The sequence below is a fragment of the Pinus tabuliformis genome, chromosome 3_2, assembly GCF_031772625.1.
Source record: "Pinus tabuliformis cultivar Carrire ecotype Pingquan chromosome 3_2, CPIR1, whole genome shotgun sequence".
In the NCBI taxonomy this organism is placed as follows: domain Eukaryota; kingdom Viridiplantae; phylum Streptophyta; class Pinopsida; order Pinales; family Pinaceae; genus Pinus; species Pinus tabuliformis.
Genome location: NC_142302.1, coordinates 1,119,330,422 through 1,119,474,600, shown reverse-complemented (window position 1 = coordinate 1,119,474,600; position 144,179 = coordinate 1,119,330,422). Strand labels below are relative to the sequence as shown.

Genomic DNA, 144,179 nt, shown 5'->3' with positions numbered 1-144,179 from the left:
TGTCTTGGGACACTGTTCAACATATAACCTCACATCTACAGGAATATGAACCTTCACCGATTAACTATCCTGCATATTAAACCTCTGCAGTATTTTCTCGACATACTTCCTCTAGTTTAACCAGAGCTTCCTCTTTTCCCAGTCTCTTTTAATTTTCATGCCCAAAATATAGTTTTCAGCACCAAGATATTTCATGTCGAATTTGGAGGACAATTGGATCTTCAAATCCAAGATAATTTCTTTGTCATTTCCAACCAACAACATATCATCTACATACAAGACCAGATAAATAACACGGTCACCAATTAATTTAAAATACACACAGTGATCTGCTTTTCTTCTGGTGAAGCCAAGTCCCCATATAAATGTATCAAATTTCTGATACCAAATCCTTGGTGACTGTTTTAACCCATATAGAGACTTCTTTAACTTGCATACCAATTCTCTCTTGCCCTTCACTGTAAAGCCTTCAGGTTGCTTCATGTAGATTTCCTCTTCCAGATCCCCGTGAAGAAATATTGTCTTCACATCCATTTGTTCTACCTCAAAATCAAAAGCAACAACAATAGTTAAAAGTAATCTAATAGAAGTTACCTTGGCAACAGGAGAAAAAATATCACCAAAATAATTCCCGGCACCTGGGAATAACCTTTTGCTACCAACCGAGCTTTGTATTTCTCCACCTTTCCTTTTGCATGTGTCTTCTTCTTGAACACCCATTTGTTGCCAATGGGTTTCCTTCTAGCCAACAAATCCATTAGATCCCAAGCCTCATTTTTGTGCAAAGATGCCATTTCATCAACCATGGCCTCTTTCCAGAGTTTTCCATCCTATGAATCTACTGCTTCCTTCACAGTTCTAGGATCATCATCAGTAACAAATAAAGCAAAATTTGAACAGAAAGCAGATGGACTATACCATTCCGGCTTCCTTCTTTCTCGAACTAATATTCTCACACCCGGAGTTTGTGGCTCTTCATCTTCTGATTCCTCCTTTGCTGTAGAGTTTGATTCTTACTCCTTAAGCTCAAACTATATCTTCTCAGGTTCCTTTGGTTGGACTTCATATTTAATAACATCTTTCACCTCTCTAAACACCACATCTCGGCTGTACACAAACTTCCTTGTTACTGGGTTCCAAAGCTTATAACCCTTTAAACCATCCTTATACCTAATAAAGATGCACTTTTCAGATTTACTATCCAACTTGGTTCTTTTCTCCTTTGGAACATGTACATATGCATCACATCCAAATACCTTCAGATGTGAAAGAGAGGGTTTCTTACCAGTCCATACCTCTTGTGGAGTCTTATCCTCCAACGCTAATGAAGGTGATCTGTTGACCAGGTAACATGTTGTCTCCACCGCCTTTGCCCAGAATTCCTATCCTAACCCGGTACCACTAAGCATGCTTCTTGCCCTTTCCATCAACGTCTTTCTCATTCTTTCTGCAACTCCATTTTGCTTAGGTGTGTATGGAATAGTCTTCTGCCATGCTATACCACACTTACAGAATTCTTCAAATTCCTTGCTGCAAAACTCTCCACCGTTATCTGTCCTCAACACCTTTATCTTCTTCTCTGTCTAGTTTTCCACTAGAGCCTTAAATTCTTTAAACCTTTCAAAGATTTCAGATTTCTTCTTAAGGAAATATATCCATGTGTTCCTTGAGAAGTCATCTATAAATGATACATAGTACATAGACTTACCTAGTGATGGAACCTTCATAGGTCCAAACACATCACTGTGCACAAGCTCTAATATTTGTTTTGCCCTCTTACCACCAGAGGGGAAACTCACCCGATTCTACTTCCCATATACACAATTTTCACAGAAATCAAAATCCAGAGAGTTATTACTCATACCTTCTATTATACCTTTACCATGAAGTATTCGAAGGCCCTTCTCTCCAATATGTCCAAGCATTTGATGCCACAACATGGTCTTCTCTCCAGAGACCACTAGATTTTCTGCTCCACTTTCAGGAACCACAGAACTGTTGCACCCATCAACAACAGTGCTATTTTGCATCTTGTACAAAGTTCCAATTCGAACTCCCCACATCAATACCAGTGCCCCCCAAACCATCTTGCAGGTATCCTTATCGAACACTGTTTTTACACCTGCATCATCCAGCTTGCTTACAGAAATAAGATTTCTGGCTAATGTAGGAATATGCAGAAGACCCGAAAGTGTTCTAACCTTTCCTCCTTGCAACTTCAACTTTACTTTTCCGTGACCAACAATTCTAGCCTTCCTATCATCCCCCAAGAAGACATCACCACCATCATATTTCTCATACTCGCAGAACCACTCTCTATGGGGAGTGAAGTGAAAGGATGCACCTGAGTCAATCAACCATGCCTCATGATCTACATGTGTACTTGAAGAAGCCAAGTACACATTCCCACCTTCGTCTAAGGTGGTTTTCGCCTCTGTAGAAGGAGCATCATCAGATCCCTTTCCTTTATCAAGAGCTTTAGATTTGCAGTCCCTTTTGTAGTGCCCTTCCTTTCCACATTTCCAGCACACCACGTTTACAGGTTTTCCTCGAGAATTAGATCCCCCTCTAGATTTAGACCTCCCACTCGATGAATTATTTTTGTTTCTGTTCTGGGACCGTCCTCGTACAGACAAGGCATCACCATTCTGGCTCTCCATATTTTTCCATCTAGTTTCCTCCGTTAGCAAGGATGAGACTATTTCATCAATCTGTAAGGCAGTTGTATTACTACCTATTGGAATAACCAGACTATCCCAAAAATCTGGTAGAGAACACAACAAACTGATGCACTTATCTTCATTTGAAATTTTAATATCAACAGATAATAGCTAACTTACCACAGTATTAAATGCGTTAAGATGCTCTGTCACTGAGTCTCCATCTTTCATCCTCAGGTTATACAGCGTTTTCCGCAGGAACAGTTTATTCACTAGAGACTTAGATTGGTACAAAGTCCCTAACTTGTCCCACAAAGCCTTCGTCGTAGCTCCCCCTGATACATTCAGCAATACTGAATCTGAGACACACAATCGTATTGTTCTCTTTGCCTTCTGATCCAAATTCTTCCATTCTTCATTGGACACTCCCATTGGTTTAGTACCCAGATCTATTGCAATGCACTGATCTTTATCCACCAACAGATCCTCCATCTTGAGTTTCCAGAACTCAAAACTCTGACCATTAAATTTCTCGATCTCTATCTTTCCACTGCTCTCCATCTTCTTTCACCACCAGAATCGATCTCGCAGATCTCCCACTGAACAGGGCCTACCACAGGCTTGAGCGAAACCCCTCAGCTACAAAGGCGTCCCCTTGAAGCCAAAAACAGCTCCGATACCAAATGCAGGTTTTAACCTCGTACAGAAATTACCTGCATACGAATTCTAAAAACACAGAAAATAAACAATGCGAGAGCATAACACATAAAACACATATACATAGAGATTTTCCCCTAGATCCCAAAACCGGGACTACTAGCTTGATTTTTCATTATGTTCCTTCCAATGTTTACAATACATATTTATACATGCCGAAGCATCCAATACCATGGATTGAAAACCATCGTGTCCAAAACCATGTGCGAAAATCATGCAGAAAACCATAGGTAGGTCTGCCCAACCTAATATAGGGTCCAAAAAACGAACCCCATAAAGGGGGGTTACCTGCACCCCTCAAACCCCCTGTGACCCCCCCGCTATGCAATCGGCACAACGAAGGGGGGGCTCCGCCCCCCCTCTAACCCCCCAGTTAACTACGTGGGCTAGTCGTGGAAAGAATATAACACAACCCAACAAAGCAACGTTTGGGCATAAGCCTACATTCTGCTTCTGCTCATGATATCAATTATAATACAATATGGTTCAACTATGTGTTGAAACCTTAGTTGTTTTCCTACCCATATAAAAAACTCCAGAGCAACTCATGGTTCGTCCCTATATTTTAACGACACTATGACGACTCAGGAAGGTGACAATCTAGGCACCATTTTTTGTAGCATATTCCATTGAAAATAACAATAGGGTTTGCCATAGGACTGAGATATTTGCATGAAAGTGTAGAGTGAGTTGCATTATTCATCGTGATATGCATCCTAATAATATTCTTTTGACTCACGATTTTGAACCAATAGTTAGTCTTTATTCTTTAGATCTTGAATGTGACATGAGATTGAATTATCGAGAGGAAAATTATTGCCTAGCCATGGATGGAACCCATGCAGTTCTGTCACTTGTATGAGTCAATGTGAATTTCTTTAAAATTCACCTTATAATTTTCTTGCAAATAACATGAACGACTAGTCCTTCCTGAGCTGATTGTTTCAGAAGAGAGTGTGATACAAAAGTTGTGCATGAAATGATACAAGGGAAAGGGATCAAACACCTTAATTGGAGATCATTTTCGGTATCTCTATTTTTTGTAACTGAACATTGTTTTTGAAAAGAATCATATCTAGTCCAAGAAAATCTAAAATGGAATTTTAATCTTCTTTAGTTGCGTTTTTTTCAATTAATGGATTTTTTGGAATCACATTCATGCGTACTAATTAATCATTTCAACTAGATATGGAAGTAACCAAGGTAGATTTTTTGTCTATGTTTTCTCCATATTTCAATGTTGCATCAAATTAATGTTGAAAAAATTGTCAAGGAAAGTTACTTATAAGAGGTGTGGTCGAACTGTCAGATTGTCGGTGAAGGAGCGGAGCGTAAACTTGCATTTTCAGTGAAAAGATCAACGAGATTCACTATCAAAGTGTTATCTCCTTTGGATAACTATATATTCGAACTCGTTTTGTTTTTTTTTTATCTATTTAAGGTATTGAATACCAGGATAACCCTTCAACAAATTTTGACTTCATTTCCAAACATTGCATGGACGCCAAGCCATAGACAGGTATGATCCCAACATAAGATTGATGTGTCTAGAATCCTTTAAAAAAATTATTTTTAATACATTTTCTATGAACTTCACTTCAATATCTCAAGTTGGTTTCTTATCCTACCCTTACTTGTCTTCCACTGAACAGGAGCATTTTTCTTGTGTTGGGAAACCCTCAAAATGGAGAGAACATATGATAAAAAATCCAACAACAAATTTGGATATGAACAAACACAATTCCAAAACTGAGACCACAAAAACCCTGCTTGAGAGGTTTTCTAAGTTGGAGAGAGAAGCATGAATAAACAAGAAAGACTTTGAGGAAGATTTATATCGTACATCTATTGTTCATAAATCCATGTCCTTGAATAGAAATGCACCTCTTGGGGCTTGCCCTCTTTGTTCTATTTTCCAGCACAAAGCCCTTGTTTTTAGCAAGCCTCCTAGATGGTTTAGTTATTTTGAATTTAAGCATGCCACTAATAGTGCTCAGGATAATTTCTTGGCAGAAGGGGTATTTGGATCTATTCATAGAGTTATACATCCTGATGGCCAGGCTATAGCCGTTAACCAACATGAAATTGCAAGCTCTCAAAGTGATTTGGAGTTCTGTTCGGAAGTGGATGGAGTTGTGCTCGACATCATAATGTTGTGATGTTGATTGGGTATTATTGATCCCTAGATATGTTATCATATTGATTATCCAAACCTTTCATTTACAATCCATATTCATACATCTACAACATATTACATAACTATTATATTACCAATTTTCACTAAATGCATTCATTTTACCTTGTGGTTAATTATTAATGATTTATCGTATTTTTAATCATTAAATGAGTTTTTAATACAGTTTTTTCAATGACAATTTACTAATGTGTTTATGTCGCCAATGAGCAGGTTCCAGTTCAGCAGTTTGGTACCTAATTCTGCACTCGCATGAATGGAGGGGAAAAAATTCAAAATTGTAAAATATGTTTTTATTTTCTCTAGCATGGTAAATTAGGTGCCATGTGGACCTAATATCTTGGTACAAGCCTTGGAATATACCCATCTCATACGTGGGATCCTAGCACATGATTTAGTTTACAACCAAAAATATGTAGCAGTTTTGAAACTGTCATTTTATATCACAATTTCTGTGTATATGAAGGTGAATCTCAAGAATATGGAAAATGAGTTTTTGCACAACCTAACAATTTACTTGCATCTAAATTTTTTTCCCAAAATTCAATATGGTTTGAAAGTTACAGTTGGTTCTTTGAAGCAGTTTTGTACCAAATTTATGCGAAACCGAGATTGGAAAAAAATCTAAACAGTCATCTTTGGGTGAACTTTCCGAAACCATGGAATTGAATGAGGAAATTCTAAGAGAGGTTTTTGTTTAAAATATAACAAGTTAGGTTCCATAGAAACATCTCCCCAAAATACATCATGGTAGAGAAGATATGGTTGGTTCTTTAACACCAATTTGTATAAAATTACACAAAATTCAAAGTTATGAGATTTTCCTCTAAAGTTGTAAATTCGTTTTCTGAGTTTAAGGGATTGGATATTATCCTTAATGGATTTTATGTATAAATAAAGTCTCAAAGGGCAAAGGAAAAGAGGTTGTTCATTATTGTAATAGAGGAGATCAATGATTAGTTTTTGGAGAGACTTAGAGAGCTTATTTGTAACAGAGATTTTTGAAGTGAATAAAGAATTGATGGTTGTTGAATTGTGGTACATCTTCTTAGCTTGATTTGAGATTTTCTTAGCAGCACTAACCTCCTGGGAAGGGCCCCTCAGTGTGGGTAAGTGTTGTTATGCTTCACATGTTTTGTAGATTAGTCTTACATCTAGCAATTTAGTTTTATTTTGCAATGAATTTATGTTAGATAAAACTTAGATCTATTCAGTTTTATGCTTTCAATTTAGTGTTTAGTACTTATCTTTAGGTTTAAGAAATGAATTTCATTGGATTGCATATTTTATTTGATGTTCATTTCATTTTTTCATTAGATTTGTATTTCACCTAGTACTAGATTTAGTACTCTATTTTCAGCTATGTTAAGTAAAATGCATTATGATCAAATTCAAATTGATTTTTCTTAGGCTTAAATAGTCAAACAAATTTAATTTGGTTTCTTAACACGTTTTAATATTCAGAATTTCAATTTACAGAATTTTTGTACTTAATTCGGTACTTATTCATAATTTCAAATTCCAATCTTTCTGTACTTAATTCGGTACTAGGTTTTGTACTAGAACGGAGTATTAAAGAAATATGTAATTTGTAGTTTAAAATTCTTTAATTGATTGAAGCTTTGCAACTATTTAATAAAATATTTCTATAGCGAATAAGAACCTACAATATATCTCTAAGCATGCTTAGCATTTATTTTTGATAGTTTGTTAATGCATTTATTGTAGTTTATTGTCTTGTTTTCTTTACTTGCCTCACACGCTTTTGCTTATAGTTGTCGACATTTACTTTTCTGTAGCATGTTTAATGGGTTTTCATCACTATAGGATTAAAATCACTGAAGTCTCAAGACCTAATAAGCTACATATATAAAACCACATGAACAATGTTAATAAAAGATTGTGGTTCAAAACCTTATAAGCATTAGAGTCCCATAATCTAGTGACAAGTGATAATCCTTAGTGATTAGTTCTTTCTAGTGTTAGTTGTTAGCATATGCTATAATAGACTCTAATATTGCATTTCATGTGCTTGCATTTCTAAGTCTTATGATCCCGAATTCAATAATTAAATGTTGGAATTAGAATACATATAATTCCACCAATAGGTATTTTATTGAAGATAAGAGAACGCTCTTAGTTTACGAGTATGTATATATTGGTTCATTGGATTCCCATTTGTATGGTAAGTAATATTTAATTTTAAATGCTTTGATTGTTAAATATTTTTCACAATAAGGTTTTCCTAGAAAATCTTGATCTGGATACTCTCCTTAATTTATGATCTCTATGCAGGTCCAGGTAGAGAAAGTTTTGAATGGATTGCATTATTTGCATGAAGAGTGTGGAGTAGGTTGCATTGGTCATCATGACATGTGTCCTAATAATATTCTCTTGACTCATGCTTTTGAACCAATGGTGAGTATGTATTCTTTGGATCTTGAATATGACACAAGATTAAACTAACGAGGTGAAAATTATTGCCTAGTCTTGAATGGCACCCATGCAGTTTTGTCACTTATATGAGGCAATGCAGATTTCTTTAAAATTCACCTTATAATTTTGTTGCAAATAACATGAACGACCAGTCCTTCCTGAGCTGATTGTTTCAGAAGAGAGTGTGATAAATAAGTTCAGCATGAAATGATACACGGGCAAGGGGTAGAACACCTTATTTGGAGATAATTTTCGATATCTCTACTTGATGAAACTTAACATTGTTTTTTAAAAGAATCATATATAGTCCAAGAAAACCTTAAATGACATTTTAATCTTCTTTGGCTGCAATTTTGTCTATTAATGGTTTTTTTGTAATCACATTCATGAGTATTGGTTGATCATTCCAACTAGATATGGAAGTAACCAAGGTTTGGTTTTCTATTTATGTTTTCTCCATATTTCAATGTTGCATCAAATTAATGTTGAAAAACTCATCAGGGATAATGACTTGTAAGAGGCGGGAATGTAAGAGTTTGATTTGCATTAGGAAAAAGCTCAACAAACACTTAAATAGTGATTATTAAATTAAAGAAGTTTTTGTAAAATCATCATAATTATATAATGGATTAAAAAATTTAATATAAACTTAATTTGGTGATTATTTTAAATTTTTATAAGCATGTTAAATAGAATTTTCAAAATGTTAATTTAATTATCAATAATTATTAAGTGGATGGTAAATATTTAATTTTAATGGAAAATTTTAAATAGTGATCATAAATAAAAATATGAAATTTATTTAAAAAATAATCATATTATTTCTACCTTTTTAAATAATACCAACATGAGCTTTTGGAGATGTGGTATGAGTAATCCATAATATTGTAATAAAAGATATTTAAAGATTAAAAATCAATGAATTTTATAATTAAGAATCTTGTTAATATTTTAATATTTTTAAATGTAAAATAAATATTTAATTTATATATTATTTTTTATATAAAAATAATAATTTAACATAGAGTTATAATTAGTTAATTTTTATGTTTTTTTAATGATAACCATTTTTATTTTTTATTTTTTATTTTTTAACTAACCTTTTGTTGTTTGTTGAGCAATGTGAATTCCAAGATGAGATGGCGGGCATGCTTAACATGTGGCTTGAGTAGCCATCAAGGGCATCTAAGCCATCAAAATCACCAGGGGATCTCACTGGATCTTTGCCCATGGAGTTTCCAACAGGTGACCTTTTTACTCAATTGTATCTTAACGTAGCACCCTAACATCATATGCTTAGTGGACTAATCAATTAACCTTTATTAACGATTTAATTTATAAATCTATTGACCATTTAATTTATATGATTGAGGTAGTGAGGCGGCCATGAGAATGCTACATATTTAACAACATAGTGGCCACAATTTTGCCTCAGAAACAATACAAATTCCAGCATGATTTTGAGAAAATCCAACTCATATTTTTGAAAATTTGGGTTATAGTTGTCAAGCTTTAGGATTTTGGGTTGCACTAAGTATTTTTAATGGCGCTGAATCATTTCCACTATCAAAAAAATGATTTAAACACTCTGACATGTTTTTGAGAAAATTCAACGGAAACTTTTGAAATTATGGGTTATAGTTGTCAAACTTAAGAATTTTGGGGTGCTCTAGGGGTTTTTGATAGTGCTGAATCATTTCCACCACTGAAAAAATGATTTAAACAGTTATCGAATTTCTTAAAGAAATTTTCATGGATTCAGGCAAGAAATTTACCATTAGCTAAGTCTCGATAGACAATGCCCATTTTTAACCGTCTAAATTAATATAATCCATTGAAACACATTGAAATCTTGATTTTTTATTTTTGCGTCAATGTGACAATGGTGGTCTGAATTGTATCTAACCACTGGAAACCACACTAAAAATATTTAGATTGTTTTTTTATTTCCTTTTCTGCAATAAGGGTTGTTGGCCTTCCATGCTTTGGTTGGTTAGACATTGTCGTGTTGACTCTAAAAATATCTTGATTTTCTTTTGGTTGCCTTTCTCTAAGTGTTGTCAACAGAAGACCATCGACCCTCACTACGTTGAAAGTCCACTAAAAACATTCGGACATTCATGAATTTTTAGACCAACTTAGTTACCGAGAGGTATGAAAGCCTGCCAAGAACAATTGAGAGAAACTTTTCATCCCATCTTAGTAGCTTAGGAGGTGAAACACCACAACGTTGGGTAGCTGGAAACAATCAAGATTTTTCAAACCGTTCTAGTGGCTCTGGAGATTAGACAACCATTGTGTCTAGTCCCCAGAGCCACTAAGACGGTCTGAAAAGTCTCCATTGTTTTTAGCGGTCTTTCATTGCCATGAGTGTCGTTGGTCCTTTTCTCATTGACTGGCAATCCAATCAGTGAGTATCAGACAATGTGGATAATGCCTAGCTTCCACAGCCACTAGGATTACATGAAAAGTCTCCATTGTTTTTAGTAGCCTTTCTGTAATGGGGGTGGTTGGTATCTCATGCTTTTACTGGTAATTTGAATGGGCGAGTATTAAATTCTTATCCTCTTCAATTCAATCGTTAGAATTCTAAAGGAGAACTAGCTTTGTTTCACTTGGCAATTTTCAAACATTGAAGTGAAAGAATATGCTCGGTAAGCAGACTATTTTTTTCAAAAAAACCCTCAGAGGTATGTTGTGGCTTTTGTTTTATTCGAGTATTAAATTCATATCCTCTTCAATTCTGTTTTTGGAATATTAAAGAATAGCTAGCTTTGTTTCATTTGGCGATTTTCAAACATTGAAGGGAAAGAATCTGTTGGATAAGCGCACCATTTTTTGAAAAAAAAAATCCTGAAAGGTATGTTGTGGCTTTTGTTTTGGATGAGTATTAAATTATTATCCTCTTCAATTCATTCATTGTAATTCTGAAGAATAACTAGCTTTGTTCCATTTGACGATTTTCAGGCATTAAAGTGAAAGAATCTGCTTGGCAAGCAGACCATTTTTTACAATTTTCCCCAGAGGTATGTTGTAGCTTTTGTTTTGGATGAGTATTAAATTTATATCCTCTTCAAATCAATTGTCAAGATTCTAAAGAATAGATAGCTTTGTTTCATTTGCCGATTTTCAGACATTGAAGTGAAAGAATCTGCTTGGAAAGCGGACCATGTTTTCAAAATTCTCTCAGAAGTATGTCGTGGTTTTTTTTTTTTTTTTAAATGAGTATTCAGTCCTTATCCTCTTCAATTCAGCCATTTGAATTCTAGAGGATAACTAGCTTTGTTTCATTTGATGATTTTCAGACATTTAAGTGAAGAATCTACTCGACAAGCGGACTAGTTTTGGAAAAAATTTCCCAGAGGTATGTTGTGGCTTTTGTTTTGGATGAGTATTAAATTCTTATCTTCTTCAATTCTATCGCCATAATTCTAAAGAATAGATAGCTTTATTTCACTGGGTGATTTTCAGACATTGAAGTGAAAGAATTTGTTGGGCAAACTCACTGTTTTTTGAAATATTTCTTTAGTGGTGTGTTGTGGATTTTGTTTTCGATGAGTATTACTAGAAATTCTAAAGAATAACTAGCTTTTTCCATTTGGTGATTTTCAGACATTGAAGTGAAAGAATATGTTTGGCAAACATTTTTTTTTGTTTTGAAAATTCTCCCCAGAGGTATGTTGTGGCTTTTGTTTTGTATGAGTATTAAATTTGTATCCTCTTTAAATCAATCGTCAGAATTCTAAAGAATAGCTAGCTTTGTTTCATTTGGCGATTTTCAAACATTAAAGTGAAAGAATTTGCTTGGCAAGTAAACTGTGTTTTGAAATTGTCCCTTAGAAGTATGTTGTGGCTTTTGTTTTGGATGAGTATTAAATCCTTATCCTCTTCAATTCAATTGTCTGAATTCTAAAAAATAACTCGATTTTCTTCATTTGGTGATTTTCAGACATTGAAGTGAAAGAATTTGCTCGACAAGTGGACTGGTTTTTGAAAAAATTCCCCAGAGGTATGTTGCGGATTTTGTTTTGGATGAGTATTAAATGATGGAAAGGAAAAGAGGAGAAACACAATATTGACACACCCAAACAATATGAGTTGTTTCTATTGTATTGATCACACAAATTTCACTTGACTTACAATGAATCCGATGAGGCGTATTTAACCTTTTTGGACTAGCGACTAACTTAAAATAACTTCAACATGAAAACACACACTATATTTGACTTTTCCCAAAATAAGACTAAACTCAAACTCACCCATACTTGACTTAGTAAACACACAGTAACCCTAGTTAACTCAACCTCTAAATTTGCACTACTCTACATATGGGAGTAATTACAATTTCCAATACTGCCCCATAATTACGATCGTATGACTCAAAATAACTCAAACATGAATCAATATAACTTAAACATGACTCAATCATCACTCAAACATGCATGTTGGTCTATGTCTAAGCTAGGCATACAATGACTTGAAACTTTGACATTTTTAATTTTCTTTTTCATTTCTTCCAAATTCTATATCCTCGAAATTGTTTCATTCTATGTTGTGTGTTCTTGTTGTAGGCTCCATATTTCTTCATTTGTTGTTGCTGAAAGTTTTCTTTGAATTCTCTTATATTTGTTTTGAAAAAAAATTTGATCTTGTCTTCTACAACTTCAGCTCCAAAGATTCTTTCAACCATGTACTGCTGCCATAATTCTTCATCTTCAAACTGTGTTCTTCGCTCTACTTCTTGCACTTCATATTCCTGACTTTATTTCTACCATATTTCTTAATAACAGAATCTTATCTCTTCTTGACTCCATTACTGAAAAATTGTTTCAATGCTTTCTTCTTTTCACTTTCATAATCAAATACTGCTGCTTTTTGCCTCTAGTCTACACACTCAAGACAATTATTAGGCTTACATGTAAAATCATAATCATGCTCCTTTTTCTCGTTCACCACTTCATTGAATTCGTTTATTCAAGTTGTTGCTTTAAAACTCTCATCAATATGTTCAATTGGCTTCTCAATCCATTCTTCAATGAACTTCAAATATGCATCAAAATTATTAATAACTTTGTTTTCAACTTCTACTCACATGTTATTTTGAACACTTGCATACTCAAAAACAATGTTAAAAACATCTTTGTTACGCTCTTCAGCGACAACTTCCTTCTCTACCTCTTCCTTCTCTGCCTTATTTTCCACTGCGTGGAGGTTGCCTTCCACTATTATGTTGTTAGTGGATATTCTCATCAAAACCTCTTCAATCACTTTATCCTCTTCCTGGTCATCAACTACTGCTATATCACATACTATTTCATGAGCAGCTCCAATTGCTTCATATCTTCCTACTACAATGGCAGCTTCAACCTTAAATTCTTCATCAAACACAACATTTTCCATATTGCCACAATCAATCCCTATTTTAAAATGAAACCACATATATCATCAACATAATGTTCATCCACCCTATGGTGGCATATTTGAGCATGCATGTGCTCATTAACAATTTCAACTTCACCAAATTCATTAGCTACATATGGATTCACCATTGCACATCTCACTTTGCAGTCATCATCCACGTGTGTTTCCTCATAGTGGGATTCGTCATCATCTTTGTAACAACGCCTGGTTGATTTTCCATGAAAATAAAATAAAACCAAGGCCATGGGACACATATTCCAAGTTGAATGTTGGGAAAACATTATAGTGGACATCACTTGTGGTTAACTAATGGTTATGGAAATTGGAAAAAGAATTGACAAAGGTAAAGAGGCAATAATTGACATTTAATTACGAAAATAAAGGAAAAGAGGAGAAAAGGAAGGTGAAGAGACACAAATTTACATGCAAGGTAAATTAGAGGGAAAATGAAGGAAAATGAAGGAAAAAAATACATCAATAATAAAAAGGCATCATAGAATCAATACACAACTTTTACACGGCTTTTGACAACTTTTTGCTCATTACAACTTTTGTCAGTTCAGTTTTGGTTCTCTCCTTTCATTCTTTCTCTCATACACTCTTGCACACTTAGAGTATTATTGTAGCACTCCAACATTCACTTGGATTTGGAAGAAGAGAAACAAGGGAATGCAAGGAGACAGTTGGATCAACAATTATAATAGGATTATTTCATAGGTAATAGGTCACATGTGTGATTTCCTTGATATTTTTTGGATGCATGGTATATTCATGTGGTTTCGTGGATTTGTTGTCCTTTCCATGGAGATATGCCTAGAGTGATTGTGGTTTCAGCCTTGCCTTGCCATTTCCCGGACAACGATGGTGTAGTGGGTTCCCCATTTTGGTCTTTCTATGGGTGTGTGTTGGAACAAATTCTCTGGAGCCCTGAAATAGCTTGGGTTCCCTAGAGGTTGTGGGCTGAGTTACTAGTCTCTAGTACTGAAGACTCTAGGGAAATCGGGTTAATAAGATTCTTCTCACTATGATAACTACTTGTGAGGTACTTTTTGCTTTTTATTATTAGCGCTATCTTCTCTTGTTATTATTAGAGTCTGTTTTCTTACTTCATCAAATAGTTACTACAAAAAAAGAGGCAAGAACATAAGATGTTGGCTCTCTAATAGGGTTAAAACATTTCACTCTTCGAGAGGAAAACTTGTGCAAATTCTTCTTATATAGATTCCAATTGATGAATACCATGACCAAGACCAAGACCCTTGACCTAGTAGCCACTCCAAACTCAAGACACACACTCTTGAAAATCCTCTTCTTGATTCCTCTTCCACCAAAATCTTCATCATTACCTTGACAATGATATCTTCATTGTTGCTTTGATACTGAACTATTCACCACTGATTTGACATTGATATCATGTCACTTTGTAGGAGCACCAAGGCTTCATGTTTAAATTGTGACATTATCGAGGCTGAGATTAGCACTGCATCCTTCTCCCTATGGCAGCACCGAGACTCCTTAATATAACTAGAGGTATCTGAAATTGTCTTTTGCATTTAGGCCTCTTGAATAGAGATATATGAATTTTTCACTATCTCTGTCCTCCGAAATCACTGAGAGAGACCGCTGAATTTATGACTATGGAAACATGACTACTTTAGGAATATCAAACTGAGACCAATCTTCTTCTTTGTTGTCAATGTAATTTCTTATTTAAGAAGGATCTGAATTCCCTTCCCCACTGAACTGTAGCCTTGTAACCTTCAATCTGTAGCCTTCGTCGAAACATAGATGATCTGAATTCCATTGTTGTCTTTGTTCACCTAAATCTTCAGAGTTATGCGAAATTACTTCACTATAACTATCCTATGAAAACCATAGAAGGATCCAGACTTATTTGCTGCCTCTGCTCACTTGAAATATCAGAGGGATATGCATATTTTTTACTGTTTCTATGAGGAGCCTAGCCTCCTATATATAGTTGTTCGACCATATATTAAGCTGACCTTAATAACCGAATAGTTGTGACATTTTAGGTGAGCCGACATGTGTCATTTAATTCAATTTGCAAGCCAACTTCAAGAGGAGACCTATGCTTATCTTTTGGAGGGCTATCTAGACACTATATTGACTGATATACATTTTACATATGCTCAAGAAGAGTTATTCATACATGACATTGACTCTTTGACTTGATGATAAATCCTAAAGCTCTCAATGGGAGCCACTAACAAATAAAATCACTTTCTCATGAAACCCATGAAGCAAGGCTTACAATAATAATTTTCTTTTCTTCATTACATCATTTACAATAGTCATAATTACATATCATTATGAAGACTAAACCTAGTTACATTTTACAACACTCCCTCTTAACTAGAGAGGTATGCATAATGGTACTTGGTCATTCTCAATCTGAATAATTTATCATAAGAAGAATCAGATTGGTAACCCATATGTATAGCATCATAGTAACCAACATTGCTTCCACAACAAGGCCTTGACTGAAAACTCTATCTCTCATCAGATCAGAGAACAATGTTGGCAATACCAATGACTATAGACACCTTCATCATTGTATCTCAAGGTACATATCCACCCGAGTGTTCACTAAGTATGACCTTCTAGTGCTATTCTTATCTTGGGTTCCCAACCCTCAAAGAATATTGGTCCTCTTGCCTACTCTTATCTTGGATGCCTTACACATCCTCAAAGAGCATTAGATGCTAGATGATTGCCCAATTCTCCATTCTTTCTTTCCAAGTGAATATAAGAATGTTGTATCTATATCTCCCTCTCAACTAAAGAAGATATGCCTATTCTTTTAAAGGAATGTACCCAAGCTCCTTCTGACCAGGAACTTACCCAAGCTCTCTCTTAATTAGGGACTTGTCAGAGCTCCCTTTTAAACAGGGACTCTCCTTTTCATCAGCAGCTTCTTCTTCATGGGTCCTTTAGCTGCTTGATCAATTTCTTTCCTTGATGTCATGAAATTCAGTCGAGCTTCTTCCTTGTAGGGCATTAGCCATTGACCACTTTCCTCCTTGGTTTGTCATGGAAAGTGGCCTTATTGGTACATATCTAGAACTTTCTTCATATGGCTACTTCTTTCTCATCATGCTTCTCTTAGGAATTTCTATTCACCACATGAATACTAGTTGTACTTGCGCTTAGAACTCTTGTTCCAGTAGCCCTGTATGAACTCATCCTGATATTATTAAAGAAATAAAGACATAACATTAAATCAAATAGTACCTTACAAGATGGCTCTTCATTGTGATAACTTCCTGTGGGTATCAGCGCCCTGCATACATGTTGACACATCTCCCAAAGATATCCATTGTCAAGGATCTCCATATTTTTTAAACTTTCATTAGAGTCTTCATATCTTTCTGGGAGATTTCCTAGCCAAATATTCTTGGTCTTTTGTATGTTGATCACCTTCATCATGGTTTCATATCTCACAATCTCTTCCTTCCTTACACATTCCATTCCCAGGAGCTTCCAATTAGAGTTCCTTAATTGTAGTCAACCACCTCATACTTCATATGAGGACATATTGTGTTGATTTCATCTAGTGTGACATATGCCTTCCTACATCCTTTCAAAGGAGGAGATCATTTTCCCTTGATTATGCTTCTCAAGATAGAAGTAGTGATCCATTTTACCTACAACCATTCGACATGTCTTTATAATATTAAATACAAGCATACATACCTCATTTTACCTTTAGGTCATCTAGACTTCTTCCAACAGCGTCCTTGATTAAAAAGATATTCAACCTCTTGATCTGCTCCATTTCTCATGTCATCATACCATCATTCCATGAATTCCGTAAGTTGGAGTTCCTGATGAAACACTTGCTTCCACTCTAGATCCGTGAATCCTCCGATGAGGATTCCATCAGAGAATCTTGAGGATATAACATGTACCTATTCAACAAATGTTTCCCTTTTGACCGATGTATGATGAGACTTGTCCTTGATGACTTCTTCCTTTGATCTTCTAATGAGGTCACCAAGAGTTATATTCTTCAAAGTTGACTACCATAGATTTTGTTCCAGCGGTCCTTCAGATTTCCCTATGGTGATGTCACGAGCTCTTGCTTCTAATTCTTCTCCTTCCTTGTTCTTTCTTATTTCAGCTTCCTCCATGGACTTCTTCTCTATTCTTCTTATTTTCCTTCTCAAGGTAAGAACAATATTTCTTGTAAAGTACATAATCTTTTACTTCTAGCAAATGTTTGAGTCCTAAACATTTTTTTCCTCAATTTGTCTTCTTCGATCTTGCATATAAATGACAAGTTGAATGACGCAACTTACTTATCCCATGAATTTTGTTACCCTTGTGATGATGTCACGAATTTTTGTTTCTAATGTTTCCATGATGTCACACCACATCTTATTATAGACATAACCTATGCAGGATCTAGGAGCCATAAAGAGAACTATAGTGAGAGAGAGTATTTTAATGGTTTCTTACTCTCTCTTACCATGGAATTCCTTTCCTCAACTCCTCCTATTCTTTCCAGTGATATGAAATTTCTTTTCTTGCAATGTTCATAATTCTTTTTCAGCTTCTTTGATGTCTCCAATATTGTTTATGTGAGAGGATCTTAAGAGTTCCTTCCCATGAATTCAAAGGAGACCTTTTTCATTGATATGTTTAATGACTTTACTTATCTAGGAGGACTATAACAATCCTCCTTATTCCATGCAAGGACCTTTGATGAGCTATCCAACTTATAGATCTCCTTGCAACCATGAAGTCATTTTACCAAATAAATTAATGAATGAAAGATACTTACTTGACAAGTGAAGATGAACTCTTCTACTTGATCACTTTAATGATGGTTGAAGAAGATGTATTAGAGCTTCCTCTTGGATGATCTTATTTCAAATGAAAAATCCTTCCCCCAATAGAAAAGGTTATTCCTTTTGGTGAGGATGATTTGATGCTTCCTTGGAAGATCTTCTTTTAGGGCAAGGAGATGATCCTTGCTTGTTTTATAACCTTAAAGATTATGACAATGCCTTCTTGCCTTCAATATGATTCGCCTTCTTTTGTAGTGTAGATTAGAACTGCTTCTAGTGTTTTGACTTTCTCCAAGATGTTGTGATCTTAATTTTTAAGGTCCTTTGAGCTACCTTACTTTGTAGACAACTTGATGAGGGTCTTGGTGGCCTTTTGATGATGACTATGGAAACAAAAGCTCTTGTCATTGTGGACTTCTTCTTTGATCTAGGGTTTGATCAAAATCAGGGTTTGATTCTTTAATGTGGATCTTGATCCTTTTCTTTGATAACCTTCAACCTGCTTTGATGCCCTTCTTGAAACTTGATCCTTGAATGTCTCTTTGTTGCCCTTCCTTTGACTTCAAAACCTGGCTCTGATACCATGTTGAAGAATCTAGGGCAATCAGGTTAATAAGATTCTTCTCATGATGATAACTACTTGTGAGGTACATTTTACTTTTTCTTATTAGCACAATCTTCTCTTGTTATTATTAAAGTGTGCTTTCTTACTTCATCAAATAGTTATCAAAACAAAAGAGACAAGAACACAAGATGTTGGTTCTCTGCCAGGGCTAAAACCTCTCACTCTTTGAGAGGAAAACCCACACAAATTATTCTTATATAGATTCCAATTGAAAAATACCAAGACCAAGGCCAAGACCAAAACCCTTGACCTAGTAGCCACTCCAAGCTCAAGACACACATTCTATTGACAATCCTCTTCTTGATTCCTCTTCCACCAAGATCTTCATCATTACCTTGACAATGAGATCTCCATTTCTACTTTGATACCGAACTCTTCACCATTGATTTGACATCAAGATCCTATCACTTTGTAGGAGCACCAAGACTTCATGTTCAAATTGTGACATTATTGAGACTGAGATTGGCACTAGATCCTTCTCCTTGTGGTAGCACCGAGATGTTGAAAATAGCAACAAGAAATGCTAAAAATAGAAATGATATAGATAACATTTTAGGTACCAGTGTTGGAAATAGCAATAAGGAATGATAAAATAGAAATGCTAAAAATAGCATTGCTATAAATAGCATTTAGGGATAGATTCCAATTTTAATTAGTCCCTGAACTTAAATTCGAATTTGAGCTCAGCAGCTATTTGTAAAATAATTAATTAATTCACCTTGAGTTAATTAGTTAGAGAAAATCAAACATGAAGTCTATGTGAAGACATTCAACAGTTATCCCTTTGATTGAGGAAGTTATCTCTTAATTAAGGAGATCAGGATGAGTTGTACTTTGAGTTGTAATTAGTTAGTTCAGTTAACTGAGTTAAGTCCAGTTAGATTAGTTCCAACAGTTTGTGGAACTGATTGTGAGTTCAGTCAGTTAATGCATGCATGCATACAACTAGTGTTCTCCAGATAACTAAATATTTTCTCATAAATAACTCATGCATGTCAGTTCAGAGAAAGACCCAGTTGAGATTAAAGGAAGGGACAATGTACTATCAGTTGGAGGAATTTTCCTATAAAGGAAACTCATCCATGTAGAAGGAATTATCTCCTTCAGGATTGCGCAGTTATTTCAGAGGTCAGTGTTGTGTGTGAGGTGAGAATCACACAAGTTGCAGCTGGAGGACCCAGGAGAAACTGCGCAAGGAAATAGGAGGCTTGGAGGACTAAAGGAAGGCATATGTGTTGTCTATTCTGTCTATGAGCAGCATTGAGGGATTGTACTGAGAGCTGGATAGCTTGTGAGCTAAAGCTTTGTGTAATCCGGACATATTTCCACTTGTATGATAATACAGAGATCGGGGTTTTTAGCTGAGGCTTTCCCCAGAGTATTCTTCTATGTTCATGTGTGATTGATTTCTCATTCTCTGTTATATGTGTTCTATTTGATCTTGCTCAAAATCGATTAAGCTTCCACAAGTTTGTTTGTAGAAGTAGATCAAGTATTTTGCTTTAGTATATTGCATTATCTGGTGATCTACAGTGGGAAATTCTACATGGTATCAGAGCAAAGGTGATCAAAGTGAAGAAAAGTATACAAAGAAGGGAGAAGGTCAAAGGTTGAAGTCCCTGATTATAGAATTCGAATTCTTATCACATCTCAAATTTCACCAATGGCGTTCAACGGTTTGAGACTCGAGTATGCCCTGGATGGCAGCTCAAATTATATAGCCTGGAAGGATTGCATGGAAGTGGTATTAGAGGAAAATGGTTTGAAGGACTTCATTGATCAAGAAGTCCCCAAGCTAGCAGTAGCTAATGCCCAGGAATTGGCAGAATGGAAGAAATGTGTGGCTAGAGCAAGGAGGATTCTTCTGGAGGGAGTTCGAGACCACATTGTCTCGACTCTCCATGGAAAGGAGACTCTGTTTTCAATGTGGAAGACATTGAAGGACCTATATCAGAACAACAGTGACCAGAGGAAGCTGGTGCTGAAGGACAAGCTTTAGAAAATCAAGTATGAAAAGGGCGGCACGATCTCTACATATCTGAACAAGCTCACCACCTGTAGAGATGAGCTTGGAAGTGTAGGAATCATGATAGCCAATGATGATATGGTGAGTCTTACTTTCCTCGGTCTTCCTAAGAGATGGCATAGCTACCAGGACTTAGTGAATGGAAGAGAGAAACTGTCAGATTGGGAACGACTGTGGTTGGATCTCATGCAGGAGGAGATTATGAGGAGCACCATAGATGGTTCTTCATCCAAGGATGATGAAGAAAATCTAGCCTTAGCCAGTAAGGCAAGGAAAGGGAAGGAGAAGGATTCTCATCCCGAATCAAGTTCTTCTCATGGTGGGAAGAAGATTGACAAATCTAAAGTGCGATGCTTTAATTGTCATGAGGTGGGTCATTATGCAACTAATTTTCCATTGAAGAAATCCAAGAAGGGATCCTCGGAAGGATCTGAAGGTGAGGCATTGGCCTCTCAGTTCGAATTGGATTTTACCCTCATCGCATGCATGGTTTCATCGATGATGGGTTGTGGTTGGTTTCTTGACTGTGGAGCCTCATTCCACATGACCAACGATAAGAGTTTTTTCAGTACCTCGTAGGAGAAGGACCTCCAAATGTGCATAGAGATGGATAATGATGAAAAGTATAATATTTCAGGAGTAGGCACGGTTGCTTTTCAGAGGGAGCATGGAGCTCACATCACCTTGACAGATGTGAAGTATGTGCCTGGACTGAAGAAGAACTTGGTATCGATCGCGATGGTGGAGGACAAAGGCTATGATGTTGTCTTCAGTAAGGGAAAGGTTTTCCTTAGACACATCACCACGAGTCAGGTGAAATAGATCGGTTCACGGGTATAGAACTTGTATGCTCTTGAGGTTCAAGATGCATGCAAGGCCTTGAGGAGCAAGGAAACTGTTAGAGACTTGGTGGTTGAGAGGGAGAGTACATTACCTCTCAACATGTAGCGCTAGAAGAAGTCTCAGACAATTGTGGAGGAGCCACAATTGGTGAAGAAGCTTCAGGAGGTTGTGGAGCAGCCTCAACTGGAGAAGCAGAGAGGAGACCGAGTGGAGGCATCCACTTATGCAGAGACCTCTAGTAGGGGGAAATTTCAAGGCAAGTGGGTAGAGGGATCACATGCAACCATACCTCTAGGTATGAGGTGGGGCGATGTGAAGTGATAGTCCAAGAAGGATGACCTAAGGGCAAGATCCTTGAGGTACCCAACCTCTTTGATTAGACCTTGCTACGGGAGCCCCGACGAGGAGTAGCAACACTGGTTGAGTGGGTAGAGACAGATGCGAATGGAGCGGCAGAGGAAGTTTCAGCATCAGAGGATGTTTCTAGCCCAATAGGGAGGTCAGTTGGGAGATCAGTTACTTACTTCTCAGTAACTGAGTTGCAGTGCAGCAGTGGGCAGCACGATGCAACATGATGAGAGGAGGTGCAGTGCTGGGAGACAGGACCAGCAGCAGCATGGATGCAGCAAGAGGAATCAGTGTGATTGATGTAGTCAGAGATCAAAGTGACAGAGGCTAGAGCAGTCAGATACTGAAGAGCACAGAGGTGCAGAGTTTTTCAGTTGACAGAGGCAATAGCAGTCAGAGACTTTGATGACGGAGGCATCATTCTGATTTTGGTTGGATATTTTTTTTGTTTCTAGAGTTATTGGAGCAACAACATTAGGGAAGAGTGTTGCATGCAGAACATTCCAAAGGTTCAAGATCGGGTTCGAATTGAATGCCTTTCTTTTTGAGAGGGAGTGTTGAAAATAGCAACAAGAAACACTAAAAATAGAAATGTTATAAATAGCATTTTAGGTACCAGCGTTGGAAATAGCAACAAGGAATGATAAAATAGAAATCCTAAAAATACCATTGCTATAAATAGCACTTCGGGATAGATTCCAATTTTAATTAGTCCCTGAATTAAAATTCGAATTTGAGCTCAACAGCTGTTTGTAAAATAATTACTTAATTCATCTTGAGTTAATTAATTAGAGAAAATCAAACATGAAGTCTATGTGAAGACATGCAACCGTTATCCCTTTGATTGAGGAAGTTATCCCTTAATTAAGGAGATCATGATGAGTTGTACTTTGATTTGTAATTAGTTAGCTCAATTAACTAAGTTAAGTCTAGTTAGATTAGTTCCAATAGTTTCAGTTAACTAAGTTAAGTCTAGTTAGATTAGTTCCAATAGTTTGTGGAACTGATTGTGAGTTCCGTCAGTTAATGCATGCATGCATATAACTAGTGTTCTCTAGATAACTGAATATTCTCTCATAAATAACTCATGCATGTCAGTTCAGAGAAAGACCCAGTTGAGATTAAAGGAAGGGACATTGCACTATCAGTTGGAGGAATTTTCCTATAAAGGAAACTCATCCATGCAGAAGGAATTATCTCCTTCAGGATTGCACAGTTATTTCAGAGGTCAGTGTTGTGTGTGAGGTGACAATCACACAAGTTGCAGCTGGAGGACCCAGGAGAAATTGCACAAGGAAATAGGAGGCTTGGAGGATTGAAGGAAGGCATATGTGTTGTCTATTCTATCTATGAGCAGCATTGAGGGATTGCACTGAGAGTTGGATAGCTTGTGAGCTAAAGCTTTGTGTAATCCAGACATATTTCCACTTGTATGATAATACAAAGATCGGGGTTTTTAGCTGAGGCTTTCCCCAGAGTATTCTTCTGTGTTCATGTGTGATTGATTTCTCATTCTCTGTTATATGTGTTCTATTTGATCTTGCTCAAAATCGATTAAGCTTCCGCAAGTTTGTTTGTAGAAGTAGATCAAGTATTTTGCTTTAGTATATTGCATTATTTGGTGATCTACAATGGGAAATTCTACACGAGACTCCTTAATCTAACCAGAGGTATTTGAACTTGTCTTCTGCATTTAGGCCTCCTGAATAAAGATATCTAAATTGTTCATTATCTCTGTCCTCCAAAATCACTGAGAGAGACCACCAAATTTATGACTATGGAAACATGACTACTTCAGGGATATCAAATTGAGACCAATCTTCTTCTTTGTTGTCACTGTAATTTCTTATTTAAGAAGGATCTGAATTCCCTTCCCCACTGAACTGTAGCCTTGTAACCTTCGATCTGTAGCCTTCACCGAAACATAGATGATCTGAACTATGCTGATGTCTTTGTTCACCAAAATGTTCAAGCTATGCAAAGTTACTTCACTGTAACTATCCTCCGAAAACCACAGAAGAATCTAAACTTCTTTGTTGCCTCTGCTCACTTGAAATATCAAATGAATATGCGATTTTTTTCGGTGTTTTTGCGAGGACCCTAGCCTACTATATATAGTTATTCGACCATATATTAAGTCAGCCTTAACATCCGAAGAGTTGTGACATTTTAGGTGAGCCAACATGTTTCATTTAATTCAATTTGCAGGCCGACTTCAAGAGGAGATTCGTTCTTGTCTTTTGGAGGGCTATCTAGACACTAGATTGACTCATATATATTTTACATATGCTCAATAAGAGCTCTTCATACACGACATTGACTCTTTGACTTGATGATAAATCCTAAATCTCTCAACGGGAGATGCTACAAAATAAAATCACTTGCTCATCAAACCCATGAAGCAAGGCTTACAACAATAATTTTATTTTCCTCATTACGTCATTTACAATAGTCATAATTACATTTCATTATGAAGACCAAACCTAGTTACATTTTACAACACCTAGAGCTCTGTGGGTTGGGACAAACACTCTAGAGCCCTGAAACAACTTGGGTTCCCTAGAGGATGTGGGTTGAGTCACTAGTTCTTGGAGCCATAGACATCTTGGAAAGAGACCAATATAGTTGATACTAGTGATTTATGGACTGTATAGGTGAGATCATTGTGCTTGAGGGTTGAGATGGTTTGGCCTATGGAATGTATTACCTCTTCTTCAAGCTGGTACTTGACTAAGGCTTCATGGGCAACAGGGAGCTGTGTTTCCAACTCATGCATCCTCTTCAGGTTCATATTTGCAATATGAAGTTGCCTCTCCATTTCCTGCAATCTATCAGCAAGCAACTACTTCTCTTCCTTCATGGAATTCAACTGCTCTCTACGCATGCTGCTCTTCCTTCCATCCTCATACATTTCTCTCACCATATCCATCACAATGGACAATTCATGCTTCATGTCTTCATCAAAGAGTCTTGTGAAGAGAGTAAAATTTGAGGATTCACTTGTAGAAGTTGTCATTATGCCAATGAACAAAAAAAACTTCAACAAGATAAATAAAGAGCTTATTTAAGCAACCTCTTGCAACAAACATCTTGTGCTTTGGATTGCCTTGAGGTCCTTGGGATAGAAGAATGCCTTCAGCCCTTCTTCCTATTTGTTGTTCCTGGATTGAGCTATCAACAACTTTCCCTTTACCTCTGCAAACTTCAAAAAATAGTTAGTCTACAAAACAAGCATACAATCACCCTCTTGTTGTTCAACACCTTTCAGACAAGCAATCTTTGCTTTGTCAGTCAAGCATTCTGAGATAACCTTCTTTGAATGTGGGGTTAATCAAAACTTAAGCTCTGATACCACCTGACTTGAAAATGGGGCTCTTAGGCTCCTTGTCTAGCTTACAAGAACCTCTCCCACTTCCAAAGCTTGAATTTTCCCAAGTCTATTTGATTAACCAATTCGGAATTAAGAAATACTTGAAAATATAGGCATATGCTTGTATTTATTGTTGGTTATTTATGTGCTTTAAAATCTGCTGTGTATGCTGATATTTAAATATGCTTGAACATATATATCAATGCATATAACAGTGAATAATGCAACAGTAAAACAAACACATGAGACAACAATGTAATATGGAGTTCACCCTGATATCTTGGGCTACGTCTCCTTGAGCTCTAATTAACTTGATTAGGCTCTTTGGGATTATGGCTGAATTCTTTTACAAGTCCGTGACTCAACTCTGTATGGTTTACAAATGAACCAATGGGCTCAGAATACCATATTACCCCTAGCTGTCCTTTAGCTGCAAATAGATCTAGGCTTCTCTGGACTAATTCTTTCATTCAGTGCTCTGAGCTCCTTTGAGGTTCTGGCTTCTTTGACTCCCTCAAAATTGTTCACTGTCTTTGTACTCCTTCTGTCTTCAACTCAAACAAAACCAGCAATAGCTCGATGATTCGGTCTCTTTGGTGTCTGATACTTCACTGAAGCATTTTGGCACTGCCTCCAACCTCTTGTGGCTGCACTCTGTTAAGCGCTCTAGCACACCGAGCCTCCCAATGGGTTCCTTAGCACTCCAACTCTGCCCACACATTCACTGAGCATTACAGGCCTCCACGAGCTTCTTAGAACTTCTCCTGAGCATCATGTTGCCTCCACGAATGAGAATTCACCACTCTTTATGTTATCAGTGCTTCGCTCGACCTCCAAGTGAATGAATCAATTATGCTCTCGGTGTTTCCTCCCAACCTCTGCGAATTTCCATGCCTCCTTTTGCTTCTCGTTATTTGTGTTTTGTCTCACCGCTGCTCTCTTTGCTTGTCTCTCTATCTGTGGCTTCAAAGCCAAAGCTGCGCTGCTTGTTCATTTCAGATTCCTGTTCTAGGCATTATACAATCATTACTTAACGCCAAAAGGGGAGGTGACCATCATTTCTGTAACGTAAGGGGAAATTGGCGCTTGGAATCCTTAGTAACAGTCATTCTCTATTTACACAGAGAACGTTGTGAAAACACAGGACAATCCGAATAAAACACAATTTCAGACTTGAAATTCCCATAATTGTGCTTCAGTTTCCGCCTGTAGGTTGCAATTGTAAGTCGCAATTGGCCTGCCCCTTTGTATTTTGTTAAATAACAAAATAAGCATGAATACATTGAAAAATGGCATTTGGCGGATCTCAAGATCCATACAATATGGTTTATAGTATTATCGGGTCCGCACATCCATCGCAAATCACAATGTCGCACAGTCTAAAGGCCCAATGCTCCCTTTTGGCTTTTCTCTGATCCGATCTCTGATCTCCAATTGGCGCTATCACATCTCGGCGTATCGGCCCATTGGCATATTGTCGGTTCCATGGCCCACAGCCGTTAAGCTTCCTCGATCGCCGATTAGTGATCAGATCTTGACCGTTGCTGCCCTTTTTTGATCCGACAGCTATAATGTGCTCATCACAATCGACCCATCGCACATATTAAGGCCTTGGGGTATTGGTCCTTCTCCCATGGATCTGTGCGATGCGATAAAGCGGTAATCGCTTATCGCAATCACTGATGACCCAAGGTCCTTCCCTTTGAAATAATTGCGATGCGATATTTAACGATGATCGCTCAAATAGGGCCATGTGGCCCAATCCTGGCCTACCATGTGTCAACTGTGGATTGGCCTGTGAGCCTATACTAAAATCAAAATTTTCGACATAGTTCAAATTTTAATGAAATTGCCTCCTTTTCTAAGGACATTGGGCAATTTTCATTTTACAATAACTGCTTCATCCGGAGTCCGTTTTCGCCCATTCAAGTTGCGTTGGATTTAGAATGAGAAGATCTATGCAATGAGACTATTTCTTAGAGTAGCCTTCAACCTCTTGCATGAAGTTTTTTAGACTTAGAGGTTTATTCAAGATCCATTTTTGGACCAATGTGCAATGTCTGGTCTAGTATAGACCATTGCATACATAAGGCTACCGACTACACTTGCATATGGAACACGGGACATGTCCTCTTCCTTTTCTTGTGTCTTGGGACACTGTTTAGCAAATAACCTCACACCTATAGGAATAGGAACCTTCACCGGTTAACTATCCTGCATATTAAACCTCTACAGTATTGTCTCGACATACTTCCTCTGGTTTAACTAGAGCTTCCTCTTTTCCCGGTCTCTTTTAATTTCCATGCCCAAAATATAATTTGTAGCACCAAGATCTTTCATGTCGAATTTGGAGGACAATTGGATATTCAAATCCTGGATAATTTCTTTTTCATTTCCAACCAGCAACACATCATCTACATACAAGAACAGATAAATAACATTGTCACCAATTAATTTAAAATAAACGCAGTGATCTGCTTTGCTTTTGGTAAAGCCAAGTCCCCATATAAATGTTTCAATTTTCTGATACCACATCCTTGGTGACTGCTTTAACCCATACAGAGACTTCTTTAACTTGCATACCAATTCTATCTTACCCTTCACCGCAAAGCCTTCAGGTTGCTTCATGTAGATTTCCTCTTTCAGATCCCTGTGAAGAAATATTGTCTTCACATCTATCTGTTCTACCTCAAAAGCAAAAGCAGCAGCAACAGTTAAAAGTAATCTAATAGAAGTTACTTTGGCAACAGGAGAAAAAATATCACCAAAATCAATTCCCGGCACCTGGGAATAACCTTTTGCTACCAACCGAGCTTTGTATTTCTCCACCTTTTCTTATGCATTTGTCTTCTTCTTGAACACCCATTTGCTACCAATGGGTTTCCTTCTAGCCGACAACTCCACCAGATCCCAAGCCTCAATTTTGTACAAAGATGCCATTTCATCAACCATGGCCTCTTTCCAGAGTTTGCCATCCTCTGAATCTACTGCTTCCTTCACAGTTCTAGGATCATCATCAGTAACAGATAAAGCAAAATTTGAACATAATGCAGATGGACTATACCTTTCTGGCTTCCTTCTTTCTTGAAATGATATTATCACACCCAGAGTTTGTGGATCTTCATGTTTTGATTCCTCCTTTGCTGTAGAGTCTGATTCTTCCTCCTTAAGCTCAAACTCTATCTTCTCAGGTTCCTTTGGTTGGACTTCATGTTTAATAACATCTTTCACCTCTCTGAACACCACATCTCGGCTGTACACAAAATTCCTTGTTTCTGGGTTCCAAAGCTTATAACCCTTTAAACCATCCTTATACCTAATAAAGATGCACTTTTCAGATTTACTATCCAACTTGGTTCTTTTCTCCTTTGGAACATGTACATATGCATCACATCCAAATACCTTCAGATGTGAAAGAGAGGGTTTCTTACCAGTCCATACCTCTTGTGGAGTCTTATCCTCCAATGCTGATGAAGGTGATCTGTTGACCAGGTAACATGCTGTCTCCACCGCCTCTGCCCAGAATTCCTGTCCTAACCCGGCACCACTGAGCATGCTTCTTGCCCTTTCCATCAACGTCTCGTTCATTCTTTTTTCAACTCCATTTTGCTTAGGTGTGTATGGAGTAGTCTTCTGCCATGCTATACCACACTTAGAGAATTCTTCAAATTCCTTGCTACAAAACTCTCCACCGTTATCTGTCCTCAACACCTTTATCTTTTTCTCTATCTAGTTTTCCACTAGAGCCTTAAATTATTTAAACCTGTCAAAGACTTCAGATTTCTTCTTAAGGAAATATATCCATGTATTCCTTGAGAAGTCATCTATATATGATACATAGTACATAGACTTACCTAGTGATGGAACCTTCACAGGTCCAAACACATCACTATGCACAAGCTCTAATATTTGTTTTGCCCTCTTACCACCAGAGGGGAAACTCACCCGATTCTGCTTCCCACATACACAATTTTCACAGAAATCAAAATCCAGAGAGCTATTACTCATACCTTCTATTATACCTTTACCATGAAGCATTCGAAGGCCCTTCTCTCCTATATGTCCAAGCCTTTGATGCCACAACATGGTCTTCTCTTCAGAGACCACTAGATTTTCTGCTCCACTTTCAGGAACCACAGAACTGTTACACCCATCAACAACAGTGCTACCTTGCATCTTGTACAGAGTTCCAATTCAAACTCCCCACATCAATACCAGTGCCCCCATAACCATCTTGCAGGTATCCTTATTGAACACTGTTTTTACACCTGCATCATCCAACTTGCTTACATAAATTAGATTTCTGGCTAATGCAGGAATATTCAGAAGACCCAAAAGTGTTCTAACCCTTCCTCCTTGCAACTTCAACTTTACTTTTCGCGACCAACAATTCTAGCCTTCCTGTCATCCCCCAAGAAGACATCACCCCCATCATATTTCTCATACTCGCAGAACCACTCTCTATGGGGAATGAAGTGAAAGGATGCACCTGAGTCAATCAACCATGCCTCATGATCTACATGTGTACTTAAAGAAGCCAAGTACACATCCCCACCTTCATCAGAGGTGGTTTTCGCCTCTGCAGAAGGAGCATCATCAGATCCCTTTCCTTTATCAGGAGCTTTAGATTTTTAGTCCCTTTTATAGTGCCCTTCCTTTTTGCATTTCCAACAGACCACCTTTATAGGTTTTCCTGGAGAATTAGATCTCCCTCTAGATTTAGACCTCCCACTTGATGAATTATTTTGTTTCTGTTCTGGAACCATCCTCGTACAGACAAGGCATCACCATTTTGGCTCTCCATATTTTTCCGTCTCATTTCCTCCGTCAGCAAGGATGAAACTATTTCATCAAACTGCAAGGCAATTGTATTGCTGCCTATTGCAATAACCAGACTATCCCACAAATCTGGTAGAGAACACAACAAGCTGATGCACTTATCTTCATCTGAAATTTTAATATCAACAGATAATAGCTGACTTACCAGAGTATTAAATGCATTAAGATGCTCTGTCACCGAGTCTCCATCTTTCATACTCAGGTTATACAACATTTTCTGCAGGAACAGTTTATTCACCAGAGACTTAGATTGGTACAAAGTCCCTAACTTGTCCCACAAAGCCTTCGCCGTAGCTCCCCCTAATACATTCAACAATACTGAATTTGAGACACACAATCGTATTGTGCTCTTTGCCTTCCGATCCAATTTCTTCCTTTCTTCATTGGACATTCCCGTTGGTTTAGTACCCAGATCTACTAGGATCCACTGATCTTTATCCACCAACAGATCCTCCATATTGAGTTTCCAAAACTCAAAACTCTGACCATTAAATTTCTCGATCTCTATCTTGCCACTGCTCGCCATCCTCTTTCACCACCAGAATTGATCTCACAGATCTCCCACTAAACAGGGCCCACCACAGGCCTGAGCGAAACCCCTCAACAACAAAGGCATCCCCTTGAAGCCAAAAACAACTCCGATACCAAATGCAGGTTTTAACCCTGTACAGAAATTACCTGCATATGAATTCTAAAAACATAGAAAATAAACAATGCGAGAGCATAACACATAAAAAACATATACACAGAAATTTTCCCTTAGATCCCAAAACCGAGACTACTAGCTTGATTTTTTATTATGTTCCTTCTAATGTTTACAATACATAGTTATACATGCTGAAGCATCCAATACCATGGACTGAAAACCATCGCGTCCAAAACCATGTGCGAAAATCATGCACAAAACCATAGGTAGGTCCGCCCAACCTAATATAGGGTCCAAAAAACGAACACCATAGAGGGGGTTACTTGCACCCCTCAAACCCCCTGTGACCCCCCCCACTATGCAATCACCACAACGAAGGGGGGGTTCTGCCCCCCCTCTAACCCCCCAGTTAACTAGTGGGCTAGTCGTGGAAAGAATATAACACAACCCAACTAAGCAAAGTTTGGGCATAAGCCTACATTCTGCTTCTGCTCATGATATCAATTATAATGCAATATGGTTCAACTATGTGTTGAAACCTTAGTTGTTTTCCTACCCATATAAAAAACTCCAGAGCAACTCGTGGTTCGTCCCTATATTTTAACGACACTATGACGACTTAGGAAGGTGACAATCTAGGTACCATTTTTTGTAGCATATTCCATTGAAAATAACAATAGGGTTTGCCATAGGACTGAGATATTTGCATGAAAAGTGTAGAGTGAGTTGCATTATTCATCCTGATATGCATCCTGATAATATTCTTTTGACTCACGATTTTGAACCAATGGTCAGTATTTATTCTTTAGATCTTGAATATGACATGAGATTGAATTATCGAGAGGAAAATTATTGCCTAGCCATGGATGGAACTCATGCAGTTCTGTCAATTGTATGAGGCAATGTGGATTTCTTTAAAATTCACCTTATAATATTCTTGCAAATAGCATGAACAACTAGTCCTTCCTGAGCTGATTGTTTTAGAAGAGAGTGTGATACAAAAGTTGTGCATGAAATGATACAAGGGAAAGGGATCAAACACCTTAATTGGAGATCCTTTTCGGTATCTCTATTTTTTGTAACTAAACATTGTTTTTGAAAAGAATCATATCTAGTCCAAGAAAACCTAAAATGGAATTTTAATCTTCTTTAGTTGCGTTTTTTTCAATTAATGGAGTTTTTGGAAGCACATTCATGCGTACTAATTAATCATTTCAACTAGATATGGAAGTAACCAAGGTAGAACTTTTGTCTATGTTTTCTCCATATTTCAATGTTGCATCAAATTAATGTTGAAAAACTTGTCAAGGAAAATTACTTATAAGAGGTTTGGTCGAACCGTCAGATTGTCGGTGAAGGAGTGGAGCGTAAACTTGCATTTTCAGTGAAAAGATCAGCCAGATTCACTATCAAAGTGTTATCTCCTTTGGATAACTATATAGTCGAACTCGATTTTTTTTTCATCTATTTAAGGTATTGAATACCAGGATAAGCCTTCAACAAATTTTGACTTCATTTCCAAACAATGCATGGACGCCAAGCCATAGACAGGTATCATCCATGTCCTTGAATAGAAATGCACCTCTTGGGGCTTGCCCTCTTTGTTCTATTTTCCAGCACAAGGCCCTTGTTTTTAGCAAGCCTCCTAGATGGTTTAGTTATTCTGAATTTAAGCATGCCACTAATAGTGCTCAGGATAATTTCTTGGCAGAAGGGCTATTTGGATCTATTCATAGAGTTATACTTCCCGATGGCCAGGCTATAGCCGTTAAACAACATGAAATTGCAAGCTCTCAAAGTGATTTGGAGTTCTGTTCGGAAGTGGAAGTATTGAGTTGTGCTCGACATCATAATGTTGTGATGTTTATTGGGTATTTTTGATCCCTAGATATGTTATCATATTAACTTTCCAAACCTTTCATTTACAATCCATATTCATACAGCTACAACATATTACATAACTATTATATTACCAATTTTCACTAAATGCATTCATTTTACCTTGTGGTTAATTATTAATGATTTCTCGTATTTTTAATCATTAAATGAGTTTTTAATATAGTTTTTTCAATGATGGTTTAATAATGTGTTTATGTCGCCAATGAGCAGGTTCCACTACGAAAATTTCTATCTTTGTATCAGTTTAGCAGTTCGGTACCTAATTCTGCACTTGCATGAATGGAGGGGAAAAAATTCAAAATTATAAAATATGTTTTTATTTTCTCTAGCATGGTAAATTAGGTGCCATGTGGACTTAATCTCTTGGTACAAGCCTTGGAATATACCCATCTCATACGTGGGATCCTAGCACATGATTTAGGTTACAACCAAAAATATGTAACGGTTTTGAAACTATCATTTTATATCACAATTTCTGTGTATATGAAGGTGAATCTCAAAAATATGGAAAATGAGTTTTTGCACAACCTAACAATTTAGTTGCATCTAAAACAATTTCCCAATATTCAATATGGTTTGAAAGTTACAGTTGGTTCTTTGAAGCACTTTTGTACCAGATTTATGCGAAACTGAGATTGGAAAAAAATCTAAACAACCATCTTTGGGCACGCTTTCCAAAACCATGGAATTGAATGAGGAAATTCTAAGAGAGGTTTTTGTTTAAAATATAACAAGTTAGGTTCCATAGAAACATTTCCCCAAAATACATCATGGTAGAGAAGATATGGGTGGTTCTTTAACACCAATTTGTATAAAATTACACAAAAGTCGGAGTTATTAGATTTTACTCTAAAGTTGTAAATTCGTTTTCTGAGTTTAAGAGATTGGATATTATCCTTCCTCAATGGATTTTATGTATAAATACAGCCTCAAAGGGCAAAGGAAAAGAGGTTGTTCATTATTGTAATAGAGGAGATCAATGATTTTTTTTGAGAGACTTAGAGAGCTTATTTGTAACATAGATTTTTGAAGTGAATAAAGAATTGATGGTTGTTGAATTGTGGTACATCTTCTTAGCTTGATTTGAGATTTTCTTAGCAGCACTAACCTCATGTGAAGGGCCCCTCAGTGTGGGTAAGTGTTGTTATGCTTCACGTGTTTTGTAGATTAGTCTTACATCTAGCAATTTAGTTTTATTTTGCAATGAATTTATGTTAGATAAAAGACTTAGATCTATTCAGTTTTATGCTTTCAATTTAGTGTTTAGTACTTATCTCTAGGTTTAAGAAATGAATTTCATTGGATTGCATATTTTATTTGATGTTCTTTTTATTTTTTCATTAGATTTGTATTTCACCTAGTACTAGATTTATTACTCTATTTTCAGCTATGTTAAGTAGAATGCATTATGATAAAATTCAAATTGATTTTTCTTAGGCTTAAATAGTCAAACAAATTTAAATTGGTTTCTTAACACGTTTTAATATTCAGAATTTCAATTTACAGAATTTTCGTACTTAATTCGGTACTAGGTTTTGTACTAGAACGGAGTATTAAAGAAATATGTAATTTGCAGTTTACGATTCTCTAATTGATTGAAACTTTGCAACTATTTAATAAAATATTTCTATAGCGAATAAGAACCTACAATATATCTCTAAGCCTGCTTATCATTTATTTTTGATAGTTTGTTAATGCATTTATTGTAGTTTATTGTCTTGTTTTCTTTACTTGCATCGCACGCTTTTGCTTATAGTTGTCGACATTTACTTTTCTGCAGCATGTTTAATGGGTTTTCTCACTATAGGATTAAAATCGCTGAAGTCTCAAGACCTAATAAGCTACATATATAAAACTACATGAACAATGTTAATAAAAGATTGCGGTTCAAAACCTTATAAGCATTAGAGTCCCATAATCTAGTGACAAGTGATAATCCTTAGTGATTAGTTCTTTCTAGTGTTAGTTGTTAGCATATGCTATAATAGACTCTAATACTGCATTTCATGTTCTTGCATTTCTAATTCTTATGATCCCGAATTCAATAATTAAATGTTGGAATTAGAATACATATAATTCCACCAATATGTATTTTATTGAAGATAAGAGAACGCTCTTAATTTACGAGTATGTATATAATGGCTCATTGGATTCCCATTTGTATGGTAAGTAATATTTAATTTTAAAAGCTTTGATTGTTAAATATTTTTCACAATAAGGTTTTCCTGGAAAATCTTGATCTGGATACTCTCCTTAATTTATGATCTCTATGTAGGTCCAGGTAGAGAAACTTTTGAATGGATTGCATTATTTGCATGAAGAGTGTGGAGTAGGTTGCATTGGTCATCATGAAACATGTCCTAATAATATTCTCTTGACTCATGCTTTTGAACCAATGGTGAGTATGTATTCTTTGGATCTTGAATATGACACAAGATTAAACTACCAAGGTGAAAATTATTGCCTAGTCTTCAATGGTACCCATTCAATTTTGTCACTTATATGATACAATGCAGATTTCTTTAAAATTTACCTTGTAATTTTGTTGCAAATAACATGAATGACCAGTCTTTCTCGAGTTGATTGTTTCAGAAGAGAGTGTGATACATAAGTTCAGCATGAAATGATACACGGGCAAGGCGTAAAACACCTTATTTGGAGATAATTTTCGATATCTCTGCTTGTTGAAACTTAACATTGTTTTTTAAAAGAATCATATATAGTCCAAGAAAACCTTAAATGACATTTTAATCTTCTTTAGCTGCATTTTTGTCTATTAATGGTTTTTTTGTAATCACATTCATGAGTATTGGTTGATCATTCCAACTGGATATGGAAGTAACCAAGGTTTGGTTTTCTATTTATGTTTTCTCCATATTTCAATATTGCATCAAATTAATGTTGAAAAACTCATAAGGGAAAATGACTTGTAAGAGGTGGGAATGTAAGAGTTTGATTTGCATTAGGAAAAAGCTCAACAAACACTTAAATAGTGATTATTAAATTAGAGAATTTTTTGTAAAATCATCATAATTATATAATGGATTAAAAAATTTAATATAAATTTAATTTGGTGATTATTTTAAATTTTTATAAGTATGTTGAATAGAATTTTCAAAATGTTAATTTAATTATCAATAATTATTTCTTTTTCTAAGTAAAGGCTAATTCTATTAATAAAGAGAAAATATATTTACATGGAGGTCAAGACCTCATAGGAAGCCGAAGCTGTCCAACAACACTGACCCAGAGTACATAAGACCAAATAACTAGATAACCAGATAACCCGATCCTCAGGATGAGATAACCAGATAAACCAGACCCGGAGTCCATGCTTACAAAAATACTGGCCAAAATAGTAAACAACAGAACAGGACAGATGAGAGCTGTAGCCCTGATAAATTCTGTGCTGCCCGGATAACCATATACAAAACTGAAAAAACAAAGGCCTGATAAACTTGTCGAGCCAAGACCTGATAAAAAGCATATGAACATAAGATCTGATAGACATGCCGCGCCAAGACCTGCTACAAAACACATTGACAAAAGCTAGAATAACATAGCACATAGGATAAAAGAACCAGAAGGGAAACTACGCCATCAGACAAGGTCCCGGAGGCATCATGCATCTATCAGAGGGTCCCGAGCATCCTTATTCACCCGGCAAGGAATGCCCAAACCATCAACATTGTCCCCAGCACCCGTATCATTACCATCTGGAGGAGCAGCCAAGCGCTGATTACCATCTGAGGGGTTCGCCGGATCAGCTAGAGCCGAAATGTCCTGAGTATTATCTTCTGGAGGCTTGAGGACATCTGGGACGTTCCCCTGAGCCTGCAAATCATCATGATCAGACACAATGCCTACATCTTCTCCCTGAAGCATGCTATCATCCTGAGACTGCGAAGTTGAGGTGTGCACAGAGACACTAGGCCTATCTTCTTCCTCAGCCAGAATGACAGTGATGCTGGCCGAGAGAATCGGTCTGTTGAGACGGCTGTGGAATTTAAAGCGGGTAGTTTGGAACGAATTATGCGGGAAGGGCTTACCATGATCAGAGGACGGGGCAGCCGAAGCCAAAGGGATAATGTTCTGGGGAGCAGGCTGAGAACGCCCACGGTTTCCACCGCTGCCTCCACAGCGAGAGCAACCACGGCGACGCACCATCGTTAAAGGAATGAAGTGACCTGAAGGAGATGAGGAACAGGGCCAGACGGAGCAGATTCGAAGGTGGGAAAGCCAAATAAAGGTCTTACACCGGATGAGCAACCAAACTACCAGAGCGATACGAGGATGCAGGAATAAAGACAGGCTGATGAAGAGAGAGCCGATGAGAATGACAGCTGAAACAACCGACGAAGCCATGAATATAACAACCTGCGAAGAGTCTCGAACAGGGAGCGCATTCATTTCCGAATGCTTGAAGATCTGCTGGTACTGTTTATAATTCATTTCATCCGCGGGAGTATTTAGGAGGCCGTGCAGGATTGCCAGCTGCAAGTCCAGATGCCGGCTTGACATGAGCCCTTATTAATTAAGCCTTGAAAGCACCCGCATCCGGGTGTAATTATCAATAATTATTAAGTAGATGGTAAATATTTAATTTTAATGGAATATTTTAAATAGTGATCATAAATAAAAATATGAAATTTATCTAAAAAATAGTCATATTATTTCTACCTTTTTAAATAATACGAACATGAGCTTTTGGAGATGTGGTATGCGTAAGCCATAATATTGTAATAAAAGATATTTAAGGATTAAAAATCAATGAATTTTATAATTAAGAATCTTGTTAATATTTTAATATTTTTAAATGTAAAATAAATATTCAATTTATATATTATTTTTTATATAATAATAATAATTTAAAATAGAGTTATAATTAGTTAATTTTTATGTTTTTTTTAATGATAACATTTTTTTTTTTAATTAACTAAACTTTTATTGTTTGTTAAGCAATGTGAATTCCAAGATGAGATGGCAGGCATGCTTAACATGTGGCTTGAGTAGCCACCAGGGGCATCTAAGCCATCAAAATCACCAAGGGATTGCACTGGATCTTTTCCCATGGAGTTTCCATCTGGTGACCTTTTCAACTGGTTGTATCTTAACATAGCACCCTAACATCATATGCTTAGTGGACTAATCAATTAACTTTTATTAACGATTTAATTTATAAATCTATTGACCATTTAATTTATATGATTGAGGTAGTGAGGCGGCGATGAGAATGCTACATATTTAACAACATAGTGACCACAATTTTGCCTCAGAAACAATACAAATTCCAACATGATTTTGAGAAAATGCAACTGATATTTTTGAAAATTTGGGTTATAGTTGTCAAGCTTCAGGATTTTGGGTTGCATTAAGTATTTTTAATGATGCTGAATCATTTCCACTATCAAAAAAATGATTTAAACACTCTGACATGCTTTTGAGAAAATTCAACGGAAACTTTTGAAATTATGGGTTATAGTTGTCAAACTTAAGAATTTTGGGGTGCTCTAGGGGTTTTTGATGGTGCTGAATCATTTCCACCGCTGAAAAAATGATTTAAACACTCGATCGGATTTCTTAAAGAAATTTCCATAGATTCAAGCAAGAAATTTAACATTAGCTAAGTCTCGATAGAGAATGCCTATTTTTTTAACCATCTACATTAATATAATCCATTGAAACACATTGAAATCTTGATTTTTTATTTCTGCCTCATTGTGACAATGGTGGTCTGAATTGTATCTAACCACTGGAAACCACATTAAAAATATTTAGATTGTTTTTTTATTTCCTTTTTTGCAATAAGGGTTGTTGGCCTTCCATGCTTTGGTTGGTTAGACATTGTCGTGTTGGCTCTAAAAATATCTTTATTGTCTTTTGGTTGCCTTTCTGCTTGGAAAGCGGACCATGTTTTCAAAATTTCCCTCAGAAGTATGTCGTGGCTTTTTTTTTAATTGAGTATTAAGTCCTTATCCTCTTCAATTCAGTCATTTGAATTCTAAAGAATAACTAGCTTTGTTTCATTTGACGATTTTCAGACATTTAAGTGAAGATCTACTTGGCAAGTGGAGTAGTTTTGGAAAAAATTTCCCAGAGGTATGTTGTGGCTTTTGTTTTGGATGAGTATTAAATTCTTATCTTCAATTCTATCGCCAGAATTCTAAAGAATAGATAGCTTTATTTCATTGGGTGATTTTTAGACATTGAAGTGAAAGAATTTGCTGCAAACTCACTATTTTTTGAAATATTTCTTTAGAGGTGTGTTGTGGGTTTTGTTTTCGATGAGTATTAAATTCTTATCCTCTTCAATTTAGTCATAGAAATTCTAAAGAATAACTAGCTTTTTTCCATTTGGTGATTTTCAGACATTGAAGTGAAAGAATATGTTAAGTGAATTTTTTTTTTTTTAAGAGGTATGTTGTGGTTTTTGTATTGTATGAGTATTAAATTTGTATCCTCTTCAATCAATTATTGGAATTCTAAAGAATAGCTAGCTTTGTTTCATTTGGCGATTTTCAAACATTAAAGTGAAAGAATTTGCTTGGCAAGTAGACCATGTTTTGAAATTTTCCCTCAGAAGTATGTTGTGGCTTTTGTTTTGGATGAGTATTAAATCCTTATCCTCTTCAATTCAATCGTCTGAATTCTAAAAAATATCTAGATTTTCTTCATTTGGTGATTTTCAGACATTAAAGTGAAAGAATTTGCTCAACAAGCGGACTGGTTTTTAAAAAAATTCCCCAGAGGTATGTTGTGGCTTTTGTTTTGGATGAGTATTAAATGATGGAAAGGAAAGAGGAGAAACACAATATTGACACACCCAAACAATATGAGTTGTTTCTATTGTATTCATCCTTGACTTACAATGAATCCGATGAGGGGTATTTAACCTTTTTGGACTAGTGACTAACTTAAAATAGCTTCAACATGAAAACACACACTATATTTGACTTTTCCAAAAATAATACTAAACTCGAACTCACTCATACTTGACTTAGTAAACACACTAACACTAGTTAACTCAACCTCTAAATTTGCACTACTCTACATGTAGGAGTAATTTCAATTTCCAATACTCCCCCATAATTACGATCATATGACTCAACATAACTAAAACATGAATTAATATAACTTAAACATGATTCAATCATCACTCAAACATGCATGTTGGTCTATGTCTCAGCTAAGCATGCAATGACTCGAAACTTTGACATTTTTTCATTTTCTTTTGTGTTTCTTCCAAATTCTATATCCTTGAAATAGTTTCATTCTATGTTGTGTGTTCTTGTTGTAGGCTCCATATTTCTTCACTTGTTATTGCTATAATTTTTCTTTGAATTTTCTTATATTTGTTTTGAAAAACAATTTGATCTTGTCTTCTACAACTTTCGCTTAAAGATTCTTTCAACCATGTACTACTGCCATAATTTTTCATCTTCAAAATTGTGTTCTTCGTTCTACTTCTTGCACTTCATATTCCTGACTTTATTTCTACCATATTTATTGGTAGTAGAATCTTATCTCTTCTTGACTCCATTATTGGAAAATTGTTTCAATGCTTTCTTCTTTTCACTTTCATCATCAAATACTGATGTTTTTTGCCTCTACTTTACACACTCAAGACCATTATTAGGCTTACATGTAAAATTATAATCATGCTCCTTTTTCTCGTTCACCACTTCATTTAATTATTTTATTTGAGTTGTTGCTTTAAGACTCTCATCAATCTGTTAAATTGGCTTCTTAATCCATTCTTCAATGAACTTCAAATCTACATCAAACTTATTAATAACTTTGTTTTCAATGTCTACTCACATGCTATTTTGAACACCTACATATTCAAAAACAATGTTAAAAACATCTTTGTTATGCTCTTCAGTGAGAGCTTCCTTCTCTACCTCTTCCTTCTCTGCCTTCTTTTCCACTGCATGGAGGTTGTCTTCCACTATTATGTTGTTAGTGGATATTCTCATAAAAAATGCTTCAATCACTTTATCTTCTTCTTGGTCATCAACTACTGCTATATCACATACCACTTCATGAATAGCTCCGATTGCTTCATATCTTCCTACTACAATGGCAGCTTCAACCTTCAATTATTCATCAAACACAACACTTTCCATATTGCCACAATCAATCCCTATTTTAAAAATGAAACCACACATGTCATGTTAAGAAACCAGCTCAAGAAAAGGTAGATCAACGCCTTAGAATTCAGCCTCTTCGAGGGGGCAACCTCCTTTACATTACATAAATGAACAATTCTTCGATGATTTAAATGACAAAACCTCCTTTTTATATATAGGAGTCTAAGGAGTCACAATATAATCCATCCGACCTAACAATAATAATATAAAGCCACAAAAATAACAATAGAGGGATTCTATGGGGCACAGTAATAACAATATGGGGGCAATAGGGGCACAACAATATAAATAAGGGGTATAAATACAATAGTAATGGGGTAATCACTAGTATTATAGGGACCCAACATGCCCCTCGCCTTCAAAAAGGTGTTTTCCTCAACGCTTGAGTAGTTCTAGATACTTCTGCATAAAATTCTCATCCTCCCATGTGGAATCTTCAGTGGATAAGTTCTTCCACTTGATAAGATACTCTGAAATTGATCGATTTCGTAGTTGTCGAGTTCTTGTTTCTATGACTGCTTTCGTTTCCAATATAATTTTTCCTTCCTCGTCAAGTTCTGGCAATATTGTTTGAATTGGGAGCTTGTCGCCTATAACCTTCTTTAAACATGAAACATGGAAAACTGGGTGCAATCGAGAAGCTGTAGGAAGCTCCAATTTGTATGCCATAGTACCAATATTTTGCAACACCTTGTACGGACCATAATACTTTGGTGATAATTTATTATCCTTCTTAGCTTGCTTGAGGGACATTTTCTTATATGGTTGTAGCCGTAGGAATACCCAATCACCTACATCAAAACTTCTTTCACTGCGATGTTGATCTGCCTATTGTTTCATTCTATTCTGTGCCAACACGAGGTTATCCTTTAAGAGTTGGAGGACTTGTTGTTGATGTTCGATGTGATGTTCCACTGCCTGAACCTTAGAATTTTCTCTTAAATATGATGTGATGGATGGTGGTTGATACCCATAAAGTGCCATAAATGGGGTCATTTTTGTTGCTGTATGGAAGGAAGTGTTATACCACCATTCAGCCAGAGGCAACCATTTGACCCATTGTGTCTGTTTATCAGATACAAAGCAACGAAGATATCCTTCCAAACATTTGTTTACTATCTCAGTTTGCCCATCAGATTGAGGATGATAAGATGAGCTATGAGCTAACTGAGTACCAAGACAAGAAAATAATTCTGTCCAAAAATTCCAGTGAAAATGGGATCTCTGTCACTTACAATAATCTTTGGGTTTCCATGTAGCTTTTGAATTGTTTCCATAAATGCAGTAGAAACTGTACTGGCTTTAAATGGATGTGATAATGCACAAAAGTGTGCATACTTGGTAAGTCTGTCAACTACCACCATGATGACACTCTTTCCCTCAGACTTGGGTAAACCTGTGATAAAATCCATTGAAACCTCCTCCCAACGTTGGCTTGGAATGGATAAAGGTTGTAATAGACCCGATGTCTTAATTGTTTCAACTTTATTTTGTTGGCAAACCAAACATTCCGCCACAAACTTTTGAATATCTGATTTAAGGCCATCCCAAAAAAATTCCTTCTTAACCATGTGGTAAGTTTTTAAAATTCCTGAGTGCCCTCCTAAGGGAGAAGTGTGCAATTCCATAAGAATCTTTTGTTTTAGTTGGGAATTCTTACAGAGGTATAAGCGATCTTTGTACCATAACGAATCATTTTGCCAGCTAAATGTATCAGGCGTACTAGAATCTTGTTGTAGCTTTCGAATAAGTGCCCACACTTCTTCGTCATTCTTCCATTCCTTCCTTGCTTCGTTTATCCAATCTGGTTGGATAATAGAAATGACGCACAACAATGCTTCCACATCCTCATCCTTTCTTGAGAGTGCATCTGCCACCACATTTTGCTTCCCTTTTTTGTATATGATTTCAAAGTCATAACCCAACATCTTTGTGACCCACTTTTGTTGCTCTTCAGAGGATAATCTTTGTTCTAAAAAGTATTTAAGGCTATCATGATCCGTTTTTACCTTGTTTTTACCTTGAAGTGTCTTCCCATTAGGTAGGGTTGCCATTTCTTAAGTGCATGGAGTATTGCCAACATTTCCTTCTCATAAATAGCTTTGCTTAAAAACTTTCCCTTGATTGGATGACTTTCAAAAGCAATGGGTCTTTCATCTTGCATTAGAACAACACCAATTCCATTTCCTGAAGCATCACATTCCACAATAAAGGTTTTTGTGAAGTCCGGTGTAGCTAAGACCAGTGCTTGGCACATTGCCTCTTTAAGATGTTCAAAGGCCTTTGTTGCTTCCGGAGTCCATGAAAATGCATCTTTCTTCAATAATGTTGTTAAGGTGCTACTATTCTCCCATAATTCTTAACAAACTTGCGATAATACCCTGTCAACCCAAGAAATCCTCACAGATGCTTTATGGATGTGGGGATTTTCCATTCCTTAATGGCTTTAATTTTGCTAGGGTCTACCTTAACTCCTTCATGAGATACAATATGACCCAAATATTCCACCTCCTGGACTCCAAAGAAACATTTGGATCTTTTTGCATATAATTGTTTCTCCTCCAATAGTTGTAGCACCTTGTAAACATGTTCAACATGATCCTTCCAAGACTTGCTGTAGATTAGTATATCATCAAAAAATACTAACACAAATTTTCTAAGGAATGGTTTGAAAATTGAATTCATCAAACCTTGAAATGTTGAAGGTGCATTGGTAAGGCCAAAAGGCATGACCAAAAATTCATAATGACCCTCATGAGTTCTAAATGTCGTTTTCGGAATGTCTTCAATCTTCATTCTGATTTGATGATATCCTGAACGAAGATCCAACTTGGTGAAGTAAATTGATCCATGCAATTCATCCAGTAATTCATCAATGACAGGAATGGGGAACTTATCTTTAATAGTGAGCTTGTTGAGCTCCCTATAATCCGGACACATGCGCCATGATCCATCCTTCTTGTGCACCAATACTACTGGAGCAGAGAAAGAACTTTGACTTGGTTGAATTATACCAGCCTCTAGCATTTCTGCAACCATACATTCAATTTCACTTTTTTGGACATAGGGATATCTGTACGGCCTGATGTTTGGAGGAACACTTATTGGAATCAGATGAATAGCATGATCATGATCATGCATAGGTGGGAGACCTTTGAGAGTCTCAAATACCTTGGAATGATTGTCCAGGACTTTTTGCAGGTCTGGAGAAATAGATGATTTCGATGTGGAAACATCTAGCGAACATAATTGTGCAATTACACCTCTTTGCTCCTTTTTTAGAAGCTTTGTCATACCATTAGAGCTGATTATCTTTCCTGGTTTCCCTACAATACCCCTTAATTCAACTTCCTTTCCTTCTGTAGAAAATTTGATGAAAAGTTCTTGAAAATTAAAAGCTATTGTACCCAAGGATTGTAGCCATTGGACTTCTAGTACAACATCAACACCTCCCATTGGAATGGAAAGCATTGGGCTAGTCAATACATATTCTCCCATGGATAGCTTGATATTATGGCACTTTCCAGAGCAATTTATTGTTCCTCCATTTGCAATTGTTGACACCTAATCCGAAACGGATGGGTGAACTGGACAGTCATCGAGAAGATGAACTGATCCGTCATATGTATGTATATAAATAATAGTTAGCTAATGAATAATACATCAGTTCTTTCTTCCGCTCATTCTAGAGTTACCCTGGCCTGACATGGTATCAGAGCACAGGTCCCAGAAATAGTTGTAACTCCTGCTGTCCTGAGAGCTGCTCAGTCCTGAGCGCTACTCTGACATTGATTCCCTGGCTCTGCCTCTGCCTGGCCTGACTGCACTATAAGCGTTTTTCAAGGCGGTATTGCGCTCTCTGACTGCCAGAGACTGCGCATTGTTTTTTATAAACGTTTGCCTGAATACGCTGCCCCTCTCTGCGCATGAATACCTGAATGTATCGGTTATACCTGAATGTATCTGTTCATTGACTCTCGTCTTTTGGCCGTTCGCCGAGTCTCTCTCTTCCAAATCTCATCAACAATCTTCCATTATCGCTCATGTATTTCCTGCCATTTTGCTTTGGGTTTCAAGTGATATCATCGAATCCTTGATTATTGTGAGCGCTCCACTAGTTATCTAGCTTGCTTCCAGCAACATCCACCACAAATCTGTAACGGACATCGTTCTTCTCCAACCTTTCCATGGCCGTGTTGATGTAGTCCAGGCCCACAACCTCAATCATCGATGATACCTTCTTCTCTGCACGAAATCTAGAGTTTCCTGTTAAAATTACCATATGACAATACTTGGTACGCTTGTGTCTCAGAGAGCTTGCTTCAGCAGCAGCTTCACCTACATCTTTTGTTACAACACCGACATGATTTTTACTCATAGAATCACCACCCACCATTGGTGAACCATGGCGAGTAATGGGAGATCTTGAAGATGACTGCGAGCCATTCGGTGAACAAGGCTGTTGACCTTCGACGGAAGACGAGAAACTATCGGGCCTCGTGAGTTGTTCAGTCGTAAGCGGCACCAGTTCTATTTCTACCGAGGTTAACTCCCGGTCCAAAACAGGCCTCAGTTTTATTGTAAGAACTTTAAAGTGATTTTCAGAGTATTCTAAAATCCGCGCAGTGTTTTGATCAGTTAATGGTGCAACTACAGTGAGACTGTTTCATAGACTTCGTTCCTTCTTGGCGTTCACCGCTTCTTTTATGACTTCAGTTGTTGTGTTCTTGGCTTACATGTTTTTTTCTGAGAACCATAATTTTTACCTGAAGATTTTTATATGATCTGTGTGGAGATGTGCTACTGTTATATGGTTTTGAAGACAGCCATATGTATTTTTTAACTCAGTCACATGTATTTTTTTGAAGGCATCCATATGTATTTTTTAAAAGCAGCCATATGTATTGTTTAAACGTTGTATTATTTGGTACATTGCACAAGTGATATCATAAAAAGTATTTTTCAATCAGCAGAAATTTGTTTTTTACAGAATGCATTCAATCATTTCTATGGTAGGAATAGTTCTCACTGGCAAGGAGAACTATTCTGAATGGTCTTGGATGGTAAAACACACCCTCATCTACAATGAGTTGTGGAAAGGAGTGTGTGTCGGAGAAGAAGACAAAGACCCAGTGCAGCCTACATCAGACAAAGAACTCGCCATTTGGGAAAAAAAGAACAGCAAAGCCTATGCATTGATCGCAGCATCTGTAAATGAAGAAGTAAGTCGTCATATTTCATCCTATTCCACTGCCTTTGAAGCTTTACAAAAGCTGAAAGAACTCTATGATACACATTCTGCACTCGAAGTTGTTGAGCTCATGATTAAACTCTTCACTCTTGAACTGAAAAATAATGATCCTCTTGCTCTTGCATCTGAAATAAAGTCTATAATGCATGATATTAAATCCACTAAGGTTGAGCTGGATATCTCTCTTATTGCCTTTCTCAAAGCACTCTATCCTACCTACTCCAACTATCTTGAGTCATTACAAGCAAATGGAAATCTTAAAGATATAACCTTTGACTCTCTTGTGAAAAAGTTTGCTGAAAGAGAGAAAGCCTTTGGAAAGAAGACAGTCCCTGAATCTTCTGAAGAGACTGTTTGCCTTGCTCATAAAGAAAAGCATCCTGCTCAAGATTCTATAAGAGGAAGAGGTGGACGAAGAGGAAGAGGAAGATACTTCAGAGGCAGGGGGGCAGACATTCTCAAGCAGAAAAAGCAAATCTGCATTGCATTCGCTGCAAACGAAATGGATCACATGATGCTTCTACATGCAAGCTACAATGGGAAAAAATTGAGCAGAAAATAAATCAGCAGAAAGGTAAAACTGATGACACAGACAAAGGTAAAGCACCTGAATCCGCTCACTATATTGAGGCACAATGTAACATTGGAGTAAATGAAGACTTGTTTAATGCTTCACTTGCTTCTTCGAAAAATGATTGGTTGCTTGATTTAGGAGCAACCTGTCATATGACTCATAGGAAAGATTTTTTTGAAGATTTCACTGACAATGTTGATGGAGCAGTATACTTTGCAGATCAGTCAAAAATCAAGCCATCAGGGCTTGGCACAGTCAGGCTTAAACTGCCTGGTCTTCCAGACTTTCTTCTGGACCATGTTCTATATCTCCCACAGCTCAAGAGAAACTTGCTGTCCCTGGTCCACATCCGCCATCAAGGTCACTCCATTCATATGTTTGATGGAAAGCTTGAGGTAAGAAAGGCATCTGACCACTCACTTGTCATGAGGGGTATAGAAGAAGAAAGACTTCTTAAACTGCAAGGAACTTCTGCTCATGCACAATATTTCTCATATATTTCTCATCATGAAGAAGGTACACTTCCATCAAGTTTATTATGGCATGCTAGATTTGGACATTTAAACTATGATAGTCTCCGCTTGTTGAAGAAAAATGGTGTTGCTGGTTTGCCTACAATTCCTAGAAAACATAAGCAATGTGATGCTTGCATTCTAGGAAAGCATAGCAAATAGTCTTTTCATGATTCACATTCAAGAGCACATAGGAAGCTTGAACTCATTCATTCAGATTTATGTGGTCCAATGCCTGTTCCTTCTGCGAATGGAAATAAATATATCATGACATTTATTGATGATTACACCAGAATGTGTTGGGTTTATTTATTGAAGAACAAATCTGATGCTTTTCAAACATTCAAGAATTTTCATAAGTGGATTGAAAATGATGCACAATCTCATATTGGGTCTATTCGCACTGATAATGGAAAAGAATATACATCAAATGAATTTGAAAACTATCTTCGCCAACATGGGATCAAACATCAAACAACTGTGCCTTATAATCCTCAACAGAATGGTGTAGCTGAAAGAATGAACAGAACAATTTTGAATATGGTACGATCCATGCTTTTCTTCAAAAATGTAAAGACAATGTTTTGGGTTGATGCTGTTCTATGTGCTGCATATATAAAGAATAGATGTCCATCTAGTGTTATAAGAAACAAAACTCCTTATGAATTGTGGTATGGACATGTTCCTTCGGTAAAACATCTCAGGATCTTTCGTTCCACCTGTTATGCTTTAATACCAAAGGTACATAGAAACAAACTTGGTGCTAGAAGTCGTAAGTGTATCTTCCTGGGGTATTCAAACACATCTAAATCATACCGCCTCTATTATGAAGTAAATAAAAAGTTTGTTTTATCTAGAGATGTCATTTTTCTTGAATCATCCAAATCTGAAAGTGTTGTTGAGCGACAACTTGATCGCTTGGATAGATTCACAAAACCGAAATCATTTCAAGAGTTTGATAATCAGATTCCACATCTTGAAGGGGGGATTCCTATACTAGATCAACATGTCGAATCTTCTTCCTCTGAAGAACAATCTCCCCTGCATGACACTCCAACAATAGATGATGCTTTAAGTGATGTAATTGATAGAATTGGGAGACTTAATCTTGATTCAGACCCAACTCAATCAACAGAGCAGCCTGGACCATCTCAGAAAGGTCCCCCAAAGTGGCTGACAAAGACACTTGAAAGTGTTCATCCTGATGAAATTGGAAAAACAGGAACCAGAAATACAAACCGACAAGATGGAGGTGATGTAGATAACTCTAATTCACCTGTTGATATGGATGTTACTTATGATTGTGAATTGAATTTGTCTACAGATTTTGAACCAACTTCCTTCAAAGAAGTTGCTTCTCATGATGAATGGAAAGAAGCGATGCAGAAGGAGTATGATGCCCTCATAAAGAATGGCACTTGGAAGCTGGTTGATCCTCCACTTGGAACCAAACCAATTGGCTGCAAGTGGGTCTACAAGAACAAGTACAAAGCTGATGGCTCACTTGACAAGCACAAAGCTAGGCTTGTGGCAAAAGATTTTGCACAGAAGGAAGGGGTCGATTATGAGGAAACTTTTGCCCCCACAGCAAAATGGGCCACCATCCAGACACTCTTTGCACTAGCTGCTCAGAACGGTTGGAAAGTCCATCAAATGGATGTAAAAACTGCATTCTTGAATGGAGATCTAAAAGAGAATGTTTTTATGTCCCAGCCTGAAGGATTTGCTATGAAAGGACATGAACATAAAGTATGCAAACTTGTGAAGTCCTTGTATGGCCTCAAACAAGCACCACGAGCCTGGTATGAAAAACTAACTGAGCATCTTCTGAAACTCAACTTCAATCATTTTGATCTTGATAATGCAACTTTATTTGTCAAGAAAGTTGGCAAAACAGTTGTATATCTTGTGGTATATGTAGATGATCTTTTAATGACAGGGAACAATGAAAGCTATATTGCATCCATAAAGAAAGAATTAGGAAATTTTTTTGAAATGACTGATTTGGGCTATGTTCATTACTATCTTGGCATTGAAGTAACCCAACATCCAAAGTCCATATTTCTTTCTCAAAAGAAATACATTGGAGATTTGTTAAACAGATTTGGCATGACAGAGTGCAATCCTCTTTCTACTCCAATGGAACAAAACTTGAAGCTCACATCTATTGAAGGAAAGGAATTTGAGGATGCAACAAAGTATAAACAGCTTGTAGGAAGTCTCATCTACCTCACTACTACCAGACCAGACATTTCATTTGTTGTTGGAATCCTCTCCAGGTTTATGCAAAAGCCTTGTGAGGGACATTGGTCTGCTGCAAAAAGAGTTCTAAGGTACTTGAAGGGAACTCAAGACCTTGGAATCAAGTATACACAGGTGGACGACTTCAACTTAATTGGATACTCTGATTCAGACTTCGATGGAGACAAAGAAACTGGGGTATCTACTTCAGGATATGCTATGAGTCTTGGATCAGGAGCTGTCTCCTAGAGATCACGCAAACAATCAGTACCCGCAGATTCCACAACAGAAGCAGAATATGTGGCAGCAGCTGAAGCAACGAAAGAAATTGTGTGGCTCAGGAAAATTCTTGAAGACTTGCAGGTAAAACAAATACAATCAACTCCACTCATGATTGATAACACCTCTGCAATAAATTTGGCCAAGAACCCAAAGTTCCATGATCGTACTAAGCACATCAATACTAAATATCATCTGATCCGACATCATGTTGAGGCCAAAACAATCCATCTCCGTCATTGTTCCACAAACGAGCAAATTGCAGACATCTTCACCAAAGTGCTTGGAAGAGAAAAGCTTGAAAGATTCAGAATGATGCTTGGACTCACCAACATCCCTTCAGATTAAGGGGGGGAATGTTGACACCTAATCCGAAACGGATGGGTGAACTGGGCAGTCATCGAGAAGATGAACTGATCCATCATATGTATGTATATAAATAATAGTTAGCTAATGAATAATACATCAGTTCTTTCTTCCGCTCATTCTGGAGTTACCCTGGCTAGACAGCAATCATCACTTGACACTCTGGTGCTGGATATAGGAAGAAATTCAATTCTTTTGGTACCCTACAATGAATAAAATTGTGGGTGCTTCTTGAATCAATCAACACTATTGCCTTTTTCTTCTTTATTTGTCCTTCTATCTTGATGGTTTGAGGAGTGGTAATTCCCGCCAATGCATTACAAGATATGGTCAGATTTATTTGTTCTTCATCTAGGCTTTGTTCCTGGAGTATATCCTCTTCTTTTGACCTTTCTTGCTCCTTTTCTTCTTCCTCTTCACAATCTATGTAGAATAATTTCTTCTCAGCACACTTATGACCTTTAGGGTATTTGCTATCACAACTGTAACAAAGCCCTTTTGCTCTTTTTTCTTCCAATTGTTGTGGTGTCAACCTTATAGGTTGTGGAAGACTAGGGGCAACAACACTTCGGTTTATAGTTGTGAATGGTATGCTTCCTGGTTGCCATAATTTTGCTTTCCATTTTTCTTGCTAACCTGAATGTCTTCTCTAATGAATCAGGTTCCCAAAGGCGAACATCATGTTGGATATTATCCTTTAAATACCCTATGAACACATCAATCCTATGCTACTCTGGAATATCTTTTACCCTTATGTTCAATTTTTGGAACTCCTCAATGTGCTCCATTATTGAACCCTTTTGTTTGAGACTTATTAATTGGCTAAAAAAAGTGTTGCTTTTTGTATCCTCATAATGTGCTATCAATTCTTCCGTAAAAATTGCCCAAGTGATAAATTGTTTACGAGAGCAAAGCCATTGATACCATACAAACTGTTTTGGTTCCAAATATAAAGTTTCCATACATACCTTTTGTGTGTTTTGCACATTATTGAGATCGAAGAACTGCTCCATCTGTAATATCCATGTGGCGGGATCCTTGCCATCAAACTTCCTCATATTGATTTTTGGAATATGGTGGGTCTTCGATCCAACATTAGAGTCTATGGAATCATGATTAACAATTCTTTTGTTCACATCATAAGTTTCCTTTACAACCTTTTCACCATTAGTAAGTATTTCTTGTAGAAAATTTGTCAAATCTGTCTTCAAATCTGCCATGTCTGTCTTCAAATCTATCTTCAAATTTGCCATGTCTCTCTTCAAATCTGCCTTCGAATCATCCATCTTAGCTTCCATGCCCTTTATCTTAGATTCCACGCCATTTATCTTAGCTTCTGTTAGCTTTTGTGAGCGTGACATTTGTTGCACTTGTTCTTGTAATTTTGATATATCATGTAGCATTTCTTCCTCTTCTTCATGAGTCATGCTAGAGCTTTCAGGTTCCTTACTAGGTGTTTGCATTTTCTTTCCTCGGGGCATCAGTTACAGATAATAATGCTTTACTATGCCCTTTGAATTCTTTCAAACCAAGCTTACGCAAAAATTTAAAAAAAACTACACACCTTTTTTCACTTTGTAGAAGCCTGATATTGAATCTGATGTATCTCTGTAATTTCGAATCATCCAATTCTGAAATTGTGATCTATAGTAGCCTTCTACGTCCTCTTTCCAATGTCACAAGTCTGACCCAAATTGGTTAATCCAAGGAAGAGTTATGCGAAATCTCCCACAGTGACTTGATTATAGACTAGTTCAGTAGAACAAACTTGTATGATGTGCCACGAGTCAATTTTTCAACCTATGGATCTGAAAAATGCATACAAAAAACTAAAGTCTGTCGTCTTTCTATAGCTTCTTACGAAATTTCAATCCGATCCTCAGAGAGAAAGTTATGATGATTTTCCCCCGGTCACCTGTTTGGAATGTAATTCAGGAGTCTGCAAAAAGACCAACTTCCTCAGATCATATATCCGCAAATATAGCGAGAAAATATCTGAAATTTGGACCCAAGATTCAACGTGATTTCTTCTCAAATGGGTTTTTTTTTTAACTTCTGAAACATCACAAAAAAAAAGTTATAGTGAAAATTCCACGATGACCTGTTTGGAGCAGCGAAACCCTAGAATCCAAAGCTCTGATACCAAATGTTAAGAAACTAGCTCAAGAAAAGATAGAAAAGGTAGATCAACGCCTTATATTTCAGCCTCTTTGAGGGGGCAACCTCCTTTACATTACATAAATGAACAATTCTTCGATCATTCAAATGACAAAACCTCCTTTCTATATATAGGAGTCTAAGGAGTCACAATATAATCCAGCCGACCTAACAATAATAATATAAATCCACAAAAATAACAATAGAGGGATTCTATGGCGAACGATAATAAAAATATGGGGGCAATAGGGGCACAACAATGTAAATAAGGGGTATAACTACAATAGTAATGGGGTAATCACTAGTATCATCAACATAATGTTCATCCACCCTATGGTGGCATATTTGAGCATGCATGTGCTCATTAACAATTTCAACTTCACCAAATTCATTAGCTACGTATGGATTCACCATTGCACATCTCATTTTGCAGTCATCATCCACATGTGTTTCGTCATAGTGGGATTCACCATCACTTTTGTAACAATGCCTGGTTGATTTTCCATGAAAATAAAATAAAACCAAGGCCATGGGACGCATATTCCAAGTTGAATGTTGGGAAAACATTATAGTGGACATCACTTGTGGTTAATTAATGGTTATGGAAATTGAAAAAGGAATTGACAAAGGTAAAAAGGCAATAATTGACATTTAATTACGAAAATAAAGGAAAATAGGAGAAAAGGAAGGTGAAGAGACACACATTTACATGCAAGGGAAATTACAGGGAAAATGAAGAAAATGGATACATCAATAATAAAAAGGCATCATAGAATTAATACACAACTTTTGCATGGCTTTTGACAACTTTTTGCTCACTACAACTTTTGTCAGTTCAGTTTTGGTTCTCTCCTTTCATTCTTTCTCTCATACACTCTTGCACACTTAGAGTATTCTTGTAACACTCCAGCGTTCACTTGGATTTGGAAGAAGAGAAGCAAGGGAACACAAGGAGACAATTGGATCAACAATTATAGCAGGCTTATTTCACAGGTAATAGGTCACATGTGTGATTTCATTGATATTTTTTGGAGGCATGGTGTATGCATGTGGTTTCGTGGATATGTGTTGTCATTTCCATGAGATATGCCTAGAGTGACTGTAGTTTCAGCCTTGCCTTGCCATTTCCTGGATAACGATGGTGTAGTGGGTTCCCCATTTTGGTTTTTCTATGGGTGTGTGTTGGAACAAATTCTATGGAGCCCTGAAACAACTTGGGTTCCGTAGAGGTTGTGGGTTGAGTTACTAGTCCCTAGTATTGAAGAATCTAGGGAAATCAGGTTAATAAGATTCTTCTCACTATGATAACTACTTGTGAGGTACTTTTTACTTTTTCTTATTAGCACAATATTATCTTGTTATTATTAGAGTCTGTTTTCTTACTTCATCAAATAGTTACCAAAACAAGAGAGATAAGAACACAAGATGTTGGCTCTCTACTAGGGTTAAAACATCTCACTCTTTGAGAGGAAAACTTGAGCAAATTCTTCTTATATAGATTCCAATTGACGAATACCAAGACCAAGACTAAGACCCTTGAACTAGTAGCCACTCCAAACTCAAGAGACACATTCTCTTGACAATCCTCTTCTTGATTCCTCTTCCACCGATATCTTCATCATTACCTTGACAATGATATCTTCATTGTTGCTTTGACATTGAACTCTTCACTACTGATTTGACATCGATATCATGTCACTTTGTAGGAGCACCAAAGCTTCATGTTTAAATTGTAACATTATCGAGGCTGAGATTAGCATTGGATCCTTCTCCCTGTGGCAACATCGAGACTCCTTAATCTAACTAGAGGTATCCAAACTTGTCTTTTGCATTTAGGCCTCTTGAATAGAGATATATGAATTTTTCATTGTCTCTGTCCTTCGAAATCACTGAGAGAGACCACTGAATTTATGACTGTGGAAACATGACTACTTCAGGAATATCAAACTGAGACCAATATTCCTTTTTGTTGTCACTATAATTTCTTATTTAAGAAGGATCTGAATTCCCTTCCCCACAGAACTGTAGCCTTGTAACCTTTGATATGTAGCCTTCACAGAAACATATATTATCTGAATTCTATTGTTGTCTTTGTTCACCCAAATCTTCAGAGTTATGTGAAATTACTTCACTATAACTGTCCTATGAAAACAACAGAAGGATCCAAACTTATTTGTTGCCTCTGCTCACCTTAAATATCATAGGGATATGCGAATTTCTTAGTGTTTCTATGAGAAGCCTAGCCTCCTATATATAGTTGTTCGACCATATATTAAGCCGACCTTAATATCTGAATAGTTGTGACATTTTAGGTGAGCCGACATGTGTCATTTAATTCAATTTGTAGGCCAACTTCAAGAGGAGATCTGTGCTTGTCTTTTGGAGGGCTATCTAGACACTGTATTGACTGATATACATTTTACATATGCTCAAGAAGAGTTCTTCATACATGACATTGACTCTTTGACTTGATGATAAATCATAAAGCTCTCAATGGGAGCCACTAACAAATAAAACACTTTCCCATGAAACCCATGAAGCAAGGCTTACAATAATAATTTTCTTTTCTTCATTACATCATTTACTATAGTCATAATTACATGTCATTAGAAGACTGAACCTAGTTACATTTTACAACACTCCCTCTTAACTAGAGAGGTATTCATAATGTTACATGGTCATTCTCAATATGAATAATTTCTCATAAGAAGAATCGGATTGGTAACCCATATGTATAGCATCATAGTAACCAACATTGCTTCCACAGCAAGGCCTTGACTGACAACTCTATCTTTCATCAGATCAGAAAACAATGTTGGTGGGACCAATGACTATAGACACCTTCATCATTGTCTCTCAAGGTACATACCCACATGGGTGTTCACTGAGTATGACCTTTTAGGACTATTCTTATCTTGGGTTACCAACCCTCAAAGAATATTGGTCCTCTTGCCTACTCTTATCTTGGATTCCCTACACATCCTCAAAGAGCATCGAATGCCGATGATTTCCCAATCCTCCATTCTTTCTTTCCAAGTGAAGATAAGAATGTTGTATCTATTTCTCCCTCTCAACTAGGGAAGATATGCCTATTCCTATAAAGGAATGTACCCAAGCATCTTCTGATCAGGAACTTAACCAAGCTCTCTCTTAATTAGGGACTTGTCAGAGCTCCCTCTTAACTAAGGACTCTCCTTTTCATCAGCAGCTTCTTCTTCATGGGTCCTTCAGCTGCTTGATCAATTTCTTTCCTTGACGTCATGAAATTTAGTCGAGCTTCTTCCTTGTAGGGAATTAGCCATTTACCACTTTCCTCCTTGGTTTGTCATGGAAAGTGGCCTTATTGGTACATATTTGGAACCTTCTTCATATGGCTACTTCTTTCCCATCATGCTTGTCTTAAGAATTTCCATTCACCACATGAATACTAGTTGTACTTGTGCTTGCAACTCTTGTTCTAGTAGCCCTGTATGAACTCATCCAGATATTATTCAAGAAATAAAAACATAACATTAAATCAAATAGTACCTTACGAGATGGCTCTTCATTGTGACATCTTCCTGTGGGTATTAACATCCTGCATACATGTTGACACATCTCCCAAAGATATCCATTGTCAAGGGTCTCCATCTTTTTTAGACTTTCATCAAAGTCTTCATATCTTTCTGGGAGATTTCCTAGCCAAATCTTCTTGGTCTTTTGTATGTTTATCGCCTTCATCATGGTTTCATATCTCATAATCTCTTCCTTCCTTACACATTCCATTCGTAGGAGCTTCCAATTAGAGTTCCTTAATTGTATTCAACCAACTCATACTTCATATGAGGACATATTATGTTGATTTCATCTAGTGTGACATATGCCTTCCTACATTCTTTCAAAGGAGGAGATCATTTTCCCTTGATTATGCTTCTCAAGATAGAAATAGTGATCCATTTTACCTGCAACCATACGACATTACTTTATAATATTAAATACAAGCATACATACCTCATTTTACCTTTAGGTCATCTAGACTTCTTCCAACAGCTTCCTTGATTGAAAAGATATTCAACCTTTTGATCTGCTCCATTTCTCATGTCATCATACCATCATTCCATGAATTCCATAAGTTGGAGTTCCTGATGAAACACTTTCTTCCACTCTAGATCCATGAATCCTCCGATGAGGATTACATCAGAGAATCTTGAGGATCTCACTTGTACTTATTCAACAAATGTTTCCCTTTTGACCGATATATGATGAGACTTGTCCTGGATGACTTCTTCCTTTGATCTTCTAATGAGGTCACAAAGAGTTATGTTCTTCAAAGTTGACTACCATAGATTTTGTTCCAACAGTCCTTCAAATTTCCCTATGGTGATGTTACGAGCTCTTTCTTCTAATGCTTCTCCTTCCTTGTTCCTTCTTCTTTCAGCTTCCTCCATGGAATTCTTCTCTATTCTTCTTGTCATTGTCCTTCTTAAGCTAAGAACAATATTTCCTGTAAAGTACATAATCTTTTACTTCTAGCAAATGTTTGAGTCCTCAACACTTTTTCCCTCAACTTGTCTTCATCTATCTTGCATATAAATCACAAGTTTAATGAGGCAACTCACTTATCCCATGAATTTTTTTACCCTTGTGATGATGTCACAAATTTTTGTTTCTAATGTTTCCATGATGTCACGCCACATCTTATTGTAGACATAACCTATGCAGGATCTAGGAGCCATAAAGAGACCTATAGTGAGAGAGAGTATTTTAATGATTTCTTACTCTCTCTTACCATGGAATTCCTTTCCTCAACTCCTCCTATCCTTTCCAGTGATATGAAATTTCTTTTCTTGCAATGTTCATAATTCTTTTTCAGCTTCTTTGATGTCTCCAATATTGTTTATGTGAGAGGATCTTAAGAGTTCCTTCCCATGAATTCAAAGGAGACCTTTTTCATTGATATTTTTAATGACTTTATTTATCTACGAGGACTATGACAATCCTCCTTATTCCATGCAAGGACCTTTGATGACCTATCCAACTTATAGATCTCCTTGCAACCACAAAGTCATTTTACCAAATAAATTAATGAATGAAAGATACTTACTTGACAAGTGAAGATGAACTCTTCTACTTGATCACTTTAATGATGGTTGAAGATGTATTAGAGCTTCCTCTTGGATGATCTTATTTCAAATGAAAAATCCTTTCTCCAATAGAAAAAGTTACTCCTTTTGATGACAATGATTTGATGCTTCCTCGGAAGATCTTCTTTTAGGGCAAGGAGATGATCCTTGCTTGTTTTATAACCTTAAAGATTATGACAATGCCTTCTCGCCTTCAATATGATTCACCTTATTTTGTAGTGTAGATCAGAACTGCTTCTACGGTTTTGACTTTCTCCAAGATGTTGTGATCTTCATTTTTAAGGTCCTTCGAGATACCTTGCTTTGTAGACAACTTGATGAGGGTGTTGGTGGCCTTTTGATGATGACTATGGAAACAAAAGCTCTTGTTGTTGTAGACTTCTTCTTCGATCTAGGGTTTGATCAAAATCAAGGTTTGATTCTTCAATGTAGATCTTGATCCATTTTTTTTATAACCTTCAACTTGCTTTGATTCCCTTCTTAAAACTTGATCCTTGAATGTCTCTTTGTTGCCCTTCCTTTGACTTCAGAACCTGGCTCTGATACCATGTTGAAGAATCTAGGGAAATCAGGTTAATAAAATTCTTCTCACGATGATAACTACTTGTGAGGTACATTTTACTTTTTCTTATTAGCACAATCTTCTCTTGTTATTATTAGAGTGTGCTTTCTTACTTCATAAAATAGTTACCAAAACAAAAGAGACAAGAACACAAGATATTGGTTCTCTGCCAGGGCTAAAACCTCTCACTCTTTGAAGGAAAACCCGCACAAATTCTTCTTATATAGATTCCAATTGACGAATGCCAAGACCAAGAACAATACCAAAATGCTTGACCTAGTAGCCACTCCAAGCTCAAGACACACATTCTCTTGACAGTCCTCTTCTTGATTCCTCTTCCACCAAGATCTTCATCATTACCTTGACAATGAGATCTTCATTACTACTTTGATACCGAACTCTTCACCACTGATTTGACATCGAGATCTTGTCACTTTGTAGGAGCACCAAGACTTCATGTTCAAATTGTGACATTATCGAGACTGAGATTAGCACTGGATCCTTCTCCCTGTGGCAACACTGAGACTCCTTAATCTAACCAAAGGTATTTGAACTTGTCTTCTGCATTTAGGCCTCCTGAATAGAGATATCTAAATTGTTCATTGTCTCTGTCCTCCAAAATCACTAAGAGAGACCACCAGATTTATGACTGTGGAAACATGACTACTTCAGGAATATCAAATTGAGACCAATCTTCTTCTTTGTTGTCACTGTAATTTATTATTTAAGAAGGATCTGAATTCCCTTCCCCACTGAACTGTAGCCTTGTAACCTTCGATTTGTAGCCTTCATCGAAACATAGATTATTTGAATTATGTTGATGTCTTTGTTCACCAAAATGTTCAGAGCTATGCGAATTTACTATTGAAAATAGCAACAAGAAATGCTAAAAACAACATTGCTATAAATAGCAGTTCAGCCAGTGTTGAACTTAGTAACAATGGATGAAAAATGGAAGTGCTAAAAATAGCATTCTATAAATAACATTTCGGGATACCTTCCTATTTTAGTCAATCCCTAAACTAAAATAGTGCAGTAAAATTCGAATTTGATCTTAGCAGCTGTTTGTAAAATAATTAATTAATTCGTCTTGAGTTAATTAATTAAGGAAAATCAAACATGAAGTCTATGTGGGGACATGCAATAATTTCTCCATTAATCGAGGAATTTATCCATAGTTAAAGAGATAAGGATGAGTTGTAATTAGTTGGCTCAGTTAATAGAGTCAAGTCCAGTTAGATTAATTCAAACAATTTTCTGAATTAATGTAAGTTCAGTTAGTTAATGCTTGCATGCATGTAACTACTGCACTTCAGATAACTGAGTATTCTCTCATAAATAACTCATGCATGTCAGTTCAGATAGAGACCCAGTTGGGATCAGATGGAGGGGCAGTGTACTATTAGTTGCTATAATATTCCATTGCGAATATTCCTTGCATGCAGAAAGAATTCTTTCCTTGAGGATTGCGCAGTTACTTCTTTAGGTTTAGTAAGTCTGATGAGGCCAATTCACACATGTGACAACATTGGACCCCAAGGAAGATTGTGCAAGGAAATAGGAGGCTTGGAGGGCTTGAGGAGGACATATACAATGTCTATTCAGCCTGTGAGCTGTATTGTTTGATTGCAGAGAGAGCAAGATAGCTTGAGAGCTGATTCTTTTTGTAACTTGAACAAGATTTCCACTTGTATGATAATACAGAGATTGGGGTTTTAGGTTGAGGCTTTCCCCAGGTTATTTCTTCTATGTTATGTGTGATTGATTTCTCATTCTCAGTTATATGTGTTCTCTTGATCTTGTTCAATTTGATTAAGCTTTTGCAAAGTGTTGTAGAAGTAGATTTTGTATTGTGTTTTAGTGTATTGCATAATCTGTTGATCTACAGTGGGAATTTCTACATGGTATTAGAGCAAAGGTGATCAAGGCGAAGAACAATATACAAGAAGGAGAAGTTCAAAGTTTGTGGTTCCTGAATATAGAAATCGAGTTCTTATCACATCTCAATTTCACCTATGGTGTTCAGTGGTTTAAGACTCGAGTATGCCCTTAATGGCAGCTCGAATTATATAGCCTAGAAGGATCGCATGGAGGCAGTATTAGAGGATAACGGTCTAAAGGACTTCATTGATCAAGAAGTCCCCAAGCCGACTGATGCTACTCAATGGGCGGAATGGAAGAAATGTGTGGCTAGAGCAAGGAGAATCCTCCTAGAGGGAGTTCGAGATCACATTGTCTCAAGCCTCCATGGGAAGGAAACACACTTTTCAATGTGGAAAACATTGAAAGATTTATATCATAATAGCAACGATCGGAGGAAGTTGGTGCTGAAAGACAAGCTTCGTAAGATCAAGTGTGAAAAGGGTGACACGATCTTTACATATCTGAACAAGCTCACCACCTGCAGGGATGAGCTTGTAAGTGTAGGGATTACGACCACTGATGATGACATGGTGAGTCTTGCACTCCTTGGTCTTCCTAAGAGCTGGCAGAGCTACCAAGACTTAGTTAATGGAAGAAAAAAACTGCTAGATTGGGAACGAATTTTGTCAGATCTAATGCAGGAGGAAATAAGAAGCACAAGAGATGGATCCTCATCGAAGCAAGATGATGAGGAAATTCTAGCCTTAGCGAGTAAGGCGAGGAAAGGGAAAGGGAAGGCATCCCATTCCAAATCTAATTCTTCCCATGTTGGGAAGAAGATTGAAAGATCGAAAGTGCGATGCTTTCATTGTCATGAAGTGGTCCATTATGCTATGAATTGTCCACAGAAGAAATCCAAGAAGGGTTCCTCGAAGGGATATGATGGTGAGGCACAGGCCTCACAGTTTGAGCTGGAATTCTCACTTATTGCATGCATGGTTTCATCCATGGTGGGATGTGTGTGGTGCCTGGATAGTGGAGCTTCATTCCACATGTTAGGTGACAAGAATATTTTCAGTACCTTGGAGGAGAAGGATCTATAGATGCGGATCAAGATGGGCGATGATAGAAATTACCATGTTTTAGGTGAAGGTATAGTTGTGTTTCAGAGGGAGCATGGAGCTCCCCTCACCCTGACTAATGTAAAATATGTACTAGGTCTGAAGAAGAATCTTGTGTCTGTCGCTATGCTAGAAGATAAAGGTTATGATGTAGTCTTTAGTAAAGGAAAGGTATTCATGAGGCATATCGGTACTCAACAGACAAAGCAAATAGGGATTCAAGTCAACAATCTCTACAAGCTGGAGGTAGACGACTGTGCTGCATTGAGTTCCAAAGCTGAGATGGTGCAGAGCCAAGATGTTGGCGAGCTATGGCATAGAAGACTGGGCCACTTGCACCATGGATCCCTGAAGATCATGCAACAGATTTCTATCGGATTACCTAAGGGAAAACTTGAGCAGACAACTACATGCAAAGGTTGTACCTTGGGTAAGTATGCGAAATCTTCCTTTCCAGATTGAGACAGTAGAGCTGGAGCAATCCTGGAGTGAGTTCACTCAGATGTTTGTGGACCATTCTCTATAGCCTCCACTGCTAAACCAAGGTACTATGTTATTTTTATTGATTATTTTTCTCGTAGATGTTGGATCTACTTTATGCAAAATAAGGATCAGACCTTTTTGAGGTTTTGTGAGTTTAAAGCCTTGGCAGAGAAAGAATCTAGAAAGAAAATAAAATCCTTGCGTAGTGACAATGGTGGAGAGTATGTCTCCCAACAGTTTAAAGACTTCCGTGTTGCAGAAGGTATTAAACGAGAATTGACAGCGCCCCATAACCCACAGCAAAATGGGGTGGCCAAAAGGAAGAATATATCGATTGTGGGAGCAGCTCGAGCAATGCTACATGACCAAAGCATACCACTGCATTTGTGGGCTGAGGCATGCAATACAACAATATACATGCAGAACAGAAGCCCGCACCGTATATTGGGAATGAAGACACTTATGGAGGCCTAGTCTGGGAAGCGACCTGATGTAAGTCACTTCCGAACCTTTGGATCATTAATTTACTATCATGTGATCAAATATGCTAGGAAGAAGCTAGACCCAAAAGATGAGTTGGGAATACTTGTGGGGTACACGGATACACCCCACAACTATCAAGTGTACCTTCCTTCCACTCAAAGGATAGTGGTACACAGGGATCTGAAGTTCGACGAGCAAAAAGCTATGCACTTATCACTTGAGAGGGAGCTTGAGTTGAATGCAGATGAGGAACCTTTAGTTCCTAAGGAGGAGAAGCCTCAGATTGATGAGGAGCAGCTGCATGCAGAGGACCCGAGAGTGGACACATCCACTCATGATGAGACTTCTAGAGATGGGTGGAAATGCTCAAGGGAAGCTGACAGGTTGATGTTGGATGCACGAGAGAATGTGGGACAACCATCTTCTCAGTGCAGACAGAGGAGGTCACCCGAGCGGTACACTGGGTATATGGCCCTGGTTGGGGAGTGTGTAGATATCGAACCTTCTTCATTCGAGGAGGTAGTGCAGTAACTAGTCTGGGTTGATGCAATGGTAGAGAAGTACAACTCTATCATTTGGAACATTGTGTGGGATGTTGTCCCAATGCCTCAGGGCAAGTCAGTGGTGAGTTCCAGATGGCTTTACAAGGTCAAGTAGGTAGCTAATGGCAGTGTTGAGAAACATAAGGCAAGGTTTTTTGCCCAGGGTTTCTCACAGGTCGAGGGGATCGACTACAATGCGAATTTTGCTCCTGTAGCAAGGTAATCATCGATTAGATTGATACTGGCACTATCATCTGAGATGGGGTGGAAGATCCACCAGATGGATGTGAAGACAACATTCCTCAATGGGAAGATTGAGGAGGAGGTGTACATTGAGTAGCCAGAAGGTTTCGAAACCTTCAATCGTGAGTCACATGTGTGCAAACTCAATAGGGATCTGTATGGGCTGAAGCAAGCACCCTGTGCTTGGTACACCAGGATCGACAACTATTTCACCGGGTTGGGCTTCACCAAGAGTGAAGCAGATGCGAACCTTTACCACATCATGTGTTATATACCTAGGGGGGATAACATGGGGTACAAAGGGAGGTACCCAAGGGAATAATGTAATAATGGGATGGGCCATAGTAATAAATAATGTGGTTAACCCATATCATGTAAGGGACCACAAGTAGTTAGTAATAATGTAATGGGCCTATGGTATTAGATAGATGGTATTGAGGGAACCATGGTAATGACCCATGGTATTGTATGTATGAGGCCTATAAAGAGGCTAGAGACTCCACATTGAGGGATGTGAAGATTTATTGTATGAACAGGCATATGGCTTGTGGAGTGTTCTCCTTCCTTAAGGAGTGAATATATGGTGTTGCCCTACCTTAAGGGTTTGATCAATAAAGTGAATCATTTCTATCTATATTCAGATCTTGTTATTTCTTGGGTTTATTTGCATTGTCTTATATTTTCATATCAGATCTATAACAAGTGGTATCAGAGCACTTTCTTGGGCAAAAAAGTGGAGAATTTTTCTTATGTTTTGCAGGAAATTTTTGGGGCGGCGAGTTTGCAGATTAGATCTGTATGTTTTGGTGCAAGATCTACAAAATATAATTGTAGATCTAGATTCTATGTGAAAAAATACCCGATTTCAAAAAAAAAATCGGTCGAATCGGAGTCCGGATGAAGGAGATATCGCTGATTTAAAAATCAGTGGGGTTGTAGACAATTTTTCAGGGCAGCGAGTTTGCGGCACAGATCTAGATGTCCTAGTGCAAGATCTACAAAATATAATTGCAGATCTGAATTATTTGTGAAAAAATACCCGATTTAAAAAAAAAATTGGTCGAATCGGAGTCCGGATGAAGGAGATATCGCTGATCTAAAAATCAGTGGTGTTGCAAACAATTTTTCGAGGCAGCGAGTTTGCGGTGTAGATCTGGATGTCCTGGTGCAAGATCTACAAAATCTAATTGCAAATATGAATTTTTTGGGAAAAATTACCCAATTTAAAAAAAAAAATCAGTCGAATCGGAGTCCGGATGAGGGAGATATCGCTGATTTAAAATCAGTTTTTTTTTGCAGAAATTTTGGTGACGACGGGAAAGTTGTAGTGCAGATCTGAAATTCCAGTGTCTGGATCAGGATTTCTATCACATGGGTAGATGCAGAATGGTTGTTCCATTTCCAAAAATAGGTCATAATAGAGATTCTGAGCAATATTGACGAAATTGTGGCCATTTCAAATTTTCGCCAAGTAAGTGAATTTTTCTCAAACCCTCTTCATGGAAAATTTTACTGGAAAAGATGATAGCCCTACTATTGAAGAATACATAAAGCAAACTAAGTCAATATGGGAAAAAAATTGGAAGGATTCAGTGTGGCTTAATTTCAGAGATGAGGCTTACGAATGGTATTTCTCACTTGACGACAAGCAGTTGTCCAAACTTTCAGATGTAGAATTTGAAAGAGTCCTTTTAAACAAATGGTCCCGGACTAGAAAAAAGGAGAATGAGACACATAAAGAGTTATTTTCTACAGGTGTATCCTTATTGCAGGTTCATGGATTGATTCAGAAGGGGAAAATCATTGTATCTATAAATCCTAGTTGCAAGCACAATTTTATGAATGTTAATTTGGTAAAAAAATTGCAAGTTCCAGCAAAACACATTGAAAACACACAAGTAGATGATGAGGATGTTCAAGTGTATAAGGATTTGAAGATTTCTATAGATAAGTATGTGTTGCATGGTGATTTTTATACTTCAGAGATGGATAATATGGATGTTGTTTTAGGATATCCTTGGATGGAATCCGTGGGTACTATCAATATTAATGTGCAGAAGAAATTTCTGAAGCTCTGGTATAAAAAGAAGAAAATTACATTACAGGATATTTCCATCATTAAACAAGTAGATTCCATGAAGGTTGATGCAGAAGATGTTCCAGGGACTGACATATCAAATGATGAGCCATTGATGATCGATAATCAAACACAAACAAAGGCTGAAGCAGAAAAGGATACAGGTGCTGATACATCAGATGAAGGCTCAGTGGTTGAAGTAATATTGGAAGATAAGACACCACAACAGGGTGAATTAAATAAAAAGACACCGTGGGTTAAAACTTCAACATATCATCACCCACATCACCCCGCAAGAAAACAACCAACAAAATGGCAACCAATTAGCCACAAGGACAACAACCCCCACATGACAGATAGAGAGGAGTGAAGATCCACCTACTACACATCAACACAGAAGAGCTACCATGGTCAACTTCCATCTCAAGTGAGCAAGGCACCAGCGAGATCGAGGGTTCACCTTTCTCTTGGATGGCTAGATGCACGTGCATGGTACCAGTGGACTACTCTTTTGAGTAGATCTTATTATTTGTGTTCTTCTCATGTTTCGGGGACGAAACATGTTAAGGGGGGTGGAATGTTATATACCTAGGGGGGATAACATGGGGTACAAAGGGAGGTACCCAAGGGAATAATGTAATAATGGGATGGGCCATAGTAATAAATAATGTGGTTAACCCATATCATGTAAGGGACCACAAGTAGTTAGTAATAATGTAATGGGCCTATGGTATTAGATAGATGGTATTGAGGGAACCATGGTAATGACCCATGGTATTGTATGTATGAGGCCTATAAAGAGGCTAGAGACTCCACATTGAGGGATGTGAAGATTTATGGTATGAACATGCATATGGCTTGTGGAGTGTTCTTCTTCCTTAAGGAGTGAATATATGGTGTTGCCCTACCTTAAGGGTTTGATCAATAAAGTGAATCATTTATATCTATATTCAGATCTTGTTATTTCTTGGGTTTATTTGCATTGTCTTATATTTTCATATCAGCATCATGGTAGAAGGTAAACCATTGATCATTATTCTTTATGTCGATGATCTGATTTTGACAGGTGATGATCAATTGATACAGTTTTGCAAGGAGGACCTTGCAAGAGAGTTCGAGATGAAGGACATGGGACTTATGCACTACTTTCTAGGCATGGAGGTGTGGCAGAAAGACGGGGAAGTATTTGTGTCTCAAGGCAAGTATGCCAATGAGATACTCAGGCGCTTTCACATGGAGAAGTGGAAGCCCATGCAAACTCCTCTAGCTGGGAACTGGAGGAAGGAGGATGCTACTTCAGGTGAGGTAGTAGCTGCTATTGTTTATCGGTAGCTGGTGGGTTCACTTATGTATCTAGTGAACACACAACCCAACTTACGCTTTGCGGTGAACCAGCTGAGTCAAGCTATGGTTCAACCTACCAAGCTGTTTTGGAAGGCAGCGAAGCATGTTCTAAGATACCTCAGAGGCACATATCAGTTTGGATTGTGGTACAGACGGGCAAAGGGAGTGAAGCTTCAGGGCTTCATAAATGCAGATTAGGTAGGGAGTCCATCAGACCGGAAGAGCACTTCTGGAGGAATCTTCAACCTTGGTTCAGCTGCAGTTTCCTGGTACAATAGGAAATAGAGATCAGTTGCACTTAGCTCAACAAAGGCTGAATACATGGCTGCTAGTCAGGCTACATGTGAGGCCATTTGGATGTAGAAGATTCTATTGGGATTGTTTGGTCAGATGATGGATCCTACAGTGATATACTGCGATAACCAAAGTTGTATCAAACTCTCGGAGAATCCAGTTTTTCATGACAGGTCCAAGCACATTGATATCTGGTATCACCATCTTCGAGACTGTGTGGTCAAGAGGATCATGTTGTTACTGTATGTTTCGACCGAGGAACAGGATGTAGATATTTTGACTAAGGCATTGTCAAAATGCAAGTTCGAGTTCCACAGAGATAGGATTGGGGTTACTGATAATCCCTTTCTTGTTGAGAGGGAGTGTTGAAAATAGCAACAAGAAATGCTAAAAATAGAATTGCTAAAAATATCACAGTTATAAATAGTAGTTCATCTAGTGTTGAACTTAGCAATAATGGATGAAAAATGGAAGTGCTAAAAATAGCATTTCGGGATACCTTCCTATTTTAGTCTGTCCCTAAACTAAAATAGTGAAGTAAAATTCGAATTTGATCTTAACAGCTGTTTGTAAAATAATTAATTAATTCATCTTGAGTTAATTAGTTAAGGAAAGTCAAACATGAAGTCTATGTGGGGAAATGCAACAGTTTCTCCATTAATTGAGGAATTTATCCATTGGTTAAAGAGATAAGGATGAGTTGTAATATTGAGTTGTAATTAGTTGGCTCAGTTAACTGAGTCAAGTCCAATTAGATTAATTCAAACAATTTGTTGAATTAATGTAAGTTTAGTTACTTAATGCTTGCATGCATGTAACTACGACACTTCAGATAACTGAGTATTCTCTCATAAATAACTCATGCTTTTCAGTTCAGACAGAGGCCCAATTGAGATCAGATGGAGGGGCAGTGTACTATCAGTTGCTAGAATATTCCATTGTGAATATTCCTTGCATGTAGAAGGAATTTTGTCCTTGAGAATTGCATAGTTACTTCTTCAGGTTTAGTGAGTGTGATGAGGCCAATTCACACATGTGACATCATTGGACCGCAAGGAAAACTATGCGAGGAAATAGGAGGCTTGGAGGGCTTGAGGAGGACATATACAGTGTCTATTCAGTCTGTGAGTTGTATTGTTTGATTGCAGAGAGAGCAGGATAGCTTGAGAGTTGATTCTTTTTGTAACTTGAACAAGATTTCCACTTGTATGATAATACAGAGATTGGGGTTTTAGGCTGAGGCTTTCCTCGAGTTATTTCTTTTGTGTTATGTGTGATTGATTTCTCATTCTCAGTTATATGTGTTCTCTTGATCTTGCTCAATTTGATTAAGCTTCCACAAAGTGTCGTAGAAGTAGATCTTGTATTGTGTTTTAATATATTACATAATCTGTTGATCTACAGTGGGAATTTCTACAGTTACTTCATTGTAAGTATCCTCTAAAAACCATAGAAGAATCTAAACTTCTTTGTTGCCTCTGCTCACCTGAAATATCAAACAAATATGCAATATTTTCTATGTTTTTGCGAGGAGCCTAGCCTCCTATATATAGTTGTTCAACCATATATTATGTCGGCCTTAAAATCTGAATAGTTGTGACATTTTAGGTGAGCCAACATGTTTCATTTAACTCAATTTGCAGGTCAACTTCAATAGTAGATTCGTGCTTGTCTTTTGGAGGGCTATCTAGACACTAGATTGACTCTTATATATTTTACATATGCTCAATAAGAGCTCTTCAAACATGACATTGATTCTTTGACTTGATGATAAATCCTAAAGCTCTCAACGGGAGACACTAACAAATAAGTCATTTGCTCATCAAACCCATGAAGCAAGGCTTACAATAATAATTTTATTTTCTTCATTATGTCATTTACAATAGTCATAATTACATGTAATTATGAAGACCAAACCTAGTTACATTTTACAACACCTAGAGCCTGTGGGTTGGGACAAACACTCTAGAGCCCTGAAACAACTTGGGTTCCCTAGAGGATGTGGGTTGTGTCACTAGTTCTTGGAGCCCTGGACAACTTGGATAGAGACCAATATAGTTGATATTAGTTATTTATGGACCGTATAGGTGAGATCATTGTGCTTGAGGGTTGAGATGGTTTGGCATATGGAAGCCATGTTTGGTTCTATGCTAGTTTAACCCTTATGATCCTACATGCATGCTTTGAATATGGTGTGATTGTGACTGGATGAAAGAGAGATTTGGTTCAATCCAATCTATGGTTGGGTGGTACATGGAAGTCCCTGACTTGGTTGGCATTTTCTTATGTTAATATGAGTTATTTTCCCATTATGATCTATGAGCACTTGTACTAGTTATTATGGTGATCTTATGGTTGATTTGTCATGGTTTCTATTCTAGTTATTGAGGCACAGGAAATGCTTGCCAGAGCTCAGGAAAATCAAGCAAAAGTTAATGCAATCATTCTTCATAACCTTACAGATTTGTAGAAGCAGGGATACTTTAGGATCAATCATGGACAGGAGGACAAGACTAATGGGGCATATGGTAGAAGGTCTCAATTAGGACAAAGGTTAGACAGGATGATACAGTGAGAGGTGGTAGATCGTTGGATATACTTGACAGGTAGGCTAGCACTCATGGATTCTATTCTAGTTCTGATCCTTAGAGACATCATTGTCATTACAGCCAACATCCTTATAGGATGAGTGAGAAGCAGTATTTTCCAGAAGAGTCAAATAAATCCAAGCCTCTTACTTTTGATGGGGATATGAAGAAGTTAGAAGATGTAGAAGCATATCCACTTGGGATGAATACGTTCTTCGCATTGCATGTTTATTAAGAGAATATGAAATCTAAGATAGCTCTCTTCAGTCTCAAGGGAAAAACAAATATCTAGACAGAAGATGTGAAGTGTGTTAGAGGTATCCAGTTAGAGGATCTTAGTTGGCATGAGTTTATAAATACTCTTCAAGAAGAAGTGCTTGTATAAGAGATATTATGTTGAAAAGGCCAAGGAGTTTTATGAGTTGAAGATGGGTTCCATGATAGATGAAGAGCATGTTATGCAACCAACTCACAAATAGATAAATCAACGACTTAAAATTATTCTCTTCGAGGGGGAAACCCCCATTACATTACATAAATGAACAATTCTTGGATGATACAAGTGACAAGACCTCCTTTGAATATATAGTAGTCTAAGGGGTCACAATATAATTAGAGTCTACATAACAATAATAATGTAACGAAACAACAATAACAATAGTGGGTTTCTATGGGGCACGACAATAACAATATGGGGGCTACATGGGCACAACAATAAAAATAATGTGGCTACAATAACAATAACAATAAGGGGGCTACACTAGTATTATAGGGACCTAACATGCCCCTCTCCTTCAAAAAAGTGTTGTCCTCAATGCTTGAGTAGTTTTGGATGCTTCTGTAAAAAAATGTCATCCTCCCATGTGGAATCTTCAGTAGGTAAGTTCTTCCACTTAATGGAATACTCTGAAATTGATCAATTTTGTAGCTATCGAGTTCTTATTTCCATGACTGCTTGAGACCCAAATATGATTTTTCCTTCTTCGTAAAGTTCTGGCAACACTATTTTAATTGGAAGCTTGTCACCAATAACCTTCTTTAGGCATGACACATGGAAAACTATGTGTACTCGGGAAGATGTAGGTAGCTCCAATGTATGCCATAGTACCAATATTTCGCAACACCTTATAAGGACAGTAGTACTTGGGTGATAATTTATTATTCTTCTTAGATTGCTTGAGAGACATTTGTTTGTATGGTTATAGCCATAAAAATGCCTAGTCACTACATCAAAACTTTTTTCACTGTGATGTTGATATGCCTATTGTTTCATTCGATTTTGTGACATAGTGAGGTTATCCTTTAACAGTTGGAGAAATTGTCGTTGATGCTCGATGTGATCTTCCACTATTTGAACCTTAGAATTTTCTTTTAAAGATGATGTGATGGATGGTTGATGATATCCATAAAGTGCCATAAATGGGGTCATTTTTGCTGCAGTATGGAAGGAAGTGTTATACCAGCATTTAGCTAGAGGTAACCACTTGACCTATTTTGTTTGTTTATTAGATACAAAGCAACGAAGATATCCTTCCAAACATTTGTTCACTATCTCAGTTTTCCCATCAGATTGAGGATGATAAGATGAGATATGAGCTAATTTAGTTCCAATACAAGAAAATAATTCCGTCCAAAAATTTCTAGTGACAATGGGATCTCTGTCACTTACTATAATCTTTGGGTTTCCATGAAGCTTTTGAATTGTTTCCGTAAATGTAGTAGCAATTGTATTGGCTTTAAAAGGATGAGATAATGCACAAAAGTGTGCATACTTGGTAAGTCTATCAATTACCACCATGATTACACTCTTTCCTTCAGACGTGGGTAAACCTATGATAAAATGCATTGAGATATCCTCCCAATGCTGACTTGGAATGGCTAAAGGTTGTAACAGACATGGGGTCTTAATTGTCTCAACTTTATTTTGTTGGCAAACAAAACATTATGCCACAAAATTCTGAATATCATATTCAAGGCCATCCCAAAAAAAATCCTTCTTGATCCCATGGTAAGTTTTTAGAAATCCTGAGTGCCCTCCTAAGGGAGAGGTGTGCAATTCCAAAAGAAAATTTTGTTTGAGTTGGGAATTCTTACAAAGATATAAGCAATCTTTGTACCATAATGAATCATTTTTCTAGCTAAATGTATAAGATGTATTGGGATCTTGTTGCAACTTTTGAATGAGTGACCACACCTCTTCATCATTCTTCCATTCATCCATTGCTTTAGTTATCCACTTAGGTTGGATAATAGAAATGACACAAAGCAATGCTTTCACATCCTCATCCTTTCTTAAGAGTTAATCTGCAACAACATTTTGCTTCCCTTTTTTGTAGATGATTTCAAAGTCATAATCCAACATCTTTGTCACCCATTTTTGTTTCTCTTCTAAAGATAATATTTGTTCCAAAAAGTATTTAAGACTATCATGATCTGTTTTTACCTTGAAGTGTCTTCCCATTAGGTAAGGTCGCCATTTCTTTAGTGCATGTAGTATTTCCAACATTTCCTTCTCATAAATAGGTTTGTGTAAATACTTTCCTTTGATTGAACAACTTTCAAAAGCAATGGGTCTTCCTTCTTGCATTAAAACAACACCAATTCCATTTCCTGAGGCATCACATTCCACAATAAAAAAAATTGTGAAGTCTAGTGTAGCTAAGACCGGTGCTTGGTACATTTCCTCTTTAAGATGTTCAAAGGCCTTCGTTGCTTCTGGAGTCCAAGAAAATGCATCTTTCTTCAGTAATGATGTTAGAGGTGCCACTATTCTCCCATAATTCTTAACAAACTTGTGATAATACCCTGTAAACCCGAGAAAACCTCGAAGATGCTTTATGGTTGTGGGGATTTTACATTCCTTAATGGCTTTAATTTTGTTAGGGTCTACCTTAACACCCTCATGAGATACAATATGACCCAAATATTCCACCTCTTGTACTCCAAAGAAAAATTTGGAGGTTTTTGCATATAATTGTTTCTCCTCCAATAATTTGAGCACCCTATCAGCATGTTGAACATGATCCTTCCAAGACTTGTTGTAGATTAGTATCTGATCAAAAAATACTAACACAAAATTTTCTAAGGAAGGGTTTGAAAATGGAATTCATTAAACCTTGAAATGTGGAAGGTGCATTAGTAAGGCCAAAAGGCATGACCAAAAATTCATAATGACCCTCATGAATTCTGAATGTTGTTTTCAGAATGCCTTCATTCTTCATTATAATTTGATAATATCTTGAACAAAGATCCATCTAGGTGAAATAAATTGCTCCATGTAATTCATTCAACAATTCATCAATGACAGGAATGGGAAATTTATCTTTAATAGTGATCTTGTTGAGCTCCCTATAATACAGACACATATGCCATGATCCATCCTTCTTGTGCACCAATATTATTGGAGTAGAGAAAGAACTTTGACTAGGTTGAATGATCCAGGTGGCTCTAGAGATGCTGAGAAGTCAAAGAGGGCTTAGAATGGTTTGAAAACCAAAGTCCTCGCATTGCTCCCAAACTAGGTTAATATCGTAGTGCTCGTCACCCTAATTCCAATAGTGTGAGTGACACTCAAATCCGAGTTTGTATGCTATAGATATTCACAGTCAAATTTTAGGTCAAAATTGGCCAAGTGGCAAGCTTAACAAGACAAAAAATTGACCAAGACCTAGCGCACAGTATCTAGCCACCAGAACGGGTGAAATTGTCAAATGGTTAATTTGTACAATAACCCTTATTTTCAACAAAATTAAAAAGTGCCAATATGGTTAAAAAAAAAACAAAAATATATATATAGTAATAGAGGGGCAGCTGCCACCCTCGCTTTACGTTACATATAAAAAAAAAAAAAATTAAATGGGGTAGAGCCACATGCCCGTGGACCTCGCCCACTATATGTTGCATTCAACGGTGGGGCTTGAACCCGCCCGGCCCATGTGGGTCAGCCCCCACCGAGTGGTCCCAAAAACAAAGAGTTAATGCTATTTCAAAACAACGATTTCAACGGAACTCCAACCATGTGGCAAGTTTAAAGCCGCTAGCCATATGTCATATACATCGATACTAAAACAGGGGTAAGTGGGTTTGAACCATAAACCCCCTGCCTCTATTACCAAGATTTACCAATGGGCCAATGACCTGTGTTGGTAAATCTACTTGGGATTTTACAAAAGAACTCATTTTCGCCATTCGACGGGGAGGGGACCATGGAGGAGCGTTGAGCCAAGGTCGGATGGAACCATGCATGTGTCCATAGAGGCAAGAATATGCTGGCGCGGATTATGAGATAGAGGAATATTCTATAGGAATATTCTCAAAGAATATTTTCTATGCTTGTGAGGAATTTTTGAGATTCCTTAAAGGGTGATTTTTCACTATGTCATAATTGTCAAGCTTATAGTCATTTTTGCATGTTTTCTCGCCAGGAATCCAACTATGCAATCAAAATATCCATTTGAGCAACATAAATTCAAGTGTCCAGTAGAGAGGAATCTTTGGAGAATCTTGTGATATCTTCAAGATTCCCTTGGAGGCTGATTTTTTACCGAGGCAGAATGATGCCCACTTTATAGTCATTTTTCACAAAATTTCGTAGGGAGTGCAGTGGCGTGCTCAGAATCATCCGAGTAACAGATTTTTCAGCCATATTCAGGAAGGAATCTTTAGGGGACTCTCCAATATTCCCGAGGGTTTAGAATTTGATAGTGTCAGAAAGGGGCAAAGTTTATAGTCGTTTAACACAATTACGCACCACAAATTTAGCGGTGATGTTTGTTTCAACAACTGAACTTTGCATTTTTCTGCCATCCCCAAAAGTGGAGGTATATGATGTAGTTATGTCATGTCTTTATTCTAATTTGTTGAGATGATGTGTTTTTTATTGAGATCCTTGTTTACCATTATGTTGATGGATACTTGTATGCCACATCTTGTGAGAATTTGTTGGCTTGTCATGTTGAAGGAAGGCCCCTTTTGAGTGAGAGTTCTTGTTGGTAATTTAATTGATCTTAAATTACTTCATAAATTATTGACCGAGGCTTGTAAATTGATGAAATTTATGTGCAACATTTGTGCTAGGATTTTTTAATTATGTGAGTAATTTTCCAATTGAATTAGGATGTTTTCATCCACATGTTTTATCTAAGAATCACTCAAAGTAAAAATATTGTCACTCTTGCAGGAAAGGAAAGTATCACATTGACAGAAATAAAGTTAAACTGAAGTACATGAATAAATAGAAAAATAATATCTAAAGCCTCTTCACACTGACAAAAAAGAAAGCTAATCCTAAAGTGTAGAAATAAATATCGCACTAGAAAAATCAAAATCTTTTCACAGTAACAGAAATAAAACCTTGAAATAATTGCAAATTCCAAATCAAATGATTCTACTTTTTATCTGTCAATCAAAATTTACATGTGAATAATAAATCCCTTTGATTATTTTCTTCAGCATTCACACAACGAGATTAGATTTATGAAAGAAATTATATAAAAAGAATTATACAACAAATTCTCTTACAAAACCTATAGCAAATTATATATTAATTGTTACTAACATTCTTCTAAAAATTCAAATTTATAATCACTATGATAACTTAATCCTATGAAATAGAAAGCTTAACTAGAAATAGAAACAAAACCTTACAACTCCCAGGGGTGCCTCCCATGAGTGTAGGTATGAAGAGATCAACAATGATTAACCATGAATTTATACGCACATCATAGTGGAATCAAGAGCTCAATTAATCGATTGCAAAGAGTTTTTAAAATAATAACCAGTCATGTGTATCATCATGTCAAGAGGCAGGTTTTATAACCTCCTTTGTTAAACTATTTGGAGATTTCTAAGCCTATCCTTCTCAGTAGAACATCTTAAAATAAAATTTCTTAAATAAAATAATGATTCTTCATGATTTTCTATCGAAGAAGCAAATCACGAGGCAAAATATTAGCTTCAATCAATGATCTTCTCACTCGCTTGATTTGTCTTCGGTCTTTTCCGCTGGGTTGACTTCCACGTTGACCTACTCATACATGCGTCCTTATCACCTTGCCATATCAAAGGAATAGGTGGATATCGTTGTGTTGGTTTCTAGCTACCTATTCATATGCTTCGTTCCTCAACTGATGTTTCAGAACCTGTAGATTCTTCAAGTAAGTTGTAGAATCGATTATTAGTTGCAGAATTGATGCAATTTGGTAGCTTGTGCAAATATTAAATCAAATAATAAAGAAACTATGAAACTATGAATAAAATATGATTAAATACATGTTTTTTCCAATAACCTTGCAAGATGACACTTAATTGGAGTTATTATGGTCAAAAAGGAAGAGAATGGAGTTTAAGGAAGGTGTCAAAAAGGAACAATTTTGGTCTTCAACATTCCCCCACATAGAAGATATTGCATGTCCTCATGCACAAAATTTCAAAATTTTGTAACCCACTCTGTCACTGAGCTACCTCTGAGGCTTGAGAAAGAACATCTAAATTAGTACTTTTTGCTTTTTTGGCACTAGTTGTCATCCTTGGTTTCTTCATTAAAATCTTGCACTACAAACTCTTGATTTTACTCCTGAGAAGTTTATTTTTAGCCTTTAACTTCTTGTTTTTCTTGTACCAGTGGCAAATATGTAGGAGAATATTATCATTTTGAGTTCTTTGAATGTCATTTTGTACCTTCATTGCTTCATGTTCCTGCTTCAGATACTTGTTTAACACTTCTAGTTCATAAATTTCTTATTTAAGAGTATTTTCAATTCTAGATTCTTCTGGAGTTCACTTATAATTTATTATTGATTTGGAGATAAATCAATAACTTTTCCTTTGGCTTTATATTCAAGAGATTCTATATAATCATAGATTTCTTGTTGGATAGGGTCGATTTCTGGGGTCTTTCTTGTTGGACTTGCAATTGGTGATGGTATTCTTTCTTCTTATTCTTCTTCTTCTAAATCAACAAAACCTGGAGACTGTTTAATGGTTGATTTCATAAGTCATGCACTTCTTCTTGATGATTTTTCAATAGTGAAAGCACACTTTTTCTTGCTAATTGTGTATTTCTATATTCCTTGTTTTGATTGGCCTTCATTTGTACTGATGGATTTATTCTTTCTAATATTTTCTAAAACATTTGCAAGAGGGTTTCATCATCAGAATCATTTTATGTATGCTTATATCGTTGTATTTATTGTGCAGGTAAATATTTATTTTGAAGCTTAGGGTTTGAGGGAAATTTCCGTCGACTTCTTCTTATTTTAGAACTGGGTTCAACTTGCTCAACTTATTTAAAACTATTTTGAACCAGAGAATCATCCCAATTATCCCCTTTACTCCTCATATGAGCTTCAATCAAAATTTCTACTAACCCGTGATGATACATAACATTGTCAATAAATTGTATTTTCCTTTGGATGTTAGCGACCATTTTTCTTAAACTCTTGACTAGGAAATATGGAAAATTGTTTTCGATGCCATCAATAAAATGCATCATCAACCGAGCATGATAGAAGAACACACTCCAAAACCTACCCTCATAGGTTATAAACTCTAGAATGACTAATAACAAATTTCTCCATTTACTTTTTAAAGTTGTCACTGGAATTCCTTTCTTGAAAATGGAGATGTCCATACCTGGATTTTTTAGGAAGATCTCCCAGTCTTTTTCTTTTGATTTTTCGGCTTTTAAAAAAAATTTCCTCGTTTCTTGGTAATCCTGTAGGTTCCACCATAAATGACCCTGTCAAGACCAACTTGATATCTCCAATTTCTACTTCTATCCCATCATAGTGTTAGAAAATTATATATTACAGAGCAATGGAACACATAAAATATTGCAGAAATATAAACACAGAAAACACACAAAACAAGAGAGACATAGATATACGTGGTTCACCCAGTTTGGGCTACGTCCACCCCGAACAGCCAATCCTTCCTTTATATTATCCAGCAAAATGAAGAGACACAACCTACAGCAAATCCGCTGTAATATCCTCTGTTTTCTCTCACAGTCTCACCTCTCTATTTCTCGCTCACAGAATACACATCTATATCACAGCCTCAAATACAATACCCTCATACAAAGAGAGGGGTTGCCTTCTAGGGCAAAAAACCCTAAACTAAACATAAGTTCTACCGTCAGATCATCCACCTAATGAACGGCCCAGATTGACTAGAAATTACTATACTTTTACAAGGCAATTTTACAACTGTTTTTAGCTTCGGGGGCGCTGCCCCCGAAACCCCCCGCCAAGGGGGGGCTCCCAAAAGTCGCTGCCGCCCCCCCTAGACCCCCCTTGCAGCGAATATTTTACGAGCGATGTTGCCGCCCCCATTTTGAACTGGGGTCCAATGTGGCGGTACTTTTGAATATAGAAGATAATTAGGCTCCACACCCAACAATCTCCCACTTAGAGACTGATTGTAGCAACTCCACCGCTACTCCATTTGCTGGACAATGGCTCCTCTTTGGACCTGGATATTTCTCATCTTCATCGTCATCCTTGAAGACCAACTGAAACTGAGCATATTCTCAGTTTCTCCCTGGTTACAACTTTTGTTAGCATATCTGCAGGGTTCTGGCTAGTGTGTATCTTTTCCAGCTTCAACTCTCCATCTTCCAACACTGATCGTATGAAATGGTACTTGAGCTATATGTGTTTAGTCCTGGAATGAAATGCTGAGTTCTTTGCAAGATGAATGGCACTTTGACTATCACTGTATAATGTGCCCATATCATGCTCCTTACCCAATTCACCCATAAACCTTTGTAACCAAATCATTTCTTTACTAGCCTATGTAGCAGCAACATACTCTGCTTCTGTTGTTGAAAGTGCAACAACACTTTGGATTTTTGAAACCCAACTGATAGCTGTTCCACCAACAGTGAATACATATCCTGTAGTGCTCCTCCTGTTATCTTTATCACCTGCCTTATCTGCATCAACATATCCCCGCAGAGAAATGTTTGAACCACCAAAGCATAATGCTTGATTTGTGGTACCTTTCAAATATCTGAGAATCAATTTCATTGCCATCCAATGTTCCTTTCCTGGATTGTTCGTGTACCTGCATACAACTCCCACTGCATGTGCAATATCAGGCCTTGTGCAGACCATTGCATACATTAAGCTTCCAACTGCTGATGCATATGGAACTTTAGACATATAATCCATGTCTTCTTTGGTCTTTGGGCACATTTCCTTGCTAAGTTTGAAATGGCTAGCAAAAGGTGTACTAACTGGTTTTGCATTTTGCATATTAAATCTTTTCAACACCTTTTGTATGTATTCATTCTGAGACAATGTTAATTTATGATTTTTCCTATCTCTAGTTATTCTCATACCAAGGATTTGTTTTGCAACTCCCAAATCCTTCATTGCAAATGAATTTGCCAATTTCCTTTTGAGCACATTTATTTCCTGCATGTTAGATACTGCAACAAGCATGTCATCTACATACAATAACAATATAATATAGCTGCCATCATTTTCCTTTTTCAAATAAACACAATGATCAGAGTGACATCTAGTATAACCTTTTTCAGACATAAACTTTTCAAATTTTAGATACCACTGCCTTGGAGCCTGTTTTAAGCCATACAAGCTCTTCTTCAACCTGCACACTAGTTTCTCCTTCCCTTTCACCTCATATCCTTGTGGCTGCTGCATATATATCTCTTCCTCCAAATCCCCATGGAGAAAGGCTGTCTTTACATCTAACTGCTCAAGATGCAAATCTTCAGCTGCTACAAGACTTAAAATAGTTCTGATTGAAGTCATTTTAGCAACAGGAGAAAATATTTCATCAAAATCAATACCTTTCTTCTGTGCAAACCCCTTCACCACAAGTCTAGCTTTGTACCTCTGTTTTCCTCCATCTTCTTCCTTCAGCCTGTAAACCCATTTATTCTTCAATTTAGTCTTTCCTGCAGGCAACCTGACTAAATCCCAAGTCTAGTTATGCATTAAGGAGTCCATCTCTTCTTCCATGGCTACCTCCCACTTCTTCCTGCTTTCAACCTGCATTGCTTCTTCATAACATTCAGGTTCATCGGAATCAGTCAACAATAAATAGTATAATGAAGGAGAGTATCGTTCAGGGGGTCTACTTATCCTGGTAGATCTTCTAACACCACTTTCAGGTGTTTGGGGTGCCTGTTGTTGTTGTGATGGTTGTTGTTGTTGTGGTTGTTGATTATTATTATTTTCAGGCACCTTTACTTTTTCAGTGATTTCATCAAGAACTGCGTATTCCTTGTTTTCCTTTTCTTGTTTCTTTTCTTGCAACTGATTCTTATACAAGACCTTTTCATTGAATATTACATCTCTGCTCCTAATGATTTTGTGATTTTCATAATCATATAAGCGATAACCAAAATCATTAACACCATATCCAATAAAGGTACATTTCTTTGACTTTGCCTCAAGCTTTGTTCTATTTTCTTTATCAATATGGACAAAGGCCTCACAACCAAAAGGCTTTAAAATAGAGTAGTTTACCTTTTTACCTGTCCATGCTTCCTCTGGAACACCACCATCCAAGGAACTTGAAGGCCCTCTATTTATTAGATAAACAACAGTATCTACAGCATCTGCCCAAAATTGTAAAGGCAATCTTGCATGCAATCTCATGCACCTTGCACGCTCCATGATTGTTCTATTCATCCTTTCTGACACACCATTTTCTTGTGGTGTTCTTGGAACTGTCTTCTCTCTGCGAATTCCATGCTCTGAACAGTACCTATCAAACTCTTTGCTGCAATATTCACCTCCATTGTCTGATCTAAGACACTTCAATTTCTTTCCTGTCTCAATCTCAACCAAAGCTTTCCATTTATTGAAAGTATCAAATACATCAGATTTATTCTTAATACAATAAATCCAAGTTTTTCTAGTTGCATCATCAATAAAGGTAACATAATAACGAGAGTCACCGAGAGATGATCCCTGAGCAGGTCCCCATACGTCTGTATGCACAAGCTCTAATTTTTTGTTCTTCTTTTCTTTCCCAACTCTGAGAAATCTGACTCTCTTCTGTTTTCCATAAATGCAGTTCTCACAGAAGTCCAAATCAACATTCTTCAAACCTGGCAACAAATTCCTTGAGTGAAGAATCTTCATCCCTTTTTCACTCATGTGTCCGAGCCTATGATGCCATAATGCTGCATCTACTCCTTTGGAAGTCAAAGCATTAACAGAGTTAGAAATACCATTGCATAAATACAATGTACCAACCTTTTCGCCTTTTGCTATTACCAGGGCTCCTTTGGTGACCTTCCAAGCTTTATCTGTGAAATTTGTCACACAACCTTCACTGCCTAACTGCCTTGTTGAAATCAGATTTTTCTTTAGATCTGGAACATGCCTTACCTCCTTTAGTAGCCATTGGTTTCCATTCTGCTGTTTTACAAGAACCTTACCTATTCCAACAATTTTACAGGTTTATCATCACCCAGACGAACTTGTCCAAAATCTCCTTAAACATAGTCATGAAAGTATTTCTTATCAGGTGTGGCATGGAATGAGGCCCCTAAATCTACCACCCAGGAATCAGTAATATTTTCGAAAGAAAGAATCAAAGCATCTTGTAACACCTCACCTGTCACATTTGCTTCATGATTGTTTTCTTGCTGTGCATCTCCTTCTTTTCCCTTCCGAGATCTACAGTCTTTCTTTAGGTGTCCTTTCTTTCCACATTTCCAGCACACTATCCCCGATCTGGACTTGGATCTGCCTTTCCTTGATTTACTGCAATATCTTGAGCTCTTTCCTTTTTCCATTTTTCTTCCTCTAGACTCTGCACTCAAAGCATTTCCCGATGTCTCACCGGATCTTTTCCGTCGCATTTCCTCGCTAAGGATAGCACCGACAACATCATCAAACTTTAAAGTACTAGATCCAGAAACGGAGTTACTAATGGCCATTACCAAACCATTCCAACTTTCTGGTAACGAGCACAAGAATAACAGAGCTCTAATTTCATCATCAAAGTTTACCCCTACAGAACTTAACTGACTTGTAACTGTATTAAAATCATTTAAATGATCTGCAACAGATCCACCTTCCGACATCTTCATATTAAATAACCGTTTCATAAGAAATACCATGTTTGAGGCCGAGGGTTTTTCATATAGTTTCGACAACGCCTCCATCAAACCCTCTGTCGTGGTTTCCTTCGAAATGTTGAAGGCAACCGACGCAGCAAGGCACAACCGTATTGTTCCGAGTGCCTTTCTATCGAGAAGATTCCATTCTTCGTCTTTCATACCCGTCGGCATATTTGATTTTCTGCCCAATGGTAGGTATAGATCTTTCTGATACAGATAATCTTCCATCTGCATCTTCCACAGTGAGAAGTTTTGGCTGTTAAATTTCTCGACCCTAAACTTACCATCTTCCGCCATTGCTCCCACTCGAACCAGGAACTCTTCTTTCCTGCGAGTTTATTAGCCAAATAGACCTTTGGCTCTGATACCAGTTGTTAGAAAAGTATATATTACAGAGCAATGGAACACATAAAATATTGCAGAAATATAAACACAGAAAACACACAAAACAAGAGAGACACAGATATACGTGGTTCACCCAGTTTGGGCTACGTCCACCCTGAACAGCCAATCCTTCCTTTCTATTATCCAGCAAAATGAAGAGACACAACCTACAACAAATCTGCTGTAATATCCTCTGTTTTCTCTCACAGTCTCACCTCTCTATTTCTCGCTCACAGAATACACATCTATATCACAGCCTCAAATACAATACCCTCATACAAAGAGAGGGGTTGCCTTCTAGGGCAAAAAACCCTAAACTAAACTTAAGTTCTACCGTCAGATCATCCGCCTAATGAACGGCCCAGATTGACTAGAAATTACTATACTTTTACAAGGCAATTTTACAGCTGTTTTTAGCTTTGGGGGCGCTGCCCCCGAAACCCCCCGCCAGGGGGGGCTCCCAAAAGTCGCTGCCGCCCCCCCCTGGACCCCCCTTGCAGCGAATATTTGGGGTCCAATGTGGCGGTACTTTTGAATATAGAAGATAATCAGGCTCCACACCCAACACATAGGCCCAAGCAAAGGACTTTGTGACCTCCTTGTCATGCCAATCAAACTTCTTAAAGAATTGTAACCATCGTGCTTGTTGCAATTGCTACTTCACTTGTGGATAGGCTTCAAGAAACTTGGTCCCATTTGGCTCAAAACGCAAAATAACTCCCATGTTGAGGAAGTTTCAGTCCTTAATTTCCTTTTTTAATAGGATTATGGAGTTTTGGTAGTAAGGACGAGATTTGGGTAGCAGTTGAGATTTTTTGGCAGAGAAAAATAAAACAGAGCCGAAGGAAGTGGGATATGATGCGAAGAAAATGAGATGGGATACAAAAGAAGTGGGATGATATATGAATGAAGTGGAATAAATTCAAATGATGGAAAGGTTTTAATGACATTCATATCTTGTGATAAGACATGATTATCAAAAATTTCATGAATTGAATTGTGAAAACCAATGTTATGTCATGACAAGGGTAATCATTATGTAATATGGTGGAGGCAACAGTTATTAGTTTTAAAATAATCATCTATTTATATCATAATTCAATGTTTTTTTAATATTTGACTAATATTTGCATACCTTTCATTCCACCTTACTAATTTGTTCTTTTGTAGGTTGCTTAGGCTGCTCTAGCTACGATCTCCATTCAGGTTGCTTTGGCTATAATTTGTCAAGTCAGTTGTGGAATTTCATGAGAGATGCAGATTATTGATAATTATGTAGTTGTTTTATATCTACCAAAAAGGAATAAAAGAAATGGGACAAGTATAAAGAAATTAAAGAAAATCTAGGCTGCCAAGAATTCTTGGTTTTCAACTTATATTTTCTGTATAAACATGCCAACAATGTTGGTTTTCATGTTTATACTATATATATATATATATATATATATATATATATATATTAAAAAGAAAGTAGAAAGTTAAGTTGGAGAGGAATAAGAATCTTCCCTAGCCAACTTCAAATCAATATTATCTTGCAGATTTCTAATGAACTCTTCCTTTGTCAATGGTTTATGATATATTCGTAATCTATGACCATTTACAAGGAAAGTTACTTTTTCTTCATCAATGGTTTTAATTCTGACTGCTCCATTATCAAAGATAGTTTCAATCTCATAAGGACCAAGCCAATGAGTTTGAAATTTTCCTTGAAAATATTTAAATTTAGAATAAAAAAGTAATGCCCAATCACCTAACTGGAACTTCCTATATTTGATAAAATTATCATGCCATTTGGATCTTTGTTGTTGAACTATGTTGGTTTTGTGAATAGCATCTTGTCGTATCTCATCAAGTTCATTCAATTGCTCCATTCTTTGTTTTTGGGCTTCTGATAGATCAAGACCCAATTTGACTGTTGTTTTGAAGGTCTTTATTTGGAACTCAATAGGAAATAGGACTTGCTTCCCATAAACAAGTTCATAAGGAGTATGCCCTATTGTATTTCTCCATGTGGTACGATATGCCCATAAAGCTTTTGGAAGCTTTTCTGCCCAATCACTTCCATGTAGCTGTGCAATTTTGGTAAGAATTGCTTCAATTAATTTATTAGTAGCTTCAACTTGTCCATTTTCTTGTGGATGATATGGAGTGGATTTCTAATGTTTGATTTTGTATTCCTCCATTATCTTTTGCACCAACTTGGATGTAAATTGAGTACCTTGATCTGTCACAATTTCCCTTGGGACACCAAAACGAGTGAAAATATCCTTAAAAAAATGAAACTACAACATTTTCAGTAGAAAAAGGAAGTAATTTAGCTTCTACCCATTTTGTGACATAATTTGTACAAACAAGAATGTATCGTTTTTGCCTTGATGGTGGATTGATTGGACCAACAAAATCCAGAGCCCACTTTTCAAAAGGTTCGATAAGTACCTTAGGTTGTAGAGGCATCTCATCCGAAGGAATAGGCTTTCCCCTTCTTTGACAACCATCGCATCTCTTAACATATTCTTTGGTATATTTAAAAAGAGAAGGCCAATAATATCCTAAGAGAAGGATTTTATAGGCAATCATTTTATCAGCAAAATGTCCTCCACATGGTTCATCATGACAAGCCTTTAATATTTCTGGTACTTCATCCTCTCTGACACATCTTCGAATGATTAAATCAGGCCTTGTTTTGTACAATTCTCCATTTATCCATGAATAAGATGCACTGGTTTGAATAACTTTCCTTTTCTTTCGAGGAGAAAAATACGAAGGTAACTTTTCTATGGCCAAATAGTTAGCAATATCTGCAAACCAAGGAGATTTTCTTTTTACTTTTATTTTTGGTAACTAAGCACCCACGAGGGATTTGAACTAGTGACCTATCGCAAGGAGTGCCTTAATAGTGCACCCATTGATTGTTAATCCAAAGCCCCGTGTGCCAAACCAAGGAGATTTAATATACACTGCAAAAAGATATTCGTTAGGAAAATTCTCTTTTACAGAAACATCTTTATTATCATTTTGGATTCTAGATATAAAATTATCAATTGTGTTCTCCTTTCCGGGCCTATCCAAAATAGTAATATTGAATTCTTGTAATAACAATAACCATCTTGTAACTTTGCCATTAGTAATTGATTTATTCATTAAATATCTAATTTCAGAGTGATCTGTGTGAACAAAAGTTTCATAACCAGTGATATAATGTTGAAACTTATTAATGGCATGTACAATAGCTAAAAATTCCTTTTCTGTTACAGTATAATTCAACTCTATAGGAGTCAAATTTTTACTTGTGTAATAAATGGCATAAGGAGTCAAATATTTTTGTCCCAATACAACTCCTAAGGTTGTATCTAAAGCATCGGTTGAAATATGAAAAGGGAGACTCCAATTTGGTCCTCTTAAGATGGGTGCTTCAGAAATATTTTCTTTCAATGTTTCAAAATATTTTTGGCAATCAGAATTCCAAATGAATTCACAATCTTTTGTAAGTAATTTGAAAAGTGGAGAGGCTATCTTTGTGAAGTTTTTTATGAATCTTCTGTAATAACCAGTAAAACCAAGAAAACTTCTAACATCTCTTTGACAAACAGGAACTGATAATTTGGAAATAACTTCTACTTTAGATGCATCCACTTTAATTCCATCTCCTGAAATGTGGTGGCCTAAAAAAATTCCCTCAGTGAACATCATAAAAAAAAATCATGGCTTAATGAGAGATTTGTTTCTTTACATCTAATGAGAACTTTTTCTAAATTTCAAGATCTTCCTCAAAATAATTACCATAGACAGTAAAATCATCCATGTAAACTTCCACACAATCATGAATTAGATCAGAAAAAATGCCTAGAACTGCCCTTTGGAATGTTGCAGGTGCATTACATAATCCAAAAGGAAGTACCCGGTAAGCATAAGTTCCCCATGGACAAGGGAAATTTGTTTTGTCTTGATCTTCTGGAACTACTTGGATTTAGTTATATCCACTAAAACCATCCAAGAATGAAAAATACTTTTTCCCTACCAATGTATCAAGGACTTTATCTATAAAGGGAAGCAGCAAATGATCTTTCAAAGTAGCTTTATTCAATTACCTATAATCGATGCATACTCTCCATTTTCCATTTTTTTTTGGAACAATCAGTAATGGTGAGATCCACTGACTATCTGATATTGGGTAAATGAAATTTTCATTCAACAGTTTTTGTAACTCCTCTTTAACAATTTCCCTTAGATTTGGATTCATCATCCTTTGGGGTTGTCAAATTGGTCTAGAATTTTCTTCAATGTAGATATGATGCATACAAGTATTAAGACCAATCCATTTCATATCAGTTTATTGTCATGAATAAGTAGAGGAATGTTCTTTTAACATCTTTATCAATTCTTTCTTTGGGATTCTTCCAAATTATCATTAATATTCAAAGTTTTTCCTAGAAAAAATTCTATTAAAGAATTGCCAAATTTTTCCATAGAATTGAGATGATAAATATTCAACATTGTGTTCTTCTTGAAAATTTTGGTCTTGTTCACAATATGAGGAAGAATCATTATTATTCATTAAATTTAAAATTTGATCTTCTTCATCTATTTGTGAAGTAGCAAATATTGATTGTATATCAAAGTCTTTGTTATCTTCATTTATCCAAATTTCACTTTCTACTTCTATTGTTTTTTTTGTAGGAGGACATAGTGTGAGTTTCTTAGTTGAGCTTCCATAAGAGATAAACATATCACCAGATCTACAACTTATAAAAACATCAATTGTAGCTAACCATGGTATGCCTAGGATCAATGGGTGTCCTCAATTATTCTTGGGAGTTAAAATCATAAAATCAAAAAGATATTCCCAAGAATATGAGGAGATAGATACATCTTCTAACATGCCATCTCGTTTGATAATAGATCTATCTACTAACTATAGTAATGTTGGTGTGTATTGAATATTAGAAAGTTTTAATTGATCCATAGTTTGTTTACTCATGATATTGATAGTTTCTCCTAAATCAATCAATGTGTTTGGAATCTCGACACCATTAATGTGTGTTTTTACAATGGGACTACCTGGATCTAGATATTTCTGAATTGTTGGTTTTCCCATCATAATATCTGCAATTTTTCCAACTAACTAGATTTTTTAACTTCTTTTATTTTTCTTCCTAGTTTTTTAATGCTTAACTCCCTGATTGTCTTTGCAAATATTGGTATTTCCCTTATAGCTTGTAATAAATGAATTTTGATGCAAACATTCTTCAGTTCATCTAACATATCATATTCAAGCAACACAAATTGCTTTTCTATTACTTTGTCAATTTCTAGCCTTTCAGGAAAATGTGGATTTTGAACAGAAACAGAAGGTTGTTCTGCAATGGGAGTTGAGTTTATTGAAGTATCATGTATAGGGGTGCTTTCTTTCTGAGGAATTTCTTCTTGATTAAGAGATGTTTCTTTCTCAAGGGGTTCATCCTCTCCAAATTCCTGAATAACAACAGATGGTAACTTATTTTCCAAAACTCTACCAGATCTAAGTTGGACATTATTTAGATCTAATGGAGTTATCATGCAAGCTTGGAAATTCTAACCTTCTATATTGTAAACAGGTTGTGAATTTTTATTATTCAGATTTGGAAGTGGTTGAGTAGGTAGTTGATTGGTTTTTTGGGGGTATGTTGATGGTAATGGAAGTGGTTGATTAGAAGGTTGAGTTTGAATTTGAGATTGTGGAAAGGAGTTTGATTAAGGAGGATAATATGGAGGTTGATATGGGATAAATGGTTGTTGAAATTGATTATACTGAGGATTCCTAGGAGGATACTACCAACCTTGTGTCCATAATGGATTTTGATGTGGCCAATGTTTCCAAGGAATTCAATTATTCCAATTTTTCTGAGGTTGTGCATATGATTGGTATTGAGGATTAAGACCTTGTACTATGTTTGGTTGTTGTGGTGGCCATGGTATTTTACCAATAAAACAAAGTGACTTAACTTGGCTTGTTTCAACTTCATTTTGCAAGACTGCTTTAAGTCTAGGAATTGAAGGGCATTCCTTTGTGATATGACTTTCTACACAAATAGCACATATTTCTACGATATCAAGAGGACATTCTCTTATAGCATGTTTATTTATGCATTTATGACAAAAAATTGATAATGCATCATTTTCATCTTTTTTCTTGTTTTGAATCTTAAGGGTATCTATTTGTTCACTAAGACTCCCTAAAATTTGTTTTGAAGTTGTCAAGAAAATTTCCTATTTCTGCTCTACTTACTGTCCCAGTTGCGGATTTATTAATCCTAGACATAACAGGGTCTCTTGGATTTTCCTGGTTCTAGCCTTTCCTCTTGAAATGTGTGTACATAATTCACAAATTTCTCTAAATGATAACTAAGAAACATCTCCTTTTCCCATTAAATTGAGAAGATCTACCCACTCATCTCTAATGTCTTTTAGCAAAGGAGCTTTTAGAGTTTCTTCATCTAGATTATGCATATGTTGTAGCGGCTACAACCACCCTCCAAAATTTTGTCTCGCATGCAAATTTCGGAGCCTACCTTGGATCCCACGATCGATCATCCTTGGTCATTTGTTGGTAAGCTGATGATTTCAAGCTCCCCTCCTTGATCTTAAGAATTGTATGTGTTCTCATATTTATGTAGTGTGTGTCATCTTTGGGCATTGGGATTGTTGTTTGTCATGCAAAGGGAATGTTGTTTTGCTTCAGGGGAAAGCATGTACACATGAGTTGTTATCATCACATACACATGTTTCACACTCACTTCATGTGCTATTGTCACAAAGGATGTTCCATTAAGAAAAGTATGTTTTATATGTTCTGGATGGTCTACATTGTATCGCTAAGTATTTGTGTGTGATCATATTCGAGTCCTATCAATGTTTACATATGTTTCATTGATCTCACACTTAGCCAATTTCCCAAGCAACTTAGCCTCATCCAACCCCCCCGAAACTGTGCACTTTGCTTCTACAAACATCAAGCTTCCTCCCTTTCCTGCTGAAGCCTTGTAGTGCGCAGAGACCCCAACATCCCTTGGCATCCAAAACTAAGCAATTTTTTGCTCCAGTGTCCTTCCTCCAGCCGGAACCCACTATCATCAGAAACTGCGCAATATTATCGCTCAGCTGCTCAATCTACCTTGCAACCTAAAACTGCACAAATGTGTCCTCTCGGAACCCATCCCATAGCAATGCCTTGCATCCAGAAACTGCACAGTATTTCCTCCCAGTTTCCCAGGCTGCACTACACTAAAAAATTGTGTAGAGGTGTCCTCCCAAGACCCCCATCCCGTAGTAGTGTCTTGTTCCTTAAAAAAGTGCAATGTTGTCCAAGATGCCCTGTTTGTCTTGCATGTAGAAACTACACAGTTGGGCCTCCCAGAGCCTCCTTCCGGCAATGGTCATTTCCTATTGAAACCGCGTTGATCCATCTCCCAGTGACTACATGAAAAGGTGACATGCTAAGATCAGTCGCAAGGAGTTGAGGAGAAGGACCAAGGAACCAAGTGATGGAAAAGATCAGGACCACATGAAAACTCCTTCGGATGCATCATCATCTCGAGGGTAAGTATGGTAAGTAAAGAACACCTTTCGAAGTACATGTCTTAGTTGATTTTGCATTGCTTGTTATTGTCATATCACCATGTCTACAGTAGCATGCTTGTGTGCAAACACCAAAAAATCATTTCATGTTTTCCTCTACATGTCTTGCTTCATTTAAGCTTATTTGACCAATTGTCGTCTTCAACATGTTGATTGTTATGTCATGCTTGTGACCTTGTTCTGGTGATGTTGAAGGTTTGTGTATGAGTTGTGTTCACTATGTAAACATCTATCGCACTCACACACGTTGTTGTAAGAACTATTAGGAAAGTGTTGTCACGGTCGTTCGAAGGTATATCCGAAGTGTTGCACTTATCATTTCACCATTAGACAGTCCCACAGTCAGTCACATTGAGCATATGTTGTCTTGTGATTTTGGGTGTCTTGTCATCGAGTCATGTTGAGTGTGTGTTCGCAAGGTCATGTATACACGAGTTCACTCACTCACACACTTAGCCATTTTTTCCGAAAGTCTGTCGACTGGACCACCCTCCATCAGCTGGACCTCCACTGAGCTACATTGTGCAGTCTCAGCCCTCAGTGACCAAGCATTGTTGCCCAGAACTATGCAGAGCTTAAGGCTACCCTCCAGGCAGTTTGCACTACGCAATTCTAGAATCAACCCAGCTGACTATCACCCAAAACAACACAAAAGTTTCCTAAGCAGCTATCTCAGTCTGCACTTCCCACAAGCCTATCCATCAAGCCTCCCACTAGTTAACCAGAGGACTTGACTTGGGCAGTGACCCAGGGCTACACTCCTCCCAAAAATTACACAGAATTTGTCAACCTACCTGCTTGCACTACCTGAAGAAATTTCACAAACAAGAGGGATAGTCACCCATTGCTTGTCAATGCATTGCCTCTGGAAATTATGTAGTTCTATTAGTCAGTCTCTCTACCCACATGTTTGCTACTCCTCTTGAAAATTGCATAGTTTGATGGACATTCCACCCGTTACCCAGTACCCCGCTCAGCCCAGAAACCATGCAGACATGTCCTACATGACTGCCTCCTAGATCTGCGTAGTTCTGGCCAGCAAACTCCCGCAGCCTGATCCCAACCTCTTTTGAAAATCTGCACAGTTTTCACTACCAATGCCTCCTGCTGCTCGCACTGCCTTCCCCGAAAAAATTGTGCAGTTCTGCCTCCTAGCTAAGACAAATCCCGCAGATGTCATGATTGTCTGGACTTCTCAACCCAGCCTCTCAATGACCTTTGCATAATTTTTCCCGACAGTGTCTCGAAGCCTCGTATCCCAGCCTGACATGTGTTATGCATTGTTTTAGAGCCTTATCCTCGCTCCCGGTCACCTGCACCTGGAAATGAAAGATAATGCATCTTGGTAGACTAGGGGATTTCTAGATTTGATGTCATCTTGTCATGAGTGATTGCAGAAATAGGTACATGGATGAGACATGGTGCAACAGCGAATGAGATGAACAAGGAGTGCATGCTAGAAGACTTTCTCATAGTTGGGCGAACAAACAAATCATACCAAGTAGAAAGCGAAGGAGACACGTGCACATGCATGGACCATCAAGCGAACACCAAGACCATTGAAGAATCCGTGCACTTTGCCATGTGAATGTGAAGCTATGGTACACCACAGGCACACTCATCACTTAGCAGCACAACATCTCGACATGAACAACACAGCTAGCATGTGCATACCAGCAATGTCATGTCAAGTTGTGTCATGAGTCGCTTCAGCCACATCATTATTTTGGGTCATACTTGTGTCATCAATGTAATGTAACATGGAAGTCCACGAGACCCATGACTGAGGTTAAAGAGTCATGTAAATCGAAGAGTCATGTAAGTCGAATAGTCATGAGGGAAGTTAAAGAGTCACAAGGATCAGTTTCACCCTTGGCTATATATACCCCTCATTTGTACATGAAAAATACTTTTCACCTTGGCTCCTCCCACATAGCCTTGAGAGTCTGTAGTCTTTTCTTTGAGGAGCGAGCAGTGGCTCCAATGCCCCGCTATTGGGGTTAGTGATGTATGGTGTATGGATGTGTCTTGGAACTTTCGCTTAATTCAGAAGCCTGTTAATAGGCCAACATGTTTTCACACATGTATTGTATTCGTTTGTAAGACTATTCTTTGGACGCTTGTAATGCATGTTGCTTTAACCTGTACTAAGATAGTTGAACTATTTCGATTGTTTTAGTGCATATGTTGTTGGAAATGTGTTGTATTAGTTGTTATCATTGTCTCACCCGTGTGGACTACTCTATCGGACACTAGACATATTCATTCTTGTAAACTTGTTATAATGATCGTTGCACTCGTGTGGACTATTCCGTTGGGTGTTGTGTGTTATCTATTCACTTTGTGTTTGTGACTGCCACATCCGTGTGGACTAATCCATCGGAAGCTGTGCAGATCCTATTCTGTTGTGTGTCTCTAACTGAGTTGTCCTTTCGACTTGAGACTCACTATCACCCTCTCCCTCTATAGTGAAACAACTTTGACACAAACAACACTAAGCACTCCCCAGGCACACGAACCTCATTGTTTGAAGACTAAGTATACCTCTCTCATGTGCTGATAAGCAAGAGCTAAGGCATTTCTTTAAGATAATGGTAGTCGGGCCATCATACTGGATGGGACTCCTACACCAAACGGTGGGAGGTCTATTTGGGACTTAATATCAGGGAAATCCCTTGAATGTTGGCAGGTCCAGCACCATCAATAGCATCTTAGCCCTTTTAACATTATAAGAAAATATCTCAACCAAATATTCAAGATTTTCATCCTCTTTTTGCATCATTTTAAAGACTTCATCTTTAAGGTTATGAGAAATACAATAATATTTGTATTTGTCTAAGAACACATTTTTCATTTCTTCTCGTGTTCTTATGGTATGTGTTCCTAATCCCGTAAACCATTTAAGTGCTCCATCTTTAAGAGTGGCTGAAAACAATTTCAGTTTTTGAGAATTAAGAAAGTAATCATAAGATCTACACAAGACTTCAAACTCAAAAATAAATATTTCAGGATCGTCATGTCTTACTTTGTGGAAATTAGGGAGGATGGAGGGTGAGATATTCTTCATTATAATTATGGTATCTTCATCTAAGATGGGAAACCCAAAAGGTTTTGGATCTCCTCTACCACCTCTTCCTCCACCTCCTCCTCTATTTCCTCCTCTACCTCTTCCACCTCCAATCCTAAGTTCACCATTCACATTATGTACTTCTCTTTCTCCTTCCCTTTCCATTGTAGATTCCTCAGAGCTAATATAGGGTTCTTCAATTGGATTTTCTAGCTCCTCTTCTAGTTCTTCTACCAATGGAATAAAATAAATTTCTTCTTCCTCTTCACTAGGGACTTCCAATTCTTGTCCTAGAAGTTGTTCTCCAGTTGAAGATAGAAATATTACTCCTATTGGGGATGTAGGTTTGTCTACTACGGCTTCAGTAGAGGAAGTTGGTGAATCTTTCAGTTGGATTTCGGATCTATGTACCTCAGGAAGTCTATGTCTACTTGCAAATGATGGAATATGAGTTTCGGTGGATGGTGTGGCACTACGAGGTCTTGGTGGGGTGAGTGGTGATGTTGGAATTGAACTCCTACCTCTACTTATAAACCTACCCCTAGAATCTCTTTCCCTATGCATAAATATATTTTTATCATTAAAAAAAAAAAAAGTAATGAAAAGACTTAAAAAATAAATAAATCCTATATACACTTCCACAGAAATGGCGCCAAAATATTGGTAATTTAATTAATCTTAAATTAATTCATAAATTATCAACTAGGGCTTGTAAACTGTTGAAGTGTATGTGCACCATTTGTGCTAGGATTTTTTTACTATGAAAGTAATTTTCAAATTGAATTTGGATGTTTTCATAAACATGTTTTATCTAAGGATCGCTCAAAGTAAAACGATTGTTACTCTTGCAGGAAAGGAAAGTATCACACTCACGGAAATAAAGTTAAATTGAAGTACATAAATAAAGAAAAATCAAATCTAAATCCTCTTCCCACTGACAGAAAAAAAAGCTAATCTTAAAGTGCAGAAATAAATATCACACTAGAAAAATCAAAATCTTCTTCACACTAACAAAAATAAAACCTTGAACTAATTGCAAATTCCAAATCAAATGATTCTACTTTCTATCTATTAATCAAAATTTACATGTGCATAATAAATCCCTTTGATTATTTTCTTCATCATTCACACAATGAGATTAAATTTATGAAAGAAATTCTATAAAAAGAATTATACAATAAATTATATTACAAAATCTATAGCAAATTATATATTAATTGTTACTAACGTTCTTCTAAAAATCAAAGTTATAATCACTATGATAACTTAATCCTATGAAATAGAAAGCTTAACTAGAAATAAAAACGAAACCTTACAACTCCCAGGGAATCCTCACGTGAGTGTAGGTATGTAGAGATCAGCAAATATTAACCACACATTTATACGCACAACATTGTGGAATCAAGAGATTAATTAATCGATTGCAAAGAGTTTTTAAAATAATAACCAGTCACGTGTATCAACGTGTTGGGAGGCAGTGTTTATAACCTCCTTTATTAAATTGTTTGGAGATTTCTAAGCCTATCCTTCTCAACGGAACATCTTAAAATAATATTGCTTAAATAAAATAACGATTCTTCATGATTTTCTATTGAAGAAGCAAATCATGAGGAAAAATATCAGCTTCAATCAATGATCTTCTTGCTCACCTGATTTGTCTTCGGTCTTTTCCGCTAGGTTGACTTCCACATTGACCTGCTCATACAAGTATCCTTATCACCTTTCCAGATCAGAGGAATAGGTGGATATCATTGTGCTGGTTTCTAGCTACCTGTTCATATGCTTCATTCCTCAATTGATTTTTTGGAACTTGTAGATTCTTCAAGTAAGCTGCTGAATTGATGTAATTCAATAGCTTGTGCAAATATTAAATCAAATAATAAAGAAATAATGAAACTATGAATAAAATATGATTAAATACCTGTTTTTGCCAATAACCTTGCAATCTGACACTTAATTGGAATTATTATGGTAAAAAATTAATAGAATGGATTTTAAGGAAGTTGTCAAAAAGTAATAATTTTGGTCTTCAATAGTTCCTATAGGGAGAACATCTCGTGGAGAGACATGCCACTCTTGTTAAGGGAATTTACCCATATGAGTGAGAGTTCCTGAGAACATCTCGTGGAAAGACATGCCACTTTTGTTAAGGGTATTCATCCTTGCAATGACAAAGAATATGCCATGTACATCATCATCATCTTGCAACATTAATGAATCGACCTCCCCACTCATGACACCAGGGCCCAGAGACGTAACTCACACTGGGTGAACTTCGTTATCAATGTGTTTGTGTCCTATGATTTGATGGTTGTTGTTAGGTTTCATCTTCTTTACAGTATGCACATGTCGTATAATATGCTCTTTTAAATGCAATTCTGCTAACATAACAGAAGTAAAAGATCTTGATTAATTCTGGTAGGTGAAGAGATCTGGATCATTGAATTATACCAGCCTCTATCATTTCTGCAACCATACATTCAATTTCACTCGTTTGGGCATAAGTATATCTGTAAGGTATGATGTTTGGAGGAACACTTCTTGGAATCAAATGAATAGCATGATCATGACCACGAATAGATGGGAGGCCTAGTCTCAAACACCTTGGAATGTGTTATGTTCCTATACCAATAGGTGTCATAATTTTTGAATGGCTGAGGTCAAATCTGTAATATGTACATACCTTTGCTTTCTATAAATGTTTTCCATATTCAAAAAAAATAAAAATAAAAATAAAAAAATGTAACGAGGGTATGTCCTAAAAGAAACATCAAAGGACAAAAAGAATGAAAAAGGTAAAAAAAGATGAAAAATGAACCCCAAGAAAAAAGAAAAAGACCATGAAAGTGTGCAAGCCTAATGCCACTAATATTTACTTTGCTGCATAATAATGATTGTGTGCAACTGGTTGTTTATGCCACAATCCATGGTAACCAAACATTCTAAACTTGGTTGTTCCATGTTTTGAAATTCATTCTTAGAGATAGAGAATAAAATCTGACCAAACTGTTTAATCTTGGCAGATAAGTAGATAGGTAGAGTAAATAAAAGGAGCTCAACAGTTTATCTAAGCCCTTGGATGTAATAAGGATAGATTTAGATAGATTTTTATTGTAAAAGAAAAGAAAAATGTTTTGATAAGGGTTTGTCAGCTTGAGTGCACCTTCCGCTTTCATTTCGTATTAACCTTAATTTTTATTGTATTTATTTAACTCCTGAAAAATACCCCCTTTCCCGTATATTTTATCAAAGTCCCATATATTAATATCCCACCCCAATGGTTTGAAATATAAACCTTAGTAGCAAATTAATTAAACGGATTAATTAGTTGATCAACGATTAATTAAGAGCCATAACCCTCCGCCAAACAAAAAGGGGTTAATTAATCAAATAGTGATTAATTAATAACCTATTCCTCCAATCATATCACCCCCAATGTCATTAAGCCTCCCTAATCCAGAGTTAATATCCCGTTGGGCCCCTCCATTAACTCCCATATCAAATCACACCCCCGACCACTGTGTGCTCTGACCCCTTCAGATACAACGACTCACGCTCATATTGGGCGGCCTCCAAAGGTCGACCTTTACCCGCTCGATGTGAGCGGTTTTACTGTTCACCCTGCCGCTGTGTGGTGCCCGATGAATGGCATCAGGCGGCCTCCCCCCAAAACCACTTTTTCCGAAAAGTGGTATAATGGATCCCGCTTACCACCTCCGCTACACAACAAAACACCACATCCTCCGGTTGGTGCCAACTGTCGTTTTCCCATTATACCTGCCAACATCATTGAATTTTTACATAAAACCAAAAAAAATGATAGTTTTTTATCATAAAAATAACATTCTGAGCACAGAGTACGTTCAAACTACCAACCTGCTACTAATCGTCAACAACCTGAAGCCGCTGAACTCCAGACTACCACTGCAGACCTGTGCGCTTACTGTAAACAGCGTACAAGCACCATTACTCCATTCAAACAACCAAAACCAGGTATTTACCCCATTTTCGACTGAGAAACCCTGTTTTCTTGCCGAAACTGAACTAAATTGCTTCAAAAATTAACTAATTTAGTAAATTAAGTTGCCTGGTAGTCCTGAAATACTCTGTAATAGACTAATTTTTCCATATTTCCCTGAAACCCTTTGCCCTCATCCTTGAATCCACAAGAACCAAGGATGGAAGCCCCAGTTGCCTTGAATTCCATGCCCATTATGACTCCCCACAGGGATTTGGACCACCTCCTGCATGCAAACAAAGATTTCCAAATTAAAGACACCTCAGTCTCATAATCCCCGCTGAAATTTTTCTACAAATACCGAGACCAGTACTTGAACCAAGCAGACCCCATTGGACTTTGGGAATCAGGCTTACCAAAGTACCAGTTTCCCAGAGTGCATGTATTCCCATAGATTATACATTACTGTCATATGAACTATGATCCTATCCAGAGAGCAGTAAAAACCCCTGACCAATCTGTTTTATTCACTGTTACTGTTGAATCCATTAACCAGATGCTTCAATTGTAGCCAAACCAAAGCCTAACCCCTCTTTCCATTGGATAAATGTTGAACAGATACCCTACAATCTCTTCAATCAGGCTAGCCCAGTTATTCTAGACTTTTATCAGAGAAGAAAAGTATATCCCAAAGGACCCTCCTCCTTATCTAGAAACAATATTTTCCAGCCTTGGCAAAGACATCATAGACATGATATCCAGTGTGTTAGGCTGCACCACTAGTGAATTTGTTGATGAGATCATAATATCCATCATGTCAATTTACTCTCCTGGCCAACCACCAGCCATCATATTTGACTATGCAAAGTTTATTACTGACAGAATGCATGATCAATTCATGAGGTTGGAAAATGAAAGAGTTTTTATGTATTCTTCAGTTTTATATCATTTATTCTTGTATTACCAAGCTGATAGGTTTCCAATTTCCCTCCAAAAGCTTGACACAAGAGGAAACCCCAAATCAGTCATTTTTTGGACTTCTTTGTTTCATCAATATGATTCCCAATACTCTTATACAGACTTCGTAGATCGTTTTGTTTATCCTATGACAACCATGCCGCTAGGAAGCCCTCCATCCAAAATCAGTGCAGACATCAGGAGGGTCCTGCAGTTGTCGAAGCAGTACAAAGTAGGGGATTGGTACTTGTACCAAAACCATACTGAAATTAGAATTTATGGATGTGAGTTGCCACCTTACAAATTGCCAAAGTACCTACCCATGAGATTATTTTCTTTGGAGCACTACAGACAAATGATCAACTCAGATGAGGTGCACTTTGTAAGAGCCTGTTAGAGTCGGTCCTTACAGCCCTCCGTCAGAGATTTGTTCGCTTTTTTGCATATCATTCTTAGGTGTCTCGCTCATTCCACTTCGTTGCATTTCGCTAGGGGCATGCCATTGACTGACGAGAGGGTCTGGTCATCTTGTCTTTCCTCATGCTGGTACCTGCAGGGCTAAGTAAAATTCCTCAAAATCACTGAAGTCCAGGTTATGTTATCATGGTCATAAATGATGATTTTTGTTAAAAGGAGTCTTTAGTCCTAGAGTCTAGGGTTTTGAGTCTTTTGATACATGTGATAAAAGCTCGCAGGCCATGAGGTTGGTTTCGAAAGGTTCCCATTTCATATTTTTATTCTCACAAACATTTGAAGACATTTTTAGTTCAAAACTCTGTTTTGAAATTAGAAACTGTCAAATTCATTTTTTGTAATATGAATGTATTTGTTTGACCATAAGAGGTTTCAAAGCAAGCCTCTGATTTTTGCCAAAGCCAAATGCCAAAATTCCTGCAAAAAAGTCAAGACATTCATCAGTCAAAGATTCAGAGAAAGAATGAAAAGTCAAAGACAGAATTGTATTAAATGATAAAATGCCAAGAGCCAAACATTATAAAAGTGGGTTATGGTTTAAAGAGATATTTTATAACCCACTATAAAGCATGGAAAACAAATCATTTTCACAAATTTCCCAGAGCAAAACCAAAATAGAGTGTTGAAGACAAAGTGGAAACGTTTCAAGGTTGTGGAGTTGAAGGAGAAGTGCGCGCTACGCATAGAGAAGGCGTGCTACGCATTGGAAGTGCGCTACGCATTGGGCTTCATTGACATGTGTAAAATTACATGCGTGCTACGCATTGGGAGCGCACTACGCATTGGGTAAGCGCGCGACGCATACAAACTCAGAGCTAAAACTTTTTGCTCCTTCATCCAGATTCATGCCAAATTTCCTCCAACTTCTTGCAAGTAGGTTCTTTATGTTTTCTCAGTGAATTTTAGACATGATTATGGTGTTTTGAAAGTGGAGAAACAAGTGTGAAATGTAAACCCTATGTTTATTTCCAAATTCACTTCTTAGGGTTTGAAACAAATATTAGGGACTAGTGGGGGTTTTCCAAACTTGTGCTATTAATATATGCCTGTGTCATCTATTTTCAGTGGTGTCCCTGCTCATTATTAACCTTAGCCTCACGCTCTCTCTTTGCCATTACATCACTGCTGTCATTGTTATGGCCATTGTCATTTTCACACTGTTTATCATTCATGTTATGACATAGTCCCATTTTCACTAGTCCACATCCTCCATTGACATTTGTTAAACACTGCCAGGGCTATTGTCACTTTGTTCCTAATAGTCATTTCCCCCACATTACTCTCTTTTCTACTCACTTGTCAAATCCCCTCATAATCAAAGCAGTGACTGTTTTTTCATGCAAACTCATTTGAAAAAACTATTCTCATTGTGGTTTTCCTATGATACTTTGATACACATGTGACACATTTGGGGGGTAAAACATACACCTTGCATGGACATTATGGAGACAAACATCGAAACATCTTATGAACAAGACAGTGATTTCCACCACTGAACTGCATGCACCAGAAGGACACTAAAACGTCGAAAAAGGGAGGATAGACTCCGGATTTTGGCTGAGGCTTTGGTGGCTGGGCATGATACATGATGGAGGGTCTTTTCTCCGAATTTGAGCAAATTCGGAGAAATTTTTGTCATTTTGAAATTTTTGGCTTGCAAAACAGATTTTTCAGCTCAACGAGTAGCGCGTTGACGCGCGCGCTTATGATTGGGACACTTGCTGGAGGAAAACTTTATAGTTTTGGATTTGTCATGGTAAGTTATGCATGCTCTAGTATGGCCAAGGCATTTCATCAAGTTCTGGATGATCAAAAGGGCCAAAAACACCATGAAAATCACCTTTCTGCCACCTTTTGCACCAGCAGGAAGTACTTGTGGGAGAATGAAGTTTTGGAGGGGCAAATGAGCTCCAAATTAGGAAATTCCACTTGGGCTGGATAGCAGACATCTAGGGATTTCCAACAAGCTATCGTGAGCTTGATTTCGACGCCAAGAAGTGCCCCAAAAGTAGGCTGAAATGTGCACGATGCATAGAGCTCAGGCGCGCGGCGCATAGAGATTTTTGGTCAAATTTTCATCTTCCAGCTCAGAAATTCGGCCAGTTTTCACTAGTTTCACCTTTTGATGTAATATTTGACTTATCTTGATGTAATTTGATGTACGTGATGTAAATTTGGCACTTATTTACCTATTCTAGATGATTTTTCACAAAATAGCAAAAATTTAATGAATGAATCAGTTTCCCTTCTTTTAGAGGCAGGTTGTTTGGATGCCTAGTTTTCAGCTCCATGTTTAGAACTGGTTCAAAATGCTCCTAGAAGGTGGAGCTCAGCCCCTAGAGGCTAGGAGATGGGTTGGCATGGTATATATTATGTATATTTTCAGTCAGTAAATGAGGTGGGACATTTGGGAAAATTTGGCAAACTATTGTACATATCTTCAGCATTTTGGCTAAGGAAAGATCAGAGATTTTGTAGCACCTGTTGGGATTCCTGTGGTTTTCAGTTTTGATGGTGTGTTCTCTCAATTATTTGTAAGTTATTTAATTTTTTAATGTATGAAATTCTCTTCTTTTGCTTCTGAAACTAAATGAATGAGTAAGTGAGGTAGAATCCATTGATTTCAGTGCTCTGCCTTTAAATTTGTTTAGTTTATATGTTTTCACCAGTCTGGAGAGGATCCCTGTTTCCCCTTGCCCTTTTCAGCTCCTTGTCATTCTTATCCATCCATACATATGATAAAAAAGCATCAAAGCTACTACCTACCTTGCCCCAACTCGAATTCTGCAAAGATCTGGTCTCATCCCCGAGCCCAAATTTGTTTTTTCCCTTTTCTCCAACAAAACCTCAAAAATTTTAAATTAAACATTCCTATCCATTTACTAGCCTAAAATCAATATCCATTATAAGTCATCTCAGCTCCTTTGAAGACCTTTTGCCGAGATAGACCCGGAGAGAGCCCTCTCCTGTCCTCGTAGGGCTAGCTACGAGGCTGAGCTTGGTTTGATGTGGCCTTGAGTCTCGCCTTCCCTCAGCCTAAGGCAGATTCCAATGCTAACATAGTGGTGACTCCACTGGGGAATTATAACAAATGTTTGCTTGTTATAGACGGAGTTTGAAGTCATGCCAAAAAGCTTTCGAAACGCTTGTTGCTATGCATCAGCGAAGTAGATAAACATTGCTTCAGTCAATCTCTGGTTTAACTGGTAATCATAGCATTGAATTGTAAATTACCTAGGCAGATTAGCAATCTGGACTTTGGGTGATAAGTCTAGATTTGAAAAGGATGAGAAAGTTGTTTGTGTCCCTTTGATTCTTGAAATAATTCCACACTGGCTTCTCGTAGACATACTAGAGCACATCCTGACCCGAATCCTCCTCCTGTTTACGAAAATCCCAATTTGATTCCGAGACTCCTTCGTCAAAAGAGCTCTGTGGCTCTCGTGTTTAAATCTCATTCATGTCCTGCAATTTTTAAGTATCTTGAAGAACTTGATTTTGATGAGAAGTTTGAATTGTCGCTATTTAAAACCAAATCCGAAAGTGCTCTTGGTTCTCTAGTTCCAGATCCTGACTTTGCTGCAGCTCTTGAAGTTGAAAGAAACAATAAATTAATTGAAAATTTTATCTTGAGGCACCTTCAGAGAGAAATTCAGTTTTCAAATCTTGCTGATTTCCTAGAAGCTGCATCTGCAAATATTGGATCTTCTATCACGGCTTCCACCTCGAAAATTCCCACCGAACCGCCTTTCATTCCCACTATTCCCCTGCAACCTATAATCACATATCAAAAGTCTGCAGTAAATTCTCCTTCTTCATCCCACATTGCTTCTCCTCCGCATACACCTCCTCATACTTCAGTTACACCCACCCCTCCAACAACCCCCAGACCAAATCCGCCAAGAGCAATGGCTGCTCATTTCGCACCTCTTGCTTTACCTCAGCAATTACATGATATGCCCGCAGATTATTAGAGTAAGATTCCAATATTTGATGGCACTCCTCAAAGTGTGCCTGCTCAGCAACACATAGACAAAATGGAAGATTTTTGTGATTTACATGAGATTGACGAAGAGGATGTAACTATGCGATTGTTTGTGCAAACATTCGGAGGAGAGGTAAGAAAATGGTTCAGAGGCATGGGAGCTAGAAGTATAACTACATCGGCTGAGCTTCACAGACAGTTTCTAGATCGTTGGGAAATCGGAAAAGATCCACTTCACATCAATGCCGAGTCTAACAATATCAAACGCAATCCTGGTGAGTCTATCCAAGACTATGTTATCAGATTTAATACAGTTTATAATGCTATTCCGGATGATTTAAGACCATCTAGAAAATCAGCTCTTCTTAAATTCCCGGATGGTTTTGATCTGGAGATGGCTTATTCATTACGGGACAGAGATCCGCCTACCTTGGAGGATATGCAAAAGATTGCTGTTAGTGTTGAGGCAAATTTGAATGATAAAAGAGCCAGGATGAAAGCTGAGAAGAGAGTGACCATAAAGGAAGAAGCTTCTACATCAGATCAGATACTTCGCAAGGTAGAAAGGATGTTCGAAAAGCTCACTCTTGACAAGCCTGAACCGCAGATTCGAAATCCCAATTTCCGTGGTCAGCAGCAGCGACAATTCAGAATTAAGTAGCGTGAACAGAGAACACAAGACCGGTAGTTCAGCAGCAGGTAAAGACTCCTCTTCAGCAAAATTTTGTTAGTCAAGAATCTGATGATGATGGTGATACTTTAGGGGAGCAAAATCATTTTTTTACACCTGATGATCTTCCCATCTACATTACTGAAGATGAAGAATATGCAAAGAATTCGGCTGCACACAAAGATGAAGATTTTATTTTAGAAAATGATACAGCTCTTGAGGAAGAGTCCGAAGAATACCAAAGAGGGTATTTGAATGCTAGTTAATCCAATTCAGAAGAGGAAAGAGATCCCGTCATCAAAGAATGATTCACCAATTGCACAAAAGAAAGGGAAAGAGACAATTGATCCTAGTTCTAGTAAGTCATCATCAGCAGAAAGGTTAAATCAGCCCATTGTGTCGAAAGATAAGGCTGAAAGAAGAGAAGTTTCAGTCAAAGAGGTTGAAAATATTTTAGCTTTTAGTTTGGAAAATGAAATTTCTAAATTGAAGGTATCTATTCTCTTGACAGAAATTATGAAGAATAGCAGTTATAGAGGACAAGTATCTAAAATTCTGAATTTTGATCCAACGTTTGATACAGTGAATGTGGAAGATGATCAACCTGAATTGATATTTGGGCCTGCCTTGGATGGTGAGTCTCCCGACAGCGATGTTCCTCCCTTTTATATCAGTTTGCGGTTGCATGAATTTGTATTGCATAATGCCATGTTCGATCCCGGTGCTTCGCACAATCTTATGCCAAAAGAAATCATGGAAAAATTGGGTTTAGATATTACAAGAAAGTACCATGACTTGTACTCATTTGATTCCAGCTGAGTAAGATGTATTGGGCTCATCAAGGATTTGGTTGTGTCTAAATCAGATTCCTGCGAAAAATGTCTTGATGGACATGGTGGTGGCTGACATTCCTCCACGATTTGGGATGCTCCTTTCTAAATCTTGGGGAGCAAAGTATAAAGGTACAATACAACTTGATTTCTCTTATGCGACAATTCCCGTTTTTGGGCAGATGAGAAAATTGTATCGAGAGCATAAGATGAAATACATGATCACAAGCAAAGAGAAACCAATCAATCACCCTATAAATTATGTACATACAGACTTAGAGTCGTTTGTTTTGTATGCTGATAGTTTTAATGATATTGATAGCCAGTTAGTTCTAGCAAAAGATATTCCAGAGATCACCGAAAATTTCAGAGAAGTGTTGCACAAAGAAAGGCAAGAAAAGCAAGATACCATTGTGCGATCAGCTGAAGACAATGGACAGCAAACAACAAAAATAGAGCTACCGCCATTTCAACACTTAGAGGATGACGAAGATGGTCTTTGGACCATGGATTTTGATGGCGCAGTGGGTAGTGATGGTGCTGGAATAGGTATATGGGTACGTAGCCCATCTTCTGCTCCCAACCAAATGCCGAGCAATGTACGGGTATGTTCATACAAATTAGCTTTTGATTGCTCGAATAATGAGGCTGAGTATGAGGCTCTGATTGCAGGCCTAAAGATTCTGAAAAAACTGAAAGCAAAAAGAATTGCAGTCTATGGTGATTCCCATTTGGTGATCAAACAGGTAAAGGGTGAGTTTCAAGCTAAGCATCCTCGCATGAGAGCTTATCGTAATGCAGTTTTAGACATCTTGAAGTTATTTTCAGACTATACTTTGACATGTGTGCCCCGCATCCAAAATGGTGTCGCTGATGGACTTGCCAATGCAGCAAGTACTCTTAAAATTCCTATGAATTCCAGCAAAAAGTTCAAAATCTATGTGAAACACCATCCCACCATACTGGATAATCAAAGATGTTGGCAAGTTTTTCAGGACGATGAGGAGATAAATGATTTCCTACAAAATGAGGGTAAGTTTAAAGACACCTCCATAGATACAGAGCATGATGATGGTAATGATGATTTGCAAATAAATCAAATGGAAGTGCTTCAGCTTAAGGATAACATCATTCCTAAAGGATTGATTCCTTTAGAGGAACTTTTTTATCAAGATGACGTAGCCCGGAAGCCTACCTTGAGACCAACTGAAAAGGGTGTTGAAGAAGTAAATATTGGGACAGCGGAGAATCCAAAGATGATAAAGTTATCAAAAACATTGTCACCGGAGGTGAGAGGTAAATATATCAGTTTGTTATCATCTTTTCCTGATGCATTTTCATGGGACTACTCAGATTTAAAAACATATGATATAAGTATCATTCAGCACACTATTCCCATTGAACCAAATCAGAAGCCTTTCCGTCAGAAGTTGAGGAGAATCAATTCCAAGTTGTTGCCATCAATTGAAAAAGAGGTAAATCGGCTGTGCAAATCAGGAATCATTGTTCCCATCAGATTTTCTGATTGGATCTACAACTTGGTGCCCGTTCGGAAAAAGACAGGTGAAATCCGCTTGTGTGTAGATTTCAGAAATCTGAATAAGGTGTCATTAAAGGACAATTATCCGCTGCCAAAAATGGACCATATATTGCAGCGAGTAGTTGGAGCATCACAGATGTCACTACTCGATGGATATTCAGGATATAATCAAATTTTGGTCCAAGAGGACGACAGAAACAAGACAGCATTCACTACTCCATGGGGAACATTTCATTATGCGAAAATGCCATTCGGGTTGAAAAATGCAGGCGCTACATTTCAGCGAGCAATGGACATGGCTTTCGCTAACGAGAAAGATGTATTTTTGGTTGTTTACCTTGATGATTTGACAGTTCTTTCAAATTTTGATGAGGAGCATTTGTATCATTTGAAAGTTGTTTTTCAAAAGTGCAGGAAATATGGCATCTCGCTGAATCCAAAAAAGAGTTTGTTTGCCATGGAGGAAGGCAGACTTTTGGGACATATAATTTCAAGAGAAGGCATCCGAATAAATCCAGCACATGTTGAAGCAATTCAGCGGATCGAGCAGCCCAGGAACAAGAAGGAAATATAGTCTTTCAATGGTAAAATGAATTTTCTGCGTCGTTTTGTTCCTAACCTTGCAGAACATCTTAGAGAAATTACTAACATGCTTAAAAAGGACAATCAAGTGAGGTGGACCGAAGAGGCAGTAAAGTCATTCAATTTGGTAAAGATAGCTCTTTCTTTAGCCCCAATTTTAATCAGCCCAGATTACACACAGGATTTCATTTTGTTTTCTTTCGCTTCTGAGCACACTGTGGCAGCTGTGTTAATGCAAAAAAGAGATAGATGTGAGAAGCCCATTTCTTTCTTCAGTTGAATTATAAGGGACGGAGCTTTGAAATATAACATTATTGAAAAACAAGCATTTGCGCTAGTGAAGGCCTTAAAAAATTTCCGTGTATATATATTGCATACTCATATTATAGCTTACGTTCCTCATGTAGCTGTCAAAGATGTTTTGGTACAGGCAGATCTAGAAGGAAGACAAGGAAAGTGGATCGCTGCATTGCTAGAATATAATGTTGAAATTAAACCAACCAAATTGATCAAAGGACAGGGGTTAGCCAAGCTCATGGCTGAAACAAATCTGCACGTTTTAGACATAAATCTGATCGCTGCCATGTCTGAAGAAAATGAGGAAACTCCATCAATTCAGGTTTTCGACATTTTTGTTGATTCTCCATGGTATTCGGATATCGTATATGTACTTCAGAATTTGTCTCCACCCCTTGGTATGCTTAGGAACAAAGGTAGAACTCTTAAGTTAAAGGCTGCAAAATTTTGTATTTTAAATTCTGCTCTTTTTTGGAAAGATCCGGGAGGTGTGTTGTTGAATTGTTTAGTAGAAGATGAAGCAAAACAAATCATGGAAGATTTCCACAAAGGGGACTGTGGCGGTCACCTTTTCTGGAAGGCTACAGATAATAAGATTTTGAGAGCCGGCTACTATTGGCCCACACCTTTTGCAGATGTATATAAACTTGTCAAGAGCTGTCATGAATGCCAAATTTTTGAGGGAAGACAGAAGTTACAGCCATTGCCCTTAAAACCTATTGAGGTAAATGCTCCATTTCAGCAGTGGGGACTAGATTTCATTGGGAAAATCCATCCTCCTTCTTCAGGACAACACAGGTGGATACTCACGGCAACCGATTACCTCACAAAGTGGATCGAAGCGATCCCCACTCGACAAGCCACGGATGCGGTAATCATCTCTATTCTTGAAAATAATATTCTGTCACGTTTTGGGTGTCCTAGTAAAATAATCACAGATAATGCAGCGACTTTCAAATCAAAGAGGATGGTTGCATTTTGCAATAAATATCATATCAGCTTGGGACATTCAACAGCCTACCATCCACAGGGAAATGGACTGGCATAATCTTCTAATAAGTCTTTGGTTAACATTATTAAGAAATTGTTGAAAATCAATAAGAAGGGCTGGCACAAGAAGTTGGTGAATGCACTTTGGGCTGATCGGGTAAGTCAGAAAAAATCTATTGGGATGTCTCCTTTTGAGTTGGTGTATGGAGTGGACACAGTGTTTCCTTCATCTCTGGCTGTCCCGGTAGTCAAATTGCTTCAAGAAGCAGGCAACGAGGAGGATCCTATGCAGTGAAGACTTAATCAGATGATTCATTTACATCAAACATGGGAGGAAGTCTTTCAGAACACATTCAAGTTACAGGAACGCATAAAGAAGATCTACGACAGAAAAGCTAAAGCAGATAAATTTCAGCTGGATGAGATAGTTTTGAGGTGGGATGCTCGGAATGAAGATAAGGGAAAGCACGGCAAATTTGAAAACCTATGGAAGGGTCCTTTTAAGATTGCAGTGTATCGTGGTCAGAACACTTTTCTTCTCAAGGAAATGAATGGAGATGATTGTCCTGGGGGGCCGATCAACGGTCGGCTGCTCAAGCGGTACCATTCTTGAGTATTTTCTGCTGATTTCATTATCATTGTATATACCGTTTTACTTCTATTTCATTGAAAGAGTGTGCTGATCTCTTTTCTTCCGTTTGGGGCTCGTGGAGAAGGCAATAATTCGGAAGAAGAAAATCAGTTTGGTTTGCAGTTTGTTTAGTCAGTTTATTCAGTCAGTTTTTAGTTAAGTTTTCAGTGAATAAATATGTCAAATTTTTTTTGTGTTATCTGTTGAAATAATGACTCCATAGCCCAATGGATGAAGGCACTGTCTAGCTATCCCAGAGATCTACCATTCTTGGCACCTCTTTGGAGCCACCATCCCCATTGGAGCCAATGTTAGAGTCGGTCCTTACAGCCCTCCGTCAGAGATTTGTTCGCTTTTTTGCATATCATTCTTAGGTGTCTCGCTCATTCCACTTCGTTGCATTTCGCTAGGGGCATGCCATTGACTGACGAGAGGGTCTGGTCATCTTGTCTTTCCTCATGCTGGTACCTGCAGGGCTTATTAAAATTCCTCAAAATCACTGAAGTCCAGGTTATGTTATCATGGTCATAAATGATGATTTTTGTTAAAAAGAGTCTTTAGTCCTAGAGTCTAGGGTTTCAAGTCTTTGGATACATGTGATAAAAGCTCGCAGGCCATGAGGTTGGTTTCGAAAGGTTCCCATTTCATATTTTTATTCTCAAAAACATTTGAAAACATTTTTAGTTCAAAACTCTGTTTTGAACTAGAAATTGTCAAATTTATTTTTTGTAATGGATGTATTTGTTTCACCATAAGAAGTTTCAAAGCAAGCCTCTAATTTTTGCCAAAGCCAAATGCCAAAATTCCTGCAAAAAGTCAAGACATTCATCAGTCAAAGATTCAGAGAAAGAGTGAAAAGTCAAAGACAGAATTGCATTAAATGATAAAGTTCCAAAAGCCAAACATTATAAAAGTGGGTTATGGTTTAATGAGATATTTTATAACCCACTATAAAGCATGGAAAACAAATCATTTTCACAAATTTCCCAAAGCAAAACCAAAATAGAGTGTTGAAGACAAAGTGGAAACGTTTCAAGGTTGTGGAGTTGAAGGAGAAGTGCACGCTACGCACAGAGAAAGCACGCTACGCATTGGGAGCACGCTATGCATTAGGCTTCATTGGGGTGTGTAAAATTACATGCGCGCTACACATTGGGAGCGCGCTACGCATTGGGTAAGCACGCGATGCATACAAACTCAGAGCTAAAATTTTTTGCTCCTTCGTCCACATTCATGCCAAATTGCCTCCAACTACTTGCAAGTAGGTTCTTTATGTTTGCTCAGTGAATTTTAGACATGATTATGGTGTTTTGAAAGTGGAGAAACAAGTGTGAAATGTAAAACCCTATGTTTATTTCCAAATTCACTTCTCAGGGTTTGAAACAAATATTAGGGATTGGTGGGGGTTTTCCAAACTTGTGCTATTAATATATGCCTGTGTCATCTATTTTCAGTGGTGTCCCTGCTCATTATTAACCTTAGCCTCACGCTCTCTCTTTGCCATTACATCACTGCTATCATTGTTATGGCCATTGTCATTTTCACACTGTTTATCATTCATGTTATGACATAGTCCCATTTTCACTGGTCCACATCCTCCATTGACATTTGTCAAACACTTCCAGGGCTATTTTCACTTTGTTCCTAATAGTTATTTCCCTCGCATTACTCTCTTTTCTACTCACTTATCAAATCCCCTCATAATCAAAGCAGTGACTGTTTTTTCATGCAAACTCATTTGACAAAACTATTCTCATTGTGGATTTCCTATGATACTTTGATACACATGTGACACATTTGGGGGGTAAAACATACACCTTGCATGGACATTATGGAGACAGACACCGAAACATCTTATGAACAAGACAGTGATTTCCACCACTGAACTGCATGCACTAGAAGGACACTAAAATGTCGAAAAAGGGAGGATAGACTCCGGATTTTGGCTGAGGCTTCGGTGGCTGGGCATGATACATTATGAAGGGTCTTCGCTCCGAACTTGAGCAAATTCGGAGAAATTTTTGTCATTTTGAAATTTTTGGCTTGCAAAACAGATTTTTCAGCCCAACGCGTAGCGCGTCGACGCGCGCGCTTATGATTGGGACACTTGCTGGAGGAAAACTTTATAGTTTTGGATTTGTCATGGTAAGTTATGCATGCTCTAGTATGTCTGAGGCATTTCATCAAGTTTTGGATGATCAAAAGGGCCGAAAACACCATGAAAATCACCTTTCTGCCACCTTTTGCACTAGGAGGAAGTACTTGTGGGAGAATGAAGTTTTGGAGGGGCAAATGAGCTCCAAATTGGGAAATTCCACTTGCGATGGATAACAAACATCTAGGGATTTCCAAAAAGCTATCGTGAGCTTGATTTCGATCCCAGGAAGTGCCCCAAAAGTAGGCTGAAAGGCGCGCGACACATAGAGGTCAGGCGCACGGCGCATAGAGATTTTTGGTCAAATTTTCATCTTCCAGCTCAGAAATTCGGCCAGTTTTCACTAGTTTCACCTTCTGATGTAATATTTGACTTATCTTGATGTAATTTGATGTACGTGATGTAACTTTGGCACTTATTTACCTATTCTAGATGATTCATTCACAAAATAGCAAAAATTTAATGAATGAATCGGTTTCCCTTCTTTTAGAGGCAGGTTGTTTGGATGCCTAGTTTTCAGCTCCATGTTTAGAATTGGTTCAAACTGCTCCTAGAAGGAGGAGCTCAACCCCTAGAGGCTAGGAGATGGGTTGGCATGGTCTATATTATGTAGATTTTCAGTCAGTAGATGAGGTGGGACATTTGGGAAAATTTTGGCACACTATTGTACATATCTTCTGCATTTTGGCTAAGGAAAGATCAGAGATTTTGCAGCACCTATTGGGATTCCTGTGGTTTTCAGTTTTGATGGTGTGTTCTCTCAATTATTTGTAGATTCTTTAATGTTTTAATGTATGCCATTCCCTTCTTTTTCTTCTGAAACTAAATGAATGAGTAAGTGAGGTAGAATCCATTGATTTCAGTGCTCTGCCTTTAAATTTGTTTAGTTTATATGTTTTCACCAGTCTGGAGAGGATCCCTGTTTCCCCTTACCCTTTTCAGCTCCTTTTCATTCTGATTCATCCATACATATGATCAAAAAGCATCAAAGCTACTACCTACCTTGCCCCAACTCGAATTCTGCAAAGATCTGGTCTCATCCCTGAGCCCAAATTTGTTTTTTCCCTTTTCTCCAACAAAACCTCAAAAATTTTAAATTAAACATTCCTATCCATTTGCTAGCCTAAAATCAGTATCCATTATAAGTCATGTCAGCTCCTTTGAAGACCTTTTGCCGAGATAGACCCGGAGAGAGCCCTCTCCTGTCCTCGTAGGGCTAGCTACGAGGCTGATCTTGGTTTGATGTGGCCTTGAGTCTCACCTTCCCTCAGCCTAAGGCAGATTCCAGCGCTAGCAGAGCCAAGATGAAAGCCCAACTCAGGATAAAGGATCAACTAGGCCCATTCATTTGTAATAGTAGAGAAGCAGGAATATAGGTAGATGAAATCCTCCAAAGGTTGAAACTAAAATAGAGTTTCATGTGGACCTATGACCCCTTGAGCTTCATCTGTAATATGAGAGAAAAGAATAATCTATCTCATTACATCCACCATAGAATCCCTAAAATTGAACAATATGCTAATCAATCTGAATGGGTGGAAGGCACTTTGATAGATCGAGATAATACAGAACTTGTTGTTGATAATGTATTAATGGACTTAGACATAAGACTTGATGAGGATTCCTTTGTACAAGTTCCAGGAGAGTCTCAGTCTCAGAGACAAGCACAGGGCCAAAGTGGGCAAACAGAAGAAGTAGGTCCATCAGTAGAGGCAGGACCATCAGGGCAACCAGAATCTTTAGATCAAGTAGGGCCATCAAAGCAACCCGAGCTTTTAGAGCAGCCAGAAGAATCTGAACAACCTGAAATATCAGAGGAGCTTGCTCAACCAAAGCAAATAATGAGCAATCCTCCTATTTTGCAGACTCCTCTTAATGAGGAAAGGAACCTTAAGAGAGATAGAGATGAGGTCACTCCTTCCAGCAGGCCTATTGATCAAACCTATGCTAAGAGATAGAGGTTAAATCCATATGCAGAACAAGAATACACTAAGGAAACAACAGGGGATTCAGAAGCAGAAAGAACATAAAGTAGGCACACCATTCCTTCAGGAGGGACACAAGAACCTTCCACCTCTCAAACTCAAATATTAGAAAGGCAACAGAGTGTGGAAGTATCCTTCTGTAGGGCTCCCACTAGATAGAGTCAGGACATCAAGGAAAAATACAAGGAGATCAAAGCAAGAAATGAAAGGTTGAAGGTGCAAAGCTATGTACATTATCTAAGGATGGATCCAACCAATCAAACAAGGCTAATGTCAGCCTTTGATATAAAAGAAGGAAAGATGCAGATGAGCTTTCTCAAGCCAACCATATAGTGACCAAAGTCAATGGCAGATTACCTTAAGACAAGTTTTGAGGTTTTGGCAAAGGATATCCATCCTATTGATCAAATCGAGTTGCATAAACAAACTAGAGAAATGGTCTATTCCACCTTGACGGCCATAGCAGCTCACCAACTTCAGAATTCACTGAACAACATCTTAGCACAATTCCAGTTGGAAAAGGCCTCTTCTCAGGCCAAAGACACTAGAATAAAGTCCTTAGAGGACTTGGTCATAGAGCTAGGACATGATCCCAAGCATGTTAAAGCAGCGGAGCCGCTAATAAAGAAGAAAAATTATGACATAACTGCACTCAAGAAGCAACTTAAAATTCCTCCTCTTCATCATCCTCAAACAACAGAAGTTTTGGAAACACAAAAGGAGGAAGAACTTATGGACCTAGTCCTTAAGTTAAATGACCAATTGAAGGAAACTGAGAAGGAATTGGATAATTTGATACAGTCCAAGTAGAGTGAGATGGCCACCACTCATCAGACTGTAACACCTACAATTTCCACAACAGTATCCTCCACCTTAGCTACTGCATTAGCACCAACAATTCCACCAGCAACAACATTTCCAGTGACAGGTACTACATCAGGCATAGGTACATCGACCAACATAGAGACACCCACAAAGAAAACTGCAGAGTTGATCAAGGCCATGGAAGAAATGAGTATCCAGGCCACTGAGCTTAAGAAGCTCAGAGAACAAGTGTCAAGTTTAGAAACCAATTGTAAACTTGCACAAATACAACATAAAGAAGAAACTCAGAGGAACCTAAGGATGGCAGAAAGGATAAAAGCCCTTGAGAAGGATTTAACACTGCAAGAACCATTGGGAGACATGAAAGAAATCCTTTGGGCCAACATCATTGATTCCATCAATGATGTTTGGCCTTCTATTCAGATTATTTTTAAGTAGACTGAATTAGTCAAAATGGCTACAAAGGCAATCCACAAAATAGTGGAAGAGCTGGGAAATAAACCCAAAGAAGCTAATAATTTGATTACCTTTTTGAACAGCAAAAACAGATCTGAACATGATGAATTAATCATAGAGAACAGAACAACAACAATCATAGAGATAAAAAAAGTTCTCACTAAAAGGAACTTAATGCTAAATTTGGAGAAAAGATGTCAGAGCATCCAAATAGACATTGATAGCTTTATGCTAAAGTTTGGCATCTTAAGAGAAAAATGACTCCCCAGTCCTATGGTAATTCATGATAAGTTGATGACCCAAGAAGATTATGATAACAAATTAAACAAGTTGGCTAAAAACCAAGCCAGTACTTCAGGGGTGAAATATTTACCCACTGGGAAAGTGCTTTATGATGGCCTGGAGAACCTGTTCTACATAGAACATGAGGTTAAGCACTTATTCACAAGCAAACCAAATTTTGCTAAATATACAGAAGCCGATGAAATCTACAGGAAAATGATTAGAATGAAGTTACCAGATAGTGAATGGTGGACTAGCTTGACTGGTTTACTATAAGTTACTATAGTAAATCTATAAGATAAAAAGGTAACTGCCAAGTAAAACGGGTGAAAGAGGATCAAAAGCAAAACAGGTAAAGAGTATCAGTAGGTCAAAGATGAAAGTGGTTCCAACACATAATTACAAAGCAACTGCAAGAGCCAAATCCGAGTTGCAATAGCCAGCATAGTCACAATAAAAGGGACAACAATAAAATAATTCTCCATCTATCTCTATCTTTGTGTTGAAGATATTTTTTGTTTCCTATAATAATTCTCATATAGTTACGAGATATTTTGTATCAAATTTTGTATAAATACTTCACAAATTGAAGTAATTAGTGTGGATTAAAATACATTTCTGTAGACATTTTATTTTTGAGCCAAGGAGCTATTGTACTCAAGACTTCACTGGTTTTGCTAGAAATGAAATAAAGCTAAGGACATTTCATCGGATTCTTGTGCACAGCTGGAAAAAATAAGTATTATCTCTTCGTGTTTGAATATTGTTTTCTCTTCATGTTATGAATATTCATATGTTTCTCTTATAAAATTTGTAAAGTAAACAAGGAATTTTATCTCAGAATTAGCTTAAATGATTTCTGTTTTAACTGTTTACTTTCTATATGTTTTCTACTAAACTATCTTGGACTGGGAATTCTTAATTGCTCCCTTACTTCCATATTTTACCCCCCCCCCCTTTGGTCCATAGTAAAGGATTCTTCATTACCCTTTGCTACTGATAATCCTTCCTTTCTTCATCTTGATCCCGGTTAAGGATTCTTCATTTCCCTTTGCCCTGGTTAGGACTACTTCATCCATTTGAACCTGCAGATTTGCTTTTTGCTGTGCTAGCCTGCCTAGTGGACTCCTACCTTAGTGATTGATCAGATCCAGTTAATCCACTCTTTGATTGACTCCATAGCCCAATGGCCTGAATACTTGTTTTGCCCATCTGTTTTCTTAATTCCACCACCCAATCAAAACAAAACACCATGAGCACTAATAACTAGCCTGAAATCTTTCCCAAAACAAAGTTAAATTATAAAGAGAGAGCCCTCTTTGGACTTAGGTTGGCTAGAACCCGAGTCTAAAAGATTAGGTTTGTGGTTACCTCGGAAATTTCTTTCTTTAACCTTGAGAAAATTCTGAGTGATAACATAGTGGCGACTCGGCTAGGGAATCAAAGCCCTCAGTTTTAATAAACCTTTGAGAAATTCAAATTTTTATTTTTAAAGCATCTTAAAGGGTTATTAGAAGTTATTTCAAAAAGTTCATAAAAACTAGAATAATTATAAAAAGCTCGAAATCTGGTTTCAGGGAGAACTCATTATACCGGGGCCAACCTTGATCCAAATCCTCCCCCTGTATTTGAAAATCCCAACCTTATTCCGAGAATAATCAGAAGATAGGAAAGTTCAGTAAGCCCTAGACCTGTTTTTAGATCCAATTCATGCCTTGCTAAGTGGTTATTCATTGAAGACCTCCCTTTTGATGAATACTTTGACTTTTCTCTGTTTAGAGCCAAGTCTGAAAGTGAACTTGTAGACACAGTCCTAGATCCAGAATTCACTAGAGAACTTGAAGTCCAACCAGCCAACTTGTCAATTGACCAGTATCTTCTGAACTCCCCTCAGTCATCCCTTACCACTGATAGACTCCCTGAACTTTCTGAAACAGCTTCAACATCTTTTAGCTCATCACCATTTCCCCACATCTCTAAAGATCAAACCTCATCTCCATTCATACCTGTACTCCCCCATCAACCCAACACTACCCCTCAAACACCCATTATTCCTGTCACCCTAGCTCCGCTTGTTGGTCCAAATCCACCAGTTTCCCCAACTCCTGTTCTCAACCCTGTCCAACTTAGAGCTATGGCACTCGGATATGCCCCTCTTATGATGCCTACTCCTCAAGGTGCCTTACCAGCAGATTATCAGAGCAAAATTACTTCATTTGATGGCACTGGAACCTACACAGCACAACAACACACTAAGAAAATGACAGATTATTTTGAACTGCATGAGATTTACATAGGAGATGTCCAAATGAGAATCTTTTTCCAAAATCTAGCTGGAGAAGTGAGAACATGGTTTAGATCTTTGCCCCCTCACAGCATAGATAGTTTAGAAGTTCTTTACCAACAATTCTTAAATAGGTGGGAGAAGAAAAAGAACCCCCTTCAAATTCTATCTGAGTATGAAAACCTTAAAAGGGGACCAAACGAAACTATTCAAGACTACTGCACCAAGTTTAACAATGTGTATAATGCAATCCCACTTGACCTTAGGCCTCCACCTGGCCTAGACTTGATTATGTTTCCAGATGGATTTGACACAAATATGGCTTTTCAAATTAGAGAAAGAAATCCCCCTACCCTTGAAGATATGCAAAGTGTAGCAGTTAGTGTAGAAGCCAATCTACTATCCAAGAGAGCCAGGGTTAGAAATGAGAGAAGAACACCTCTGAAAGATGAAACTTCACCCTTTGACTAGAAAATGGATGCTTTAGCTAAAGGAATGGAAAGGTTAATGGATAGAATAGAAGTCATTGAAAGGAAACTTCACTGGGATAACCAATAGGCTAATCCAGTGAGGAATCCAAACTTTAGGAAAAACGAGAACCAAAACACTAGTAAAAATGGGCCTGATTAGAACATTAGGCCACCTTTCTAAGAGAATTATGCCGAAACTTCCCACCAAGAAGATCCTGAGATAGACCCTCAAATTAATTTGATGGGCTTAGATGATGAAGAAATTGTTTTTCTAACCCATGATGATCAAGAATTATATATGCTTCAACAGTTACAGACCCAAACTGGAGAATCCTTCGACTACAAGCAAGGGTATGAATCTACTATTTTCGAAGTGCATAAACAATACAATTTGAGAAGAAAAAAGAAGCCTGATGATCCTGATTAGAATAAAAAGGCAGTACCTAACCAGCCTAAGAAAGTAAAAGCTACAAATCAGAATCCTCAGGTTACAAAAACCCTGCAAATCCTTTCTAGACCACATCAAAATCCTCCTAGTCCCACCATTGAAGATGTAATTGATAACCAACCTTCTAATGAGAAACCTTCCACTTCAGTCCCCCTCAAAGGAACAGTGGAACTGCCTGCAGTGATTACATTGGAAAATCCAAATGAAAACACTCCTAACAATGAAAAAGAAAAACAAACTACTCAAAAATTTGGCTCTAAAATTTCAAATGTTCAAACAGATAAAGCCCCTCTGCCTTTTAATTTGGGAGCAAAGGTGGCTAAACTCAAAATCTCAGTGCCTCTCACTGAACTGGTCAAACATGAAACTTACAGATCTCAAATTAGTAAATCCTTAAGCTTCATTGAAAAATGAAGACTCTGTGAATCTATTTGATGACCAACCTGAGTTAAATTTCAGACCTGATGTTAATGGAAAGCCAGTGGAAGGAGGGATACCACCCTTTTATATCAGCCTTAACATCCACGATAAAATCTTACATAACGCCATGCTTGACTCTGGGGCTTCACATAATCTTATGCCTAAGTCTGTAATGGAAAAACTTAACTTGGATATCACCAGGCCTTACAAGGATCTGTTTTCCTTTGATTCAAGCCAAGTTAAGTGTTTAGGGCTAATAAAAGATTTGTGTGTTTCCCTAGTTCAGTACCCTGCCAAGACCATACTTATGGACATAGTTGTTGCTGATATACCCCCTAAGTATGGTATGTTGTTGTCTAGATCTTGGGGTGCCAAACTCCAGGGATCTCTGCAACTGGACATGTCATATGCTACCATATCAGTCTTTGGACATCCCAAGAAACTGTATAGAGAGACTTTGATGAAGTATGTAGTGAGTACCCAGGAGAGACCTCAAAACTTTCCCATATATTCAGTACATTCTTTTATTGATTCTTTCATACTTTATAATGCTGAAACTAATCAAGAATACACTTCAAGCAGCATAACAACAAAACCAAAAGAAATTGAAGAAAATCAAAATGTCCAAATTCAGGAGATTTCAGGTAAAAAATATGACCTAGATACTTTAGTCAAAAAATATTTCGTTACCCCATATGAAAATTATGAGCATGAAATCCTATGGCATCTTAAATTTTATGGGTCAGTCAACAAACTAGGTGCAGGAGCAGGTGTATGGATTTACAACTTAGAAAATGATCATTCAGAAGGTCATGCCTATAGGTTGAACTTTAAATGCACAAACAACATGGCCGAATATGAAGCACTTCTATTAGGTTTGAAACTTGTTAAAAGGTTAGGAGCCATCCGAGTCTCTATCATGGGAGATTCTGAGTTAGTGATTAAACAAATTAATGTTGTTTATATGACTAGAGACCCTAGACTAGGATTTTATAAAGGAACAGTTATAGAGATACTAAATACTTTCTTAGAAACCAAACTTGCTGTTATCCCTAGAAAACACAACATGCAAGCTCACAACCTAGCCATGTTTGCTAGTACTTGTAAGTTGCCTTTCCAGCCCAACCATCAGTACACTGCTGAGGTCAGGCATAGACCTTCCATTCCTGACAACTTAAAGAACTGGTAAGTATTTGAGAATGATCAACAAATTAATAATTTTTTGACTTTAGATAATGAATTTGTAAATAGCAATATAGACATAGACATAACAGAAGATTTTGATTGCTTTGATGAAGTAGAAATTAACAAACTAGAAGATGATCAGATAGATAGATTTCATCCTACGAAGTTTACAAAAGCAGATATTCGAAACCTAAAACAAATGGAAATTGATGAAGTAATTGATGAAGAAAATGAAGTCATAAACCTTAAAGACAATTTTTTACGCAAAGGATTAACTCCTTTGGAGGACTTATTCGATTCAAACGATATCCTAAAAGGCCTAAAATGGAACCCTTGAAATCAAACATTGAGGAATGTAACATAGGATCTAAAGAGAATCCCAAATTAATAAAGTTGTCAAAATCATCACCTCCCAATGAAAAACTGAAATATATGGAACTTCTGAAAGAATTCCAAGATGTTTTGGCCCGGAGTTATGAGGACCTGAAATCTTATGATACTAGCATAATACAACACACTATTCCATTAAAAGAAGATTAAAAGCCTTTTAGACAGAAGCTTAGAAGAATCAACCCTGTTCTACTACCTTCTATTGAAAAGGAGATCAAGAGAATGTATGAAGCAGGGATCATATCACCTATCAGGTTCTCAGACTGGGTTTTCAATCTGGTACCCACTAGAAAGAAAACTAGTGAAATTAGGTTGTGTGTTGACCTTAGAAATTTGAATAAATTTTCACTTAAGGATAACTATCCTCTTCCTAAAATGGATCACATATTATAGAGGGTAGTGGGTTCCTCCAGAATCTCACTACTAGATGGGTTCTCTGGTTATAACCAAATCCTAGTCCACCCTGATGATCAGCCAAAGACTACATTCACAACTCCATGGGGCACCTTCATGTATGTGAAAATGCCATTTGGGTTAAGAAATGTAGGGGCCACCTTTCAAAGAGTAATGGATATAGCCTTTGCCAAAGAAATCCATGACTTCCTAGTAATTTACCTTGATGACCTCATAGTATTCTCTAAATCAGATCAACAACACCTGGATCATCTTAGATAGGTCTTTATTAAATGTAGGAAATATGGAATTTCTCTAAATCCTAAAAAATCTCTACTTGGGTTGGAAGAAGGGAAATTATTAGGCCACATTATCTCCAAATATGGTATCAGGATTGACCCAACAAGAATTGAAGCTATTTTTCAAATACCACATCCCAAGAATATCAAAGAACTTCAAGCATTTCTAGGTAAAATAAGATTTTTAAGGAGATTTATCTCTAATTTAGCTGAGTTAATTAGATTACTAAACAGCATGTTAAAGAAAGATTCAACTATTAAATGGACTTTAGAGGATAAAAATTCATTTGAAGATATAAAGTTAGCCTTAACACAAATGCCAGTCCTCATCAGTCCAAAGTTTGATAAGGAATTTATCATATTTTCTTTTGCTTCAGAACACACAATTGCTGCAGTACTCTTGCAGAAAAATGATCAGGGTTTTGAATAGCCAATAGCCTTCTTTAGTAAAGCCCTGAGAGATGCACCTTTGAAGTACAATATAATGGAAAAACAGGCTTTTGCTTTGGTTAAAGCCATTAAAGATTTCAGAGTTTATATTTTGTACTCCCATATAGTAGCTTATGTCCCCAATGATGTAGTTAAAGACATTTTAACTCAGGATGGACCTAATGGGAAAAGAGGAAAATGGATAGCTACAATGTTAGAGTATGATTTAGAGATTAAACCTACCAAATTGATCAAAGGCCAAGGTTTGGCTAAGCTAATGGCTGAACCAAACTATCAGGCCCTAGACATTAACCTCATTATAGAACTGGATAATGAAGAGGAGATGGCAACTCCATAGATCAGCTAAGCCTTTACAGATTCACCACGGTACGCTGAAATAATATATGTTCTACAAAATCTTCAAGCTCCTCCAGAGCTATCCAGAACTAAAAGTAGATTTTTAAAGATGAACTCATTAAAGTTTTGCATAATTGATAATGCCTTATTTTGGAAAAATCATGAAGGCATCTTGTTGAATTGTTTGTTAAAGGAGGAATTTGATAAAATTTTGCAAGAGTTTCATGCAGGTGACTGTGGGGGACATCTCTATTGGAAGACAACAACTGATAAGATCTTGAGGGCTGGTTTTTACTGGCCCACTGTGTTTGTTGATGTGAAAAAATTTGTAACCTCATGCCACAAATGTCAAATTTTTGAAGGAAAAAGAAAATTACCGCCATTACCTTTGAAACCTATATCAACTGAAACACCATTTCAGCAGTGGGGCTTAACTTCATTGGTGAAATTCATCCCCCTTCCTCTGCCCAACATAGATGGATATTAACTGCCATAGATTATTTTACAAAATGGATTGAAGCCATACCCTCAAAGCAAGCCACTGATACTGTCATAATAGGTTTTCTTGAGGCCAATATTTTGTTCAGATTTAGTTGGCCCACCAAAATCATCATAGACAATGCTGCAGCCTTTAAATCAAAGAGGATGATTAACTTTTGTAACAAATATCACATAACCCTTGGTCATTCCACAGCCTACTATCCCCAGGGAAATGGACTTGAAAAGTCATCCAATAAGAGCTTAATGAATATTATCAAAAAATTGTTGGAAGAAAATAAAAAGACCTAGAACAAGAAACTAGTGAATGCTTTGTGGGCAGACAGGCTGACCACAAAGAAATCTATTGGTACCAGTCCCTATCAGCTAGTCTATGGAATGGAGACTGTCTTCCCATCTTCTTTGGGAACTCTAGTGATGAAATTACTCCAAGAAGCATAAGTTGAGCCCAATGATATTTAGAGAAGAATCAACCAGACAATTCATTTGTAGCAAACCAGGGAGCAAGTATACATTAGGTCCCAAGTTGTGCAGGAGAAAATCAAGAAAGCATTTGAAAAAAGAACCAAGGTAGAAGATTTCTATCTAGGGGATAAAGTCTTGAAATGGGATTCAAGAAGGGAAGATAAAGGGAAACATGGGAAGTTTGACTTCCTATGGAAAGGTCCTTACATTATTTATGCTTTCAGAGGTAATAATGCTTATTTTCTCAAAGAATTGGATGGTGCAGAAGTAGAAGGAGGACCAGTTAATGGTCGAATGCTTAAGCACTATATAGATCCCAATTACTGATTCCACTAATTACTTGTACATACTATATCCTTCATAAAGTTCAGCGTGGATTTGATGGTAAACTTTGGAGTTGAAGCCCGCAGAGAAGGCCCTAAGCTTTAAAAGTTTTACTGTCAATAAATATCAATAAAGCAGCAAGGTAAAAGGGAAGTTGCAGAGTAAAACCACAGAAATTAAGAAGGCCATTGATCTACTAGTTCTTGACATTTCACTAGGAAATGCCATCCCCAAGTGGAGCCACTGTTATGTTCCTATACTAATAGGTGTCATAATTTTTGAATGGATGAGGTCAGATCTGTAATATGTACATACCTTTGCTTTTTGCAAATGTTTTCCATATTCAAAAAAAAAAAAAAAAAAAAAATGTAAAGAGGGTATGTCCTAAAAGAAAAATCGAAGGACAAAAAGAATGAAAAAGGTCAAAAAAGATAAAAAATGAACCCCAAGAAAAAAGAAAAATACCATGAAAGTGTGTAAGCGTAAATGCCACTAATATTTACTTTTCTGCATAATAATGATTGTGTGCAACTGGTTGTTTATGCCACAATCCATGGTAACCAAACAGTCTAAAGTTGGTTGTTCCATGTTTCGAGATTCATGCTTAGAGATAGAGAATAAAATCTGACCAAACTGTTTAATCTTGGCAGATAAGTAGATAGGTAGAGTAAATAAAAGGAGCTCAACAATTTAATCTGAGCCCTTGGATGTAATAAGGATAGATTTAGATAGATTTCTATTGTAAAAGAAAAGAAAAATGTTTTGATAAGGGTTTGCCAGTTTGAGTGCACCTTAATAAAGAGTAGAAAAAATGGTAGGATGAGTAGATGGGTAAGTAGTTAGATGGTTGCAGAACTATGGTGATTGATTGGATAAAATTATGTCATTTACTTTCATCATCAAGTTGCTTAAAGTATGGATGATAATGAAACAGTTACAAAGTCAAGTGATTAATTTCCTCATTCATTTTACCTCTAATTTTACTAATTTCCCACAAGTAAAGGCAAAAGTACTTAAAATCTTAAGTTAAAGGGGCTCAGGGCATTTCTCTGACTTCTGGAAGGACCGGACCCTCGGCCCAATAACTTATAGGGTCTAAGTACTAAAACCCTATTACCAACATTCATTTCCTCCATAATACATTCATTTCACCTGAAAATCCCTTTTCCTAAGGTGAAATCATCATTTACCTAGGGAAAGTAATTTTTCCCACATAAAACCCACAAAAATTCATTTAGCCTAAGTTATAATGTGTAAATGTGGATATATAAATAAATGTCATTACATTATACTTAGCACATTTTCCTTCCGCCTTCATTTCATATTAACTTTAATTTTTATTGTATTTATTTAACTCTCGAAAAATACCCCCTTTCCTGTATATTTTATCAAAGTCCCATATATTAATATCTTGCCCCAATGGTTTGAAATGTAAACCTTAGTAGCAAATTAATTAAACGGATTAATTAGTTGATCTGTGATTAATTAAGAGCCATAACCATCTGCCAAACAAAAAGGGGTTAATTAATCAAACAGTGATTAATTAATAACCTATTCCTCCAATCATGTCGCCCTTGACGTCATTAAGCCTCCATAATCCGCAATTAATATCCTGTCGGGTCCCTCCATTAACTCCTAGATCAAATCACACCCCCCGACCACCGTGCGATCTAAGCCCTTCAGATCCAATGAATTACGCTCATATCGGGCGACCTTCGAAGGTTGACCTTTACCCGCATGATGTGAGCGGTTTTACTATTCATCCCGCCGCTACGTGGCGCCCGATGAATGGCATAGGGCAGCCTGCCCCCAAAACCACTTTTCCGGAAAAGTAGTGCGATGGATCCCGCTTACCACCTCTGCTACATGACAAAACATCACATCCTCCGGTTGGCGCCAATTGTCGTTTTCCCATTATACCCGCCAATATCATTGACTTTTCACATAAAACAAAAAAACTTATACTTTTTTAGTTTTTAATCGTAAAAATAACATTCTGAGCACATAGTACATTCAAACTACCAACCTGTTACCAAGCATCAACTTCCTAAAGCCGCTGAACTCTAGACTACCATTGCAGACCTGTGCGCTTACTGTAAACAACATACAAGCACCATTACTCTGTTCAAACAATTGAAACCAGGTATTTACCCCATTTTCGACTGAGAAACCCTGTTTTCTTGCCGAAACTGAACTAAATTGCTTCAAAAATTAACTAATTTAGTAAATTAAGCTTCCTGGTAGTCTTGAAATACTCTATAATAGACCAATTTTTCCATATTTCCCTCAAACCCTTTGCCCCCGTCCTCGAATCCACAAGAACCAAGGATGGAAGCCCCAATTGCCTTGAATGTCATGCCCATTACGACTCCCCATAGGGATTTGGACCACCTCCCGCTTGCAGACAAAGATTTCAAAATTAAAGACAACTCAGTCTCAAAATCCCCTCTGAAACTTTTTTTCAAATACCGAGACTAGTACTTGAACCAAGCAAACCCCATTAGACTTTGGGAATCAGGCTTACCAAAGTACTAGTTTCTCAGAGTGCATGTATTCCTAGAGATTATAGATTACTGTCATATGAACTATGATCCTATCCAGAGAGCAGTAAAAACCTCTGACCAGTCTGTTTTGTTCACTATTACTGCTGAATCCATTAACCAGATGCTTCAATTGCAGCCAAGCCAAAGCCTAACTGCTCTTTCCATTGGAGAAATGTTGAATAGATACCCTACACTCTCTTCAATCAGGCTAGCCCAGTTATTCCAGACTTTTATCAGAGAAGAAAAGTATATCTCAAAGGACCCTCCTCCTTATCTAGAAACAATATTTTCTAGCCTTGACCAAGACATCATAGACATGATATCCAGTGTATTAGGCTACACCACTAGTGAATTTGTTGATGAGATCATAATATCCATCATGTCAATCTACTCTCCTGGCCAACCATCAGCCATCATATTTGACTATTAAAAGTTTATTGCTGACAGAATGCATGATCAATTCATGAGGTTGGAAAATGAAAGAGCTTTAAGTATTCTTTAGTTTTATATCATTTATTCTTGTATTACCAAGCTGATAGGTTTCCAATTGCCCCCCAAAATCTTGACACAAGAGGAAACCCCAAATCAGTGATTTTTTGGACTTCTTTGTTTCATCAATATGATTCCTAATACTCCTATACAAACTTCGTATATCTCTTTGTTTATCGTGTGACAACCATGTTGCTAGGAAGCCCTCCACCTAGAATCAGTGCAGACATCAAGAGGGTCCTGCAGTTGTCGAAGCAGTACAAAGTAGGGGATTGGTACTTGTACCAAAACCATACTGAAATCAGAATTTATAGATGTGAGTTGCCACCTTACAAATTGCCAAAGTACCTCCCCATGAGATTGTTTGCTCTAGAGTACTACAGACAAATGATCAACTCAGATGAGGTGCACTTTGTAAGAGCCAAGAAGAAATCCCAACTCAAGATAAAGGATCAGCTGGGCCCATTCATTTGTAATAGTAGAGAAGCAGGAAAAGGGGCAGATGAAATCTTCCATAGATTGAAACTGAAACAAAGTTTCATGTGGACCTATGATCCCTTGAGCTTCATCTGTAATAGGAGATAAAAGAATAAGATATCTCCCTACATCCACTGCAGAATCCTTGAAATTGAACAATATTCTAATCAATCTAAATGGGTGGAAGGCACTTTGATAGATCGAGATAATACAGAACTTGTTGTTGATAATGTATTAATGGACTTAGACAAAAGACTTGATGAGGATTCCTTTGTACAGGTTCCAAGAGAGTCTCAGTCTCAGAGACAAGCACAAGGCCAAAGTGGGCAGACAGAAGAAGCAGGTCCATCTGTAGAGGCAAGACCATCACGACAACCAGAATATTCAGATCAAGTAGGGCCATCAAAGCAACCAGAGCTTTCAGAGCAGCCAAAAGAATATGAACAACCCAAAATATTAGAGGAGCTTGCTCAACCAAAGAAAATCATGAGCAATCCTCCTATTTTGCAGACTCCTCTTAATGAGGAAAGGAATCTTAAGAGAGATAGAGATGAGGTCACTCCTTCCAACGGGCCTATTGATCAAATCTATGCTAAGAGGTAGAGACTAAATCCATATGCAGAACAAGAATACACAAAGGAAACAACAGGGGGTTCAGAAGTAGAAAGAATAGAAAGTAGGCACACCATTCCTTCAGGAGGGACACAAGAACCTTCCACCTCTCAAACTCAAATGTTAGAAAGGCAGCGGAGTGTGGAAGTATCCTTCTGTAGGGCTCCCACTGGATAGAGTCAGGACATCAAGGAAAAATACAAGGAGATCAAAGCAAGAAATGAAAGGTTAAAGGTGCAAAGCTATGCACATTATCTAAGGATTTCTCCAAGGAACCAAACAAGGCTAATGTCAGCCTTTGATATAAAAGAAGGAAAGATGCAAATGAGCTTTCTCAAGCCAACCATACAACAGCCAAAGTCAATGGCAGATTACCTTAAGACAGATTTTGAGGTTTTGGCAAAGGATATCCATCCTATTGACCAAATCGAGTTGCATAAACAAACTGGAAAAATGGTCTATTCCACCTTGACCGCAAGGCCATAGCAGCTCACCAACTTCAGAATTCACTGAACAACATCTCAGCACAATTCCAGTTGGAAAAGCCCTCTTCTCAGGCCAAAGACATTAGAATAAAGTCCTTAGAGGACTTGGTCATAGAGTTGGGACATGATCCAAAGGATGTTAAAGCAGCGGAGCAGCTGATAAAGAAGAAAAATGATGACATAGCTACACTCAAGAAGCAGCTTAAAATTCCTCCTCTTCATCATCCTTAAACAACATAGGTTTTGGAAACACAAAAGGAGGAAGAACTTATGGACCTAGTCATTAAGTTAAACGGCCAATTGAAGGAAACTGAGAAGGAATTGGATAATTTGATATAGTCCATGTAGAGTGAGATGGCCACCACTCATCAGACTATAACACCTACAGTTTCCACAGCAGTACCCTCCACCTTAGCTGTTTCATTAGCACCAACAATTCCACCAGCAACAACATTGCCAGTGACAGGTACTACATCAGGCACAGGTAGATCGACCAGCACAGAGACACCCACAAAGAAAACTGCAGAGTTGATTAGGGCCATGGAAGAAATGAGTATCTAGGCCACTAAACTTAAGAAGCTCAGAGAACAAGTGTCAAGTTTAGAAACCAATTGTAAACTTGCACAAATACATCATAAAGAAGAAACTTAGAGGAACCTAAGGATGGCAGAAAGGATAAAAGCCCTTGAGAAGGATTTAACACTGCAAGAACCATTGGGAGACATGAAAGAAATCCTTTGGGCCAACATCATTGATTCTGTCAATGATGTTTGGACTTCTATTCAGATTATTTTTGAGTAGACTGAATTAGTTAAAATGGCTACAGAAGCAATCCACAAAACAGTGGAAGAACTGGGAAATAAACCAGAAGAAGCTAATCAGTTGATTACCTTTTTGAACAGCAAAAACATATATGAACTTGATGAATTAGATATAGAGGACAGAACAACAACAATCATAGAGATAAAAAAAAGTTCTCACTAAAAGGAACTTAATACTAAATTTGGAGAAAGGATGTCAGAGCATCCAAACAGACATTGATAGCTTTATGCTAAAGTATGACATCTTAAGAGAAAAAGGACTCCCCAGTCCTATGGTAATTCATGATAAGTTGACGACCCAAGAAGATTATGTTAACAAATTAAACAAGCTGGCCAAAAGCCAAGCTAGTACTTCAGGGGTGAAATCTTTACCCACTGGGAAAGTGCTTTATGATGGCCTGGAGAATCTGTTCTACATATAACATGAGGTCAAGCACTTATTCACAAGCAAACCAAATTTTGCTAAATATACAGAAGCCGATGAAATCTACAGGAAAATGATTAGAATGAAGTTACCAGACAGTGAATGGTGGACCAGTTTGACTTATTTACTATAAGTTACTATAGTAAATCTATAAGATAAAAAGGTAACTGCCAAGTAAAATAGGTGAAAGAGGATCAAAAGCAGAACTGGTAAAGAGTATCAGTAGGTCAAAGATGAAAGTGATTCCAGCACATAATTACAAAGCAACTGCAAGAGCCAAATCCGAGTTGCAAAAGCTAGCACAGTCACAATAAAAGGGACAGCAAGCAAACAGTTCTCCATCTATCTCTATCTTCGTGTTGAAGATATTTTTTGTTTCCTAGAATAATTCTCATATAGTTGTGAGGTATTTTGTATCAAATTTTGTATAAATACTTCACAAATTGAAGTAATTAGTGTGGATTAAAATACATTTCTGTAGACATTTTATTTTTGAGCCAAGGAGCTATTGTACTCAAGACTAGATTGGTTTTGTTGGAAATGAAATAAAGCTAAGGACATTTCACCGGATTCTTGTGCATAGTTGGAACAAATAAGTATTATCTCTTCGTGTTTGAATATTGTTTTCTCTTCATGTTATGAATATTCATATGTGTCTCTTATAAAATCTGTAAAGTAAACAAGGAATAATATCTTAGAATTAGCTTAAATGTTCTTTGTTTTAATTGTTTACTTTCTATATGTTTTCTACTAAACTATCTTGATCTGGGAATTCTTAATTGCTCCCTTACTTCCGTAGTTTACCCCCCCTTTGGTCCATAGTAAAGGATTCTTCATTTCCCTTTGCTACTGATCATCCTTCCTTTCTTCATCTTGATCCTGGGTAAGGATTCTTCATTTCCCTTTGCCTTGGTTAGGGCTACTTCATCCATTTGAATCTGCAGATTTGATTTTTGGTGTGTTAGCCTTCCCAGTGGACTCCTACCTTAGTGATTGATCAGATCTAGTTAAGCCACTCTTTGATTGACTCCATAGCGCAATGGCCTGAATACTTGTTCTGCCCATTTGTTTTCTTAATTCCACCACCAATCAAAACAAAACACCATGAGCACTAATAACTAGCCTGAAATATTTCCCAAAACAAAGTTAAATTATAAATAGAGAGCCCTCTCTAGACTTAGGTTGGCTAGAACCCGAGTCTAAAAGATTAGGTTTATGGTTACCTCGGAAATTTCTTTCTTTAACCTTGAGAAAATTCTGAGTGATAACATAATGCTTGTCCAATACTTTTTGGAGATTTAGAGAAATAGATGATTTTGATGTTTGAACCTCTATTGAGCATAATTGCGGAATTACACCCCATTATTCTTTCTTCAGAAGCTTTATCATACCATTAGAGTTGATTATATTTCATGGGTTCCCTATGATACCCCTTAATTCAACTTCCTTTCCTTCCCAAAAAAACTTCAAGAAAAGTTCTTGAAAATTGAAAGTTATCGTCCCCAAGATTGTAACCATTGGATTCCTAGTACAACATCAACACCACCCATTGGAATTGAAAGCATTGGACTATTCAATACATATTCCCCCATGGTTGGCTTGATATTATGGCACTTTCCAGAGCAATTTATAGTTCCTTCATTTTCAACCATCACTTGACACTCTAGTGTTGGATATAGGAACCAATTCAATTCCTTGGTTATCTTACAATGAATAAAATTATGGGGACTACCTGAATCAATCAATACTATTACCCTTTTCTTCTTGATATATCCTTCTACCTTGAGATTTTGATGTGTGGTAATTCCTTCCAATGCATTACAAGTATTTTTTCTTCTTTTTCTGGGGTTGGTTCCTGGCATATATACTCCTCTTTTGATGTTTCTTGTTCCTTTTCTTCCTCCTATTCACAATCTATGTAGAATAATTTCTTCTTAGCACACTTATGTCCTTTAGTGTATTTATTATCACAACTGTAACAAAGCCCTTTTGCTATTTTTTCCTCCAATTGTTGTGGTGTCAACCTTGTAGGTTGTGGAAGACTAGGAGTAGAAACAGTTCCATCTTTATAGTTGTGATTTGTAGACTTCCTTGTTGCCATAATTTTTCTTTCAACTTTTCTTGCCACCCTAAATGCTTTCTCCAATGAATCAGGTTCCCAAAGGTGAACCTCATGTTGGATGTTATCTTTTAAAGTCCCTGTGAAGACATCAATCCTATGCTCCTCTGAAATATGGGTTACCCGAATATTCAATTTTTGGAAGCATTCAATGTGCTTTGCCATTGAACCCTTTTGTTTGAGATTTATCAATTGGCTAAAGAAGGTATTTCTCTTTGTATCTTCATAATGTGTTATCATTTCCTCCATAAAAGTTGACCAGGTGACAAGTGATTTACGAGAAAAAATCCATCTATATTGTACAAACTGATTGGGTTCTAAATATAAAGATGCAATACGTACCTTTTGTGAGGGTTGCACATCCTGTAGATCAAAATATTGCTCCATCTGTAGTATCCATGTTACCAAATCCTTGCCATCAAACTTCATCATATCTATCTTTGGAATGTGGTGGTTCTTAAACCCCACATTGGAGTCTCTAAAATCATAATTAATATTCCTTTTTTCCTCATCATGATTTTCATGGATTACCTTGTCACCACCGGGAAGTCTTTCTTGCAACAACTTTGTCAACCCTTCCAACTTGACATTCATCACATCCATGTATACTTTAAAAACATCCATGTTGCCTTTTATACCATCCATGTTGTATTTAATACCACCCATGTCCCCTTTTAATCCATCCATCTCATCTTTGGTTGCTCTTTGTGAGAGCAAAATTTGTTGCTCTTGGTCTCGTAACTCTGATATGTCAGGCTGCAATTCTTCTTCTTCATGTGTCATAGTAGAGTTTTCTAAGGGCTTGATGGGTGTAGAATTATTTTGTTTTAGGAGGAATTTTTGAACCAAATACTAGTATCTATGCTTCAATATGCCCTTTGAATCACTTCTAATTGATTTTTCAAACAAAAGTTACACAAAATTAAAAAATACACACCTTTTTCTTGCTTTTTAGGAGCTAGATATTGCAATTGTTGTTTCTCTGTAATTGCGAATCTCTAAGATCTGAAATTTTCTCCTATAATATCCCTATGAGTCTTATTTCCAACCCAAACATTTAGACAAATATTGGATTCTTTAAGAAATAGTTATGCCCAATCTTCCACGATGACCTAATTATAGACTAGTTCAGTAGAGTGAACTTGTACAGAGTGCCACATGTCACTGTTTCGATCTTCGGCCCTAAATTTACTACCGATGAAACTAATTTTGTTCTCTTTTAGAAACTTTTTACATAATTCAATACCAATTCCTGAAACGAAATTTATGACGATTTTTTCTATGTCAGTTGTTTGAGACTGAATTTTGGATCATGAAAAAACCCTAACTTCTTTGGACCATATCTCAGAAAATATAGCGAACCAAGATCTGAAATTCATATACGAAGTTCAAATTTTTTTTAGCTCCATGTGGTTGTAATTTCAACTTCTGAAGATTCGTAGAAAAAAAGTCATAGCGAAAATTCCATGATGACCTATTTGAAACAATGAAACCCTAGAATCCAAAGCTTCGATACCAAATGCTATGTAACTAGATCACACATAGATAAATCAATGACTCAAAAGTTATCCTCTTCAAGGTTGAAACCTCCTTTACATTACATAAATGAACAATTATTGGATTATACAAATTACAAGACCTCCTTTGTATATATAGGATTCTAAGGGTTCACAATATAATCAAAGCCTACATAACAATAATAATATAAGGGCACAACACTAACAATAGTGGGCTTCTATGGGGCACAACAATAATAATATGGGGGCTAAATGGGCACAAAAAAGAAAAAAATGGGGCTACTATAACAATAACAATAAGGGGGCTACACTAGTATTATAGGGACCTAACAGAGTATAAGACCAAGTTTCTAGAGCTTTTGAGGTAGGTTCCCTACCTCAAGGATGAGAAGGCAAAGGTCCAAAGGTTCATCAATGGATTTACTTTAACATTTAAAGATCAAATTGCGTATGATGAGCCTGAGCCAGTGGAGGAAGTCATCAGGAAGCTAAAGCACTATTATGAGCAGTCTAAGCACAAGTTTGAGCCTAAGCGGGATTGGAAAGGTAATGAGAAGACTAAAGGAAAGTGGAATAGGACAAGAGGAAAACCTCACGATGTAAGTGACAAGGAGAATGTAGCACTATATAAGAAGTTCAATGCAGTTGATAAAGGACATGGATTTCAGCCTAAGGAGCAAAATAAGGGTGATGGTAGGAAGCCTTTGAGGTGTTGGACTTGTGGTGGAGAGCATCACAAGAGTGAGTTCCCATCGCACCAAGGTGGAAGAACTCAAATTTACAGTGCTCAGGATGCACAGACAGTTGGAGATGTTAGGCAGAGTATTCCTAGAATTTATGTAGTTGTAGATAACATGCAAGCTAATCATAAAGCATTAATTATCGAGATGGAAGGAAATATTTGTGATCAATTTATTTTCATTTTGATTGATCATGGATCTAATTATAGTTATATCAATCCTAACCTGGTGGATAAGTTTTGCTTGAATAAAGAAGTGCATGTAGAATCTTGGTTGGTGCAGTTCACTACAAGGACCGAGAGAAGAGTTCATCATTGGGTGAGATGTGCATTTGAGCTTAATGTTATGCCTACATCAGCACATCTAAATGTTCTTCCTTTGGGATCATATAGTATTCTTTTGGGAATGTATTGGTTGTTCGTTCACATGACTAAAGTGGATTGTTATGATAAGGATATTGAGTGTCTGGATGATGATGAGGGAAGGAAAATTTTGTAGGGAAAGAAGAAGCCTACATCAATGAGAATGGTTACATCTATGTAGGAAAAGCGCAGTTGCAGGAAAGGATGTGTATTGTTTGCAGTTCATATTTCTAGTGACAAAGGGAAGGATGTTGAGGATGATGAAGTACTGAAGAAGTATCTTGTTTTGTAGCAGTTTCAGCATGTGTTTCCTACAAATATTCCAGAGTTTCCTCCTCATAGATAGGTGGACTTTTCTATTGAGTTGATGTTGGGAGTAGCACCAGCGTCTCAGAGGCACCTTACAGGATGAGCACTCTAGAGTTGGTGGAACTGAAGTTGAAGATTAAGGAAATGTTTGATAAGGGATACATAAGACCAAGTGTATCACCTTGGGGTGCACCATTATTGTTTGTAAAGAAGGGTGGTACTCTCGGATTGTGCATTGATTACTGATAGTTGAAAAAGGTGAACATAAAGAACAAGTATCCATTGTTGCATATTGATGACTCGTTTGATCAGTTGAAGGGAGCAACAATGTTCTCAAATATTGATATGAGATCAGGATATCATTAGGCCCTGCATCAAAGAAGAAGACATCTACAAGACTGCATTTCATACGAGATATGGACATTATGAGTTTATGGCAGTTTCTTTTGGTCTTACTAAAGATCCAACCACCTTCATGTGTTTGATGAACAACATGTCGCATCCTTACCTAAATAAGTTTGTGATATTGTTTATTGATGATATATTGATATACTCCAAGAATAAGGAAGAACATGTAGAGAACCTAGCAGTAGTGTTGAGATTATTGAGAGAGCATCAGTTGTATGTCAAGCTCAACAACTACAGTTTATTTCAATCTTAGATTCACTACTTGGGACATGTTGTTTCCAAGGAAGGGATAGAAGTGGAATTGAAAAATATTAAATTTATCATGGAGTGGCCAACTCCTACGAATGTGGATGAGGTCAGATCATTCATGGGACTAACAAGTTATTACAGAAAGTTCATCAAGGACTTTTCACGTAATTTCTATCCTATTGTTGGGTGTGGATCTTGATTATCTTCTTTATTTAGAGGTATGGTCACGCTGGACCCCAGTTTGTAATAGGGCGAAAATGCTGCTCGTCATTTAATTGTCGTTAAGGGGCCCTAGCGATGGTAAAATAGATGTAAAATTGCCTTGTAAGATATTGTAATTTTGTAGTCAATCTAAGTCGTTCATTAGGTGGATGATCTGACGGTAGAAGTTATGTTTAATTTAGGGTTTTTTTTGCTAGAAGGCAACCCCTTGCTATATTGAGGGAATTTTATTGTGACTGAGTATATGTGTGTATTCTCAGCGAGAAAGAGAGAGGAGATTGTGTGAGAGCAAAGAGGAAATTACAGCAGATCTGTTGTTGGTTGTATCTCTTCATTTTGCTGGATAGTATAAAGGAAGGGTTGATTGTTTCTCCGTGGATGTAGCCCAAATTGGGTGAACCGCATATATCTATGTCTCTCTTGTTTTATGTGTTTTTTGTGTTTATTTTTTTGCAATATTTTATGTGTTTTATTGCTCTGTAATATATAATTTTCTAACGCCTATTACATCCTTATAGAGCAAATGCAAGAGTTTTTAATGGGTTGAGGAGTGTGCAACTAGTTTTGAGCAGTTAAAGCATTTGCTTACAAATGTTCTCGTTTTGAAGATTACAGATCCCGATAAGGAGTTTGTTTAGTTTTTACATATGCTTGCAAGGAAGGACTTGGTGGAGTCCTAATACATGAAGGAAGGGTGGTATGCTATGAGTCAAGGAAGTTGAATAAGCATGAGAATAACTATGTGACTCACGATCTTGAGTTGGCAGCTATCATTCATGCATTGAAGATGTGGAGACATTATCTTCTTGGCAAGAGGTTCATCTTGATGAGTGACCAAACTAGGTTGAGGTACTTGTTTGACCAATCCAATCTGAATGTCAAGAAAGCTAGATGGTCGGCTACCCTCAACGAGTTTGAATTTGAGATCAGATACATCAAGGAAAAGGAGAATAGGGTTGTAAATTCCCTCAGTAGGAGACTGTAGGTGAATCATATTTTAGTTGTGAGCTCCTATGGGACAGACTTAAAGGAGCAGATCTACCATGCAAGGAAGCATGATGAGAAGTACCAACAATTGAAGCAGAGATTACAACAGGGTGAAGGTCATAGGGATGAGGAGTATCACTTCATGGTAAATGGCTTGGTTAGATTTAGGAACATGATTTATGTGATAAATAGCAATGATGCAAGAAGCTTATCTTGAGGGAGTTTCATGTCAAGCCATATTTAGGTCACCTAGGATACTAGAAGACTTTGACATTTGTTAAGAATTTCTATCATTGGACGAACTTGAAGAAATAGGTGTTTGAGTTTGTTGCAATATGTTTGGACTATCAATAGGTGAAAGTAGAGTGTAAGCATCCAACTAGTTTGTTACAACCTATTGCAATTCTAGAATGAAATGGGAGGTCATTTCCATGGACTTCATTATAGGATTTCCAAGGACATTGAGAGAACATGATTCCATCATGGTTGTGGTTGATAGGTTGAGCAAGGTAGCTCACTTCATTACAGTAAGTTCTACAAATTCATCTAGTGAGGTAGCTCATATCTTCATCAGGGAAATAATGAGATTGCATGTGTTCTTAAGAAGATCATATTAGATAGAGATCCCAAGTTCACTTCCAAGTTTTGGAAGGAATTATTTGCAGGCTTGGGGACAGAGTTAGCATTCAGCACAATTTATCATCCGCAGACCGATGGACAGACAGATAGGGTGAACATGATCCCTGAGGACATGTTGAGGATGTATGTCATGCATCAACAAAGGAAGTGGGAGGAGTATCTTCCATTGGTGGAGTTTGCTTATATAATGGGTATTGGGAGTCCTTGAGGATGAGTCCATTTGAGGTTCTTTATGGGAAAAGTTGTAATACTCTTATCAGTTTGAGCGATCAGGTGAATAGGGTTTTGATTGGACCGGATATGTTGGTTGTGATGGAGTAGGAGATGCAGGTTATTAGAAGGAATTTAAAGGAAGCGGGGGACAAGTAGAAGATTTATGCAAATCATCATAAATCATTCAAGGAGTTTCAGATTGGGGAGCATGCGTACTTACACATCAAGCCCAAGAGGACCTCCGTGAGTACTGGTTCATGTGCCAAGCTGGCACCTTGGTATTGTGGGCCTTTTGAGATCTTTAAGAGGATTGGACCAGTGGCCTACTGACTTTAATTGCTGTTAACAATGATAGTCCATGATTTTTTCCATGTTTCATTGCTTAAGAAGTATGTCTAAGATGATGATAATTTGATTTATTGGTTTGTATTGTAGGTGGAACCAAAGGGAGATTTCGAGCCAAAACCTCAATGCATTTTGCAGTGGAAACATCTCATGCTTCAGAACTGAGCAATAGAGTAAGTTAAAGTGCAGTGGAAGCTACATGGGAGATGGTTGATCAGATGCAGGCTTTGTATCCTTTTTTATTTTTTGGTTGAGTAGATGTGTTTGGTTCATGTGTTTTGGTTATATTTATATATGCATATGTGTATTATCAATACTACATTTAGTTGTGTTATAAAGCTCCAATAAGCTGTATGTTTCAAATATTGCATCGTGTTGTGTTACAAATCTCTAATAAATAGTATGGTGTTCATGGTTTCAACAATTTGGTATCATGTAAATGTTTTATCGAACTGTGTTATAAAGCTCCATGGGAAACATATTTTGTTTGTTATAAGCCTCATAAAACACCAAGGGCAATGTTCCCCCAAGAGGGAGGGGTTTTTAACAACCAGGCTTGGTTGATTTTCCATGAAAATAAAATAAAACCATGGTCATGGGACATGTATTCCAAGCTTAATGTTGGGAAAACATTATAGTGGAAATCACTTGTGGTTAATTAATGGCTATGGAAATTGGCAAAGGCATTGGCAAAGGAAAAGAGACAAAAATTGGCATTTAATTATGAAAATAAAGGAAATTAGGAGAAAATGAAGGTGAAGAGACACAAATTTGCATGCAAGGGAAATTAGAGGGAAAATGAAGAAAAACAAGATATCAATAATAAAAAAGCATTAGAGAATCAGTACACAAATTTTGCACAATGTTTTGGTCATTATAACTTTTGTTAGTTCAGTTTTGGCTCTCTCCTTTCATTCTTTCTCTCATACACTCTTGCACACTTATAGTATTCTTAGAGCACTTTAGAATTCACTTGGATTTGGAAGAATACAAGCAAGAAATCAAAGAAAACCAAGGGAGTGCAAGGAGATAGTTGGATTAGTAGCTATAGCAGGCTTATTTGGCAGATAACAAGTCGCGTGTGTGATTTCCTTATTGGTTTTTGGATGCATGGTATATGCATGTGGCTCCTTGGTTATGTGTTGTCATTGACATGGAGATCTACCTGGAGTGATAGTGGTTTCAACCTTGCCTTGTTATTTCCTAGATAACCATGGTGTGGTGGGTTCCCCATTTTGGTTTTTTTATTGGTTCTTTGGTTTCTTACGGTTGTGGGTTGGAAAAAATTCTTTAGAGCCATGAAACAACTTGGGTTCCCTAAATGATCTAGGTTGAGTTACTAGTCCTTGGAGCCTGTGGGTTGGGACAAACTCTCTAGAGATATGAAACAACTTGGGTTCATTGGAGTCTGCGGGTTGAGTTACTAGTCCCTAGAGCCATCGACAGCTTGGATAAAGACCAATCTAGTTGAGGTGGTTTGGCCTCTAGAAGCCTTGGTTGGTTCTATGTTGGTTTAACCCTCGTTTATCCCATATTCATGTTTGGAATAAGGCATGAGTGTGATTAGATGAAAGGGAGATTTGGTTTAGCCCAATCTATGGTCGGGTGGTACGTGGAAGTCCATGACTTGGTTGGCATTTTCTTATATTAATATGAGTTATTTTCCTATTATGGTGATCTTGTGGATGATTTTTCAAGGTTTCTATTCTATTTATATTTCGGTTATATAATGCATGGTTTTATGATGTGCCCTAGCTATGGCTCTTGTTCATGATTTGATATGTTATTGGATGGTTGATGAATGCATGGGAAAACAAGTGTTATTGCAACTAGCTAGAGAGGGCATGCAGCCTTCTTGGTTATTTTCAGATGAGGTTTAGAAGTTTATGATCATATATGCATTCATTACCTGTAGTTTATATGTTTACTATATGTTTGATGAAATGTCTATCATGAACTAGGAATGTTAGGGTCAATATTTTTGTCAAGTTTTGAATGGTTAGCCTTGTTATAACGTTATTTTTGTTTTTGGAAAGTTACAAGCAATTATGGGTAGTGGTTTGGAGGCTAGCCTGAAAAAGTGGCATAGATCTCACAACTGCATGCACAGAACTAGGGAATTTTGGTCACAACCACATGCAGGCAGGCTTATGGGTGTTGTTGGAGCCTCATAATTGCATGCACAATGTGTTAAGTGTGGTTGGTGTAGATTTTAACCTGTATAGAAATTACTTACAAACAAATTCTTAAAACAGAAAACTAAATAATGGTGAGAACATAGAACAAATATACATAGATATTTTCCCCTAGATCCCAAAACTGGGACTACCAGAATGATTTTTCATTATATTCATTTCAATGTTACAATGCATATATATACATGTCAAAGCATTCATAAACCCCAATCCATTAACCTTGGATTAGAACATAACCGTAGTTCCCTTGACCGGATCTATAAAATACCATGGTCAGAAAACCATCATGCCCAAAACCATGTGTAGAACCCATGCACAAAACCATGGGTAGGTTTTCCCACCATCTTTGGGTCCGCCCAACTATTATTGGGTCCAAAAAAAAATATTTGGGGAGTAAACTTGGTGAAAAAGAGTTTTAGCTTAGTGATTGATCACTTGGGGTGGTTTCTAGGCTCCTGAGTTATCTGTAATCTCTGAGGGATGTCAATTTACTTCTAGTTTGCAAGCCCCATTTCCATAAATTGAACTTGGAGGATGAGTTATATCATAGTGACACTGAACTCATGTTTATTCTAAAGAGCTTGTAAAAGTGGGTAAATGTGGGAGGAGGTGTTATAATATGCACCATCCACGTTACAACGAAGTCCTTGAGCATTTATATGGTCTTGCTTGGCTTCACATGTAGAATTTTGTTAGAATTTCAATTGCTCAAGAAATTTAATCCAAAATCAAGAGACACAATTCTACTCTACTGATCTATGGAATTAAATTCACAATTGAGAACAACATGCATAGACATGAAATAAGAAAAACCACAAATACATAATGATTTCTAGACCCCTTAAGCCTCTTCACATTAATTAGATGAACAAAGAATATATTACAATTGCTAGCTCTAGCTCTGAGCTCAACCAACAAAAGAATAATTGTTCTTTGTGCTCAATGCACAACTTTGGCCAACACCTAGCCAAATATTTTCTCACCTAGCCTCTTATTTCCTTATGCAATTCCTGAGGAAATTAGCCCCTATTATTTAAGAATTTCCTCCAAATTGATTGCACAATTCCTAAGGATTGATCTCTTGACTTCATGCAACCCCTATACACTCAAACTAGTATACAACTCACATTACACTACCTTTCTATCTCCACTTTAGGTGAGAAATTCGAATTCCATGTGTCCATTAGCTATTTTGGGATGATTGATTAGATAGCTAGCATATCTCTGAGTTAGACTATTATCCCACTACACAACTGACCTTCAAATGGCTCTATTAATAATTAGAGGCCAGTTAACTGAATACAACTAAAAATGATTGAACTGCATTACTAAATTTTAGCAATCACACATGCATAACTAAACTCCAAGCCCTCTAACTTGAATTTACTGAGCTAACTGAGTGACAAGATCCATGTCACATTAGTTAACTACCTCCAAGTTGTCCTGTTGATGTGGAAATTCAATTTTACTCAATTTGACTAAGGCTAAGTTAAATTGAGCTTTTATTGCTAAATTTTTTCAACGCTCCCTCTTAGCAAGAAAGGGATTTTCCACCACCCCTATCTTGCACTTGTGGAATTCGAATTTACCTCTTGACAATGCCTTTGTCAAGATGTCATCATATTGCTCCTCAGTTGGAATGTATTGTAGCAACATAATTCTCCTCTGCATACAGTCCCGCAAATGATGATACCAGATATCAATGTGCTTGGATTTGTTGTGAAATATAGGATTCTCATAGAGCTTGATGCAACTATGGTTATCACAATATATCAATGTCGGATCCATCTCCTGACTGAATAGTCCCACAAGTATTTTCCTCATCCATATTACTTCAAATGTTTCTTGACTTCTAGCCATGTATTTATCCTTTCCTGAGTTGAGCGCCACAGACCTCTTCTTCTTTTGTACCAAGAAATAGTAGTGGACCCAACACTAAAGATAGCACTTGATGTACTTTTCATGCCAGGTGGACTCCTTTCCCAATATGCATTAGTGAATCCTTGCAGCTTCACTCCCTCTGTCCATTTGTACCATAATCCATACTGGGTAGTGCCTTTGAGGTACTGTAACACATGCTTTGATGCCTTCCAATATAACTTGGTAGGCCTCACCATAGCTTAACTCAATTGTTTTACTACATAGCACATGTTGGGTCTTATGTTCACAAGATACATCAAAGATGCCACATGCTGCCTGTAAATGGTAGCATCAATCTCTTCACCTGAAGTGGCATTATCCTTCCTCCAGTTTGTATCTAGAGGTGTGTCCATGGGCTTACAATTCTCCATGTGAAACTTCTAAAGTATTTCAAAGGCATACTTCCCTCAAGACACAAACAGTTCACCATCACCTTGCCATACTTCCAACCCAAGGAAGTAATGCATAAGGCCCATATCTTTCATCTCAAATTCCCTTGCAATATCCTCTTTGCAAGAGTGGATTAGATGCTCATCGTTTGTCAATATTAAATCATTAACATACAAAACAAGAATAAGAAACTTATCATCTACCACAATGTGATAGAGGTTTGCATCTGCTTCACTTTTTGTGAAGCCCAGTCCACTGAGATGATTGTCAATTTGAGTGTAACATGCTCTGGCCGAGGCACCTGTTTAAGACCATACTATGCTCTCTTGAGTTTGCACACATTCGAATCTCAATCATATGTCTCAAATCCTTTTGGCTTCTCAATGTAAATTTCCCCCTCAACAACGCTGATGAGCCCTGGTATTTCACCAAGGATGTTGTTGAAGAATGTAACTGGGTTTGGTATTCATATTTATATTTGAGTCATTATGAAATGTATTTATCAAAAAATGAAAAATAAAATTTTATTATTATTACAATGACTTATGAAAGCATGGGTTTCATTTTTGGCTCATCATCTTGTAGGTCAAATTCCCCATTAAGGACTTCTAGGTTTTATATTGATTCATTAGAGTCATTATCCATTTAATGAGACCCTTATTGGGATTTTGAATCATGTAAAAATAATTATTATTGAGTCAAATATGTAATTTGTTACCTCCACACCAATTCGGCCCTTACCTGATGAAGTCGGCCTACATGAGGAAAATTCGACCCACAAAAGAGGCTATATATACAAGTGCAGTTCGATCTATTTTCTCACCAACTCAACAAGTTCGATACACAAGAAGGAAGTGCAGAAAAGTGTGATGTTCAATGAGAAGAAGGAAGAATTGTAGAAGAAGAACAAGTCAAAGTTTTTGGGCTATCTCACTCTCTCCCTTTTCATACGAAGTTACTAGGTTATTGCTGGGGTCAAAGATCTAGATCAAAGTTGTTGGAAGGAAAGGCTGACTTGGTGATTGGAGGAAGCTTGTGTCTAGGTCAAAGATTCTTGGATTATCTTGTCTTAACTACTGAAGGAAGAAATTTGACTGATTTTTCCCCTAGATAGGGGTTTTCCCTTGGTTGAGTGCCTACATATTTTGTCTCTCGTTCTTTTTATTTCCATACACACATAATGTGATAATTTCTTGATGAAAGATAATATAATAAAGAAGTAAAAGAAGCCAACATAATTCACAAGTAATTATCAAGAAAGAGAAATCAAACCCTAATACTATTAGCACTGATTTCTCAACAGATGCTGCAACTCCCAAGGGCTTCTCAACTTAAATTATCAACTTGAGGTTAATACAAACTTAGAGGTGACAATGCTATATGCACAGCAGGTGAGGTTCTACTTATGTCACTCTCATTCATGAAATGAGATTAAGGTGTTTAGAGACCACTCCTCCAACTAAGTGAAAATTCTTATGAAAGCATAAATGAACATGATTTTAACTACAAAGGTGAAAATGCCATTCATTAAATGTAAATGCCAATTGAAATTGCATGAAAGGAAAAGGGCTAATCTATCTGCAGAAGTAAATCATGCTACTCTATTTGCACACTTAATAAAATCAATAACCTATATGCATGCATCATTTGTCTACTCATACTTGCTTGAAAATGAGAAATCCAATCTTTAACATACTTATGAAGAAAAATACTAATTCTAACTCTATTTTGCTATTTGATGGTTGCAGTGAGGAAAGAATGAGGTTGGAGTGGCCCTAGAGTCTTCTCTAATCATCAAATCACAGTGTGGGAAGCATTATTCAACTTGATTAAGCCAGAGTCATAGTATGGATCAATATTGGTTGGAGAAAGCAATGCTACAGGTCTACTATAGGAGGTGTTATAGGAGGTCTTGTATTGCTAGAGGAGGGTCTGAGATATTTTTGAGGACATAAATGATGCCTTGAAGGCAAAGGAAGGTGGATGAAGATATAAGGAGGTGAATGAAGGGCGTGGGAGCCCATTAGCCAAGCCTCGTACCACTCGGAGGTCTATCTAGCACCAAAGTTGGTGCCCAAGTTGTCCTTCATTTCCTTAATCGAGCAAATTTGGAGACTGAGTTTTGAAGCAAGGTGAGGTGCCTAGAGGGAAGATGGACCAGTCGAGGGGGATGTGGAAAGGTGTGCACACCCCTGTAGATCCGCACAGTTCTTGCAACTAGCCCAGTACATGCATCAAATGATCATTATTGCAGTAAAGTAAATAATCATGGAAAAGATGAGTTGAATTTTATTGAAGTCTACTCTAACCTACAACACAAATTCAATTATCAAACCAATGCTACTAAATCCTAAGTTGCAGAGATTAAACATGCAGAAGAATTTTAATCTAGTACTTGTTGTAGCCACAACACCCCCATATTTTATGGGATCCCTCCTGTAAAATTGTTTCTAATTTTGTTTAAGTTTGCCTTTGGTCCTGATTTTGTTTGTGTAAAGTGTTGTTTCTCACTTTATGACTGCGTTCTCACATGATGATTCTTATGTCACTTATCACGACGCTTGCATCATTAGTCTTGTTTTGCCATATCAACTCACATTTTTGCATTTGGTTTGCTTCATAGTATTCCCTTCGCACCTCAATTGACTTCACTTTTACCATCTCCTTTTGGTCACCTAATTCTTAACGTTGAATGAATTTAGTGTTTTATTTGGCACATGAAATCGAGAAGCATGCCTTTGAAAATTTGATTACTATTATCGTACCTTGTTGCAGTGATTATTCTCCCTAAATTGCTTGTTGAGTCTTGCTTTGGCCTTCACCTCAAATGACATTCCCATGACCTTGTGAATATATATATATATATATGATTAACATATTTATTAGCATGACTTTAATATATATTATTATTAATATGGTGTTTATTAAAATTATTTATTCATATTAATAAACTTTATAATTATTTTGTCATATTATCTAATATGTTATATTTATTATTATAAAAATGTTGAAATTTATGTGTATATTTTACACCAACAAACTATAATAATAATAAAAAAATGATAATAAACAATAAATCACCATTCAATGCAAGTGTTCAAAACAACACTAAAGGAAAAGGTTTCAAGTTATTTTAATGAGAAGAGAACATTTTTTTTTTAAATGGCAAGGTGGCAATGCCTCCTTGAACCTTCACCATGATTATATATTAGTTTGTGCATAGTTTGAATGTATAATTCTTGGGCACATTAATTTGTTTTAATTATGGTTTGTTGTTTTTATTGCAGGTCCACGTGATTGATGTCAATGGCAATTTGGTGGTGCGCAAGGGTTAAAGAAAATAAGAATTTGACAAACTATCCAAGATCGATAGGGAAGGAAGGATGTTATCTGCATAATCAATCCCATTTCCCAACAAGGAATATGCTTTAGGTGGAGAAAAGAACGTCGATGAAATGCATCTGCAACTGAAGCATTCACCTGTGCTCTATAAATTAAATAAGAAACGCAGTGTTAGAATGAATGCAGTGTTTTCCAAGGAGGAGCACTGGATTGGTAGAAGTGAGAACACAACATTTGAGGGCATGAGAGGCCAGAAAGCAGAGGAGTGACAGAGGGCAAAACATAGCAGCAATCAGAAGCAGGCAGTGAGAGGAGAAGTCAAGTTGGCTTTCCAGAGTTAAATTGACTTGTTATGGTTCGAATTTTTCATGTTGTGATTCATATTGGTTTGTTGGGGGGCGTGCAGACTGCATTTTGTCTTCCATAACATACCTCCATATTTTTGCAGAGTCATAATTTATATGATTGGGGTATCTTTGTCCTACGAATTTGTAATATTAATCAATAATAACAAGACATGTATTATCGGTACTGTATAGTTTTGATATATGTTTCACATTAATGTTATGTTTTGTTTTGTATTTTAACATATTGTGTTTACAACAATATAGGTCTAATGGTTAAGAGCATGTGTTTCCTCGTAGGAGGTCACAAGGTCAAAACCAAAGGGGTAGAGTATGTATGCCTTTGTAGACTTAGCAATCAAATCACTCCACAAAGGTGGGTCCCTTATCCCACAAACAAGAGGGTCTCATATGCCAATTTAGTGTGACATGACCTTAAAATTGAATAATAATAATAACCAATTTATAATATATATATATATATATATATATATATATATATATATATATATATATATATATATATATATATATATATATATATATATATATATATATATATTGTATTGCTCTCATGTTATATGATTTATTTTATATTGAAACATTATATGTGGCATTTAATGTTGTTTTTTTTTAAACGATTTTTGTTTATAACAAAAGACACTGATAGAAACGTTAATATATGTAGAATTTTGTAGAATTTTTCTACAATTCAGCTAGCTCTAATACCATGTAGAACTTTCCCACCTGTAGATCAACCTGGTAATGCAATGTACTAAAGCAAAACACTTGATTTACTTCTACAAACAATTTAGCAGAAGCTTAATCAACCATGAGCAACATCAATGAGAACACATATAACTGATATGGAGAAATCAAACACACATAACACATAATATATAACTAGGGAAAGCACCAGCTTAAAATCTCAACCATGTGTTATCAATCAAGTGGAAATCCTCTTTACAATACAAAAAGAATCAGCTCAATAGCTATCATGCTCTCTCTATACTCTGATGATCTTCAATCAAAAGATGAAAATCATGGACTACCTAGGCCTCGATATATAGGCCACAAGTCCTCCAATCTCCTATAATAGATCCTTCTCCATGCAAGGAATACTTACTAGAAATATCCAAGCATCTGATAGTACACTGTCCCACATCTGATCTCAACTGGGTCTCTGACA

General features: G+C 37.2%; 1 protein-coding gene across 1 annotated transcript; it reads left to right on the top strand.

The window, feature by feature from the left end:
* The first annotated feature begins 103,195 nt into the window (after window positions 1–103,195).
* Window positions 103,196–106,837, top strand: LOC149184593 (uncharacterized). Its single transcript, XM_089415390.1, has 4 exons — window positions 103,196–103,879; window positions 104,129–104,429; window positions 105,849–106,423; window positions 106,634–106,837. Exons 1-4 carry the CDS (start codon window positions 103,196–103,198, stop codon window positions 106,835–106,837), a joined length of 1,764 nt encoding a protein of 587 aa, XP_089271516.1.
* Window positions 106,838–144,179: the final 37,342 nt, after the last annotated feature.

Bases quoted from the DNA above. Each gene is read 5' to 3' on its own strand.
- LOC149184593 (XM_089415390.1), top strand. From the start codon at position 103,196: ATGGTGGTGGCTGACATTCCTCCACGATTTGGGATGCTCCTTTCTAAA. The intron at 103,880-104,128 runs GTAAAGGGTGAG...CAAGTTTTTCAG, and splicing joins CCCATTTGGTGATCAAACAG to GACGATGAGGAGATAAATGA. The intron at 104,430-105,848 runs GTAAATATATCA...CCATGTCTGAAG, and splicing joins ATTGTCACCGGAGGTGAGAG to AAAATGAGGAAACTCCATCA.